General features: G+C 40.2%; 6 protein-coding genes and 1 non-coding gene across 12 annotated transcripts; 6 read left to right on the forward strand and 1 right to left on the reverse strand.

Annotated features, from left to right (window-relative positions):
• Positions 1 to 785: 785 nt before the first annotated feature.
• On the forward strand, positions 786 to 31,800 carry LOC121615820 (LIM and senescent cell antigen-like-containing domain protein 1). Of its 4 annotated transcripts, none has more exons than XM_041950272.1 (10): positions 786 to 943; positions 19,193 to 19,352; positions 21,578 to 21,644; positions 22,433 to 22,553; positions 23,700 to 23,849; positions 24,539 to 24,689; positions 25,933 to 26,025; positions 27,508 to 27,556; positions 27,823 to 27,898; positions 29,946 to 31,800. In XM_041950272.1, exons 1-10 carry the CDS (start codon positions 912 to 914, stop codon positions 30,058 to 30,060), a joined length of 1,014 nt encoding a protein of 337 aa, XP_041806206.1. In that variant the 5' UTR covers positions 786 to 911; the 3' UTR covers positions 30,061 to 31,800. The 4 variants fall into 4 exon arrangements, with proteins under 4 accessions (XP_041806206.1, XP_041806205.1, XP_041806207.1 ...); XM_041950271.1 differs by lacking the exon at positions 786 to 943 and adding an exon at positions 7,606 to 7,828; XM_041950273.1 differs by lacking the exons at positions 786 to 943; positions 29,946 to 31,800 and adding exons at positions 14,457 to 14,827; positions 28,416 to 29,924.
• A 697-nt stretch (positions 31,801 to 32,497) lies between these two features.
• On the forward strand, positions 32,498 to 57,633 carry ranbp2 (RAN binding protein 2). Of its 3 annotated transcripts, XM_041951259.1 has the most exons (30): positions 32,498 to 32,657; positions 33,861 to 33,928; positions 34,031 to 34,142; positions 34,236 to 34,388; positions 34,541 to 34,771; positions 34,931 to 35,073; positions 35,603 to 35,798; positions 36,379 to 36,519; positions 36,846 to 37,005; positions 37,537 to 37,718; positions 38,157 to 38,356; positions 39,182 to 39,305; positions 40,083 to 40,244; positions 40,858 to 40,995; positions 41,650 to 41,781; positions 42,832 to 43,062; positions 43,220 to 43,303; positions 43,779 to 43,920; positions 44,059 to 44,153; positions 44,264 to 48,752; positions 49,199 to 49,276; positions 50,620 to 50,796; positions 51,246 to 51,332; positions 51,596 to 51,771; positions 52,104 to 52,371; positions 53,156 to 53,245; positions 53,344 to 53,498; positions 53,637 to 53,910; positions 54,169 to 54,524; positions 56,481 to 57,633. In XM_041951259.1, the coding sequence occupies exons 1-30, from the start codon at positions 32,586 to 32,588 to the stop codon at positions 56,784 to 56,786; spliced, it is 9,222 nt and encodes a 3,073-aa protein (XP_041807193.1). In that variant the 5' UTR covers positions 32,498 to 32,585; the 3' UTR covers positions 56,787 to 57,633. The 3 variants fall into 3 exon arrangements, with proteins under 3 accessions (XP_041807193.1, XP_041807190.1, XP_041807191.1); XM_041951256.1 differs by lacking the exon at positions 49,199 to 49,276; XM_041951257.1 differs by lacking the exons at positions 50,620 to 50,796; positions 51,246 to 51,332; positions 51,596 to 51,771; ... (4 more) ...; positions 54,169 to 54,524; positions 56,481 to 57,633 and having other exon boundaries at positions 49,199 to 49,680.
• A 424-nt stretch (positions 57,634 to 58,057) lies between these two features.
• trnas-cga lies at positions 58,058 to 58,139 on the forward strand. Its single transcript has one exon. It is a non-coding gene; the product is annotated as a tRNA-Ser (tRNA).
• Positions 58,140 to 60,721: 2,582 nt separating this feature from the next.
• LOC121615836 (translationally-controlled tumor protein homolog) lies at positions 60,722 to 64,541 on the forward strand. The gene is made up of 6 exons (XM_041950295.1): positions 60,722 to 60,843; positions 61,031 to 61,104; positions 61,898 to 62,082; positions 62,297 to 62,402; positions 63,020 to 63,136; positions 64,273 to 64,541. Exons 1-6 carry the CDS (start codon positions 60,816 to 60,818, stop codon positions 64,273 to 64,275), a joined length of 513 nt encoding a protein of 170 aa, XP_041806229.1. The 5' UTR covers positions 60,722 to 60,815; the 3' UTR covers positions 64,276 to 64,541.
• A 2,634-nt stretch (positions 64,542 to 67,175) lies between these two features.
• On the forward strand, positions 67,176 to 72,191 carry tpt1 (tumor protein, translationally-controlled 1). The gene is made up of 6 exons (XM_041950293.1): positions 67,176 to 67,324; positions 67,976 to 68,049; positions 69,092 to 69,276; positions 69,499 to 69,604; positions 70,788 to 70,904; positions 71,725 to 72,191. The coding sequence occupies exons 1-6, from the start codon at positions 67,297 to 67,299 to the stop codon at positions 71,725 to 71,727; spliced, it is 513 nt and encodes a 170-aa protein (XP_041806227.1). The 5' UTR covers positions 67,176 to 67,296; the 3' UTR covers positions 71,728 to 72,191.
• Positions 72,192 to 75,905: 3,714 nt separating this feature from the next.
• LOC121615903 (general transcription factor IIF subunit 2-like) lies at positions 75,906 to 117,137 on the reverse strand. Its single transcript, XM_041950405.1, has 8 exons — positions 117,010 to 117,137; positions 116,495 to 116,568; positions 116,375 to 116,393; positions 115,158 to 115,302; positions 81,631 to 81,712; positions 79,729 to 79,828; positions 78,253 to 78,396; positions 75,906 to 76,370 (listed from the first exon to the last, which is right to left on the reverse strand). The coding sequence occupies exons 1-8, from the start codon at positions 117,073 to 117,075 to the stop codon at positions 76,242 to 76,244; spliced, it is 759 nt and encodes a 252-aa protein (XP_041806339.1). The 5' UTR covers positions 117,076 to 117,137; the 3' UTR covers positions 75,906 to 76,241.
• kctd4 (potassium channel tetramerization domain containing 4) lies at positions 95,994 to 97,007 on the forward strand. Its single transcript, XM_041950404.1, has one exon. It carries the CDS (start codon positions 96,231 to 96,233, stop codon positions 97,005 to 97,007), a length of 777 nt encoding a protein of 258 aa, XP_041806338.1. The 5' UTR covers positions 95,994 to 96,230.
• Positions 117,138 to 124,416: the final 7,279 nt, after the last annotated feature.

Consider the following 124,416-nt stretch of genomic DNA (forward strand, 5'->3'; position numbering starts at 1 on the left):
CCTGTGTGCATGTGGCCTAAGTCTGACAGTGAGCCAGTGTGCACAAAAATTGAAACTGAAGCAGCTAAATGGAATTCAGCTATTATTGGTTCTGTTGTTTAGACATGCCAAAATGTCCTTTGTGGAAACACCCATTAGTAGAATCACCTCTGTGTTACATCATAACTCAAAACTGGGTAGCAAAATTGACTTTTGATTGGTATATTAGATTAAGGTGTTTGTGTGCAAATCTGCTTTCAAGACAGTCACTGTTTGCTGAGCAGATATGAAGCCAAAACGAGTATTATGATATGCCCTTGTCCAAACAAAAAACTGATAGTAGGTTCAAGATTCAAGGTTCAGCTCTATTGTCATTATACAATACAGGATTGTACAATGTAATGCAGTTGCAGCTCCTTCCACGCTACACACACAGCAAATGTCTAAACAAATATTGAAATCTTCTGTATGGACATAGCAAATAAAAGTAGCGCTAAAGGAAGGAATTAGCAGGAAAATTAAAATTATATTTACAAGGTGGACATACACTTACATATATAGTACAAATGTGCCTGTGCATGTATACATGCTGAACATGTATACAGAATGTGCAAGATAGTACATCTGTACTTGAAAACATATTGTTTACTGTCACGATAGAAGATCTCCACCTTCACAGTGCATTACTCTAAATATCTGAACTCATTGTAACGCGCGTTTAAGAACCGGATTTTACTTTGAAAGTCATAAGCGGAAGTGAAATATTTCGTTGAATCTATTTGACGGTTGGTGAACTGAGGCGAGGCCCGTTTTCGCCATTCTTCCCACTGAGTGAAGACCAATACTGGCCGACGTTACATCCCAGACTGTACAACATCTGGACATCCGCAGCTGAAGTCCGAAAGCTCAAGCTTGGTCCGGGAGGGAGCGGCATGATGCTCGGCATTACGGAAATGACAAACGGGTGAGTGAGAAGTTTTGAAGTGGTTCCCTAAACGAGACATTTTGCTTGATAAGTTGGGAAGTTGACAGTTTCTCGATGGACGGGGGGAGAAAAAAAACGCAGCCCCGGTATGTTCCATTCTGTCATGGATGATTCAGTCATGACAAAACCCATTGAAAAAGCTGCTAGTTTAATGTTACTATGTGCATGAGAGAAAATGGCTTTTATCACGGAAAGTTAAAGCACATTAGCGACACACAAACTAGCTACAGCTAATATACTTTAATGTTGTATAGCTACAATCTGAACTTGGTCACTTAAGCTGCTCTCCAGCGCCCTCCATCGTGTTATTAATGGATTTCCAGAGGTCAAATATTTCCTAAAACGTTGAACTGTTCAGTTCAGTTAAAATGGCAGATTTGCAGAATGGGGTTTGGTCTGAAAAGCCTCTGTCCGTAGAGTTTAGATTAAAGTTATCTGTTTCCAAGTTTGTAAGTGCTATTACTGTGGCTCATAAAGCACCCATGTGACTTACAGCATGGTAAATAATGTAAATTGAATTATAGTTGTTGCTGACGATGCCACAAACTTGATATGGACCATTACTGGATCTTAAAGCGTCAGATAGCTAATTTACTTAGCAACTGACAGTTAGCTTAGTTAGCTAGCCTAGCTCTAGAAGTTGTCTCATAGCTGCTCAACTTCCCTTTTATATATAAAGAGGATGAATACAGTTTTCTTGAGTTGAATTTGGATTGAATTATTTTAGTAGTGGTGTTTCTGACAAATGCAATAATAGCCAGAAGAATTATGCGACTAGCTTTTCATGATGCGCCTAACTGTGGCACACACACACTCACATATTTTGACAGAATTGTATAGCTACATCAGGTTGTCATGTGATTATATTATTAAAGCATTTTTATTGCTTTCTCTAGTGCATTTTTGTGTAGCTCAATAATCAGACTGTCTTTTCACTCATTCATTCATTCATTTGTATTGCTGAATGATTTGGAGATGTGATGATATGATTAATCATAATACTAAAAATTGTCCATGGAAGAGCAGAGAAGTCTCATATTCTACTCTGATAAAAGTAAATGAAATTAAACAGAATTAAATGATGTAGCAGATGGATAGTAAATCCAGCCTGGAGTTGGTATTGGTATTGTTGAGAAATCTATGTGTATTCCGTCATTATCTCTCACTTATATTGGCTGATAAGAATAGTCTGCATTAGATTTCAAAAACTTCTACATCATTATTTTCACAATTTATCATTTAGTCTGAATAATGTCAAAAAAATGTGAAACAGGCTTTTCACAGTTCCCCAGAGCACAAAGTGACATCTTCAGGTGGCTCCTTTTGAGCATATAAAAACAAGATCAGATTGTTGCTCACACTCATAGTTTTGATAATAAAAAGCCATAATAGCTTCAAGAGCAACTTGATATATTTATATCAGCCGACCACTCGCACATTAGACAGAAGTGATAGCACACAGAATAGCAATGAGAAAGAAATTTTAAAGAATGAAAGACGATGTTCCTCCATTTTCTGCAGATCAACCTCCTCCCTGCACAGGAATGTCCACACAAACTCACTGGACAGTAGTTACTGCTTTCCAAACCACTTCCTGACCATCCATTCCCCGGGGACTGCCATTCAGAGCAGTATTTTTTCCACTAGTGTGAATGCTACTGTGTGCACTGCGCAGTTAATTACGGCCTGGGATGAATCTGGCTTTTATAAAGCACTCTGGACACTGAAAGCTCAGAGGGAGAGTCTTTTAAAGGCCTAAGGATTGCTGCATTCCCAACGCATTACATTTTTATCTGACTTCACACTGTGTTGATACAACTGGAGCTTAGAAGAATGTCCCCGTCTCCAGTGTGGACTTGTCCTTGTTTGGAAGAGCAGTGAACAGTGTGATGTAGGATTTGGACTGTCTGCATTAGATTTCAGAAACTTTTACTTCTTACACATGTTTGAAAACTGTGAGATATTAAATTAGAAGTTACAGTAATTTGACTTCCTACTCATTATTATGAGATACCAAATCATAATTAGGGATTAGGTTCAATAATGATCTTATGTACTCATAATTGTAAAGCTGCTCTGAGAGGAAGGGAGCAGTGTAAAGTAGCTCCTTTATGCTAGCTAACAGCAGCAACCAACTTTGTAACAAACTCTGGAGAAGCAAGAGAAAAAAATCTAGTTTACAGGAAGAGTTTTGGAGTGACTGTCTGTGGGATGCATTGAGTTTTTCTTCATAGGACGCAGCAAAACGAAACGAAGTATGGAACAACAGGCTGTGCAACGGTCATGCTTACAGCAGTTCCTCCATGGCAAAATGTGTGTATGTGTGTGTGTAATGAGACTTTGAAATAGTAATGTTATACTATTTAGTTCCACCTTGAGACATCTATTAACCCCCCACATGTCTGACCAGAAAAATAACCCCACTGTGTTGTGGGAGGATTTTACACATACATGTTGTTATGTCTGAAATTTATGAAACTCACAGGAAATGTGCAATTTTTGAACTTGTGAAACTCTGAAATTATGCAGGATGTCAGTTTATTAATAGAAAGTGTGCACTTGATTGTTTTTAGACTGCAGATATTTTGCACACTTTGATCTATATGTTTGTACTAGTTTTGCACACTAATGAATGCTGTAACCGCCTTCTTGGTGATAAATTTCTGTATGTTTATGTTTGCTTTATTCTTATTTACATAGAGGTTTCTTACATCAGCCAATCAGGTCTCACATTATTTCTATTATTTTGTTATCAAGTTAACAACACAGTTGCGAAACAGATTTTTTTTAACCACCCATGACTTGTGATGGATCACCCACACAACTAATATAATGTGTCGGTGGCAGTCAGTGTGGTCGGTGGGCTCGGCCTTTCACCTCCGGTATGGCAGCTGCAAAGAAACACTTCACATGGCATGTCCATGAGAACTACTTGACTATCTATTCACTCTGGTCATTGAAGGCTTACTGCACCTCCTCACACCTCCTCAGTCCCTCCTCCTCTTCTTCGCACCACCTTTGATCTCAGACAGTCTGGCATCTGAAGTCCTACACCACACACAGGGAAAGAAGTGTGAGTGTGCTCGCTTTACATCCACCCTTCTCTCACAAACACATACTGGCACATTGGCACAAATGGATGCAAACATTTGCGCTCTCATACACACACAGCACAGCAAACAGGAAGTGATGTGGCCATGCACGCTAAGATAAGGGCAATAGGAGCATTCGCAGTGACAGCAAAGGGACTTTGGCAACCGTTGAAATACCTTCACCACAGTTTGACACAAAACAATGGTAAGATTAATTCAAATTACTATTGGAAATATTTGCAGCTAGGCTCCATCAGTTTCATGGTAGATGTGCAAGCCATGGTATTATGTTGTTTATAGAGCTATGCATGGTCTTAACCCCATAGTGCACCTTTGAATTTTTTATTAGGAAGTCAGCTTGATAACGGTGATGTGTTATGACGTAAATGTTTTTATTGTTGCTCAGTATTTGGGCTGCTGTGTATGTACTTATTTGTATACTTCCACTTATATGTGTGATTTAATCTTTTTATTGTTATTTTATTGATTTATGGCACATTTATGGAAATAGGATCGCTACAGCACAGTGGCAGTAATAAGATTCCTCTGTAGACAAAAAGAAAGATAAAATGGTAACTCAACTTAACACAATGAGAGCATATTCAGAAATTCTTTGTGTCAGATATGAAAACACCAAATATGTTGCTGATTTCAAGAATACAAAATAGTCAGTCAACTGTACATATATGGAATACATTTGACTGTAACTGTAATCGTTACAATGTCTTAGGTTTTCAGAGATTCCAGGGCGATCGAGTAGCTGTAGTACCCGTGTTGTCCACACAGTGGCAGTGCACTCATGTGGCAGAGAGTTTTAGGAGTTTTCAAGGGATTGTGTGTGTGTGTGTGTGTGTGTGTGTGTGTGTGTGTGTGTGTGTGTGTTGGCCTGACTACACTTCAACTCATGTAGGCAACCTGTTACCATGGGGACAAACTTGCTTTTTGGGGGTTAAGACTTGGTTGTAGGGTTAGGGGTAGCGGTAGGGTTATGGGTTAGGCATTCAGCTGTGATGTCAGTGGAGTGGGATAGTGATCTGTGTGTGCACGTGTGTGTGTGTATGTTTGTGTGTGTGTGTCTGTGTGTCTGTGTAAGTCAGTGTGAGTGCTAATAACAACAGCTCCCTCAGTACATTTGTCCCAGTACAAAACTTTGGCTGCATGCATCTTCAATGCAGAAAATTTACACTGTGTAATCCAGAGCAGGTGACCATTCCCATTTAGATTTAAGTTGTATAACAATCACCAGTTTACTCAGTTTCAAGGGAAATGCACAACCCAAATGGACTGAATTGTAATTGAGCTGAACTCTGATATAAAGTCTAAAACTATGATTCATCATGAACGTTCTGGCATACTCAGACATGTCAGCCCGTGCTACTGTGACCCTGCTTCAGCGGTCACATTTTACGCTTCTGCTTAACGTGTATGTGTTCATCAAACCCATGTGGAATGCTGAACAGGTCAAGGCAAGCTGCTGAAGGTGAATCTGCACAGTGTGAGCTGTTCATAAGGCATGTAAATGTCTGCACATAAGGAGGGACATGATTTCTGTCAGGGGTTAGTCCACCCACAGCCATTAAAACCGTCAAACTTTCACACCTTTGTAATATCTGCAACAGCATGTGCAGGGGTTGACTGGTATAGACAGGATAAACACAGTTAACCTGAACAGGTAATTAAAGAATTAGATTGCTTATCAGCGTGTGTATTCTGTTCCACAGCCCTGCAGTCTGAGCTCTGTGTACATCTGTTTCTTTTTAGCTGCTTGTTGACTTTGCTTGTTTGGTTTCATGTCGGGTGACCAATCGTGTCCCTGTTCCGTTGACGTCAGAGCTTCTTGCTTTTGATTAAACATGTATGAGAGGCAACTCTCAGCTCCATCTGAAAATGTGCATCTCCAGTGTTTCTTGTTGTGTCTGTTGGGGAAGATCTCTGGTTCCCACATAACACTGTGATGAATAATTCATAGATTGACATTTTCCCCTTTGTCAGTAGTTTGTTGTTTTGGCTGGGAAACAATCTCACAGTTTACAGTGGAGGAGTCAAACTGAAGAGCGGTGTATGCTTGAAACTTGAAAATATTACTCCATAATAGGTGGCATTGTTCAATATAGTGCAGCTTTACTCAGTCTTTGTGTTTCCGCCCTTCTGAACAAGCTGCTGTTCAGACTGAAATGTCCACTACATTTTTCTAAACCCCTCTGCAGATCAAAATGCTGCTGTGATGCCTGGCCTGGATGAGACTGACAGATGAGACATTGGTACATCAGGGTATTGCGTGTTTGAGGCAGAACTTCCGCCAAGTAATTAGATTGCATGTTAAACTTTTTTTTTTTTGTCATTCCCCTTTTCATAATTGAAATCACATGTTATGCTCACTGTAGCCTGACTTCAGATACTGATTTTATCTGCAAATATTAGCACATATTGTGTAAGGGGAAATGTTGACACAAAAGGAAACATAAATGTTTTTTAGATGATATTTTGTTTTTAATCCATGTTTAATATACTTTTGTTGTATTTGTTTTTATTAATAGTTAGACTAATTTAATTTAACACATTTTTATTTCAGTGAATATTACTGGTAAATATGTACTATTATTATATTTACTATAAATCTTCGTAAAGTGTAAAGTGAAGAACACTTATGATTTTTGAAATATAAATGCAGTCGCAAGAACTAAAAAACTCCTGGCTATAAACAACTACACCACAGTCACATGACTAAGGTTCCTACTACACCATACTATACACACTTTACTATAAATTGATAAATCTACAAGCTAGAAAGTTCGAGTCAGAATAGTTTGCAAGTAGCTGAGTTTCTGTTTTTGGCGTGGGGACGTTTAATGGCCTCTGCAGTCTCATTTAGCCATTTGTTAGCAACCACCTTTTTTTAAGACACATAAAAGCTTAAAAATTCACAAAAACATTAAAATCTCTTAAACTTGTGTTAATCACAGACCTTCTTTCAGGCATCCAACCAAATACATATTCAAAAAACCTGTTGACTTTGAGACGAGGCAACGGGAAGTGCAACAACGCAAACTAATTTCCAGGTTTTAGGACTCACTCTTGCAGCACTCCATTAAAGTATAGATTTTTTAGTTTTAGCTTCAAACAGCCTGTATCCTCAGATGACCTCATGAGCATGATCAGGACATCTCTAGACCACATAGCTAGTCATCAGTGCTTGCCATTGTATGTATGTGTGTGGAAAATAGCCTCTTGTGTTGTTTGTACTCTCTCTTGTCTCTCCCGGGCTTTCTTTTTAAAGAGTGGAATGAGCATGAGAGAAGTAGGAGGCAAAGGAGACAGTGGGGGTAAAGGCCAGAAAGGGCAGTAACTCCCCCACCTTCTGCGACTCTCTCCCTTTTTCTGACACATTGTCCCTCTACCTGCTGCAGGAGGGGGAGGAGGGGCAAGAAGTATTTGATAGGTGTGCAGGCTGTAAAACCACTCCTCTGTATGTGTCCTTCCTCAAGGGGGTGAGCCCTGGAGGTGTGTTTGAGAGAGAGAACAAGAGCAGAACAAGACTTAATCTTTTTATTTGGCTCTGGCATTAGCACACACGCTTTCTGTAGAGTCTCACTATTTCTGTGGGCTGGGTGTTCTCGGCAGACGAGGGCTAGGAAGGAAGGAAGGAAAGGAGGGAGAGAGGCGAAGGGAAGATGAACTCTTTGAGGCTGAAAGAGTTGTCAAACTCAGACTTGTACAGACGAAGACAGGAGAGACCAGACAGCTATGGAAGTCTGGCTGGGGACAGCTTCAGGTGAGTTAACCTTTGTGAAACTTTTTTCTGTCAAATGTGAAATTATTGATGAGACTATACATTTGGGAAATGTAGATTCAGATCTGCGATGACTTTTGCCGGTGCTGGTGTTTTATTCAATTATATTTTGTCGCCGATATTCTGCAGTGTAAACTTTTAGCTAAAAGTTAAACAGTTTTGCGTTTGGTGCTTGATAGCAGCTGACATAAATGGTTATAAATTGTTCCAAACGAAAACTTAATGGCCTAATAAGGAATTACTTCAAATATTAACAATGACTGTACCTGTAAAACTTGCCTTTTTCATACCTGTCAGAATGTCCAGCATCCTCGTAGGCTGTTTCAGAAACTTTTTTCTTTCTTGTTTCCTGTCACATTTCTCAACAAATTGTTTGTAAAGCATTTGTCCAGCTAATATGATTCATTCCTCATTTCCAAAGTCCTTATTCCTCCTGATAAGTTTTTAACAATGATATATTTTTCTGTTGAAGTTGTTTTAAACTATATAAAGTGAGCTTAGTCTTGTGCCTTTGATTGCTGACTTTTTAATGTGGTGTCCTGTGGTCTTCTTATGGGGTTGGTTTTGCTAGCGTGAGCCGGTTATCTGCTTCGTTGTCATTAGCTGGTGCTGATTGACATTTTCTTGCATCATGTAATGAATCAGCGTTTGTTTGTGTTGCTATGTAACAGTATCATTGCCAAAGAACCTTTGAAGAAAAGTCCTTTTCTGTGTGTCTTGTATTGACAAGGACAGATAAGGTGAGATGTGGTGGAGTATTTGAGCAGTAAATACTGCAGCTGATGGCTGAATTCCACTGAGTTGTGTGACCGACAGTGATAGACAACATGCGCAGACTTTGGCAATATTGGTTTCACAATATGATAACATCAATTAGTTTTGGATGCTCTTTGTCTTTCACAAACACATTTCTGTCTCTCCCTTTATGTCTCTCTGGCGTGTGTGTGTGTGTGTGTGTGTGTGAGATCCTGAAGTGATTAGAGGAATGTAGTAATGTGAGGAATGTGGACAGAAAGAGGGAGCTCTCCCTTTAGAGGTGTCCCCAGTCAAACCACAAACACTTCATTTCACACTTTGTAGCCTCCCTCCTTCTCATGCAATGCAGAAATAATTTGGTGGGTTCTTTTCTATTATTTTTACACTGTGCGGTTTATCATAAGCACAGTCGTTGCACCATATGTCACTCAAATGAACATAAAACTTTTGGAGAATACATCTGACTGGGCAGGGTCACTGTGTTGAGCCGGCAAAGCACAAGACTCAGAAATGCATCATCACTTACCTGCAGTAAATATACGTGCTAATACTCATTCTTTCATGCCAATTCTGATTGCTGTATTTACACGAGCCTGGAGATTGCATCCATCAAACCAAACATTTGTGTTGCCTTTCAACAGTAAGTCTCATCAGTAAATGACAAGGCTGCTTTAAACCATAGATGGAAAAAACAAAGAGTAGGAAAAAAGCATGTGAGAGAGGGGAAAAAACAGTACCACAGATTGTAGAAAAGCTCTAGGAGATCAACAACAAGTAGTCCAAAATGAGCGAGAATCCAGGAAACCCTGCGAGCGGTGGTGAGAAAGAGAATATACATTTATTAGTTCCATTCTGTTGTGAGGAACTTTTTCAGAGTACAGCATGATGACAGTCAGAAGTCTTGTTCTTTGCAAGAAATGTTTTGCCATATGCACTGCCGCAGGGTAGCGTCACAAATCCTAACCACCTGAAAAGTCAGCAGAAAATACAGTAATCACTACTGTATGTGGACACGAGCACTAATTTGGTGCTTACCATGAAAACTGATGTGGTCTGAAATAAAAGCAGAACTGGGTCTACAAAGCATCTGCTGTCTTCCACAATTCCAAGCACCATTATCATTAAGAGGCACCGCTGACCCAAAGTGAAACACATAATGTTTCAAAGAAGTTTTGTGTATGCAAAAGGAAACAAAATCATGTGCAACGTGTGTTTCATTTATAATAATTAAGAAAATGAATAATGTAATCAGCAACATTGCAGGGGAACATTCTGTGTTTTAAATGAGCCTGTAAATGAACCTGCTAGCCTTTTATTACCAGTTACACTTATGACATAAAAGTGTTGAAAAAACAAGTTCCTGGTTTCTTCACAGCATTGAGAAAGGATGTGCGCGTTATGTTTTACTGTTATACTCCTTTGGGTTGTATGTGTTACAGGCTGAGTGCAGGTCAAAGTGGGTGTCTGGAACAAAAAGTCCAAAACAAAGGAAATGTTCGTCATCAATTATGTTTGCACAGTCATTAAATCAGTATGTGTCACTGAGTGTTGTGTGTGTGTGTGTGTATGCTTGGCTTAGTGTGCACACTCACCTTGCCAGCAGCCCTCATTTCTGTGTTGCCATGGTTGCTGTTGACACAGTGCATGGGGGGTCAGCAGGGTGTATTTGATTTCAGATGTTGTCTGTAGACACAGATCCATTCAGCCAACCTTAAGACACAATTTAAACAGACATGTCATTTAATGAAAGTGTATTCTAACTGCAGCATTGTGTGTTTTAATGAAAGATTGTGATGGAACAAATATCAAAATTATATTTTATGCATATAGCAATCATTTTGGCCACGATAAACAAAATAAAACTCCCCAAAACAGTCTTTGTTTGTCTTTCAATTGTTCCAATAGTCAGTAACCCTGCTTTGGTCGAAATAAACCTATAATTCACAGCGTTAAATGTGAAAATGGGCCATAGCTGCATAGTTAACTTAGCTAAATATCTTACAGCAGCTAGCAGCTGCAGCCAGAGACGCTGTAGAGTATAGATATATATAAAGAGTATAGTGAGCAGCAGATAGTGGTTACTCTGGTGATATGCTGCCCCCTATTTGTTTGGAGGAGCCTTTGAGAGGTGGCCAAGTCTTACATGTTGTACCTTTTAAGATTGAAACTAAGAAGTCAAAGACAAGCCAATCAGACAAATCCAGATGAAACACCGACCAAGCACCAACTGAAAACAGATTCCTCCAGGATCGTCTTGTGAATGGAGATTCATCCCCAGCACAGGTCCAGTGTTACAGTGCTGAGCAGATGAAGTAGTGATATTGTCTACATCGGCATTGGAAACAAACTTGTCTGATAATCTTCGGATGTACAGGAGGTGTGGCATCACTTTTTGGGACACTTTATAAAATATCCACAGAAATATTGTTTTATGGAATTAGCTATTGTTAACATATCTTCAAAGTTCAGTGTTCTTTTTTGCCTTTTCTTATGAGTTGTTTGGCGGATGGAAAATGTAATAGACAAATGTTTATCAGTGTGTTATTGTGTTAAATATTTCTGACTGTGGAAGTCATGCCCACATGGACTGTGGAGAAGCACTGCAGTAGATTATGTGCACAAACCCTCCCTCTGTTGGAAACTTTATGGCTCTACCTCTTTAATAGCAACAGAGGTCAGTTCAGTGGAACAGTATATTTCTTACTTCGTTTTTCAAGGCTTTGGCCCTGGGTGACCTGACCTGTAATGTCTCCAGTGACCTCCAGTGACCCTGTGAGGAAGTCTCAAAATCCTGTCCTGCAGAGGGAACACAGCAGAGACAGTTTGTCTACTGCTGACAGTTGCAGTAGCCATTTTTAAGCTCAGGTTGACATTCATATCGACACTCACATTCTGTCTCTCTCTCTCGCTTTCTCTCTCTCTCTCTCTCGCTTTCTCTCTCTCTCAGGCATCGAAAAAATGATTAAATGTACTGCAGGGAGTTTTTAAATGGTTATGAAACAGTCTCAATTTAACACTGATGCCTCTATATGACCTACATAACCAAACAAGACCATTCACTGAGAAGATTGGCTATTCCTATCCAGTTAATGCCTGTCATCAGCTTTGATTCATGGCAAAATTAGATCATATGTTTACATTTCCAAAGCAAAGTTTTGCAGTGAGTTGAGCTAGCTGGTTAAAGTAAGCAGGAGGAGGTTCTTCTTCATGAAATTAAAATTTTAACATTAACATTTAACATTTTAACATGATTTATGGTTATGGCTGATACTGGGGCAGGATCAGCAAAGAAAAAGAAAAGAATTGAACAAAAACCAAAGAAGTTCAAAGGGACTGACAGAAGTCAGTCTTGGTCGGTCATTCAACAGATAAAGAAAATTGCAGGATTTGATCTGTTGGTTGTAGGCTTACGTGTAAATTACTTAAACTAAGTTACTTTGTTTCATTATTATCATCTTACAGTTATTAATGTTACATCGCCACAAGTACATACATTACCTCATCACTATGCATCTTGCAAACAGCTGTTTAAAAAAGAATAATTGTATTGAAGATCGTAAGTTGGATCTTTCTTTCACTTGCTTCGAAAGCAAGTGATCACACTAACAGATTTTTACAACATGAAGTGGTGGAAACACTACAGGGGCCGCCAAAATCAACACAAAACCAACGTTCCTTGTACTTGCTTTAGTAATGCTCAGTGTTGAAGTTGAATTTAGCCTAAACCAGGTATGAACAACATGCACATAAGAGTACGTTAATCTGCACACCAGAGAGCAGAATAGTTCTTGAGCTCTCTTTTTAGGGTGGAACGGTCTACAACATGTCTGTAATCAGGAGGAAAGATTGTGTGTTTCCTGTTAAGCACCCACCCTCTGTCCATTGTACCCCAGTCACTCAACACTGGTTCCCAGTGGACGAGATTCCCAGCATGGTGCCTGGTGAAATGTTTGACACATTATGTCATTCATTTCAGAACCCAGACGGTCCCCTGATGGAGGCTGAATAGTTTAAGTGGGGTTTAAAAGTGAGGGTGTTGTGAGTGATAAAAACCTTTCACAGTGTCACACTGCACTTAATACACTACACAACAATACACCACTGCTTGTCTTGAAACATAAAAAAAGGGCTAATGTAATGCATTTAGGAAATATGATGCATTTTAGAAACACGCCCAAAATTTTAAAAAGCTGGATTTACATGGGAAAAATGTGACTGAATGACTTTGGATGGAAATGCAGTTTATCATCAGTGGCTAGAATTGGCCACTAATATGTATATGGTACATACAAAGTCTCTCTCTCTCTCTCTCTCTCTCTCTCTCTCTCTCTCTCTCTCTCTCTCTCTCTCTCTCTCTCTCTCTCTCTCTCTCTCTCTCTCTCTCTCACTGACACTGACACACACACACACACACACACACACACACACACACACACACAAAACAGCAGCTGCCAGCACCTAGTTTGGAGTTGAGGCTCCACTAGGTGTCTATTTGTAGAATGATGGAGTAATGTAGAAGACTGTTATACTGAAGGACTCAGACATGTTTCCGCTGGACACACACACACACACACACACACACACACACACAGGTCTAGAACATTTGACTCTTTATAGAATTGTATTCATTGCACATCCCTTATTTTTGTAGGATTAACGCAGCATCTGCTGTCTAATGGAGCGTCAAACATGTTTGTCTCATTGGAGAGTATTTCCGGATCTGGCTTTATGTTGTTTTGATGGTTTGGGAAGTGGTCATTAATTTGAGATGCCAGTTGAGTTTAACGACATAAAGAGCTATCATTTAACCAGAGGGGACACAGATTCGTGGCTTTAAAGGAATGCCTAGGCTGAGCCCAATATGGGATTTCTAAGGACAATTAACATATTTTATAATTGCAGATGTCTTCAAGAAGATGTTTTAAACTGATATTCAAGCTGTTCTGTTGGCTCACTTGGAGAAGACACGTGCCATGTTTCCATTAGGTCTTGAGTTTTAATCCTGTCAAGTGCCTTTTACTGCCAAAAATAAGCAGTCCGTAAACAATCACATGACATGGTTTACCAGGGTGTTAGAGTGTTTTTGGAAATAGTTAACGTGTGCAGAGATCGACCAAAAAGTCTGTATTAAATCAGTTCAGATTCAGATCCCAACCAGTGTAGTATTGATCTACATCCCTCATCATATCAGGAAGCTGACACTTATGAGCCAATATCTGGCTCCAGCCACTGCATGTGTGTCTAAACATACAGCTGCTTGATTTCTTGCTCCACTGCGTTTAAACAATGACTGGCATAAACAGCAATGTGTTATCTGTTCTGCTCCTGTCACTTGGTATCTTGCTACTTTGACATTCCTACTTTACGCAATGCTGAGCTGGAGCCATGTTGTTATAGCTCTCAGAAAGCTGAGAGCTCCAGTTGTCTAACATACACACACATGTAGATTGATAGCATGGGTAGATATTAGCCATTGACTTCATGTCAAAGAGTTGCAAAACATTTTTATAAATCCAGCTAAGATTTGTTTGTGTGTGTCTGTGCTTCTGTGTGTGTGTGTGTGTGTGTGTGTGTGTGTGTGTGTGTGTGTGTGTGTGTGTGTGCGTGTGTGTGATGGCACAATGACCTCTGGACAGACGTCATGGTGGGCTCTTTAATTTCAGTAACCTGCCCAAGAATAGACAGCGAGTGTGACAGGAGGGGAGACTACGTGTGTGTGTGTGTGTGTGTGTGTGTGTGTGTGTGTGTGTGTGGGGAAAAAAGAGAAAGAGATGATGTGGGAGTGAGAGAGAGGGAGTGTGTGTGAGCGAGAGAGGGGGAGTGTACTCCCAGCGCAGACTGATCAGTGTTTCGGTCTCCTGCTTGCGATGAGGATTACAGCTCCCACCGCTCACTGGATTGTCATTCCCATTCCTGGAAACTTACACTGAACGAGCACAGGAGATTTCTGTGGGAGCGTTCCGATTTATGACAGAAGGCGTTAGTTGGACTTCTGAAGTTAATCCGGTTGTTGATGAGTGTGGAGATGAATGGTCGTACCCTGCCGCCGTCAATACCTGAGGATGGAGAAGCCTTGGACCATGTTCATCACGGAGAGATGAACGGTTACCACATGAGGCTTCGGGGCGATGACGGGGTCGAGGCTGAGGTCCCGGTGTCGAAGTCCCAGAGACGAAAGAGCGATGTCAAAGTCTATAAGGAGTTTTGTGATTTCTATGCTCGCTTGTGAGTACACAGTTAAAAAAGCAAGAGTTGGAGCACTATAGTTGGTTGTTGCCGAGATGATGACACTCAAAAAATCAGATTATTGGTATTTAGTCATTAAACCTTCATATAAACGAGATGCGAAATCCTGCCAGTGTGAAGTGAGTGAGCGTGAAGATTTTACCCTGGAGTTAAAAGTTAAAACCTGCAGTGAAACCTGCCTCATCCTCTTTAAAGGGGCTGCTGACCCACCACAAAGTGTTGAGTGAGTATGGATTTGACACGGTGGGTTAAGTTTAGTGTCAGAGTCTGTTTCGTTGTGAGGGGCACACCTCCACTTTCAGTCGTCATCACCGGGGCAGGAGTTGTGGTTTGATTCTCTGTCTTGGTTGTGATGATTTGCCACATCACTGAATTACCGTCGCACTTCAAGAATGATATGTTTTGATAACTAACCTGCCAATTCAACTGATGACAGTGCAGTAAAAAATGCAACGTAGTGGATGTGTGTGTTCAGGGATTTAGTCTTGTCCTACACCGACATGGTATTAGTCTGTATGCTCTGAGCTTACTGTAGTGTTACAGAATGTGAAGAATTCTGATATTCTAGTAGCTGGGCTTTACCAGCCAGTTTGATTTACTTAAGCTGCCTTAGGTGCCATGTTTGTGCAGGGGTAGCTTCGAGTGCTACAGGAGGAGCACACAAGAGGGGCTATTTCAGTGCCATGGGGGGAGTTGTTATGCAAAGTAGAATATGTCAACTGGCATTCCAAGTATGTGTGCATGAGGGACAGGAAGGCTAAATATACATACTACATTTCTGACTGACTTGGCTTCGTCGCAGGCGGCGGGAAAACATGGACAAAGGGTCATCCACAGGTTTGTGAAGGGGTATTTCATAGCATGTCATTGTTGGACATAAAAGAAAATGAATTTAGGTGAAGATATAAGTGCTCGGGTGGGACAAGCAAGCAGCAGCCACCTTTAGGTGAATGGCAGTCATGGAAAAATTAAACCCCCTGTGTGTGGTATTTAAAAATGTCTGACTTTAGTGACTCCTAGTGGTGTTACATAAAAAAGCTAGTTCACCACAGCCATATTTCAGTAAAATTTGGCAGCTAATATATTCAGATAAATAACAGGGTCCACGTCCATCAATACGATTTGAATGTACATCAATGTACACAAACTCCCAATTTGAAGAAAATGCAAACGTTCAATGGGGTTCGAGTCTGTAATTATTTTTATTGTCATAAAAGAGAGTCAGTGTCTGCAGATGTGCACAGACCACTGAGAACAGATGAGGAAGAAGTAGAGCAGATGCAAAAGAAAGGAAACTGAAGACAAGTGGAGACCAGGGGAGGGAGGGTGGAGGCAGCAGAAGGTATTCATAACAGAAGTGATAGTCTGCATCCTTTCCCTTTGCTGACAACCAGACTCCATTTATAGTCAAAGGCCAGCGTGGTGGGGTTAACAGGGTGGAGGAAGAGTCACACATGGATTTTTTTTTTTTTTTTTTTTTTTAAATCTGCTCCCAGCTTACTTTTGTCTGCCTAGTCACAATGACTGTTTTTGCCTCCAACGTTTGACAAAACTGAGGTTGAATCTAAAAGATATATTTAGTTTAATTTATTATGTTTAAAGGGGAGCCTCAATGATGCAGGGGGACGATGATGCAGCTTTTCCACTGCCGCGAGATCGCTCAGACTAACTGTTTTCTTCTTCTGTCTAAATCCTCTCAAAGAGTGACTGTTACAGCAATAAGGACTGGGAGAATTTGACCATTGCATTGAGTTTAACAAAGAAAATCTATTTTGTTTTAGTCCCACATCTACTGCTGATAGGCCTGTCTCTCACTCATGCAGCGTGCTAGAGGCAGATAGGAGGGTGGAAATGCCTTAGGGATGTATCACTTCCTCCCACAAATCCTTTGGACAGGGCAGGGCTGTCAGCGTGTGTGATATCAGGCCAGACAGGGTATATAGAACAATATGTATTTGATAAGCTTGTGAGGAGTGGACCCAGATGGAAGCGTGTGTTTTCCCACATCTTGTTTGAGTGTAGTCAGTGCATTAAAAAGGGTGTGCCAGTTACTCTTACCCGTGTATTCTTAAGGCCATTTGGTAGACCTGAGATTTGTATTGTTAAAATGATGAACAGTTAAGAGTAAAGCCCAAAAAAATGGGAAGGTATGGGCAGTGTGTCGAGGAGAGTTTCTGGAATTCTTATTAATTCTCAAGTTAATATAAACAGATGGCATCAGTCCATATAAATTGTACATAGTCTTGTGTGTATGTGTCTCTTTGTTGCCTGGATGCACTTTGGTATTCTGACCTTTCAAATGAAGCAGAGAAGCCAGGATGGTCCCACCATTCTCTCCTCCTTTTTCCCTTTCTCTGTCTGCAACATGCTTCCATTTACTTCCAGTTTTTTTCATATATTAAGCTGTGTTTTTATTGTTTGCATCAGCATCAGTACTTCTGCTGTGGATTAATTATGTTGCAGCTTGGTAGGAACAGTTAGATAATTTTCAAGTCTTTTTTTGGAGTCCATATTTTGATCATCATGGATTTAGTCCCAGTTTCAGCCTAAGCTTCTAAGCTAAGTTTCTATGTTCCAGGTCAGACTGGCATGTTATTTAGTTTAAAAGTCAGAAGCAAACTCCAGTGACCAGTGAGTGGGGTGTTTATCAGTTGTATGAAGGGTTCCTAAATGTCCACAATCATTAGTTGTACATGTGAATCAGATTTTTTCTAGTAGTTCTGACATGATTGAATTGACAGTTTTTTAACATCCACGTGTTGTGACTAACAAATGTAGGGCCCTGTGATTCCCATGATGCAGAAAACAGCCAAATGAAGAAATACAGTGTGTTTTGGTGTCACTCACACACACAAACACAGAGGTATATCAAAGACGCCCTGAAAGAGAGTGAGAAAGAGAGATCAACACTTCATCAGGCTCTCAGACGTGCAACCACATCAGCAGATGAAGTTCGATGAAGACTTCATGGCTGTATGTGTGGAGTCAGATATTCTGTTGGAAATAAATGAAAAGACTGCATCCAGTTCTGGTCAAGCATTGTGAACAAGAAGGGGTGGTGTTGCCAGAACATGAGAGTAGCCTCGGTCATACCCACTTACTGTGGTTCAAGATCCATATGGAGGCTGTCCTGCAGAAGATCCATTTGATAAAGAATAGTGCAATTCATATCGCACAATCCCTTTCTTATTGAATTGTTGAAATTATATTCATCCACCACATGGTTCGACACTCTTTCTTATGACAAAATTTGCTCAAAACTAAAAATACAGAATTTATAAAAATCAAAACAGAAAACATGGAATTTCATATGAAATAAAACTGAACCGGCCGTACAAGTATGACGGTGAGCAGAAAAAGACAGAAACTTTATGAAGTGGGTGGTAGGTTTTTGGGTATGACCACACTTTAGCCTGGGGACCTGATCTGTTAATATATTACAGTCGTGTTTTGCAGAGAGGCAGTGAAACAGTTCTGATTGTTTAAGGAAAGGATCGGCTTTACATGTCATACTAACCCTTCTTCTCTGTTTGTTCTTCTGATACACTGCTGAAACAATGCAGATGAATAAACGGTAACTTCAGCTTGCCTCTCAAAAGACAACTTGCAGTTTCCACACCTCATTGATTCCCACACCCTGATAAGCGGAGCCAAAATAAACCTAGAAACAAGATATTGTGTCTGTCTGTGTGTGTTAGAATGAACTGATAACCTTCTCACATCACATTTTCCCCTCTCTTCTCTCCTTTCTCCTTGTACTGAGTACATCTTCCAGCTGTTTTCATGACAGGAGGAACATGTGATAGATGTTCATATTTTGATGTTAGGTGTGCCCTGATTTGGTCCTGCTAGTTTCCATTATCTTCCGAAAGAAATATGACTTACAGAAACAAATTACCAATGTATGAAGAAATTAAAAAACAGAAAGAAAGTTGAAGATATAAAACACTGTAAATTACAGACCTTCAGTTTGTCAGAATACCCTCTTATTAATGAATATTTAAATCATAAAACACAGTGATGCAGCTTAATCACACTGATATGATAATGTTTCTCTACTTGAGACAGATTGAACCAAGGTTTGAAGTTAAAAAAAGCTGAACACTTAATCATTAAAAAAAACTTGATACCAGTACCCTAATAAATGAACAGTCAAATAGAATTCTACTGGCAGTAAATGTCATCATATGCTTTGATGTATTGGTTGCAGTATGATTTACATTGTTCTGCAAATACTGCATCCCCTGCTTCTACTTATATGAATTCTTTATGAGTATTATATGAGTATTTTAACTATGTGAGTGTATTATGATCCTGATTATGATATTTTTTTTGTCCTCTTAGCAACATGGCCAATGCTCTGGCCAATGCCATGTGCGAGCGCTGCAAGAGTGGCTTTGCCCCGGCCGAGAAGATAGTGAACAGCAACGGGGAACTTTACCACGAGCAGTGCTTTGTGTGCGCCCAGTGTTTCCAACAGTTCCCAGAAGGACTCTTCTATGAGGTAACACTTTGTCCTCTCTATTGTCTTTTCAGCAAGACTTTCATCATCCAATAGATGAATGATGCAGGAACTGACTTTTACAGCCAATATGATTCAGTGAAAAATTACCCTGATTGACACCTAAAAGACAATGTAGCATGCAGCTGCTCTCAGCACTAATATACTGTATGTTTGCAACAGGCCCTCCAGTTAAAGCAACTACAGGGAACTGATTTTGTGTTGAGTATGGCGGCCCCTGTGGACAAAAGCGGTAGTGTTTCCACCGCCCCTAAAAGATCTTGATATGGTAGCTTGTGCATTTGTTTTAAAAACGAGTGAAAGAAAGACACAATTTTTTTTTAATACTTTTTTTCATTTTTAAACACAGCTGTTTGCAGAATGTTTAGCAATGTGGTGATATATCGGTTTGTGGCTGTGTGAGATTAGTAACTGTGATATGATGATGATGAAACAAAGTAAACTTTGTTTTAGGACTGTTTACACCTAGCTTACATGTAAGCCTACAGCTAACAGATTCAATTGCTCAGGAATAGTAATTGTACTGAGAAAGCTAAAGCTAACATTTCTCATATTACATACCTGTCTAGGAGGTTTAGAATCCTTTCAAATCCCACAATTCTCTTCATCTGTTGAATGACCGACCAAGGTTGACTCCTGTTTTTGCCCATGGTCCGATTGTTTCATAACCAGTTAAAAGCTCCTTGCAGTATGTTTAATTTAAAAGCCCCATTAACATTAAAATATGTGTTTGGATCTACTGAACACAGAAGTTGGTCCGAAAAGATAAATGTAACCATGGTTGTACTTTTTAGCTTGAAATACATTTCAAATGGCCATGATGGGTCAATGAACTGGCTCTCTCTTTACAGGCACTTAGATCACTGTTTCCTGCAAGCCTGTTTGTTATTGCACATTCCTTTGAGGAAGAATCTAAACACATGGCCCTGCTGAGGTAAATAAAGAGGGGTGCGCGTCACCTTAATGCAGCATTGAATTATTAGAAGCCCACTTCCAGTAAGCTGTTGTCTCACCAGCCTGCACACGAGGCCAGATGTCTCTCCAGAAGGCCCCAGAGAGCCTCACGCTCCTCTGTTTAGCCAGTTTAGCAAAGAGAGGATGTCTCAAATGTTGCGATCAATATAAACTTCAAGGGCATTACATTAACCTTAGATTCCCTGTAAATAATTCTAAATGTTGCCATAAATAAGTAAGTCAACTGAGTATGTGTGTCTAGTTAATGTATTTGAGCATCGCTGTTTTATTATTTAGATATTAATGCTTTAAAAGGTACTGCACCATTAAATCAACTACAATAGAATTCTAAAAAGGTAGGTGAGGGGAAGGAATCCATCAAAGAAGTTATGTAACATAAAATGCACACCAAAAGCTATTCAAAATATTTTTTGCTGTATAGACATTATAAATTGATGGTTTTGATCCCCTCAGTACATGTATTGTATTAAGCAATGTGTTTGTACAGAAAATGTGAAGCCATGGCGCACTGATGGCCGTTAGTACCACAGTGTTTATACAGTACAGTATATAGCCAGGCTTGTACAGACTAGTATCACATGGGGACTTGTGACTTGGAACATGTGATTTAGATATTTAACCCCATATCTGCAGACATACAGCTCAACTATTCTTTGCTAAATAATGCCAAGCAGGTTCATTCATCTTTCAAGTTTTTACTATTTCGATTGATTTGAGCCTGTCATTCCCAAATGGCATCACTGGATTTCAAGAAGCAGCTCTCTACGTAGCACTCAAACAATTTAAAATTTTACACTGTCTGGCAAATTATTCTTTCCCCTTTGCTTCTCAGTTAGCATTGCTCAGCAATATTGTACAGCTGCTGTCATGAAACTGTATCATCTCTTCTTTCCAGCCTGTTACTTGACAGTTTCCTGCAGTAATTTCATCAAATATAACAGCTTCAGCTTAAAGTGCCTCCACTTGCATTCACAAAATAATAGAACTCCAACAGCATTTTTCATTGTGTGACAGAGGGCAGTTCTGCATTGCCAAAAGATACATTGAGTTACATTTCTAGTTGAGTAACAAAGACACATTGGCACTGCCATTTTTGATAACATGGTCTAGTGTTAGTTAAGGTATTAGAAAGTATTTGTCCATATTAAGGGTGGGGTAGATGTTTTTTAAAGTTCTAATGCAGCTGTGTACTTTGATTAATTGTGTACAAATTGTTTGAATTCTGTTGACAGTTTGAAGGCAGGAAATACTGTGAACATGACTTCCAGATGCTGTTTGCTCCCTGCTGCCACCAGTGTGGTAAGTTCACAAACACAGAAAAGATATATTGGAGTAAGTGATGTTTTATGTTGGATTTCATTAACTGACACACTGACCTAATTAGTGATGTTGCCTGTGGTAAGAGATGCATCAGGTGTTTACTGGGGCGATTGCTGGGAAAGGCTACTTTTGTGGCAACAGTACGCCCTCTCTTGGTCTCCAGAAACCCCCCAAAACACGGGTGGCTCATCTACATAAATCTCAATGATGAGCTCAGTTGTTTTCCTCAGCTTTTGGGGGGTCCTCCTTCAGTCGCTTGATTTTTCCATTTCCTGTTTTCTTTTTTGGATTCTTGTACCACATGTGTAAAACATTTCTGAACATCTTTGACAGTTCTAGAGCTCATTGGATTTATGCTGTTTACCTTTTCCGATATTTTCTCTTATACTTAGTGGTCATACTTCCATTGAGTTGATTAAGACTACTCAATAACACACTTTTTCCAGCACTGTATACCTCTGGCGGACATAGGTTTTCAGCAGGTTAAAAATGTGTCTTCTACTGCTAAGTGTCGCTGTTGCAGCTGCCATTTTTTCTCATCTATGAAATGTCTTTCACCCATAATGCATTGCGCAACAAGAATCATAGGGAAGCTTTGTGCTACAGGTAAATTTAAGTGTTAACACTTAAAGTCTGACTTTAAGTCAAGACATTGGTCTATGTTTATGCACCTGCCCCTGTCCCTACCCTTTAATGTTTGGGCCCTTCAAACAATAAATATCCATAAACAAGTTGTCCATAATCCTCTGTTCTGTTCTGTTCTCAAGGTGAGTTCATCATCGGCCGAGTGATCAAGGCTATGAACAACAGTTGGCATCCAGACTGTTTCTGCTGTGATATCTGCCAGGCTGTGCTTGCTGATGTTGGATTTGTTAAGAATGCTGGAAGGTCAGTTCCACTTCAACCAATCAGCATCGGTCCACAATAATCATACAATTTATGACTACTAGGAGGCAGGATCATGTTTTTTATGATGCTGTTTTACCTAGTACTGATGTTTCTACAACTTCTGTTCACCCATCAAGAATTCTCAAGACCTTATTCTGCTTGGTTTCCTTTTAATTGTCCTGCCTCAAAAATAAGGGTGAAAAGTGCACTTTATGTTGTGTCAGGATCAGACACTGAGCAAACGGGTCGGGTTTATTTTGTCAAGAAAACTAAATCAAGTTTTAAGTTCTTTAATGGATAAGGATTAAAACAATACCCACATGTCTGTATGGTACTTTCAAATTGGTTTTGATTTCTGTAATTGTTCATTCTGGCCTTGAAGAGAATCTTTCCTAATGCAATTTCAATGTCACTAATAATAAGATAAGATTTGGGCTGTACTGAATGTAATTTCTTTTTTACATTCAAAACTTCTACTAAGGCTTTCGAATAAAGCTTTGAATGTCTGTCATCATAGTTTATGATGTTATCACCCTAAAAAATCAAAAAAATCCTCCAACAAAATCAATAACGAATAAAGAGATTCACCAAAATGAATGAAGCTTCGAAGCTTCGAACTATTTGGTACAACCCTTGATAAGACCAACCTTTATCGATCCTGAGCAGGGTAATTCGGTCGTTATAGCAGCACAAGGACAGCACAGACGGATAAAGAAGTTAAAGAATAAATCTAAGCATAGAATAAAAATTGAAACTATACAAGGGTATATGGTAAAAATTCACTGTCCCCGTTCTGTGTGAAAAGGATTTCTAAACAAAACAAAAATTGGCCTCATATTGGTTTCTTCAGAGCTGGTATGGACAGGAGGACCGTTACAATGACCAATAACTCTTTCAGTTTTCATATTGGCCCGTAAAATGTCAATTCTTCCTTTAACTTTTGATGCTGGAATCTGGCTCTATAGGCTCTTACTGTAAAGCATAGACCAGGTGCACACTATCTCTGCAGCACTTGTATTACACAGGACAAATAGTGCTTCATGATATGGCTATGCAAGCAGAAGGATCCTTGAGGAGCGTGCGATCGGATCAGTATCCTCCTTTCTTCTTCTTCTTTCTCTCATTTGTTCCTCACGCTCTCCTCAGGCACCTGTGTCGTCCATGCCACAACAGAGAGAAAGCTCGTGGCCTCGGCAAGTACATCTGTCAGAAGTGTCACGCCATTATTGAGGAGCAGCCTCTGCTGTTCAAGAATGACCCCTACCACCCTGATCACTTCAACTGCAACAACTGCGGGTAAACATGCACACACGCACACAAAAACCTGGTCAGCTGTGTCAATCTCGCAAAGCATTCAGAGCATGACAGCAGTGGGAGGACTAGATGCTGCAGGAGATGGTGGGTGCAAGCTGCGTCAGGTCCTGAAAATGCCTCAGACTCACACATAGATGTCTTTCAATTCCATGCCAGACTCATACTTCATTTGTTATGCAATCATGATGCTGCCAAGTTTATGCACACTTTGATGTTACGATCCAGTGGCTTGAACATATTGAGATGACTCATGATTACCATAACATAAATATTTGTCGCACTGATAAAATGTTCTAATCGTGAAAACTTCACAAAGATCCAACAAAATCGGTTGCAAGTGCATAGCATCTAAAACTTAGACCAAATACTCATGGAGCACTTTCAATCTGCCACCGAGTACTGGACCAAAGCCTGCTCTCTGGTGGACAAACTATGTAATTGTGCCATATATGTGATGCCCATGCTGTGGTCTGAGTCTGTCAAAGTGTCTAATGACATGTTATATTAAAAACTCTTTAATTGCATTATAATTACAACCTCAAGCCCCACTGGACTTGTTTTTTCACCAGATTTGGTGTTTTGTTCATATTTTCTTTGGGTGTTACTATGCATTTGCTCTATTTTGTTTTACATCAGTCAAAGCAGAGTTTTATTCACCTCTGTCTCTGCAGGAAGGAGCTGACTGCTGATGCCAGAGAGCTGAAGGGGGAGCTCTACTGCCTGCCCTGTCATGACAAGATGGGCGTCCCCATCTGCGGGGCCTGCAGGAGACCCATCGAGGGCCGCGTGGTTAATGCCATGGGCAAGCAGTGGCATGTGGAGGTGCGATATCAAACTTTACAACTTCAGTTACCCGAATCTTAGGACACACTACTTTATTGTCTACACTGGACTCAATCTAGGGTCTTTTTTTTGTTCTCTCTGTTTTTTTTCTCATTCATTTCATTCCAATGAGTTTAATATGTGCCATATCTGTGACTCACACTTTAACCAGCTTTATCTCCACAGTTATGCTCAGCGTGCCCCATGTCTGGGCTGTGGACATCATTCCTGCACTATCTATCTGCCTCTTTGTTATTTTCTCTCTGGCGTCATTCCACCAATTACTTCATCTTTTCTTCCGTCTGTTCATGATTTATGCCCATTTTCCTGTCTTCCCTCCTCCACATGTAGCATCATGTCTGCACTGTGTGTGAGCGGCCATTTCAGGGCCACCCATTTTATGAGCGAGGTGGTCATGCCTATTGTGAGAGGCATTTTGACATGGTGAGGGGATTAAGGATTGGCCTGACGTTGATTGCTGCCCCGTGTCTCACTTCTCCCGGCCTCGCTAGAGTCTCCCAGCAACCATACAAGGGTTACACTAATATATAAGTTCTGTGTCCAGTGCATGATATCTTGACATCTTATGCAATAGGCCATTAACTTTTACAAAACCTCAAATTAGTTGGCTTTGCAGTTTTTACATCAGTCTCAGATAAAAAAAGGAAAAAAACATAAAATCTGAGTTTATATCTTAGCAAACAATTTGGGATTAAATTAGCTGACAAGGGTCTCTGAAGAGTTTTATTGCCTGCTGATACCTAAAGCTCCATCAGAGGCTGCAAGAACTAAGGTATGGGGAACATCTGTTCTTTATTTGGGATATAAAAATTGTCAAATCTAAAACCATTGAATATTGGCTACTGGCAGTGAAACATCAACATCAACACTGATTTGGCTTTGAAGAATTAATAGTGGTGTAACGCAGACACATGACGGGTCCTCAATCAGTTACTTGTGAACATTATCAAAAATCATGTACATTGCCCTTTAATTCCTGTCATACCTTTAAGTCCTCGCGTGTCTGGAGGATTAGTGCACCCTCTACAGCTCACTATTCTGTCCACCTTCTCTACTCTCTGTATTCTGTCTGGGCCCAGTAACAGGACATCTGGACTGAACTGATCTGGTTATGGTCTGACCTGATAATGTCTGAGCCAGATTGTGCTGCTGCCTGAATGTGATAATGTACTGACCGACGGCTGTGCTAACCATGTGTGCCTGGCCGTGGGTTTGTTTGCAGCATTTTGTGTGTGCTAAGTGTGAGAAACCCTTCCTGGGACACCGTCACTACGAACGCAAGGGCCTGGCCTACTGTGAAACACACTATAACCAGGTAACACTCAGCGGTACTGGGACTGTTTTTATGTTAAACACACAAATAGAAACATCCTGCTATGTTCTGCCTGTCATGCAATTTCTCCTCCTCTAGCTCCATTTAAAATTTTGCAAGTCATCAAAACAAACTCAACTCTCAGTATTGTAGCCTAGATTAGCAACCAACAAACCAGGGATGACTATGTGATAAGTGATGGCGGTGGGATGTTCATGTAGGAAATTGTAAAGTTGTAGCGATGCCTTTGCAATCTGACTTCCAATAAGATATGTCCTTTTATTCACTCTATAATATTGTACATAAATAAATGTTTATAATCATGCATGACAACTTCTAACAAGGTTTACAAAGTACTATCAGTAGTGGATATAATGTATTATAAGTTTGGCATTCATGATGCTTTATACCTCCATGCCAAAGTAACAACAGAATCTGAGTTCTGAGTCCTGGGTACACAGTGCATTATAGCTACCATACCAATTGAAGAATATCTTATAAACATCAATAATACACTATATATGTATGACTTTGTGAGCTTTAAGTAAAGTGACAGCACTGTATAAGGCTATTAGTAATTGTATGATACTTTAACACAATTATGAAGACAATGAGCAGTATTTTTTGGCTGCAAGTAAAGTTTAAGACAAAAAAATCATAATGGTTAATTAAAGCAGACAATGGCACCATCACACCAAACACAAGGGCCAGTGGCCCAAGACTTGGGTAGCACTGGGCAATCTCCCAGGACAGGTGAAGTGAAGCACCGCGTTGCTGCGTGCAATGTGAGCTCAGCCAACCTACACTGAGTAAATGAATAGAACAAAAAAATAACCCAAAATCTCTTTAGAAACCCTTTTGTCCAGAAAAGGTGAAGAAAGGTTGCAAAAAGACACTTAGCGTTTCAACAACAGACGTTGGCTGTTGTCACGTTGGCGTGGAGTTATGAAGCAATCATAAAATACATTATGTCCACCACTTATAATACCTCATAAAACTTGTCATAAGTTGTCACGCATGATTAGAAACATTTAGAGTTTTATGAAGCCTAATTAATAATATCTTTAAAATGTGTTTGTAATGTATACAACTGCATACACTACAGTAGCATCAGCAGTATGACACTCTGGAAAATGTGTGAACAAGTTACAGGTTGCACTACTTCTTTTAAAAGTTACTTTAGATAATTAAGTAATAGAAGAAGAAAGGTTTGGCAGTAAAATAAGTTATTTCTTTGACTTGAGATTCTAAACTATGCTGCATCAGAAAGTCAGTGTAATGACTCCACCTAGTGTTGTACTTGTGCTTCCAGGAAAAGTTCCTGTGTAGCCGGTGCTTGTTTGCATGTTTTTTTTTTTGAACACAGCATGTTGTATGAGCCATGATAAATGCTGCCAATGCTGCATTGTGTTGCATAATTTCATGACTCATAAGACGTGTCGCTGTGTTGCTCACTGTCTGTTTCTCTCCCCTCATCACACTCAGCTGTTTGGAGACGTTTGCTACCACTGCAATCGTGTTATCGAAGGAGATGGTGAGAAAACTTGTTTTGACTGAAAATACGTGATGGTTTGTGGGTGGAGTGGTCACAAGTCGCTCACTGTGCAACCCTGTTAACATCCGTGTTCATCAGACCTCTTTTAACCTTTTACTTTTATATGACAGGCACTTTATTTTGATCTATACATTGTGGGCACAGTCTCCCTTGAAAATATAATTCTGAGGTCTTTTTAACTGTAGTCGTATGATGATGATTTGGAACAGTGTCTCATGTGACAGTGTTTCTTCTATTTTTGTCAGTGGTGTCTGCCCTCAACAAGGCTTGGTGTGTTAACTGTTTTGCCTGCTCTACCTGCAACACCAAGCTCACTCTCAAGTAAGTAAAAGTCTAAGAGACATGCTATAACTTTTATACAATCACTGTGGATGGATCAATCCACACATTTTAGCCTTGGTTATGTGCTCATTTGGTTTTAATTATTGTCAGAAATTCAAATGTGAATTAGCCAAGCTCTCTCCTTGCTTGTAATGTTTCTCTTTCACAACTACCCTGGATCTGGGACTATTTCCTGCTGTTAACTGTCTGTTCTCAGTCCCGTTCATTCCTGATTTTGTTCATCTTTCTCTTGTAATCATGCGTCTGTGTGGGCTTATTTCTCCACCTCTCCTCCTTTCCATCATCCCTCTTCTTTGTCATCTCTTGCTCGACTTTTCCTTCCCCTGCCCTCTCTCTAACCTTCTCTCTCTTCTGCCTCCTACCTGCTCTTTTTTTCTGCTCATCCTTCTGTTTCTTCCTTCTATTCTTGCCCCTTTAATGTCTTTCTCCTCCTCCTCTCCAACTTCCCTCTTCTTTTACACCCCTCGCCATCTCTCCCTCCTCCCTACTCTGTCAGGGATAAGTTTGTGGAGGTGGATCTGAAGCCGGTGTGTAAGCATTGCTATGAACGCCTGCCGGACGACATGAAACGCCGGCTGGCCAAGCGTGAACGCGACACAAAAGAGAAGAAGAAGAAAACATTGATACCCATGTGTCTGTGATCCTCTCTTTCTCCTTTGTCCTCACTTCCACTGTTCTTCCTTTGGTCAGTTTCCATCTTCTTTCCTTTCTGTTTCTGTTCTTTTGCTGTTTCATTGTGATTATATTTCGAACAACCATTTCTACTTTCATAGCGCTGTTATACTTTGTCCATCTGGCTTTCAAGCCAAGTGATGAAAGATATTTTAACATATTTAATTGACTTAGCACTGGTTTCAGTTCATGATCACCTCTCAGCCCCAAACACTAGTCAGGATTACGACTGGTACTCTTGTAACCCCTGCTTTGCAAACAGGAAAATCAGATCAGTCACATGGTGAAGGGAATGCGTTGTTTCCTGGGTCTCCAAGCCTGTCTGAGTGTAAAGCCTTAATCACTTCCGGCAGCTTTCTGGCTGCGGCAGTAGCAGTGCTGAGGTCCCACCGGGTTTGACACGTGCTCCAGGCCTGCCAACAAATATCTGCTTTGGGAAGAAATGTCATTTTTGCGGGTGGGTGGGTGAAATAGAGCACATTTTACCTCTGCCAAGGCTTCTCAGTTCTCAAAATGTGTTATTTCAAGCATAAAAAAATTCAAATGTTATTCTGCATGTGGATTTAAACCAGTACACACAAAGATAGACAGTCTTGAGATACATGACCGTTGTCATTCAAGCAAGAGCAGTAGTTCATGAAAAACTATCACGAATGTTCAGAAATCCCCTACCTGCAGTACCTGCATCCAGGACTCCCTAACCCTAACCCATAAACACGAATCAACTTTTCACCAGTTGTCTGTAATATATGCTCCCTGATTTGACTCTGGCTGGTGACATTTGTTGCACGTCATCCATCTCTCCACCTGTTTCTTCCCACATGTCCTGTCTGTCTCCGCTGTATTTTTCAATCATGGCTTAGAGGACAAAAAGAAAAAGAGGTTTTGGAGTTATTCAGCTAAAGTAATTTTTTTTTTAAAGGATATTTTCTTAGAAACTGCAAAATGAAAAAGAATGAAAAAAATTATTTTGAATGATTTTTTTTTCCACAATGTGAATAAAGAAGGCAAGGACAGAGTTCAATACAAGTTCGAGATGGTGTTTGCCGTTACAACAGAAGTACAATTAGTTGATAATAATAAATAATTGAAAATGCCCATCCACAATATTCACTTTGGAACACTGTTTTTGTTTTTTTTTGTTTTTTTGATAACGTGCATGTCAACATTTCAGTTTATGTGCTGTCGCTGGTTTTTAAGTGTGTGAAATGTATGATAATCAGTGTTCTAAGATGTGGCTCCAAACCAGCAAGTTACTAAGCCATTTCTCATGCTAGCAGACGTAGCATTGACACAGATATACAGACACTGGGTGTGATGACATCTAACTTTCAAACAACTCTTTCTTCCACAGGAACAAGTTTGTGGAGTTTGACATGAAGCCGGTGTGTAAGAAGTGCTACGAGAAATTCCCCCTGGAGCTGAAGAAGAGGCTGAAGAAGCTGTCTGAAACTGTTGCACGGAAGTAAACACACAGATGAGCAACTGGAGGCAGGGAGAAATACATGAGATGCCGGGGTGGCCATGCAAGTTGCATTTCCAAAATTGACAGTCCAGTCCAAGATAGCATTTGTGTGTTTTATATAATTGGTATGTTAAATTTAGGTCAATTATTTCAGTGGAACAATCCACTTTTTGTCTTTTCGTCTGCAGAGGATCATTTCATGGAGCCTGAAACTGACAGATGGGGTAACAGAGAGATTGTTGGTCAGTCAGTTAGTAAGTTTAACATCAACCTGTTCAGTACCTTTTGGCTCAAATACTGCACTGTACATTTTTCACATGCTTGCCTTATTTCATGATGCATATTAAACCTAAACACAGATGATGCTGGTGCTGTGTTTCAAAATGACATATGAGCTTTAAGAGAATAATAAAATATGTGTCGACAGGGAGTTCAACAGTTTGCCAACTTGTCTCATGATGTCAAGCCATTTGTCCTCTGTTTGACTCATGTTACTGATACTCTTGTACTGTATGATAATGGAGTAAACCAAGAGAAAGTTCAGAAAGATACAGTTTTATTGAATGTGTATATATTATATTTCCTGTTTACCGCCAACATATCTATATATTATTAATGTGTATTTCCTTTAATATTATGAAAATTTGTGTTTAGCTCGGAGAAGGTTGACTTTCTTTTTGCATCTACAGTTTATTGACATCAAACTGTCGCAAACTTAACAGCAAACTTAATGCTGATGGACTCAGCCATCACTTGCCTTGTTATGTGCTATGCATTTTATGCGTGAAACAATCTTGTTATGTAAACTGGTATTTACACTGAGTTACCATTTTATGTTCACTTGTACAATCTTATAATTCAATACAAAAGAAATAAATCCCAAATTTTATTGGTCAGTTATTGTTTTATCTAGTCTCATTTACAGTCAATACATGAGGGCAACAGAATAATCAAAACACTGTTCACTGTAATGCAGTCCCGTTCAACACCATAATTACATCTTAAAAATGACTGTAGTGATGAAGTAACCCCTCGTCACACTGTCAACAACTGAACACAATAAGCTTAACAGTACAGGATTTATTGCACAGCAACTGCTAACCGTGTGTGCGTTCCAACATGATGGCTTGTGGCATGTGCAGAGACCGAATATGGGAGTAATGTTAGATGTTAGAACATGTGTCACTGCTGTTTGTAATCCAGAGAAAGTGATCCTCTTAGAGAGGTGTACCGGCTTCCTCAGGGCTCAGACCCTATTAAGAAAGAAAGCCAACTGTTGTGAATGGGAAAGAATAATTTCCGTTCTGAAAGTGTTTCACTTGAGCAGTATTTAATCATAGAATGCTTATCTTTCAAATAGTTTAATCGAAAAAGACATTCCACTATTTTCTGGAAATACAACCCCATGTTACTAGTGCAAATTTCACCACCTATGCCACAACGTTTCTCATATGTCATGTAGAAGTAAAACTATCCACTTGACTGTTGTTGTGAAACAGAGTTTCAGCTCCACTAAAAATAGTCCAGTGGATAGTTGTATGTGATATCTTACTACCTGGGACACTGAAATGACTCCACACAGACACTGCTCTTATACTGTATTTTATCTGTGCAGTGCTTGTCAAGAGACAATGTTTGTTCATGTGAACACACCGAAGTGCATGTTCTAGACTTGAATGGAGAGTTATTTTTCATCCTAAGATAATTCTGTCACTCATATGAATAAACTTGTATGTCAATGCTACATGTACATGCATTTAGTAATTTTTTTGTTTAAATATTTCTCAGCTCTCTCAAGAGCATAACATTCCATTGATATAAAATGAGTTCCCTCCAGCTCCACCTGAACTGGTAGCATACTTGGTTTCTTTGATTACTGTGATTAAATACAAATAATCACACCTGTAGGGAGTATTTTTTGTCTTGTGTGTGGTTTCTAAATGTTTTAAGCAGATTTGTTCTTCATTGAAGGCAACATATTTGGACTATAAAATATCATTCCTTGGAACAATTAAATGGGTTGAGTAGGTGTTAAAGCATAGACCACACTGATGAGGAAATTACCTGACGAAGACAATATAAACCTTTAACATTGTAACGATTACTGGATTTCCATCTTTCTCTTTTATTGTCACTAAATACCCATGCATTAATTCATTCAATTTAACCAAATGGGCTTAGTTTGATCAGTGTTGTATGGAATAATTATATCAGTAGCATTGCAGACTGTTATACCGTTACACCGTTACAAAGAGTCAGGGGTCCAGAGGGTTCTCCCCAGCCAGTCCACCAATCCTTCAAAATAATCTGCGTCAGTGTGCGTCAAACTGAATACTCTATTTTCATTGGTTAAGAAGCCAGATTCAAGAGCGAACGCGGATCACGTGACGTTCTTCCATTTGTCGGTTATGAGACTGCGCAATGGGGAGTTAACGTTACGGAGTGACAGTCGAACCGATATTTTTTGTGAACTCTTGGTATTTTACGCACTATTGTCAGGCGTTGTAAAAGTATTTGTTTTTGGACGCCATGCGGCGGAGTAAGGCTGAAGTGGACCGTTACGTTTCCTCAGTACAGAGTTCCTCTCCCTCACTTAAAGAGGTAAGTTGAACCGGCGGTGGCTAGCGTTGATATTAGCGTGCTGCTGCCATCATGTCAGACAAACGTGTCAGCCAAGCCGGTGCCAGGAGACAACCTGAATACCGGGATCGGGTTAGCACTAGTTCTAGTTTTTATTAACTTAAACTGACGTTCAATCAGTCTGCTTGTTTTTTGTGGTTAACCATCCCTGACTGATAGCGTCAATGCTAGCTACCGGTTAGCTAGCGTTGGCGCATGATGACGCTTCGTGTCCTCCCCTGCTTAGAAAATGCGCGGCATGGAGTTGTTATAGCAGCGCTAGCTAATTAGCCGTGCTAGTTAGCTATCATTCAGCTTCGCTGATTACTTCTCGCTATGGTTACTACTAGTTTTATGCACTCTTTAGCCGGAATACGTGTCTTTAAATCATATATAACTTAGTAGCTGAACGTCAAACCTTGCTCAGAAATCCTCTGCTGATTATCTTAACGTTAATTGCCGACTAAATAATCTGTAAACAGAAGTTAGTGGAGTGGTAACATTGCACCACTGACTTAACGTTAAAGTTGCAATAAACGCTTTCTGAAACGTCCACGTTACGAAGAAGCTAGAAGAGCAACAATAACTTCATAGATATGTAGTTTTGTTTATTTGACGTTATGAGAATGAGGCCACTACACTACAAAAATGTAAAGAGTCATAAAATGAAGTCCCAAACACAGTATTTCAGTATCAGTATTTCCATTGTGGTCCCTGATGTAAAGATAGCAAAGATGCAGAAGTTCAGGTGACAACGCGAGATTCTACCAATACAATAAATACCTATATTGTTTACCAATAAAATTACTCGAAGACAAACATTTACCACCTGTTAATGATTACATTCTGTTTAAAATTGAGATGCTTTTTTATTAGATGTGAGGGCAACTTACCGGTACTTAAATTTGTAGCGCCACGATGGAACAAGTAACCAGGTAGCAATACTAGCTGGAGTCAGGTGTGCACGGAAGGCCAGCAGCAAAGAGTGGAGACAGTCTTACAACCATGTTGGCTCACGTGTTGTTCACTTTTACCATATCAGGATTGAGTGGGCATTTGTGTCCCAATAAGACATCATGTTTAATTCTCTTGTGCCAGCTTTGAAGTAACATAACAAAAAATATAAAATTTGTTCATAACATTGTTGGCTCACTCATTTTCATCTTCAATGTTTCCTTTCCACAGAAGCCAGTCAAAGGGTTTTTATTTGCTAAATTATACTTTGAAGCAAAGGAATATGAACTTGCAAAAAGGTAAGCACTCAAACTTCCCCATTGATGGCCAAGTGTGTTTTTGCTTCTTAAGAGGTCTCCATTATATTAACAGCAATCTTGCATTTTTCATGCTCTTCCTAGGCATGTGTCAGAGTATCTCAAAGTCCAGGAGAGAGATCCCAAAGCACACAAATTCCTTGGACAGCTCTACGAGAGAGAGGGAGAAATCAACAAGGCAGTAGGATGTTACAAGGTAGGAAGAATATGTTTCCGCGAATAAAGTGCAAAACAAAGGCTTTTGTAAACACTGACACTTCTATGTCTGCACTTCTTTGTGTGAATGTAGCGGTCAGTGGACTTGAACCCAGCCCAGAGGGACCTGGTGCTGAAGGTGGCTGAGTTACTGGTCAGTAAGGAGGAATGTGACAGCAGAGCAGAGTTTTGGGTGGAGAAAGCTGCCAAGCTGCTGCCAGGAAACCCTGCAGTTTTCAACCTGAAGGTGAGGCTTCGTGACTTTGGAATCTCCAGTAAGATCTCCATTATGCACTCCATCAGTGAACTGTTAAGTAGGGGAGGAAGGTACATATTGATTAAAAGAGGAAAAGGATGCCACACTGACTCTTTTTGGTTTATCTGTGCTGCTTTATGCAGGAGCGTTTGTTGAGTCGTCAGGGTCAGCAGGGTTGGAACCGGTTGTTTGACCTCCTCCAGGCCGAGCTGGCAGCGAGGCCAGCTGACGCTCATGTGAACGTGAAGTTGGTTCAGCTGTTCTGTCAGGACGGACGCCTGGATGAAGCTGTGAAGCATTGCCTGGCTGCTGAGAAAAGGGGCGTGCTGAGCCACAGTCTGGATTGGTACACAGTGGTGTTGCACACATTGCAGGTCAGCATGGACGAGCAGTTGTGCATGGTATATTTGACAGGGTTGGACGAGTATGCATTTTTGAAAGCTTCTGTGGTGTTCTGTTGTATTTCATAGTTTTATATCTAACTGATTTAATTTCAAGATAATGCTAAAGAAAATTAATGAACTTTGTTGCAGGAGTATCTAGCTCAGCCCAGCATCTCCAGTAATGAGAAGATGTGTCGGCGTCTCCAGAGGGAACTGCTATTGGCCCACTGCAGCCTGCTGAGAATCACACTGTCGGAAAGCAATATGCAGCCCAGCCTCGATGCCCTCAGAGGGTAGGTCATATCAACATCCTACGGTTTTTGTATACATATCCTACAAACAAGCTGTATCCATGGAATCAAGTTTAATCCTAAAGTCCTTTTTTCCATGTTCATGTCTGGATTTGGTAGTAATTTCCCCCAGGCCTTAGCTTCTTTATGAATTTTTGTTATCTTACATCCTAGCATTCTGGTCACAGTTCTGTTATAAGTAAGTAATTGCGCTCACAGAAGACGTACAACAGTCATGTATTTCATTTCTGAAACAGAGGGAAGGTTTTGAATGTGGTGCCTCGGTGAGCCTTTGGTCATCTTGATCACAGAACATACCTTAAAAGAACTGTTCTATTGACTATAGCATAAAGCAGCGAGGCTTTCAAAGTGGTGTAGTTGATTCTACAAGGATCAACATGGTGTTTTAGATTTTTCAGGTTTGTTTTTCCAACCTTCCAGGTGACCATTTGTTTCCATTTATTCCACTTAACCATCTTCACTGTGGGGAACTGTGCTGTGTATTAAACTGTGTATGTGTGTCTCTTTGTAGGTTTGATGAAGCTATGCAGACACTGAGTGGGGTTGCTGGCCGCCATGCAGACGATCTTTGTGACGTGTTTGTGGAGATGAGAGGCCACCTCTACTTGCATGCTGCCACACTGCTGTTGAAACTGGCTCAGGATCGCCAACAGACCTGGAGGGCCGTCATTGACCTGGCTGCACTGTGCTACTTGCTTGCATACCAGGTACTAACACACCAACCAGCCAATTGCATGGCAGGAACGAGGCTAGCTTATGACCAGAGCCATTAGCAAATCCCCAAACACCAGAATCTCTGTTGAATGCTAGTCTGACTCACCAGTTGTAGACCATGGGTACATGGCAAGCCCTCCCGCTATCTGCATGTTACAGTTTTAAAAATCTAGCTAGCAACCTACACACTGACCAATGCAGAAAATGGCGAGTCACCCTAACCTGAACCAGGTCGCTAATAGTACAAACATAACAAGCTAGAAGGTGTTTTACTTTTCCTTGAGTGAGGCTATCTATTATTTACCAAAATTAGTGCTTGACTTCCCTTCACCTTTTGCATTGCTATGAATTTACACTTAGGAACTGGCCACCTAGCAATGCTGTGGCCTGGAGATGCTAATAAAAGCTGAATTCTTTACTTTAAAAGTCTTGACAACTGCCTTACAGGACAAGTAATGCAGTATTTATCCTTTAAAAAAATTTTGGTTTTATGGTATTCGGGTGCCATGGCAGCGAACATTAGAATATAGACAGCTTTTGAATACATTTTGTTTTGTTTTTTTTTTCCATCAGGTCCCCAGACCAAAGGCTAAAGTGACCAAAAGAGACCAGTCGGCTCCACAGCTTCTGGAGCTGTTGGCCAATGACCGACAGAGCCAGGCCGGCCACATGTTGCTAAATCTGAGCACTGATTCTTCTACCCTGATCAGAGAGGTGTGTTCATGTGTTCTGACTCTGTTTAGTTAGAGGCTGTAGCCTTTTTAACCTGGAATGAAATATGTTTTATGTCGCTGGAGGGCAATGTAATAAATTGATTGCTTTTGTTTTATTTTGTAAACTATCACTTGTGGAGATTTTATACTGTAGATGCAAACATCTTATCACTGTGTCACAACCCTGACAAATGCACTATTCCTTTGTTTTCACAGTCTTACACTTTTATTAGTCATGCAGTATCAGACATAGACAGCACTGGCAAACTGATGTTTAATTTATGTATTTAAAAACCGACATAATCGTTTTATGTCTTCTGTGTGTAGGTGGTGGAGGCATTTGGCAACCGTAGTGGTCAGGACTCTCTCTTTGAACTCCTGTTTGGACCACAGGGATCCACTGGATCATCCTTCATTGCCAATGATAACATTCGTTCCGTTAACACCACAGCTCCAGAGCTCTCTCAACTGGCCAAGTGGGATGCTGGTACAAAACTAATGATCTGCCCGAGTACTGAAGTAGCCTTAAGGTTGCTTCAGTTTAGATTTTTTGTTTGTTTTTTTGTTTTCAATTCAAGTCCAATTTTATTTGAGTAGTTACATTTGCAGTTAGATTTGGATTTGTTTGTTTTGATAAGGTCCCTTTGTATAAATTATTGTTTCACTGGCAATCAAATGTAACCTTTGATTAATTCTATGATATAGATCATTTACAAGTTAAAATTGAGTCCTTGAAGAACACTTTCTTTACATTAAATTAGGCTCGAAGTCACAGTGGTCTTTTCAAATTGACACTTGGGAACCAATTCATTGGCCTGTAGTTAAAGCCCATCAAGTCTGTGTTAAAGGTGTTGTGGTTTACAGACGCTAATGTCTAAAAATGCAGGGCAGTGCTGTTTATTCTGGAGAGAATAATATTTGTAAAGAATGTAGAAAATGCTATTTTTCTGTGTACAAACAACTGTTTTGACATTTTAAGTGCGACTACATTATAATAACTTTGTTGCCTCCTCCATAGGCTCTATCCTGCTGCATCGTGGTGACTTGCAACATCTAAGCTGGCTGGGGCTACAGTGGACCCTTCTGGGCCAAAGACCAGCCATGCGGGACTGGTTACAGCAGCTCTTTCCAAGGCTTACTCTGGAAACTTCCAAGCTGGACACCAACGCACCAGAGTCCATCTGCTTGCTGGATCTGGAGGTAGGTAGAATCATGTGGGCTCAGTTGATGGGTCCACATAACACAAAATGAAGCTCTGCAGGAGAGTCTTACAGATGATTTTTCACTTAATCTCCAATGGTCAACACATCCCAAGAGTGTTTTTTAAAATTTATGAAAGAAGATTTAAAGATGCATTTGAAGGTGCGAAATAACAGGAAAATATATTTATGGCAGCAGTGTATAATGTAGATAACATTTAATGTGCAGTAAACAATTGGTAAAACACATATTAGTTAGAACCTGTGTGGTAATGCTAATAAATAAATGGTTAAACATGCCCCTGAAACTGTTCGATAGGCCAGCCGTGCATGTAAATATATAGTACTTTTGCTACTCAGTTCTTGTATAGTTCTTGAAATTTTGCATGACTTCAAAAATGTCAAAATGTTTGACTCTTGTCTGGTTTACTCCATCCAGGTGTTTTTATATGGTGTGGTGTTCTGTAGCCACTGTCAACTTCAGGAAACGGCAAAGATCAGCAGCGGCGTGAACCAGCAGCAACAACAGCAGCTCTATGAACCTCGTTGCCTCCCTCTTCCTCTCCTTCGGCTCTTGACCACTGATAGACAGAGGGAGTGGTGGGAGGCCATCTACAGCCTCATTCACAAACAAGCAGCGTGAGTAAATCTACCCTTAAAACAAAACATACCGTATACAAAAGCTGTTAAAATGATTATATCAGCCTGTTCATTTTGTCGACCTCTGACATAATGGATATGATTACCTTTGTTGATTGTTGTTCTTGTTTGGCTGTTAGCAGGATATCTCAAAATACAACACTTCAAATTTTTTCAAGGTAGATCAAATGGTGGATGAGGCTCGGGTGGTGATTTCTGCTATTCCTTTCTCATTAACAGATAATCACCTATTGAGACAACAGACATTATGCACATATAGAACAATATTGTATTCTGGCTGTCGGTGTCAATGAAGAGTATGAGTGGTTCACAGTGTGAACATTAGCAGTCATACAAAGTATTAAATGGTGTGGGCGCCAGTAAGTTAATTTGTGGAACACACACACAGACATACACTATTTCTACAAGCTCAGCAAGTGACCAGCTAGACAAAACAAAGGAAGCATTATGGGACTCAAGCCTCCTGTAAATATGCCGCTAATTTATCATTTTGAAATCTCAGAGAAAGCGAGCATTAACTCTCCTACAGTTTCCTAATGTGTTGATAACAGGATTAAACATTGAACCTATTTGTAACAATATCAAGACAGTGCAGGTGTGGGCACAACCATGAAATTTATTTATTTATTTATTTATTTATTTTCACAAGAGGCGTTGGTTGCCTGCCCATCTGCGGCAGTGACACGAAAAAGCCCAAACAGAGCCTTGTAGTGACAGCTTGGTGTAAATATTTAATGTCTTTTACTCTTTTACTAGTATTCAGTGTATTTGTTGAACGTCTCCTTCCTGTATTTCTTCTTGTAGTCCTGGTATGTCAGCCAAACTGCGGATGATTGTGCAGCATGGACTGAGCACTCTGAGGGCTGGAGAGAAAAATGGCCTTCAACCAGCGCTGGCCATCCACTGGGCTCAGTGTCTCAGCCAGACGGTACACAACCACCCACACATACAGACATGCACTGTTACCACAAGTTCAGTAAGTGGTCAGCTAGACAAAAGAAAGGAAGTGTTTTCGGTCTTGGGGTCTAGACCTCCGGTGGGGTTGCTTGCCAAGCAAATTCTGCTGCACGAGATTTCTTATTCTGATGTAGTTTTTGTACTCTATTTTTACAATATTCCAAACTCTGATTCACTCAAAACACTGCACACTAAGTAATTACTTACTAACTAAAATTGTACTTGACAACTCAAGCATGAAGTTACAGTACACAAGTTTTTGCTTTGAAACTTTGTGCAGTGTCAGTGACGCTGCACAATGCTTTCTTTATCCTAGATTATTGGGCAATGTGCATCAGGATTCAAGCATCATAGTACTGTCATAGCATAATGGCAAAAGACAACAAGGTGTAGGAATGAGCAGATGTATGTGAATATGAATATATCAATATGACCAACTTCCTTCATTTAAAACATTAGAAAGGGAACCAAATTAGTTGTGGGTGGCAGCCGTGCATACACAGACATGCAGCACGACCAGAAAAACAACACCTACATACCTCTACACCTTGCCAGATCCTGCACAGACACACGTGCCTTCCCACCTGCTCCTTTCTGTCACTTACTTTAGGATCAAGGTTTCAAAACAACTGGAGGAAACTTCTTCTGTCAAAGTGCATGAAGTGTTTGTCTTAACATTGTTAATGTTGTCTGTCCTGCATTAAGCTGAATTTGATGTTTAGCTGTCTTTGTATGTTTAATAACTCAGGGTGATGGAGTGAACTCTTACTACGACCAGAAGGAGTACATTGGCCGCAGTGTCCACTACTGGAAAGCTGTACTTCCACTGTTGGAAAGGATCAAAAACAGACGCAGTATACCAGAGCCGCTTGACCCGCTCTTCATACACTTTCCCTCCAAAGATATTCAGGTTAATACTAGTGTCATGGTTTGCTTTTATTATATGAAATTTTGGATGTCAGTGATGATGGGTGGATGTCCTGAGGTGGTGTAGTCTAAAGTCTAAAGAAGGCGCTGTCTGCAAATAAGCATCTTTAAACTTAGCTCTTATAGGCTAGTTTTACATTGGCCTTATATGTTTTGATGAATATGAATCAATCAATCAATCAAACTTTATTTCTGTAGCGCCTTCCAACATCCAAAAGGAGCACAAGGCGCTTAACAAAGAAGAATAAAAACAACAAATAAATTAAATAAATTAAAACAATGCTTGAATAATGTGCTTTATGTTACACTGTTTACACCTTGTGGCTTATATTAGTGTAGAGTAAAGTTTTAAGTACTATGGTGTTTGGTTTACTGGTTTTTGACATCTTACAGATCATAATTGGTCCTGTTGGTCAAATGGTAGACTATGGTAGATGTCACGGTTTAGGTTTTGAGTCCCAATGGGCAAACACAGCAAATATATGCACAGATGACACTAGTAAGTGTTTATTGTGAAGAATTTGCCAGATGACAGATCCCAGCTGTATCATGTTGACTGACATATTGTATTTCTGAATGTCTGTATTCCTTTTCAGATGTCTTCTGTTAGGGGTTATGAAGAGGAAGCCAAGATAGCATATGCAGCTCTACTTGACATTGAAGGCAAGACAGAGGAGGCCATCGCTACCTTGGAAACCATCAATAACATGTCATCCATCTGGCATTTGGCACAGGTAAGCCATTCACTTCTACGGAACATAACTGGAATAGAGTTTTTCTTAGACCATCTGAGTTAGAAATAGTTGTGTATTTTTATCACAGGTTTTGATAGATGTGCACTAAACATGATTTTTGTTTACAGATTCAAGAACCAGTTTACTCCCTACTCCCATTCATGACAGCTAATTGTAAAACAGTTTCTTATAAAGCAGGAATAGTATCAATAATTATTAATGTATATCTTGTTCAGAGTATGTAATGAGCATTGTGGAAGTTTAAGCCTAATAAACATGCATTTGCCAAAGGACTTGGAAGCCTTATAAGTTAAGTAATGGAACACTACCAAAAGAAGGTGCAAATTCGAAGGTATTCATTGTCTGCACCTAAAAAAGTCACCTCTGTTCTGTGTGACATTATGGTGCTGCTTGTTTTTTTCACTGCATCATACAGTGTTTGCTGCCATGGTACAGACATCCTCTGAGATGCTGTCTGGGACATCTCTGTAAAAAAAAAAATAGAGAGAATTTTGATCAAACAACATTCACCCCGATCAGCCAGCAAATATTGGATATGTGATTGATAAACCCCTAATGTGCATGCTATTGATTCTGACATGTGTAAATAGTTTTGCTATTTGTTTTCTATGATGTTCTGTGTTTCCCTGGCAGATCTACCAACGGTTATCTGAGGAGGCCAGCAATGGGGTTGAGGAGACCCAAGACAGATGCATCACTTTTCTGAGAAAGTTCAGGACTTACTTGTCAAAGATCTATAATGCTAATGCAGATGACATTGAGAAGGTAAGATCCATTTCTTGCAGCTCCAGGGACACTGAACCTTCAGATGTATTAAAAGCAAAACTTGTGACACATTGTGTCTGTGGAGATTCTCATCCAGGTCATTGTACTTCTAAGGTTTTTCTTAAAGGCAACTGGACTTGTTTGAGGTTCTAGAAGACAGTTTGCCTCTCATCTAAAAGCTTCTTTGGTTCTAACTGACTGGTGTCTCAGGTATCAGGGTCGCGGACCCGTCTGGCTAATATCTGAGTCATTAAGGTCACATGGGCCAGGATGTTAATGGGTCAATAGACTATACAATAGGTGGGTCCTGGCGTGAAGGGGGTGGGGTTTTTCTGCCCTGCCATCATGTGAGTCATCAGGCTCACCTGGATCTTGGTGTGAATGGCTGTTGAGCTGTCTGAGTACAGCATTGTAAGTGGTGTCTTCAGCCACCCCATCAGTTCAGTGATGGTCTTTCCAGTTTGACATGTCATGACATTGTCTGCACCAGGAACACCCTGAGGCAGAAACTGGTCCACTCGAAGGACAAAACACCCAGGCACAAACAGAGCAATATGGTGTATGCAGTGCAATGCAGCAAGGTGTGCACAGACTTATACATTGTGGAAATAAAACAACCACTCCACAAACGCATGTTACAACACAGGAGAGCCTGCACCTCTAGTCAAGACTCAGCACTCAGCACTCCATCTACATCTGAAGGACAAGGAACACTGTTTTGAGGACAATAATGTACATATACTGGCCAGGGAAGTCAAGGAGTGAAAGAAGCCATTCAAGCCAAACTAGAAAGACCATCACTAACCCGAAGGGGTGGCCTTAAGACAGCACAACCCTGCAAGAGGATAAATACCTGAGACTTCCCACCACTCAGTTAGAACTGAAGAAGCCTTTTGAATGACAGGCGAAACATCTTCTAGATCCTCAAACAAGTCCAGCTGCCTTTTGGAAAAACATTAGAATAAAAAGGTGAGACATTGTTTTTAGAATAAGTTGGCGAATGTGTGCAACTCTGCAGCTCAGTAACCATTTATTACATTTGTGTCCCAGCTGCCTGTTTCCATGGAGGAAGTTGTGGACCTTCTGAATGATGTGAACCAGCAGCTGGGGGAGACTGGGGAGGCCATGGATGAAGAAGAGGAGAAGGAGGAGCAGGGTCGAAGAGGACCAGCCCACTCCAGCCCTGCTCATCCCACAGACACATCTGCCACCATAGCCCACATCAAGTTTTCCACTCCCTCTCCTAACAAAAGCATCGTCTCTCCTTCAAAAAGACACATGGTAGGTTCAGGTTATTGGTTTTGATACAGAAGACCATATGAGATTTCTTCATGTCATCTATATTAAGGGTTTACTTGTATTTATCACAGAGTTGCGTTATAAACCAATCACAACGCAAATCAATGACTTTTCGCAATTTCTTTCCCCTGTCGGTCAGATTTCTCCCAAGACACCACCTCACTGGGTGGAGGACCAGAAAAGTCTCCTTCAGATGCTTTGTCAGCAAGTTGAAGCCCTCAAGGTCAGGATGAGACATTTAACCCCCCCCCCGCCCCCTTACATAAGTTTCACTTTGAAGGAATAAATTAGTGGGTGAGAACAGTGTTAAAGTTTAAAAGAAGAACTCAATGCAGTCGAGTGGTAATTGAAACAGATCGGTGCATAATGCTGAGTTCATCAACTTTGAGTTTTCAGCATTGCAATGGGAGCAGATCAGATTTACTCAAATATAATTAAGTTTATAAAGAAAACAGCAGAAATTCCAACTAAGGGTCTGTTTCTAATAATAGCCCGTTCAAGATAAATAACACTTTATTAATCCCCGTCTGGGGAAATTCAAGTGAAGGCCTGGTTCTTCCTGCAGCTGAGGTAAACAAACATACAGATAATTTGACAGTTTATAATGTTCATTATTAAGTAAATTATGTTGATAATCTGCATATTTAATATGGATGTCGAATTGCGTTACCTGGCATTAAGCTCCTTGTGCTTTCCAGAACGAGGTCCATGATCTGAGACACAACTCTTCAGGGAACGCAGGTTCCCCTCATCACAAAATGTATGGGGAGAGCTATGGGGCTGAGGGCCTACAAGAGCCTTTTACCCCAGTCCAGTCCTACCATGGGGCTCCTCTAACAGGTCAGTCCACTACATAGAACCAAAGCATTTCTCAATTTATGGTTCCATATTTTGGTGGGGAAAATAGGTCTACAAGTATTGGACAGAAATAGTGTATAAGAGTAACAAAATATGTATATATTTCTGTCTGTTTTGAAGTTGCCACCACGGGCCCCTCTGTGTACTACAACCAGTCTCCATCTTATAATTCTCAGTATCTACTGCGCACAGCAGCAAATGTGACCCCCACCAAGGTAATTATCACTGTTTGAAACTAGTTCATAGAAATAAACTTGTTCAGAGTATATTGAATGACATGATTCTGTCTCTCTTTCTCCCACTTTCTCTTTCTCTCTTTACAAAGGGCCCAGTGTATGGTATGAATCGTATGCCACCTCAGCAGCATATGTATGCCTACCAGCAGCCCACCCATACACCACCATTGCAGACAGCCCCAGCTTGCATTTACCCTCCTCAAGAGCAGGTCTTTGGTGGCCCTCTTCGTTTTGAATCACCAGCCACAAGCCTTCTTTCCCCTTACAGTGAGGAATATTATGGCCAGAGTGTAACCCAACAAACGACTAACCCTCCCCTGCCTGAGCCTGGTTACTTTACCAAGCCATCTGTAGTCCCCGTTCAGCCACCAAAAGGCATCGAGGGTAAGCCTATGGACTTTGGGAAGCTCTCCTTCAGCCAGCAGGCACCAGCTGAAGTACCCAAAGTGCCTAGTTTTGGAGCAGCAGCAGTTGCCCAGTCAACTCCATCAGCTGCTTTTAAATTCAACTCCAACTTTAAATCCAACGATGGAGACTTCACTTTTTCTGCTTCCCAGGCCAAGCACAGTGAAAGTCTACTTGGTCTTCTTACTTCAGACATTCCCACTAAAACAGATGCTGTTCCAGAGAAGCCTGCGACCCAGGAGCAACCCCCCAGTCAAACAGGCATCTTCACCTTTGGCAATAAAAATGTTAGTGGCTTCTCCTTTGTTGATTCCACACACAGCAAAAGCACTGGAGGTCTGTTTGGAAAGGTAGAGCAGCCATTTAAATTTGGGGATGTTACCAAGCCAGTGTTTGGGGTTGCTAAGTCTGCTGCAGAAGAGGAAAGAGCTGCAGAGAGCGACAATGACAGCACTCATGTTGACGAGGATGAGGATGGTCCTCACTTTGAACCCATTGTACCCCTTCCTGATAAAGTAGATGTGAAAACAGGTGAAGAAGAGGAGGAGGAAATGTTTTGCAACAGGGCAAAGCTGTATCGATTTGACACAGAGACAAAAGAGTGGAAGGAGCGGGGAATTGGCAATGTTAAAATCCTAAAACACAGTACTAAAGGGAAGGTCCGCCTCTTAATGAGAAGGGAACAGGTCCTTAAGATTTGTGCAAACCACTACATCACTGCTGATATGCTACTAAAACCAAATGCTGGCTCCGACAAATCCTGGGTCTGGAATGCCATTGATTATGCGGATGAAGAGCCTAAACCCGAACAACTGGCCATCCGTTTCAAAACCGTAGATGAGGCATCACTTTTCAAAGCTAAGTTTGAGGAAGCCCAGAAAACTGTGCTCAAATCCCCAGAGGAGCAGGATCAACAGGAAAGGAAGGAGGAAACCCTAAAAGTTTCTGGATCACTGGCAGCCCAGTTTGCACTGAAAGAAGGGGAATGGGACTGCACTGTGTGCTGTGTAAGAAATAAACCCACAGATATGCGATGTGTTGCTTGTCAAAGTGGCAATCCTAATTCTTCATCCAAACCAGACATTCAGGGTGCTGGTGAAACCAAAGCCAGTCCCTTTACTTTCAAATTTGGGACTGATTCATCAAAACCCAGTACTTCTGGCTCTACATTTACTGGATTTGGTGCTTTTGGAGCTTCAATACCCTCCTCTTTTACATTTGGCACCAGCACCTCAAAACCTGCTGACACAGTCACCAGTGCGTTTGGCTCTGGCTTTGGGGATAAGTTTGGCAAGAAGCCAGGGCAGTGGGACTGTGACACATGTTCTGCAAGAAATGAGGCTTCTGCAGACAGCTGTGTTTCTTGTAAAGCCCTGAAAGCCTCACCTAAAACACCTGCTACAGCACAAACGGCACCAGCTGTAGATGCAACTGCAGCACAGGCCTCTATGTCTGCTGTTAACTCTGGGTTTGCTGCCCAGTTTAGCAAAAAGCCCGGGCAGTGGGACTGTGATTTATGCCAAGTAAGAAATGAAGCCTCTGTTGACAAATGTGTTGCCTGTAAAACCCCCAACCCTGCAGCTAAATCAACAGCGGGGGCTCCAGTAGCATCGAATCTGCCTCCAGTGTCAGGATTTGGGGCTGATTTTGTAAAAAACGGAGGTATGTGGGACTGCAACGCCTGCCTGGTCAGAAATGATGCATCAGCTGTTGAATGTGTTTCCTGTCATGCCCCACATGAGACTCCCTCTTTAGAAGCCATGTTTGCCAAGAAGGATGGAGAATGGGATTGTGACACTTGTCTAGTGAGAAACGAGGGCTCTACCAATAAGTGTTTGGCCTGTCAGACACCAAATCCAAATGCTAAAAGCACAACCAGCACTGCTGCCTCAGCCTCCATGTTCAGCTTTACCTTTGACACAAAGAGTTCATCAAACCAGCCTGCTGGAACTGGATTTACAATGCCCTTTGAAACTGGCAGCACTTTTCAGTTTGGTCAAAGCAAAGATACAAGCTCAGCTTCTTCTTTTAAGTTTGCAGCTCCTCAGTCTGGCTCTAATACCACAAGTTCTTCAGCCTTCTCTTTCTCAATGCCCATTCCAGCCGGTGGCTTCAAGTTTGGCATTCAGGACCCTGCAAAAGAAACCCCCTCAACTGATAGTCAAACACCTCCATCAGGGTCAGCCTCCAGTTTTCTGAAAAGCATAGCTGACAAACACAAGGAGCAAGAAAATGTGTCTGCACCCTCAGTGGACCAAACAGAGGAAGAACAAAATCCAGTAATTGCCGGTAAAGCCAATACATTCAGCTTTGCAGATTTGGCAAAGTCCTCTGGAGGAGATTTCCAGTTTGGCCAGCAAGATCCCAACTTCAAAGGTTTCTCTGGAGCCGGTCAGCAGGTGTTCTCGTCATTACAGGCAACCCCCACCAAGACGGATGCCACAAATGAGCTGGAGGATGACGGTATGTATAAAACAGAGGAGAATGATGATATCCAGTTTGAACCAGTGGTCCAGATGCCTGATAAAGTGGATCTGGTGACAGGGGAGGAGGATGAACAGGTTCTTTATTCTCAGCGTGTCAAACTGTTCAGATTTGACTCCAACACCAGTCAATGGAAAGAGCGTGGTGTAGGAATCCTTAAATTCCTGAAGAACAACACTAATGGCAGGCTAAGGGTGCTAATGAGAAGAGAGCAAGTTCTGAAGGTGTGTGCCAACCACTGGATCACCACCACCATGAATCTAAAGCCCCTGGCAGGCTCAGACAAAGCATGGATTTGGATGGCCAATGACTTCTCTGATGGAGATGCTAAACTTGAACAGTTGGCTGCTAAGTTCAAAAGCCCAGAGCTAGCTGAGGAGTTTAAGGAGAAGTTTGAAGAGTGTCAAAGACTTCTCTTGGATATCCCCCTACAAACCCCCCACAAGCTTGTTGACTCAGGCAGAACAGCACACCTCATTCAGAAAGCAGAGGAAATGAAGTCTGGTTTGAAAGACCTGAAATCCTTTTTGACAGATGAGAAAACAAAGATCAAAGATGAGGACAGCCAGGGAGACATTACAACATCCAGCAATGTTTCAAGCCTTGTAATCAAGCCCCACGGCGAAACCACCGGCCCCACCTTGGAGTGGGATAACTACGACTTAAGAGAAGAGGCTTTAGATGATACAGCTGACTCATCAGTCTATGCCTCTCCCATCGCCAGCAGCCCTCTGAGAAAGAACCTTTTCCGCTTTGGAGAATCGACTGGTGGATTCAGCTTCAGCTTCCAACCTGGCATCAGCCCCTCCAAGTCTCCTGCTAAGCTTAATCAGAGCAGAGCCTCAGTGGGTACTGATGATGAGCAGGATGTAACCCAGGATGATGAAAGGGATGGCCAGTACTTTGAACCTGTTGTCCCCTTGCCTGACCTGGTTGAGATTTCTACAGGAGAGGAGAATGAACAGGTGGTCTTCAGTCACAGGGCCAAGCTGTATCGCTATGATAAGGAACTGGGTCAGTGGAAGGAAAGGGGTATTGGAGACCTCAAAATCTTGCAGAATTATGAGACCAAACGAGTGAGGTTGATAATGAGGAGAGACCAGGTACTTAAGATCTGTGCCAACCACTGGATCACATCAGCCATGAAGCTGGAACCTATGAAAGGCGCAGAGAAGGCCTGGGTCTGGAGCGCCTTGGACTTCGCTGAAGTCGGAGAGAGTAATATCGAGCAGCTGGCTGTGAGATTCAAGCTGCAGGACACTGCAAACACATTCAAACAGGTCTTTGAAGAGGCCAAGGGTGCACAAGAAAAAAAGGAACTCATGACTCCAGTGACATCCAGGGTCACCACACCTCAAGACAGTGTGCCCACAGGAGCTGCACAGACCATTACAACTGTATGTGGGAAAGCAGCCATCGCTGTTCTGGAAGAGACCACAAAGGAACGTACAGAGCTTTCCACCGACAGTAAGCCATGTGCAGCTGGGTCTCCGAGTCCAGTCAACCCCTCAAAGACAGTGGTGTCACCCCCAAAGTTTGTCTTTGGCACTGATAGCCTTCAGAGGTTTTTTGGCTCTCCCAAATCTCACTCTGAGTCTGAAGAAGCTGCATCCAGTTTGAAAGCCAAAGATTCTGGACGTCCTGCCAAGGCTTCACATGCGGTACCTGCATTCAAAATCCCTGAGAAAGGTAAAGAGCTATCTTAAAATAAGTGCAATATTTGTCTGATTTTCTGTTTTTGAATGAGTATCACAACTGTTTTGTTCATTTGAGTTTTACTCCATTGTCTTGTTTCATCTGCATCTCATTGCTCCATCATCTACATAGTTGACCTTGCCAAGACTCTTCTCAAAAATTTCTAGGGCAAAATTTGTCTTAAAATCACTGATTTCCTATCACCTTCCCATGTAGCCACTTGATATAATTTTTTTAAATATTTCATTATATTACGACATTCTGTACTTTTAGTAACACTGAATACAATATACACATGCATACCCTCAGAGCTTGCTTGAACACAATTCAGTACACAGTCAGTATTTCATTTTCCTTTCAAGACTTTTAGCCTTGTTTTCTGATTATGATACCAGCCTCACAATTAGTTTCTCTTCGCCCAACAACCCATCATCCTTTAGGGCTGGATTTTAGGCTTTTCAAAGATAACCCAATGGCTTTTTGGACCAGCACATCAACCACCCAATTTGAGCCCCCAGGTACTCTAATCACTGCTGTGTGTGTTAACACTTCTCAGCTGTCATCTGGCTGGCCCCTACTACTAGAAAGAAATAACCTGGATGCACGGAGTGGAAAAACCATTGACGCTAATGTGTTGCATGTCCAGTGTGTGGAGATGCAGTTTTTATTGTACCAATGATACTTCAGAGGCTCCTTTGTCTCATGATTTAAGTGTCTCACACAGGAGGTAAAAGTTGTGCAAAACTGCACAAAATATGATCCATTTTCTATATCTGATTCATGGGGGAAATGGTGCGTAATGCAGTTAAATAATTGAGTAAAAATGCCATAAAATATCTTTAATGTCATTGTAATGATAAAGTAGATTTAGCTAGTCTGAGTTTCTCGAGTAGGTGTCCTTCAGTAAACCAGGAGCCCTTTGGATATAGCTGAGTGGTAATTCAATCTTATCATTTATTGTCTTTTCATATAATTATGTCACTATGAAATTCTCATTTTGATATAATCATCCACAGTTCTGATGTTTAAATGTATGTAGCGTGTATTTTTTACTAGAAACTGTCGTAAATAGTTGTTTCATTTTTGTTCTTGTAAAAATGAAGTTAATTTTGTCCAAACAGTATTTCTCCTGCCTACCAAAGAGCAAATGTCCTTGACATCTCGAATCTGGACTGAAGGAGAATCAGAAGCTCTCATGCTGTGTTCACGCTTTATAGGGGTTTCAAGGTTTTGCTATATATATTCATAAAAAAATTGCACATTCACTAGTGTCTGGATGCTTAAAGCCAGTTACAGTAGCATTTCACTCATCATGAGACAGAATCAAACTAGAGTTTTGTATAGCAACAGGAGACAGATCAGATCAGTAAAAGTTAATGTCTTTTGAAAGGTGAGCTGAGCAAATTCCACAGAGCGCGTTCCCTCAGAGAGGAATGCACTGTGCAAACGTCACACATGCCATTTTTAGTGCAGGATGTGTAGCAACAGCATGAAATGCAATTCCCTGTCCAGTCTGGCATCTGCCTGTGATGTGCACCTCAGCAATGGCTAATTAGAGTGAAGCTCAGGTATTTGTTATTTAATGCTGCAGTATCATGTGTGCCACAGTAAGTGGTGGAGTCTGTCAAATGAAATGAAAAACGCAAGAGAGATATATACAAAAATATTCTCTTAATACAACACATCTCACATTTGTAAATTGAATGCATGATATTCATTATTGCTGTGCATGACTTGTTTGTGTGTGTGGAACTAACACTTGTGTTTCTAAAGGAAGAATAAAGGAGCTTAATTTCTGCTTTTCTTTAAAGCAGTTCCTTCCCAGCCTGACTATATTATTCTTCCATCGTGTCTGTTATAGGGCCACCTCAGGCAGAAGAAGGCAACGCATATTTGGATGAGGACTCGGACGTGGAGGTTGTGTACGTCAGGGAACCCACACCTGAACAGGCAGTGTTAGCCAGGAAACTCCTTCTGCCTCTCACCTTCTTCTGCTACCAGAACGAACCAGGCTACACCAGCGACGATCAAACTGATGGTGAGACCAAAAGATAAGAAACAAGAGCATGAAAGTGTCTTTTCTTCTAGAATAACTTATTTTTATTTTTGCTTCACTGCCAGCTGCATGATTGTTTTATGTGCAATAACACATAACGATCCTGAAATTTTAATATATGATTAAGTAGACACTGTCATAAAGCAAGGTCAAGATTATATTCTCTTGTACCCATTTGCATATGGAGTTTTTGTTACTTTTGTCTCTCACCATGACAATAAAATGTGTTTATTATCTGTAAAGCTTTCCATAACGGGGCTAGAAATCTGAATACTTCCATCACAGAAGGAGACAAAACAAACAAACAGCTGTCTTTGTCCAAGGTCTGTGGGAGTGAAGTGGGAACTGTGGAATCAACATCTTTCTTGAAAGAAAGAAAAAAAAAACAAATTATAAGGGAACTGTGTGTTGAATATGTTTTGAATTTTCAGATGAGGACTATGAGTCAGCAGTAAAAGCCTTGAATGGAAAGCTCTACCCTGATCCTCCTGAGAAACATGGTGCAGCATGTGGTGATGGTATGTTTGTCATATCTCTCTCTCTCTCTCTGTCTCACACTCACACTCACACTCACACTCACACACACACACACACATTTTAAACAATTACATTTGTACCAAGTACCATGTTGGCTCAGATAATTTCGCATACATTTTTAGGCCTATGATAGATAATATCTTGTTCATGTGCAATATATCGAACACAATTCCGTGAAAACTATTTGGATTGACCTCACCTGCCTGTTATCCTCTAACACTAAACTTGTGTGTACTGCATTCAGAGCCAGACTGCCAAGTGGTGTGGGAGAAGAAGCCGACGCCAGAGGAGGAGGAAAAGGCCAAAAGTCTCCAGCTTCCACCCACCTTCTTCTGCGGCCTGAGCACCACAGACAGCGACCCGGACCACGACAAGACAGAAGACTTTGAGACAGAAGTCCGCAAGGCACAGCAAGACCTGGTAACAGACACAACACCTAGAAAGGACACTGAATTTGTACAGATAATAAATGTTTCATGAGACAATATTTCCAGACAATACATTACACAGTATTCATGCGGGTCATCTTAGCTGCATCCAATTATGGACAACTAAGCAAGTAAGCATCATTAAATTTCCCAAAATGAGAACATTATTCCTGCTGTTGGGACACTTCAGAGTGCGTTATCATATCATGTCATTCATTTTGTTTCTTTTGGCAAAATCAGTGAATATATTTGTTTTAACTTTAATTTCAAGCTAAAACAAGAGAACTTCTGTATTATTGTAGTTTAATTCCTAAATCATTTCAGGGCGCCCAGTTAAACCAAGATGAAAAGGCCTCCAGCAGCCCTGCTGTAGCCTCAGAGGAGCCGATGTCGAGCCTGTCATCCAGCAGCATAGAAGCTGTAGGCAGCACATCGGCACCGAAGCAGCAGACCTCAGACCAGCCAACAGAGACTGAGAGTGAAGCTCCTAGCAGCAGCTCTCCCATTGACCTGTCAACTAAGAAGAGCCCAGAGCCAGAGTCTAACACTGGGCCTGCAGCTGCAGCTTCCACTGCTACAACAGCTGGCCAAGGTATACAACACTTCCTGTTCACTGCTACAGATTAATACCTTTGAGCTTTGACAGTCCACCTGTTCAGTGTAGGTCAGCAGTGGGATGGAGTTATGTTCCTGCCAGCTTTATAAACAAACCTCTGCAACCATCTTCATGAGAGTAATTCCTCATATCTTTGCCCCTGTTTGGTTACAAACATGGAATCGCTGATCTGCGACCTGGAATGACATGAAATTAATCTGACAAATTTGCAGCACAGAGAAGTTGGGGAAGAAGATGGACACACACAGTTTCTCATGTTGTCAGAACCGCACAGTGTATGTAACCGTTGAACCGCTCAGGCCTGCACATTACAGTGATGCCAATTATTCAGCCGTTCCCACAGTTTATGAATTTTTGAGAGGTAAAGGTGTTGCAAAATATAACCTCCGTTTTTGAAGTGACAAATATTCAGCTTGTGTCATTTGACAAAGGTTTTTCACTTTATCAGTTTATGTATATTACTTTAAATGTCTCCTGTGTATGATTGAATTCTGTTCAGCTCAAATTACGTATGACATACCCCCTTGAACACACATTTGTTGAGCTGAGTTGTTCCATGCAGTGGAAGCACGGCTGAGTTTAATCTTTAGCATCAGCTTAGGTTTACTGCAGAGCTGTTACCATAGATGATTTTTTCTACAATGTTCATGTTGTTGTGTCCAACCCACCGTGTGCCCAAGTCCCACATAAAAATGAGAATTAAAAAAAAAAACTCTGTTCATTTGAGTATTTAATAATAACTTTGTTCCTCTCTCCACAGACTCCTCCAGCTTTGGCTTCAACACATTGGGAGGCTTCTCTTTTGCTGACTTGGCCAAAAACACAGAAGGATTTGCATTTGGATCTAAAGGTTGGCTTCAGCAGTGACATTTTCGTGGCATGTCTTTCTGACAACTTGAAGTTAAATCATATTTCACCTCATATGTGTTGTTTCTCTCTTTTATGAAGACTCCAGCTTCGTTTGGGCAAATGCTGGAGCGACAGTATTTGGGTCAGCAGTGACCTCAGCTTCAAAAAACAATGGCAATGAGGAGGGCAGTGATGAAGAGGAAGCGCCTAATAATGTGGACATTCACTTTGAGCCAATAGTGTCACTACCAGAGGTACCTTAATATGCTGAGCTCAAATATTTTTGGGTTTGAGTTTGTCATTGATTTTCTTTTTAGATATTAAAGTGAGGTGAAGTTTGTTGATTGAGGGTACAGGAACACACCTGATTCTTGTTTAATTGTGTGTCTCAGGTGGAGACAAAGTCCGGAGAGGAGGATGAGGAAATCCTGTTCAAGGAGCGTGCCAAGCTGTACAGATGGGACCGGGACCTCGGCCAGTGGAAGGAGCGTGGCATCGGTGACATCAAGATTCTCTTCCACCCAATCAAACATTTCTACCGAATCCTGATGAGAAGGGAGCAGGTGCTGAGGGTTTGTGCCAACCACACAATCTCACAGACGATGGAACTCAAACCCATGAATGCCTCAGCCAACGCACTGATCTGGACCGCCACTGACTACTCAGGTACCCACATGGTGTTGACGTGAAGTCAGTTACTGCATGCGACTGTTCTTAGTTTCAGTCTGATGCTAATTAGCATTGTTTTACCTTAATGTCACAAAAAGCCTGTTTTGATGGCTTATGGATTCAACAGAAGGTTTTTAAAGGCACACAATAGCAGCCAGTAATTCTGAAGTACATGACTTTGTGCTAGCACTTGAATTGATAGTTTTTTGCTGTCCTCTTGCTGATGGTCTCTTGCTCTTTCCTCTGTTTTTCCAGACGGAGACGGCGTAGTGGAGCAGCTGGCGGCCAAGTTCAAAACCCCCGAGATAGCCGAATCCTTTAAGAAGACTTTCTGCGAGTGTCAGAGTCGCATTGGCCCAAATGATGGCAATGCCTCGTGTACTTCCTCACCACAGATGTCCAGAGTTCAAGAGCACTCCAGAGACACTAACCCACGGGTGTTCCTCGAAGTGGCAGCCGACGGCCAAACACTGGGCACTATCACCATAGAGCTTTTCTCGCATATTGTCCCGAAGACCGCGGAAAACTTCAGGGCTCTCTGCACCGGCGAGAAAGGCTTCGGTCTTCGGGACTCCATCTTCCACAGGGTCATCCCATCCTTCATGTGTCAGGTGAGGAGATCATCAAGATTAGCTGACTACAGTTTCATACACATAGTTAAAATGTGAAACTCTTGCAAAGCTTTATTCTAGATAATGACTGTGACTCGCTAGTTTGGGCCAATGCTTCGAATATTAGATGTCATACACTGGAATCTAACGCGATCATCATCATCATCATCATCATCTTTGGTGTGAAAACTTTGGATTTCCACACAATAAAAGGGATCAAAAGTGTGTGTCCTAATCGGTTCAGTTGGATTGCGTCTCCTATGTGGTGCTTGACAGCACTGATGGTTAAAGCACCCATCACACTGGACTAGGGATGTCAGTGAATATTCAAAATTTGAATTTATATTAGAATTGTTAAAAAAAATCCAAACATTCGATTGTGAAAATGAATATGCAAATGAGCGAAAAAAGCAGCACTGCTGTGGCGGCTGCACTGAAGCACTGCATGACAGACAGGAGTCACACAACTAGTTTCTATTGTCCAGTAATTACTGTTTTATATTTAGTTTTTTCACCGAGAAAATCTGTCAAAATCTGTCATATTTAAGTCTATGTAGTTGTTTAAATGTAGATGCGAAATATTTAATATTTCATCTCCAAATGCTTTTTTTTCCCCCACTTCTCTGATATCTGCCATCTCTCTCACTTCTCTCCCGATTCGGTGAATTACGAGTTTATTTCAAGAGTTAGTGATGATTGTTTGAACAGTGAAAAGACAAGAATGTTTGGTTGAGTTTTATGGGATAGCATATCAGAGGCAAAGACGAACACTTTTAGTGGACATACACTGAAGGTGCGCAAACACCCAGAGGGATTAAACTGCAGTTATTTCCTGGCTGCCAGCTGCAGCACTCTCTATCAATACTGAAAAATCTTCAAAAGTTGTTGTCTCCATCAATCACTTAGACGCAAAAACATAGGAAAATAGTAGGGGTGCACGATAGTTATCGGGCCGATAGTTATCGGGCCGATAACAGGAAATTATGACATCATTCCGATGTCTGATATCATGACGAACAGCCCCGATAACATATGTGTTTTTGTCAGCACGGCAGTGCCTCGCTCCCACTATGAGACCCGGATGGCCTGCAGTGAATGCTGTGTTCATGTGACGTTGGCATAATCAGAAAAACTCTTTGTCACTGGGAAAAATCAAGAATACCTCCTCATGCCTAAAGCATTCAATAATGTGACATAAAATAGTGATTAAAACATTTTATTTATTTAAAATGAGCCTACTCCTCTGTCATATCTCTCATTGCGCAGCGGCTCTGAAAGTAAACATGTACGTTGCGTAGCAACCGCCTCTCACTGTGCGCCGCTGTTTTTGGTTTTGTTTGTGGTATTGATGTCATGATGTTAGGTATATCTGTTATCGGTATCGGCCTTTAGGAGCTGAAAGTTATCGGTTATCGGTATCGGATTTAAAAAACAGTTATCGTGCATCCCTAGAAAATAGTGTCCATAATCAGACAATATGTGGCTGGAATTCCTCCTATTTGTTCGGGCCACTGAAGCCTTCCAGGACGCGTGGACCGCATGCAACGCCACTTTCATTGATGAAAAGTGACTTTCATGAGCTGAAATAAGCGCATAATTCTTTATTTTGTAATGTGTTCATGTGAAGATCAAGATCAAGTTTTAGTTCATCCAAATGAATTCGGATGCAATTCAGGCAGCCTAGAATTGACATCGGCATCTCCACTGCCTCTCTTGAGAGCTAAAAGCACAGCAGGGCAGTTGCTTCATTCATTCTTCATTGTGAGTTCATAGAGAGAACAATAGTTTGTTTAATGTTGTAAATACAAGTAATTTTTTAACTAATAAAGTACAATATTATATTTAGAATTTTACCCAATGGACAAATCATTATTGTATCTCACATAGGGAAGAATGTAGTTTCTCATTTTCAGCTCTCCAAATAACATTGCTAACAGGTTCCCATTGATCTTCTAGGGTGGTGACATCACCAAGAGTGATGGCACGGGAGGCAAGTCCATCTACGGCAGCAAGTTTGAGGATGAGAACTTTGATGTTCGGCACACGGGCCCGGGAATCCTGTCAATGGCCAATCGCGGGCGCGACACCAACAACTCGCAGTTCTTCATCACCCTGAAGAAAGCCGAACACCTGGACTTCAAACACGTAGCTTTCGGCTGGGTTCAGGATGGCATGGATGTGGTGCAACAGATGGGAGAGCTGGGCACAAAGGGAGGCACGCCCGCAAAGAAGCTTGTCATCACAGACTGTGGACAGCTCTAGCTTTTTAAATGTTAAGATCAAGATCTGCAGCTTGGTTTAGGTCATAAAGTGTGAAGACGTTGGATAATGATGTGTCCCCTGTGCAGTGCACACCCTCTGCCTAAAACTGAATCCACAGTCATTAGGCATCTGAGAATTAAACACTGATCACAGGACTACTGATCAAAACCCTTCATCACAGAAACGTGCCCCAGTAGCCTGGAATTAGAAATTGATTTTGCTATCCCATAACAGAGTCACAAATGCGAAACATGGTGTAGTGTGTGGGAGGAGGCAAACATAGTATACTTTTACTCGGTTGCACTTGCGTCTTTACCATCTGTCAATAAATTCTCATCGTTTGGGGGGTTTTGTGTGTGTATAATTGTACATGGACTACTTTTTTTGTAATGTCTATTTGTGTTATTTTGTCTTGCATGTGCTCAATTTGAATGTGCTGGTCCTCTTCATAAGCTCCACTCGGGTATTTTTTTTCCCCTTTTTTTGAAGAAGTCTTAACTATAATTGAGATGTGAGGTTGTTATTTGAATGCACCTACGGGTTTATAACCGTGACCCTGCCTTCTCTCCAAATGCTGCCTCTGTGTACTTTTTACTGTAGGGCTCCCCCAATGATTTTTCTTTGTGTAAGTGGATTCCACAATGTGTACATAATTGGACTAAATACTTGCCCACATAACTTTGAGTCATCTCACTGTGTTGCCCGGTGGACAGAGGGTGGCTAGATGATGATACATCTGGTTTGGATTTTACAAAGGCAGTTCACTATAGTTTGAGATTATCACCAAGTTGAAATGGTGCTCGTTGTACCAAAATAATATACTGAAGGAAAAATAAAGTTGCTTTCCAAATAATGGATGGTTGTTTGAAGGTTTTTCGTTTTACAGTTTTTCTCAATCACTTTGGTGCTTTTCTCACATCACTCTTAAAATTTGCACCACAGTTAGCGCATTTCTCAAAACAATTAGTGCAAACTGCAAAACCTAGTGGCAAACCTGCAAAAGCACATCACTTGCAAAAAATGGCTTGTCCATCCCTCAAAAGCAAGTACTTATGTCAATGAAACTGGCAGTGTCGTCAAAATGAGAAGTTTTGACACCATCGTGTATGAACAAGATAGTCAAATGGCTTTGTCATGTTTTCATTATGACAGGTCAGAACTCTGTGACACCTGCCTACCTGAAAATGCTCAAGAGAGTGCCATATGCTCCTTGTACAACCATTGAAAACAACAGTAAAGTTACACATTGCTGTAGTTACAGGGCTGATACAGTCACGGTGGCCGAGAGGTTAAGGCGTTGGACTCGAAATCCAATGGGGTTTCCCCGCACAGGTTCAAATCCTGTTCGTGACGAGTTTTTGGGGGCAGCCGTGGCCTAGAGGCTGGAGAAGCGGCTTGTGGTCGGAAGATTCCCCCACCGGACCGGCAGAATAATGTGAGTGTGGTGGGGTATTCCCTCCCCCTCCATTAGTGGGCTGATGTTCCCTTGAGCAAGGCACTTAACCCCCCCAATATGCTCCCCGGGCGCTTGATTGCACCCCACTGCTCCTGTGTGTGTTTCACTGCATGGTGCATGTTTGCATGTGTGTGTGTTTCCCCAGTGATGGGTTAAATCAGGCATGTCCAAACTATTCCATAAAGGGCCGTGTGGCTGCAGGTTTTCGTTCCAACCAAGGAGGAGCACACCAGGCCAGCCAATCAACATCAAGGGATCACTGAGTTATCAGCTGAAGACTGAGCTCAGCTAATTAAGCTGGTGTGCTCCTCCTTGGTTGGAACGAAAACCTGCAGCCACACGGCCCTTTATGGAATAGTTTGGACATGCCTGGGTTAAATGAATGAAAATGAAAATAGTTTCCCAGTCTTGGGATCAATAAAGTAAATAAACAAAAATAAACTCAGTGAGTACAAGACACCGAATATGTACGTTTCACATTTTTACTGTATATTTGCTTTGCAATTCTACAGCATTGTGCAAAAGAAAAATACACTGCAGTCACTTATTTAGAACAAACATAAACACCCTTTTGGTAAAGCTGTGCACAAATGTGAACAATATAACAGTACATATTGTAACTGAACATAGGTAAATCATTCTGGCACATCCAGACATTCCTGTCTGTCTGGCCACATTATTGTTCAATTTAGGAGACATCTCTAGGAAAATATGACAAAGAAAGGTGTAAAATTTGCTTGACAGAATTTGATAACTAGTTGAACAATTTTTTATGTAATGACTCAAGCAATAAAATGAGGACTATTAGTTTTATTGGGAATGACTATTCAGCATCCATGAGTATAGTTCATTTTTATTGACATGCCATAAGCAAATGATAATGTTTAAAACAGCAGAGAATTGTATGAAAGCAACTGATACATGTCCAAAAACATTTGCAATTGCTTCAGAGGAAGGAGAAATTGCTTCTATGATGTGCACAAATGACTAAATGTTGTGGAGGTTGAACTAATGGTTATAAGAATTTTCATTCTGATCTGAGAAAAGCACCAAAGCGACTGAGAAACACTCTAATGTTTCATGTTTGTTCTTAGTATCGTACAGACTGTGTTCTCACTAAGTGCATGTGGTCACTGTGATTTTACAGGCTAACTGTCTGTCTGTAGCCTCTCATCACAGACTGTGGTCTTTGTCCGGGCTTGTGCTGTGAGCAGTTCAACCCCGGAGTGATTGTTCTTCTTAAACGATTTAATTTGAAGGATATTTAAGAGCTTGAGTTTAAGTTCTACACTGGTAGATTTTATATGCTCATTCCAGTTTTTAGCCTCAATACACTTAATCCTGATTACAATAAAGCCATAAAATAAATACATGAAGAATTCCTTACTCTACACCAAAAATATTTCGTTTTTTGGTTTTGATGTTGGGGAATTCATTTTGCAGACAATATAACTGAACAGTTAAACAATTGTGATTTTTAAACATTTAAATAATTTAAAGACGAGACTTATTGTGAGTGTGTGGTAAAATGTCTGGGGAAGTGGAGACATGGACTCATGCATTCCTAAAACCCTGGCTACAGTCCTGGTTATGTGACTTAGAAAATGCAAAGTGCATTTCCTCACATTGGAGGCCACAAACTCTTTTCCTTTCTAATGATTTTGAGGAAATATTGCGCTCATAACAAAGTAGTATAAATGTGAGTCAGTTGTTGCGTCCTTGAGGTGGAGCTTGTCGATACCATAGATGGGGGATGAAAAGTTAGATATGATAAAAAACAAAACTCATGGTAAGTCAAAATGTATACACATGAGGTAGTAAGGTTCAAGGTTCATCTGCCATTTGACAATCCAAGGTTGCACAAATTAAGCCCCTTCATGCAACTTGGATACAAATATTTGAATTAGAATGAAACAAAACAGTATGTACCTTCCATATACACACAGAAAGTGTTTTATAGTATGAGTGAAAAGAAGGACTGTAGAAAAGGTAGTGGTATGCTAAGGTGTAAAACCAGAAAGTTCCAGGTCATTCATTTAAGGTGGAATGTCACGAATTACGAGAAAAGGAGTCTCATAGCCTGAGGAAAGAAGTTGCTGTCCAGCCTGGTTTTACGACAGCAGACGCCTCTGTGTCGCCTGCAGACAGCAGGGTGACCTATGGAGCCAGAACAGTGACTTTAACTTTTCATCAAAAATACAATGCACTATTTTATTTATTGGCCATTAAAAACGATCCCTGAACTTCGAATTGAAACACTGACATTGTAAGTTAAAACTAACCAGTGACACACACACAAAAAAATTCAGTGAGTGACATAAAGAAAAAAAAGATTGTCATTGAAAAAAACTAATGAGTTTCCTTCTTCAGTTCAGGTTGTTTTTTTAAATGCCAAATTTGACTTGCCAAAATTTACGGCCACTGTTCTGCCTCCGTAAACCTGTTTGACGTCAGCAGGAGAGAGATATAAACGCCCTCCCCTGAGGCTCGACCGTTCCTTTTGCTTTCCTGTGCTTTGAGAGCAACAACCCTGTGCTCTGCCTTTGGAACAGACCAAACACCAAAGCAGCAAAATGATCATCTACAAGTGCATCATCACCAGTAAGTCACCAAGTTTTGTGAACGCTGTCCTGTTGGTTAGTTACTGTTACAGTTGGGGTAGTTATTTTTGCGGTGTTACAGCTTTGGTCATGGTTCGACTAGTTAGCTTAAGATGAGGAAATGTGACTACAGTGTGCCGGAGATTCTTTTTGTGCAACTGGTGTGATATCAATGTTTCCTCTCACAGATGATGAGATGTTCACAGACGCATACAAAATGAGAGAAATTAAAAACAACCTGTTCTATGAAGTTGAAGGAAAGGTGAGTCATGTTTGTGGTATGCAGGTGGGATTTGTGTCTGTATAGTCAGACTCAGGAGCTTTTCTTTCCCCATGGCAGGCCTAATGGACGGGCTTTAGTTCATCGCAGACACGTCACCAGTCCACCCTGTTAGACTAGTTTTGTCCCAGATGTCTCTCAATGAGACACAGTGAACGTCAACAAGGCGTTCTGAGCAACATGCTCATGTGAAGCTCTGGTGCTAGCAATGGTGAATGCAGATATCATTGACAGGCTTCTCATTTTTAACTTGTTCATCACAGATGGCAGATTATTTCACCAGTAACTTGACTGAAATCCAAAATGAAATAAAATGAAAACTCTGTGCGAGTTCTTGTTCATGTGCGCTGCCTTCAATCAGGCTAAGAGCTGTTCACGTGCAATGAAATGCTCCGAAACCCAGTCCTACTTGATAGAGCATTCTGTGTTTTCCAGTTGAACAAAACTGAAAAGTTCCCAGATCATGATCCACGTGGGAATGGTGGCAGGCTCCAAATGTTCGTTCACATGCGGATTACAGTTTTAGTTAGCATTAGCCTTGCATTAGCATTTGACTTTAGTTTACTACAGCATTGTTTTGCTCAGCAGATGAAGTTCATCGTCACACTGTTCAGCCACATATGTGGCAAAGTGGCTACATGAACTTAGCAGCACACAGCTATCCTCACCTGTCAATCAGCCCCCATACCACCTGTGCTATTCTCACTGTGGTCCACCAGAAACTGATGCTCTCCCTCATGTCTGTCCTCTTTGCCTCCCTGCTGAATGTGTCAAGTATGTCACCAGGACAGAGGATTTTGATATGGCTGCAACTGGAGCCAACCCCTCTGCTGAGGAAGGGGCCGAGGCCACTGAAGGGTCCTCTGCCTCCGGTGTAGACATCGTCCTCAACCACAGATTGGTGAAGACAGATTTTAGTAAGAAGGACTTCAAGCTATTCATAAAAGACTACGTGAAGGCGTGAGTATTGGTGCTGTGGGTTCAATGCAGGTTCAGATTTTAAATAAAGGGGCAAATCGATCATATGTATTGGATCTTGTTATCGACAGGTGCCCCAAGTTTGGGTAGCAGGAGAGAAAGTTGGATTGCTGCTTCCCCAACTACGACTGTGAGATGTTGGCTGTAACACAGGAATACCAATATTTAACAATATCACTCTCATTTGCATGTCCAGCATTAAGGGCCACCTGATGAACACCAATCCAGAGAGAGTGAAAACGTTCGAGGCTAGCGCCATAGAAGGAGTTAAGATGATCCTGGCAAATTTCGATGAGTACACGGTAGCTATACACTGCATCCTCATCACATTGCCAGAGTGTCGAATACTGTAATAAAATTCTGCTTGAACAGTCTAATATAGCTGCAGACGGGTTTACAGTGCAGTTAGTTGAAAGCCTTGTGTGTCTCATACACGTGATAAAAGGTACCTTGTGTTGAATGAGACTGTGACAAAGCGCCAGTATTTGATGACCTGAGAATGAGAGCAGGCTGCAGTCACACACTAATTCTTGTCCTAAAATATAAGTTCTTTGTTATTAAAAAGGTATCTTAAAAACACAAACTCATTTAACCTCCCTATTTATCTTGAGAAACATTTCAGTTCTTTGATACAGCCCTATGGCCTTAGTGTTATCATTAGATACTTTGTGAATATGGCCTCTGATCAACACAGTGCAAAACAACAGGATTGAAGAGTGCAGAAGACACCTGTGTTCAATATTATTCAAAGTGTTTTTGCCCATATACATATCAAGGGTCATTACAGACAGATTATTATGAAAACTGTGAGGGAAACAAACCAACTTAACTGCACCTAATAGTTAATGGTGAGCTATCTTGAGACTGAAAACCTCGCACAGTTTTGGTTGTTTTCTGACGCGTCTTAATCTCCCTGCAGTTTTACACAGGAGAGAGCATGAACCCAGAGGGCATGGTGGGACTGCTGGACTACCGTGAAGACGGCGTCACGCCATACATGCTTTTCTTCAAAGATGGTCTGCTGGTTGAGAAATATGTAAGTACTCAGCCAACTCTCCAAAAACACACGAGTGTCATGAAGCGAGTGGAGCGGTGTTCTGTGACTCAGCTGTTGACTTTTTTGTCATGTCACTGTAGGGAAAGTGCAGGTGTAACATAGCGAGACCAAAAAGGCTGATTCAATAATATTCTTGATCTGAGCAGTTTGACCCTCCACGATATAACGTTCACAACACTTAATACATCTTTTAATTTCATATTGTATATCATGGTGGGATCATGAGGTGCCCTGAAGTGACTGTCAGCTTTATTTGAATGGCTGTGTAAAAACTATAACAGCGCTTACTTTTTTATAAAGGGAACTTCAGTGAGTTGGCATTCAACTTCCACAAGGTTGGGGGGAGCTTGCAAGAGACAGATCTTTAAAGATCCTGACTCTCAATCTCAAAGTATGGGTCAAGCTCCACAAACACTGGATCCTACAGTTTCCATAATGCAACTCCATCGTCATTCCCTAGGCCCTCCTTGCTAGTAAAGAACCTCTTGAAATGAGGATTTGAGCCAGAGCGTGCCATTTCTGCAACGTCCCCTTTAAAACATACAACGTCTAGTCACTACAAGCGCTTTGCATCTCAATGTCCCCCATAAAATCAGGGGCAGAATCATAGCGGTTAGCAGGCTTCTCATTTTTACGTTTTCGGAGCTGCATCATCAGAATCGGTTTGCATGATGTCTGGTTCAGCTTTGTAAGAAGTGAGCACTTTTATCATTACTGTGAAAACGAAAAGTACACAGTAGTCCCCACTAAATATAATTCCAATTTTGAATAATGAGTAGATTTCATAATGACTGGATAAAGGAGAAAGTAATTCCAGATATCAAAATGAAACAAAGTTATGTCTAGAATATGCATAATATCAATTCTCAGGTCCTTTTGATATTTTGTAGCAGTCATCACACAGTGAGTACTCACGATAGCAGAGTGTAAAATAGGTGGGGTGCTCCTCTAACTGCTCAAACTGCACTCACCTGTGGATGCATGTGTATAAAATCTGATGTAAGGCTCACTTCAATAAACCAGAACTTAGCTGAGGGCACAGGAAGTGGAGAACTCTTATTTTGAAATTATGCTTAGTAGATAAAATAAATTAATGCGTATTCTCTTTCTTGCAGTAACTACCTGGAACTACATCTGCTTCCCAAATGGCCCCAGTCTTTAGCAGACTGAAGGAGCACTATTTTGCATCATGCCTGAACAGAAACACCTTGTACAATTTCTTATATATATATATATTCACATTATGGCCAGAGCACAGTAGTCGCTGTTTTAACTTTTATACAGTTTTTCACTTTTCTTTTTGGCTTTTGCAGTGTTTGATTTTTGTTCCAGGTTCTGCCCAAGTTTTTGTGGTTTATAAATAAAATAGAGGACAGTGAGTGAAGCTCTGACTAAAAGATGTTTTTTGTTTTGTCTGTGTACGGTTTTAGCAATGATCCAGTAATTAAATGAGATTCCATCTACAATTAAAATTTTAAAATAAAATCTAGCACCACCACTATTGCTGTATGTTTGTGGGATGTTAATTAGGCTTTTACTTCTTATTGAATTGTCCATGGCTACATATAAATACCTTTTGGCTTGATGTTAGAATTAGTGGAGTTTGAAATCATACAGACTACCAGAGCCTTTGTCCACTCAGTTTTTCCATGCATTTCTCTTTACTGAGTTCACTTTTTCAAAAGTTCTCTTTTGATTGATGTTTTGATTCAACAACATTGAGGCGCTTCTGCTATGGCTATATGACCTTATGATATATTCACGTACAGTAAGTGTTACCGTGCATAAATATTACAGACAAATCATAAATGTATCTCATCTCTGGAAGAATGTAGGTTTTCGGGAGCAGAGCTCCATGAAACTTTACAGGTTCCCCATTGACCTTATAGAGTGGTGGCATCACCGGTGGTAATAGCACAGTCAGGAGGAAAGCCCATCTATTAGTCCATCTGTTAGCATGTTTGATGATGAGAAATAGTTACTGGATGACTCCAGTTCTATGAGTACATGCATAGCCCTCCAACAGGCTTCACAATTGGTTAACCCAAACAGGAGGTAGCATCCACATACTATAAAACACCAGTGCACCCACTGTCCACCTCCTTTTTGAACTCAGCACCAGGAATAGAACAGGAATAAGGTTGGTAGGGATGTGCTGTACTCCCAGCTGGGCCCAAATCGAACCCTTGCTTATAGCAACTCGGGCTCAACTGTTGAGTGGATGAAAAGAAGTTAAGTTGCCAGGCCACTGAGCACTGCCAGCCTGGAGGGCCCCACAGCCTAACAGGGCTGCCAATGAATTTGATGAACTGAATGCTGTGCGTGATGGACAGGAGTCACAAAAAGTTTCTGTTGTCCTGTAATTACCTTTACCTTTGTGTTTGAGTGAAGTGTGTTTTGTGATGATATAATTACTGTTTCTGCAAATGGAGTCTGGTGGCTTTGCCAAATGCTTTATTGCAGCTGTTTCTGGTTAAACAAAATGGATGTAACTCTTAAACAAAAGGGTCTCTGTTGGGATCCTTACATAATGTTGTCAGACACTAGATAATCCAAGCCTGTCGGTGGCAAAAACAAGCACTTTTAGTGGATGTACATTGACATTGCGCAAAAGCCCAAAGGGATGACACTGCAGCCTGTTTCATGTGGTCAAGCTAGCCATCACTCGCAACTCCATGGTCACACCAACTGCCCCTAGATTTGGCATACACATGTATGCTCTCCATTACGGCAGATCTGATAGAGCTGCTATGCACTCATCTGATAGGCCTGCATTCATAGTGCATGAAACCAGGCAGGGCACAAAACTGAATTCACAGGCTTGTGATGATGATGAGAAGGAGGACCTGAGATGTGATATCAGATCACCAGAGAAGTGGGGGCTTCAGTCTCATGACATGATGGTGCAAGAGTCAGCCACTGTCTTACATTGGAACACTTACTCTGTCACTGAGAGGGTTACAGCGCAGTTTCCACACACTTGGAAAAACATGCGCTTTGGCCGGACAATAGCCAAAAATGGAGGCGGCAGTTCTGAAAACCTCCCCAGAGGCACACCATATTATTTTCTGTGATGAAACAATATTCAGATGTGCTTGCATCTCATTTAGGACAATCATCCAGTCACATTAGGTGCATCTGCAGATGTTACAGCATGCAAAAAGTGATGTGGCAGTCTGAAAACACAGGCAGATTTGTACTGAGAACATGTCTTCTGGTGTATCGCTCATCACAGGCTGTCGTCTTGGTATGGGTGATTTGCAGTTTGATGCTAGCATTGCTCTCTTGCCTTATTTGCAGCAGCAGTGTTGCTTTTGCTGTAGTATTTTTTATAATGCTCACACAACCTGTTTCTCTTTACTGAAGCGGGCAGCATTTCATCAGTCCATTTTGTGTGGATGAATAGTCAAACGATGCACCACACAGCCCTTTTCATGGAAACATAAGCAGAACCTGAGGAAGAAAACCTGGAATAAAGTTCAAAACCTGTGTCGTGATACCCATTATCTCTGACTGGGGTTTTAGGTTTTGTTCAGCCAGCTCATGCAAAGAAAGCCTGACTATGTCAAACTTGCTTTGTTGTATAACCCCAGTATTTCTTTCTATTCCTGGTCCTATGACTTGCTGAATGGGGTGGGAGAGGTGCACTTCTTTAGTTTAAGAGGCCACAAAGTTTGCACAAAGTCTTTTTCCTTTCTATTGAGTCTGTTAATTTAAGGAAATTGTGCATAAAGTAGTTTGAATGGAAGCTGTTGCATCCTTGAGTTGAAGTTTGTCAATATATAGATTAGCAAATTATCATTCTGTTGTATTTAACCTTTTTGGAATTGGGGATGTACAATTAGTATTTTTATCTGTCCTGGAAGAAATAGATAGATAGATAGATAGATAGATAGATAGATAGATAGATAGATAGATAGATAGATAGATAGATAGATAGATAGATAGGTGTAGTACCACTATCGGCCACCATGCCAAAGTGGCAGCAAAGAAGTCTCAGAACCAGAGCCGACCCTCGGTGACGTCAGCAGGACGTAAATGCACAGCCTCGCGGCAGCATCGCTCTTTTTCTTCCACCGTTCTGTTCGGTCGGCAGGCCTGTACTCTGTCTGTGAGAGATTTAACACCGAAGCAGAAAAATGATCATCTACAAGTGCGTCATCAGCGGTAAGTAATACGTTTTTCAGTACTTGTTCGTCTACATTAGGCGGTGGCACAGACGCGGCGGTTATCTTGGCTGTGTACCGTTATTGGATAGTTTGTCATGCTAGCTAGCTAACTCGTGTTACCATCGACCGGAAGCTAGCGCCGGCCAGATGCTAAAAGAAACGTGTTAGCAAGCCTGTTGGCTAGCCGGTGATGCTGAGGCCGGTTAGCTTGTATCTTTAGCCATGGTACATCAACCGTTAAGTTGGCTAAATGTGGGAACGTGTGACTCCCGTGTGCCCAATAACGGGAAGCTCTTTGTGGGGTTACAGGATACAAGACGTTGGTACGGAATATAAATGTCACGTTAGTCAGGATAAAGTAATGTGGTGTACGTGGCCTTTCGGCATCGTCTAATTTAGCGGCTAGCCGCAGTTTTATTTATGGGGAGATGTCTGACTGGCACAAGCGCAGCTTTGTATATCTCAGTTAATCACAGAAGCAAGTTCCGGATCGAGATGGTAACGCGATTTCACTCGTCCGGAGGTGACTGAGTTTGCTGCCCAGTGTGTATGTAAACTACATTGTAACGTTAGTTTATGGCGCAAACACAGGGCAGGCCTGAGATTTTCTTCTGTTCGACCAGTGTGATAACAATGTTTTCGCACGCAGGTGATGAGATGTTCTCGGACACATTCAAAGTGAAAGTATCTGACAACGAAATCTTCTTTGAAGTTGAAGGAAAGGTGAGTTAACACAGAAAACGGACCATAAGACCATCACAATAACTTTTGTTTTCTCTTGTAATTATTCACATCTGCCTTTTAAAAAAACAGGGGTCCAAGGAAGGTGTTGAGAAAGCAGAATTGCGAGGGACATATTTTACATGTTAGACTTCTGCTTGATGACAAATCGATTTTGTTCAGTCATGCACTGCCTGTGTATCTCATGACTGAATTTGTTTTTGAATGGCAAGGTCTTGATGGGTCCAAAAAGTTGTGGCTGAACCCAGAGAGACACAGATGTACCATCCACAATGAACCAGTCATTTACTCGTTTACAATCAGCTTTGCAGCTTTGTTGCATCTGACATGTAAAGATAACTGAATGTTTGCCCATTTGAACTATATTTGACCCATTCAACCAATTTGAAGACCTCTATGACAGAGCTTTCCATTGTCATACATTTGTTTTTTGTTCTTCCTTAGCCTGAGATTCAGGCTTTAATACCTGTGCTCTTTTTGTGGCTGACTCTGCCTGTGGAGGTGTGAATGGTGTTGGATTTACATGCCATTGCAGTCAGAATGATGTTGTGGGTGTGTGTTGAACACAAAGGAATCATGGTAATGGAAGTGAGTTAAACGCACTACAAGAAACTTTTTACTGGGCAGGTACCTGTCTCTTAACCACTGTCAGACTGTACAACTCCAATGTATAGTTGGTATGTGCAATAACCTCTGTTCTTCTCTGATTACAAACATCAAAATCCACTACGACTGGGCAAAAGACACTTAAAACTTTTACAGTTGTAATTTGCCCCCCCCCCCCGTGTTCTGAAGAGCTTCTGTTAGAGTGAATTTCTCTATTGTGAGATCAATAAAGTCTTATCTAATCTAATGTATCAACCCCACACTATTAAGTCACATATGTTGCAAAGTGGCTACATACATAGCTATCCCCACCTGTCAATCAGCCACTTACCATCTGTGCTCTTCTCACTGTGATCCATGGTAAATTGATGTTCCCTCTCATGTTTGTCCTCTCTGCTTCCCTGCTGAATATGTCCAGACTGTCACCAGGAGAGACGACATCGATGAGTCCTTGCTTGGAGCCAACCCCTCTGCTGAGGGAGTGCCCGAGGGCACGGACGAGTCCTCCGTCTCCGGTGTAGACATTGTCCTCAACCACAAACTGGTGGAGACATCCTTCGACAAGAAGTCGTACTTGCCCTACATGAAAGACTACATGAAGGCGTGAGTATTGGTGCTGAGGGTTCAATGCAGGTTCAGATTCATAAATACAGGGGCAAATTGATCAGTATTTGTTGTTGACAGGTGCCACAAGTTTGGGTAGCAGGAGAGAAAGTTGAATTGCTGCTTCGCCAACTATGACTGTGATATGTTGGCTGTAACACAGGAATGATATTTTTATCATATTTTTATATTTAACAATATCACTCTTGTTTGCATGTCCAGCATTAAGGCCCACCTGGCCAAGACCAATCCAGAGAGAGTGGAAAAGTTCATGGCTGATGCCCCAGCAGCAGTTAAGACGATCATCGCAGACATCAAGAACTTGCAGGTAGCTATAGAGAGTCATCTCACACACAGTCTCTTGTCTCAAAGTGCAAGCTGTTTAGTATTAAAGTAGTTAAAAAAAGTCATCCAAGCTGCATATTTATCTTGAAAAACTTTAAAATTCTGTGACACAGCTCATTCATGAGACACAACGTCCACCTCTTGACATAGTGCAGTAAAAGCGGCACTCAGAACTTTGTGAAAAGGTTTTTAGAGAAACATCTTGGATACTTACAATGATCCAAACAGAAGTAAAAAGCACACAATACACTTGTGGTCAAGATGTTGTTGCTCATTTACGTATCAAGTGACATCATGAGTCTGTACAAAGTCTTAAAAGTTTGGGAAATGCTTAATTGTAACCTATGTTTTTAAGATTAGGGATATGCTAGATTATACTCATAAATGCTTGATTTTCAAAGTAATTAGCTGTCTTATTCAAAAAAAATCTTAACACTTGAAATTAAGCGATCATGTCGTGCATTTATAGTAACAATGTAGATCTGCTGATAAAGGCTTTGAGAGTCTGGAATTTTTTTTTTTAATTTAGGTACTTTTTTACAGTGCTTGAAAAGTACTATTTTATTCTGGAAACATATGTACAAACCCTGTTCATCACAGACTGATTATTCTGAAAAGTGAGAGCTGTGCACAAACCTGTATTGTAAACCAGGCAGTGATGGCACTTGTCTCAACAGCACCTAAAAGTTTATGGTTGGTTATCTTGAGACTGAAAACTGAACTTGTACAGTTTTGATTTTTATCTTCTGATTTGAGACCAGGCTGCAGTCACACAGTTTTTTGTCTTAAAGTCTAAGTTCTTTGTTATTAAAAAACACAAACTTGTTTAACCTCCCTATTTTATCTTGAGAAACATTTCAGTTCTTTGACACAGATCAGCCCTATGGCCTTAGTGTTATCATTAGATACTTTGTGAATATGGCCTCTGATCAACACAGTGCAAAACAACAGGATTGAAGAGTGCACAAGACACCTGTGTTCAATATTATTCAAAGTGTTTTTGCCCATATACATATCAAGGGTCATTACAGACAGATTATTGTGAAAACTGTGAGGGAAACAAACCAACTTAACTGCACCTAATAGTTAATGGTGAGCTATCTTGAGACTGAAAACCTTGCACAGTTTTGGTTGTTTTCTGACGCGGCGTCTTAATCTCCCTGCAGTTTTTCACAGGAGAGAGCATGAACCCAGAAGGCATGGTGGGGCTGCTGAACTACCGTGAAGACGGCGTCACGCCATACATGCTTTTCTTCAAAGATGGTCTGCTGGTTGAGAAATGTGTAAGTACTCAGCCAACTCTTCACAAACACACGAGTGTCATGAAGCGAGTGCAGGGGTGTTCTGTGACTCAGCCGTTGACTTTTTTTGTCATGTCACTGTAGGGAAAGTGCAGGTGTAACACAATGTTTTAAAGTCAACATCAAAACAGCATAACCTGAGAGTCTGGGTCAAGCTCCAAAAACACTGGATCCCACACTTCCCATAATCCAACTAAGTCATTCCTTAGGCTACGTGGCCAGAGTTCTGTTTAAAAAATTTTAATAAGGATTTGAGCCAGAGCATGTCATGTCTGCAATGTCCTCTTTTTGACAATTATACTAAATAATTGATGTAAAAGCTATTGCCAAATAAATCAATAATGAAAATAATCATTCACAGCCTTAATTAGGAGGTTATTGTGGGAAAACTTAGTTAATGGTCTACTAGTTGTAGAATATAAGTCCTTCATAATAAATAACAAAGAGTCAGTGTGCTACTATTATACATGAGAAATAATGGCCAAAGACATGTTCATTATCAGTTGATATACAACAGGGAGGCCAGGACAGTCCAACAGTCCATCCTGGGCAGTTCTGTCACCAATTATTTAAGTTTTCACACAATGAGTACTCCTAGCTGCTCAAAAAAAGCAAACAAATGACTTATATATTTCTTAGTTCACCTGTGGGTGCATGTGTATAAAATGAAGTGTTATTGCATCGCTCAATTAAATAAACCTGCCCTTGGTTAATTTTAGAGTGCACAGGAAGTGGAGAACTCTTATTTTGAAATGATCCTTAGTAGATAAAATAAATTAATGCATATTCCTCTTTCTTGCAGTAACTACCTGGAACAACATCTGCTTTATAATTGGCTGCTGCTTCCCAAATGGCCCCAAGAGCAGACTGAAGGAGCACTATTTTGCATCATGCCTGACCAGAAACATTCTTGTACAATTTCTTAAATATATATATATTCACATTATGGCCAAACCACCACCCCAAGGCTGACAGAATCAAACATGATTGGCCACTGAATACAGTTTTTAACTTTTTCTTTTTGGCTTTTGCAGTGTTTGATTTTTGTCCCAGGACTGGCCCAGTTTTTGGGATTTAAAAATAAAACGCAGGACAGTGAGTGAAGCTCTGACTCTGAATGAAGGATGTTTTTTCTTCTGTCTGCGTACAGTTTTAGCAGTGATCCATATGCATTGACCTCCTCAGACCTCTTTGTGTTTATGGTTACATAAGATTTCATCTATAACAAAGACTTCTGGTTTGATTTGAAAATAAACTCTAGTACCACCACTTTCAGTATTGCTGTATGTTTGTGAGATGTTAACAAATCTTTTACTTTTTATTGAATAGTCCATGGCTACAGTCAAACAGATGCCTTTTAGCTCGACATTAGAATTAGGAGTCTGATGCACATTACTACAGAGCAGAGCAATGTGACTTGAATGAATAGGAAACAGTCAGTTCCCTTAAAGTGCTGTTGCCCCCTCTGACAAGTCAAACAAAAGCTGATCCATCATCTGATACGTTCCACAGTCTTTGTCCTGAGCAGTGGTGAATTGTAACAAGTACTTGAGTATTTCCATTTTAGTGATGGTCCATTCAAAACATCAAATTCTTAACAGGTCTTTGGTATGAATGAAGGGAACAGAGTTGTACTTGGTCAGAGCCTTTCTATCATTGTAGCCAAATTTCATAACACAGAAGCCCAGATGCCTGTGAATATTCTCATTCATCCAGGTCATTGTAAGCTTTAGGGCATTCAATCGTTCGCAACTGGACCTCGTCAGTTTGTCTTAGAAGACGTTTCGCCTCTCATCCGAGCAGACTTCATCAGTTCATGCGCAACCAGACTAGATAGGACAGCTCTAGTCCAATGCAATGGTGTTAGGTTCAAGTATTTATCCCCTGAGTGAGGCCAACCCCCAAAACCAAGAATGGTATCACTCTATTGTGAGGCAAACGATCCCCCCATTAAGGCGGGGTAGGATGCAACCCTTGGATGTCAACGACAGTCGTTTGCCTCGTTAGTGTCCCATTGTTGTCATTGGGAGGCTCCTGGAGCCATGTGTGAATGGCTTTGTTGTTTATCCTCAGAGGCTAAATCTTTGAATCTATTTGGGAGAGATGATAGGACAGCATTGTATGTGGGAGATAGGTGGTGTCTCAGACCTCCCCCTCTGTTCAGAGATGGTTTTTCAACCTGGACATAGATGGCTTCTCGTACTCCTCTTTCAAACCATCTGTCTTCTCTGTCCAGAATATGCACATTTTTATCCTCAAAGGAGTGTGCTTTCTCCTTGAGATGCAGATCAATGAACAATGACTTAGTAAATCAAACAGTGAAAACATCTTTTCCATTGAGAAAAGCCTTCAGTGCCTTTCTTTGCTCTTTCGATTGAGAAATACTCTCCAGTTCTGATATGCAGTGGCATGCAAAAGTTTGGTTACCCCTGGTCAAAGTTTGAGTTCCTGTGAATAGCTAAGTGAGAAAAAGATTACCTGATTTTCAAACAGCATAAAGTTAAAGATTACACATTTCTGTAACATTTTCAGAGAGATGGCTTTATTGTCTTTATCATTTCAAAATGGAGGAAAAAGGCCAGAAGCAAAGTTTGGGCCCCTGCATGATCAGTACTTAGTAACACCCCCTTTGGCAAGTATCAGCTTATAAAGGCTTTTTGTAGCCAGCTAAATGTCTTTCAGTTCTTGTTTGTGGAATTTTCACATTCTTCCTTTCACAACATTCAACAACACAGGCCCAAAGCATGAACGATCCACCCCGTGCTTGACAGTTGGAGAGGAGTTCTTGTTATGAAATTCTGCACCTTTTCTCCAGACATAACTTCATTGAGGCCCAAAAGTAGCATTTTAACTTCATCAGTCCACAGGACTTGTTTCCAAAATATATCAGGCTGGTTTAAATGTTCTTTTGGCAAACTTGTGATGCTGAATTTTGTGATGAGGATGCAAAAAAAAAAAAAAAAAAAGGGCTTCCTTTGATGACTCCTCCATAAAGGTGCAGGTGTCAGTGCAGCACCACCGAGAGTCTGCTTAATCTTCGTGAAGGTCTTTTGTCCTTTGAGCAGTTCTCAAAGTTTTTTCAGTCTTCCAGAACCCAGCTTCACCTCCACCATTACTGTTAACTCTTAATTGTTTTAATTTTCAGCTACAAGGTAGCTGCTTAAGGGAGCTCATGGCTACTGATTGTTGGGACAAGGTTCGAGGAGTCGATTATTTATAAAGCCATGAAATTTGCATCTCTTGGCCTATTCTAACAATGATGGTGATCAATCCATAGCACAATTAAGATAATTAAGGTCAGACACCTTGGTAAAAGTTATTAAGCTCAAATCTCTTGTGTCGAAACCTTTGCATGGTGCTCATTTCCTTTTTTCCCCCTATAAAAGTGTACAAAACAAACATAATGCACTAATCTGGCTCATGATTTTGAAAGGAATGCTTCATGTTTAACTTGATGCCATTTGGAGTTCAGTCCATCTTCTACTCAGCTAACTATTCACTTACAGAAGGGGTGCATGCCACTGTAACGGATGCTGAAACAGCATCTACGCTGTTTGGCAATACAAGTAATTTGATTCTGCTTAACCTACTCCACTCATGCAAAATGAAATCAAATTGGTGGGTATATCGAGTGATGATCGAAATCTTACCCTGTCACTAGCCTAGTGATTATTTTGCAGTTACCCCCCCTACAAAAAAAAACAATGCCATCTTGATCTGAACTTACTTATTGAGCCAGATAAACACAAAACTGGAAACAGGCCTGTTTTCCGTTCTACCGCACAATGAGTACTTTTGATATTTAAGTAATATTATCTAAGAATTGTCATTAAAATTTACATGACTACTTTGACTGCAGGACCTTTACCTGTAGTATGGAATTGACACATAAGAGTCTGAATGCTTCTTCCACTGCTGTTCCTGACACCTTTTTACTGAATGGATTGTGCTACTTACAGTCTGTTATAAACCTCAGCAGGCTTTATTTCCCCAAACTAATCTCATCCATGCAACACAAACAAACACACCTGTAGCTCTTCCATACCTGTGTAGGGAATTCATACAGCAGTGCTAGTCAACCTTGTCTGCTGCATTTGGCCAGCGGTTCTGATCATTTCACACCTTCAGTCCTCACTTTCCCTTCTCCTCAGCTGGAACAAGTCTGAGATAATCAGAGAGATAATCAGAATTAAGTGAAATGTTGTGGGTTGTATGGCCCAATCGGCAGTTAATGTATTTTTAATTTTAGATTTTTATATTGCAGGATAATTGGCAGTTACCTTTTGCTATGTTAGATTTAGATTGAAGTTGTAAAAACAAATTTTACAGCCTGAGTTTTTTAGTGAAAAAACAAACTCAACATGCTTTAAACTTTAAAACATGGAGCAGCAGCTGGTCTCTTCCCTGTGATTTATTGGAAACATAGTTTCAGGCTGTCCTGTTGCCATAGTAACACTATTAGAAAGACACACCATGGCTGGAAATGAGTTTCCAGCCATTTTACTCTTTAATCTTTGTTTTTTCTGTGATTCATTGCTGCTGTTGAACTTCATTGTCAGTGTAGCAGCAGAGCCTTGGATGCTTTGTGCCAAAACGAATGGGTTGATAGAAAAATTTGGTCTAAATCAGACAGGTTTAGAATATGCAGAGGAACACATGGAAATCACTGGCTGCCTGTGGTCCAGTATGTTTCGGAAAACAAACAGTAATTTAAGTAAGGCATGTCTGACTTATAGTGAGTGGGCTAAAACATCCAACATGGAAATGCATCATGAATGTTCAGTTTTGAAGTGCTAAGTCCTAGCGCGCGCGCACACACGCGCACACACACACACACCTTGTATATCTCTGACATCCTTCCACCAACCAGGCAATAGCTGTGTGGTGTTGGTGTGATGGAGTTAAACTGTTTTTAGCCTCAGATGGGTTTTTTTTAGGATCTTTTAGAGAATATTTTATCCACCTTCTGTTTCCACACAAGCACTGGTTAGACATTCCTCAACTTCCAGAAACTTAAAACTCATTTGAACTCAATCAGAAATATGTCTTGTTTATTTATGTCAAAGTGCTGTGCTCGCTAAGGTGTAGCAAACCTTTCCACTTATGATAATGGCAACAAAAATAACCAACTCAAAAAACATCACATACTACCTGCATATGTGCCAAACAGCATTTTCTCTTTGACATATATATTCAGGAAGTCGATGAAAACCCTGAATTCCCTGAATATTAAGCGGCTGAACACTCAGGCTGAATCGCCGCTCTTTCTCATGTGATGAGACCCACATCAGTGAACAGGCTCGGCGGAACTCGCTGGAACTACTCGGTCTGCATCTCCTCCTCAGCGGACTGGTAGTGTCGGTACTCTGGCTTCAGTTCCCAGGTGCTTTTGTGAGCTCCCTTGTTGTTGTATGTCCCAATTTCCTTCATGATTTCTTTCAGGTAGGTCTGTAGAAACAGGTTGAGATAATGACACTGTGACATATGATTGTATAAGACAGAGCAGACATTATTATGCCTGTGTAAAAAGGTAGACTATCATGTCGGGTACACCCTGTCTTTACTGTGTACAAGCAGAGATTGTTAAGGAACAGTTTGACATTTTTGGAAATATGATTATTCGCTTTCTAGCAGGCACTTGATTGATTGACTTGATAGACACAACATTGATGCTACTTATGCCTGAATGTTAAATATAAGGCTACAGCTAGCTGTTTCCAGTCTTTATGCTAAGCTAAGATAACTGTCTCCTGGCAGTAGCCTTATATTTAAACCTTATATGAGAGGTATTTCCCAAAATATTAAACTGTTGTTTTAAAGGACCAGTTTGTGATTTTGGGGAATTTGCTCACAGCAATTAGTTAAGGAGATCGACTCTCTCTTTATAGACCACTGGCTAGCTCAATCTATAACGATATGTCATCATTTATTTAGATTTTGTGTTACTCTAAACTTGTAAAGTAACCAGTGCTGTTAGTTACTACATAGTACAATGTGAATCTCTGAAATGTAGTGGTGTAGAATTATAAAGAAGCATCAAATGGAAACACTGAAAGTACAAGTACATCAAAATTGTACAGTACTGGAGTAAATGTACACAGGTACTTTCAACTAGTGGAACAGAGCTAAGTTATCTGTTTCCCCCTGTTTTCAGCATTTATGTTTTAATTCTGAAGTGGCATGATTAATAATTTTACTTTAGGTACTTTCAGTATCTAACAGTATTTCTACACTGTAGTATTGCTACTTTTACATACATAAAAGATCTGAATATTTCTGCAACCACTGCTCTGTTCACAGGTAATAAAATCCAAAGGTAATAAAATCCACCTACCAGCACCTCCAAAGCTTACTAACACATTACATCTTGTTGGTTTAATCTGTACAAAAACCAAGGTGTAAAAATGACACTGTGGTTTTCCAGAGGCAGATTTTTTCTTGGCTAACACTAGTGTTTCCTGCCTGGTTCCAGTCTTTGTGCTAACATAAGTAAAACATAAAGTGAGCTGATTGGAAGACAGTCCCTGAATGGAAATATGAGACTGAATGTGATGCATGAGCCAAGTTTATACTACTTTTATACTAAATGGTGCGTATACTCACACACCGAGCTTTGCCTCTCATTTTAACCTCTTTTATATGTGCAGTGACTGTACTGTTCAGTTTCACAAACGGGCATAAATCCTACACAAATCTAATTTTTAATACTGAGCAGCAGCTGTGGAAGACAATTCAGAAGTGCTGTGTGTGAGGGACCATACCCTCCATCCACCACTGGGTGTCTCTGTTGAGCTTGTTCAGACATGCCCACTGTAATGAATAACAGTGATGTGTTTCAAGACTTTTCATAATGGGCATTTCGGTTACTTTAGTTCAGTTAATTTGAGTGTTAGCCAAGTGCTTTAGGAGAGAAATGATGGTGTGGAGTGTATTGCGGCGTTTGACTCCTACTCAGCCGATGGTTATGCAATCAGATGCAATCAGAGGGAGAGAAGGACCTCAAGGTCTCATCAGCACCTACACATTGCTGTTCACTGCGAGCTGGAACGAATCCACTGCACTGTATCGATTCATCCCGTGTGTGTGCGTGTGCGTGCGTGTGTGCGTGTGTGCATGCGTGTGTGTGTATGCATGCACACATATTGGCCCAAATTTCAGCCACAAAAGATAGTGTGAACAGGCATGGACGTCATGTCGTGGGCGATTTGTTCAAATTTAACAAAGCAAGGTGGATGGTGGGCAGGTGTATTGTTTTTTGGTCTTTCTAGCTATACTGTTATGTGTGTTTCTTTTATGCGTGTTTGTTTGTGCGCGCCTGTGTGTTGCTCACCACAGGTTGTTTAGTAATGTCCACCAAGTCCTTAATGTTGTAATACTGGTGCTTCTCAAAGGCAGAGAAGAGCATGTCCAACACCACCTGCCGCTCAGCCCTCACCATCTTCCCCTCCAACTTCTTCTTCTTATCATACACCACCTGAGAATCAGAAGGAATATTGCTACTACTACTATAATAATAATAATAACAACAATAATAATCATAATAATTACAAAAATGACATAACAAAATACCCCACCATTCTGGTTTGATTCTAATTTCACAATTTGATCCATCCAATCTATAGATCTAACCTAATCTATGCAAATGTGAAAATATCTGTAAAGTCTAAACACACATGTAAACACACAGCATGTCTGTGTTTAAATGTCGAGTTAAAATCCCTCTGCTCATTTTTTAGACTGATAAGTATTTAGTTAACATTTACTTGTGCCTTTTAAAGCTGCATGTTGTACTTATGGTTAAATGCATTGACCATATATATGCATTAAAAGGGTCACTGCACTTTCATTAAGCTGTCGGACTTACAAAAGTCAAATTCAAGGCAGAAGAGGCAGAGATATCCTTTGAGTCAGACCAATTGGTCAAATCCGTCCCCACAACTCTGGATCCCATAATGCAACTCAGTAGTGTCTTTAGTTAGACACCTCTTACCTGGTAAGTTCTTCAAACCCCACACCTTCAGTTTGTAACACAAGCTTTCTGCTAAAAAATGAGTAGCGTCTAAGCCCAAGCAGCAATAACCATGACGACATCACTATGACATCATCAGGGTTATTTTCTAGAGCTCCTCCAGAGCCACAAGAGACATTATTAGGTTTGCAACTAACAATTATTTACAATTTCAATTAATCTGACAATTATTTTCCTGATTAATCATGATAAATGTCCATCACAACTTCCTACAACTTAAGAGAACGTCTTCAAATGTCTCAACCAATGTCCAAAAAATAGTCCAAAACTCAAAGTTTACCATTATAGATAATTAAAAACCAGCAAATATTCATATTTGACAGGTTTTAAGCATGGGATTTCTGGCGTTTTTGCTTCAGAATGATTAAAATGATTAATTATAAAACAGCACGCAATTCTTCATTACCAGTAAACTGAACTTCATGTGTGAAATTGGTGGACTGCCTCTTTAAAAATACATTTCAAAGCTGTTGACTGAAGTGGTGATCATGTAACATCAAAAAACACTATATGGTGGTAATTTACAGTTCCCTCAACTTTTTATATGCTGTAGCTGACTCACTGTTGTTCAACACAGTGTTACAGTTTGTGAAGCCTACAGATTACTTCTTATTGGCACAATGTGCAGGCCAGCCCTGCTGTTACCTCAGTGCAACAGCTGGGTGGGGGTGCTTTTCACCCCCTCCTTTAAATCATTTTCTAACAATATCAAATGGGCCATGACGTGTTTTTAAATCAAACACACACATATACAGCCTTGCTGTTATTAGTTCTCACATTGAAATCGTGGTTGGCCACAGGCTTGAAGACGGTAGTGATGGCTCTCTCCAGCTGCTGCGACAAACGTGGAGACTTGGTGGAGTCTTTAATCTGCAGCCTGACACACGCACACACACGCGCGCGCACGCATGCACGCACGCACGCACACACACACACACACACACACACAGATATTTGATTTGTGTTTTCTGTGATCTAACTTGATCTGTGCTGACAGACATGCCTGTTGGCACCGAGACAACACTGTTAGCACCTTGAGGTAAAACAAGCAAAAGTAATGGCAGCTGCTCTGTCCAAAGATATTTTGCTTCGTTGAATTTCACTCATTTATCTGGACACATTCTATTCAACCTGATGCCACACAGAACAAACATTAGTAGCCTTGAAGAAAGGTTAAACACAAAGCACTGAAGCTGCCTTATTTCCTGCCATAATTAACATGATATATTCATGATATATTAACCATAAACAGTTATGCTAATGAAGTCATTAGCAAAGCTTGCCGATGCATTATAAACTATTTCTATCTTTTCTACTTTTACTTTTCTCTCATTTCTTTACTGAGTTAAATTTCCTCCTCCATATGTTAATACCCACAAAATTAAAACTGACTGTATCACTAATAAATACAAAATAATCTTAGTAATAATGACAATCAATGAAGAGAAACACATATAATTCTCTAAATAACAAACATGATTTGAATTACGTATAAAGCACTGAGATGCTTTTTGTATCTGCTCTTCCTTTTTTAATATGCGTTTATATTGTGCTAAATAAATATGACCACTATGAACACAGTATGAACTTGTGGTGAAGTTCCTACAAAAACTGTTGAATTGTACACACACACACACACACACGCGCGCACGTGCACGTGCACACGCACACACACACACCATAATGTCCTGCATATCCTGTAGCCTGCCATGATGGAGGGACATTTGTCAGCTGCCATCCACATGGGAGATTACTGGAGTGAAAACTGAAGCCTTTCCTTGTCAAGTCAGAAATGAAATACAATTGGACAAATCTAAGTTCAGCATGTTCTCTACAGTACTTCACAGTGCCACCCTGCACTGTCCAAGGACAATCTCAGCCAAGACGGTCAGCACAGAAATCTGAAAAAGATGCTGTTTTTTAATGGCAGATGAAGATGCTATCAAAAAAGTGCTTATGTCATGTCCATCATTAAAGTGCTTTCTTGTTATGTGTGTTACTGATGGCTGACACAGAAGCGGCCTCACACACTAAAGCAAACTGTGCACTGTGTTTGCCTTCGGTTGCATTGTAGCAGTGCATCTGCCACAGTGATGCGGTTGCTATAGCAATATCATCCACTAACTAGCTGGAATAACGGATTCCAGTGAAGAGGAGACAGAAACCATTTGAAAAGGCAGAGTGGACGTGAGTGTTTAGTGTACACAAATAAATAGTTGCAGCGTGTCAACATGTCGCGACTTCTCTGCCCCTGTTTGAATTAATACACGGCACTTTGTGTTGTCCAGGGGTGAAAAAAGCAAACAATACAGTTTTAGAAAAGAAATGCCCTGTTCCATTTGTGTGTTTGTCATTCCTGTCATTTTAAGAATTATTCATCTATAGTTTTTTGAGAGGTCTACGTTGAAGGGAAAACTGTAGTTATGATGTTATGAATCTTATGTTGTTATCCAATGGCAGTAACAATTGCTGTGCTTTTTCTTTTTTTTTTCTATTAGCCATATTGATACTGGAAAGTGTTTTTTTCCTCTGACATCATCATTTATTTATATCAAATAAATTGGAGTGTTGGTAAGCTTGTTTTTTTCTATATTCCATTATTCTAATCAAATGCAATTAAAATACAACACCATTATAAATTCGCCATTTCTGAGATCAACATTTTCAAAGGTCACTCACTTCTTCAGCTTCATGTAGTTGTCACTGACGACTGGTCTGCATTCGGCTCTGTGCACCACCATCCCCTCCAGACTGATTTCATCTACAACAAAGACAGTGACTCAGCTGCTCAATCATGATTCAGACACATGCATGCACACACACTGAGACTGGGGGAAAAAAAAAAAACAGTAAAACTTTTCCACATTCTGTTGCTGTAAGACTTATTTCGAGTGGTTATCTTGAAGCGTTCAGTCCTGGTTGATTTGGTGACATCTGTTACTGGTGGCGGCAAATTTGGTTTTATGCTACAAATCATATAATTATGGGGGCAGCAACTATTGCATTAATAATGAAGTCAAGTAAGGTTTGGCCTTTTTCCATCATTCTCTGAGCAACCATGATCCAGCTGCTCCTTCCTGTTCCATTACTCCCTGCAATATTTAAAACTCATCCGCTGCCAAAAATGGCCGTTTTTTTGTTTTGTAGACGCATATTTGATGAATGATAGCGGTCAGTGCAAAGCTCGCTGACAAACACACTATATTTCCTGTGACTACTTTATAATAAAAACCAAGTCATGTTTCATCAGTTAAATGTTTTTAAAATTAAGCTGCAGCAGTAGGAAATGTTTGGTTTGCATTAGCAGTAAATAAATACAGCATCTTCTTCTGGGAATGTCGAGACCAAAACCCAGTTCAGAGTTACTATGATTTTTCTGCAGAATGAGTACTTTGACGTCTTATACTACGGACATTTAGCTGATAATATTCTGTATATACTTTTAGCTGAATAGTTTTAAATTGTGTTCTTGGTATTTTTACTTAAGTAGAGGATCTAATACTTTTTCTACAACTTCAAGTCAACCTTCCATAAACCATTCACAACTCTGCCACTCCTGTCAATGTGACATTTTCAGCTATTTCTGATTTTCAATTTATTGCATTTATTTTTCAAGCTGTTCTTTCATAAGGTGCTTCAGCCAATTATCCGACTGTCCAACCCACAACCTTTTTCCGAAACCATTTGATGCCTCTTCTGCTCCTCTCCAATCGGTACTGAGATCCGCTTTACTTTTTTTCTTTGCAAATTTTGAATCGACTGTCCAGGAAATGGTGCAGTCCAGTTGGTGAGTGTTGGCGTTACATTGGCTACAGCTTTGTCTATTGTGCATTGTTGTATGATTTGGCATTGTTTGTATCTGGACTCATAAAAAGGCCTGAGAAGCCGCTACATTTCACACCCGTCAGTTAACAAAACCAGCAGAGAGAGACACTCAAAGGGCGAACAGAGAGAGGAAGTCTACAGAGAGCTGTAGAGGTCAACAAACAGCCTGTGAGTAATTGATAATGAACAGACTGACAGGCCCAGATGACATGTGGACGAGGGACAGAGGCTGTCAAACTTATTTTAACGTTCTATTGTAATTCCCACAAACAGTTAGGGTCAGGGTTTGAGTTAGGCATGAAATTATGTAAAATCAGAGTTAGTAAATCCACTAGGGATACATGGCAATTCCCTTGCTAACGTCTTTCCTCTTTTGTCCTGGTCTCTCCCCCTCTAGCATGGGGGATAAATGCACAGAAAAGATACGAGGAAACGATGTCTCTCAAGCGTCATCTGAAGCGACGTCAGTTTCTGCTGACGCAGACACAGCAGGATCGCCTGTCAGTCAGCATCAGCTGCTCTGTGGTGTCTTTTGTTCCAAGATGTCCTTCCTCCACAGATAATGTGATGTACAGTGCAGATAATAACAAGGATGCATATTCCCCTGGCTCGTGCTTTCATTGTTGTACTGATGTCCTCTTACGTAACAACAAAGAAAGTAAAAGACATTTGCCTCTGCGTGTTGACTCTGCTGCATCTGCAGCAAACCTCTTTTCACAAGGTGTACAAATCAAACTACAAATGAGTTTAAAGGTAATTCACTGGATGCACAGGAGCCATTTCTACTGGCAGTAAAGCATTTTTGCATTCATTAATCATATTTTCAAGTTGTGCTTGTAAAGTCACTATTTAATGATTGAAATGTCAGAAATGTGGAGTAATTTATAATACCAGAAATGAATTCTGTTCTAAATTATTTTATATACTGTAAACCCACTCACTGTTTTAACCACACCCACAACCTTGTTCTGCCACTGAAATCAAACCTTTAATAGTCTTTCCACAGGATCCTTTTTTATCAGACCATTATTTAACTCTCCTGTTACTGGACTACAGTAACGGGCTATAGGCAAAAAATACTACACTACATGTCAATCTGATAGTTGTAGCTAAATTTGAGGAAGTGCTTCCATTGGCACTTAATTCAATGCTAGGCCTCAATATCAAGATCCTTCACCTCACATACAAAGTCTTTAATGGCCAGGCACCATCATATCTTAAAGAGCTTACAGAATCAACTAAAACTTGTGGTTCCTAGAGTCTGAAGAGATAGAGCCTGAGGTTTCTGCTTGTTCAAAGGGAGTTTTGCCTTGACACTATGACCAACTGCTTGCTCACAGGAATTATTTTGTCCCTGTGAATAATATCATAAAGTGTACAATATAGACCTGCACTATGTGAAAAGTGCCCTGAGATAACTTCTCTTATGATTTGATGCTACGTAAAAAAAAAAAATTGACTTGATGATATCCCATTGACTAGGGACCAAGGAGCAGAAAATGATACAAAGCAAACAGTGCATACTGTATGTACTGTGTGGCGCATCGTCTTTGTCCAGATTGGGCTGTTCTTCAGTGCCTCACCAACTTGCTGTCTAAAACTTTATTAAATAATTTATGAGAAACTCATGATGCATTGTAGTGTACTTACAAATGTTTCATTTGTGTGTGAAATATTAAGGCACGGCCTAGTTATGAGATGTTAACTGTATCAATTATCGAAGTGTTACTGGTTTTGGTAAAAAGTTTTTGTTTTGAGTGGATATTTGACTCATGGTGCTGCTGTAGTTAGTCATGAGTCATCAGCATGAAGCCCAATCTGTCCTGATGAAAATCCAGTTGAAAAATGCCTGCACTGACCCATCTTCCAACTTAAAGGATAAGACTGATCCTTCCTTATTCATATTCAAATCCCATGAGGAACCCAAAACCCACACTTTTCAACTTCCCACTGTGCAACCACCTTGTGATGACTTAAGTAAAAACAGGTTACCAATATGTATGTATGTATGTATTTGCATTTTTAAAAAAGACTCAGAACTTTTTAATGGGCAGTGTGATTTTAAGCCAACATTACTCAAACTGAAGTAAATATTGCATTTGTTTGGGACTATTTTAAACTGTGGATTAATCCACATTTGGTGCACTAATGAGTATTACCAACATTGCCCCAACAAACAAACAAACAAAAAAGCAATAAGACCACCCCAAAAAATGACAGTGCCCATGTTGTTCGTAATAAAGGATTATAGAGTATCACAAGTGCAACCGTGTGGTTCATGGAGGTTGGTGGAGGAATAAAATATACAGTATCAGGTTTTGGCTACAGATGCAACAGTCAGGCAGTAGGATCAATTCATTGTTGTTTTCTTAAAGGGTTTGGTTGGCAACAAAACTAAAAAAAATCATCAGCCTCATCTTTCATAAAACGGCCTTGATGTATTCAGTGTAAACCTGAAGCTGAACAAATGCAGGTGCAACTGCCACGGTCACTATAGTAACCATCACAAGCCACCTGACATCATGTGTCAGTCGCAACATTCCATCGAGAGTCCGTCTTTAATCTGAAGCAAGAAACGCTTTGCAGTATGTGTCACAGATCTCACTAATGTCCATCTTTGCCTTTCCCACAAATGGATGCAATTATGTGCAATTATTGGCTGGTGAGTGCCAGAGCGCTCGCCAGCAACACATCTAAAACCACACCCACACACAAGCAACATGTGTGCACACATGCACATGGCTACTGACTATCCATCACCAACCTCCATGTTGTGCAGTAATCACAGTCAAATATGCTCAAGGCCATAAAAAAATGAGGACCGTTGCCCATCTGCCACTCAAGTCTTCCCGTTTCTTCTCCAGGATCCAGACAAACACTGTGTGTAGGAGAGAAACCTCTTCCTAATCACGGAAAGACACACATACTGCAGAGAGAGAGAGAGACGACACCACGTGTAGGTCAAGGCTTCTGTGTGTGGGAGGAACACTTGAGATAAATATTAGACTCCTGCACATTTGGCTTCACTATAAAACTCTTACATGCTGGATCAATGTTTTGGTCCACACCTTCTAATTCTCCTACACAGTTATCATTCAGAGCTGCCCAATACTTTATTACTCTGCATGAGATGAAGAAAAGCTGAGGCTGAAATTCAACATCACATCACAAAAACTGTTTCAATGCAGCCACAAAGTGGATTTCAATGCAGCAGCTGCTCCTGCTTTCATTTATGAATATATTCACGACTGATCCAGACATGTCTTTCGACTCTCGTAGAGATACGCCCCACCAAGTTAAAACCCTCATTTGACTTAACGAAACAGTTTAACATTTTGGGAAATGCGGTTATTCGCTTTGTTGCGGAGAGTTGAGAAGATTGTCCTTTAAATTTGAAGCTACAGCCAGGAGACGGGTAGCTTTGCTTGGCACAAAGACTGGAAACAGCAGGAAACAGCTAGCCTGGGTCCATCCGAAGGTAACAAAATCTGCCTAGCAGCTGCTTTGAAGTTCAGTGATTAACACCTTATATCTCGTTTGTTTAATCTGTGCAAAGACAGTAGTGTAAAAACAATAAGCTGTGGTTTCACGGAGGTATCTGCGCCAAACTATTTCTTGGCTGGGCATAGGAACTTCCTAGCGTCCTGTTGTCACTGTGAGGTTGCCAGGCAACCAGTTGTGACATTCTGCAGCAAAGCAAATAAGCGTGTTTCCCAAAATAACAAGTACCATTATATGCATCATGACGTTCCAAATTGATAAGAAACCTGACAACTTCTTCTATTATATGTATTTTGGCATGATAGCTTACATAATTTAATATTTTGCAGAAAAGTCTAACACTCTAACAGCTGACTGAGTCTAAATGCAGGTTCTGGTCTAGGGTGATAGCATCCGTTAAGACCTAACAAAGTAACACGGCCTATAATGTTTTATAGCGCTGCTGATGACAGAATACCATCAGAAAGAGAAGATAAATGAATTACCAGTACCATTTACATTGCTTTATTCGTGTCTTGGTACAGCTCTGTGATGACATACTGTTAACAGCTGTAGGACCATCTCTCATACAATGTGTGTATAATGTGTAATGATCGACACCCTTATACTAGCCAAATACATTCTAAAATTACAGGACATTTTGAACTGAACAATCAGTTAAAGAAGTCATATTTTACAAGTCATCAAGTCATTTACAAAGACATCTTACTCCTCCTTGGCTTAGGACAGGCTGTTTTGAGTACTTTTCCAAGTCTATTTAAATTAAAGCAAAAATGAATTTCTGATGTTTGTGTTCGACATCTGCTCATCTTTTGTTTTAGATGAATTACATTAATAAATGACTCTTATTGTTACAGTGATGTAACAAGTTGTCAACTCATGTAACATTATTTCCTCTTTACCCATCTCTTGTCTCCACTGCTCTGCTCTGTGTGTGGAGGCGTTTTTTTCTCATCCATGTTCCAGGAAGACTCGTTGTTACTCTGGCTCTGATTAGCTCTGACCCTGACATTTAACCATAACCATCATACTCCTTATGCCCAAACCTAACCATCCAAACCAATGAAGGCAAAAAACACTAGCCAATCAGAGATAGAATAGGGCGCAAGTACCGTGTACACATATCCCGACCCCAAGCAGCTGTATGGAGGGGCTAAACGCCGCCCTCTCTGAGACACAGAGAGCAGAGGAGAGAACAAGCCTGTAAATGACAACAAAATATAGCAAAGATACTGATCTGAAACTAAAGATATAAATTAGGTAAATAACATAAATATTTTGTCTCTTTTGGGGGGGCTGTCTTACTTATTTAAGACATAAGTAAATACATTTGAAGGCATCACATTTTACTAATTCTTTTAGAGCAGAGAAGCGGAAAAATGGCAGATTGAAGACCGTAAAGGAAGACCGACAGATACGAGGGCGAGGAGGTCACTCGTCCACCCCCTCCACGCTCATCTCTTACTCTCCATCTGCTCCAAGGCCCTTTCCTCAAAGCTCTGACCTTCCTAATGTTAAACACAACAAACAGCTTGCCGCCCACCAGGCCTCCATCCGCCGTCATCGTCTCTGAATACGATGCCTCTTCAGCTATGTTTTACCATTTGTGCACATCAGCCACAAACACAGCAAGTCTACATAAACTAGAGTTAGAGCAATAAATACATCAGTCATAGACCTTCATCAGTATGCAACATGAGCGCTACTCCTCTGTAGTCTAATGCTGCAGCCTAACAGTTCTCACATTTTTTATTTTTAAGGTTTACTAGCCTTAAGGTCCATTCATTGTCTACAATAATAATTTCTTTCTTACAAACACAAGATCTTGACCCACTGCATAAACTGCTTCTGTTACTGTGCCTCAGGCTATCCATGAGACCCTGGTTCTCTCCACTTTGAAATGACTCTCCAGTAAGTAAGACCTTTTTTGATGGTTTCATTGCTTCTCTGAAACAGCATCCTCTTGGCTCTGATCTTGACTCAGATCTGATTGAAGCTTGGTGACCTTCTGGTTATCATGCCAAATGTGACTTTCTTGGTTTGAGGTGGTTTTAGGTCTTAGGAATAATTCGGAAATACTTTAGAAAGACATGGTGCCAGGCAAATAAACAAAGCATACGCACAAAAACCAAAGTTACTTCTCTCACATAAACAGGTATTTATTAAAAAAAAGAAAAAAAAAAGATTGTACAGTGAGAACATGCACATCTGACGCATACTTCAAAGTCTAGTCATGGTGTTCTAGAAACAGGCATAGGTAATCTGGTGGAGAGTTAAACATCAAATAATACAACACTGTTTAGGTTGTTAGCCAGTTTCATTTCCTGACTTTTTGCAGTCTACCCAGCATCCATACAGTGCCTATAAAAGGTGCGCATACTGTATAGCAGAATAAAACTGCCATTTTTTGACTGAGGATGATGATAATAATAATATCTGGAAAAGCCAGGAAAATTTTTCTCTGTGATTTCAATTAATTAGGATTCCCTCTTTGGTTGAAGTAAATGTGCACAAATTTCAATTTCAACTTGAGCTAACTTTGACCTGTAAATTTGCACCACTTTGACAGAGCTGACCTTTCAGGGGAAGGAGAGCCTGAAAGTCCAAAATGAAAGAAACTATCATATCTTATGAGCTGTGTTGCACCATTCACTTTTCTGTAACCTCCTCTGTCAGAGTAAAAACTGTTCCATAAAAGAGCAGCAGTTTGCAGACAGTTATGAGACAGGAGTCGATAGTAGTAATGCTGTGTGAACATATTGTACCGTTTCAATAACTTTATTGAACACAATGGTGTACAATGGTGAAAAAAATACCAGGGAAGAGTTCGCAGAGCAGTAGAGAGAAAATAGAAAGCATCTCCAGGAGTTATCAAGACTGACTACTGCTAGCCGAGTTAGCTCATTTTTAATCATTAGTCATTTTTTCAAATTAGCATGATATTATTAAAGATATTATGAGAAAATCTGGATTAGAATTAATTTGTGTTTTGGTAAGGCATACCCAGCCAAAATCCCTGACAAACAGAATAAATAAGAATAAGAATATCTCCTTAAAATATTTTTGGCTACTAGCAAGATTGTATCACAGGGAAATAAACTGTATGGAGAAACTGGCCTTTTTTAAGACTACAATATGAACAATATGTAAAACATTGGAAAAACTGAGAATAAATATGTGCCTCTAAGACATAATTGAAAAATCCTCTTCTTGTACAAGTATTGTGTTACCCATGTCGACCCACTCATTTAACTTGGAAAATATCAACAGAAATATACTTGCTAAGAGGCATTTACAACTTAATAACACAGCTTGGTTTTGTTTGACAGATTTTATCATTCCATTTATTCACACTGGAGGTATCATTTTATTTCCCAGTGTTTATGATCTCGTCATTTTACCCTTTACTGTGAAACCCTTCAAAAGTCTGTTTCAATATGAGCAATGTAAACTACATCATTACCTTTCTGATGTCTCTGCTAATGATGGCTTACAGGTGCATGTGATGAGTTTATTATACGGGTGCTAATAAAAAACAAAATGACAGCTGCTCTGGCCAATGCAACTGGTAAAACTGCGCTCAATGACAGGTCTAACGACTGGTGGAGCAGATAGAAGCGTTGATATGCAAATCCAGAGTGCTGACATCAATCAGTGGTTATCTGTTAAAGTGGAAATCAATCTTGTGCATGTGAACCCAGCAAAAACTACTGAAATTTATAAAACCCAATGTATGAATGCAGGCCTTAAGGTAACACATCAAAAAAGAGTGTATGTATTTTTCTGTCTTTGTGTTTACAAAGACTTGTAGTCATGAACCTACACAGAGTTTTATGCATCTGGCCCATGGTTGTTTGCATAACTGAATATGTAAGTCCGTCCAGAGATGTCTATGTAATAAATCAATTAGATTTCATACATGTGACTGTGTTTTTATTGTATCAAATGTGAATTGCAACACAAAAGCTAAAATATACTCTTTTTTTCTTTCTTCTTTACACACACGCCTATGCACACACGTATGCACAGTGTGGTTTCCATCATTTTTGGGGACATTACATAGACTAACAGTGATTTCCTGGAGACCCTAACCATAATCACTACTTGCCTTACCCTTACCCTAATCTTAACCCAAGTCTTCAACCTAAAATTCAATGATTTACATTCTTGGGACCTGCATTTTGTCCCCATAAAGAAGGCGAGTCCCCACAATGTGACCGTCTAAACAGATTTATGTCCCCACAACGTAAGGAATACATGGTACACACACACACACACACACACACACACATACACACACACACACACACAGTAGTGACAGAGCCTTGTCTATGACAATGATTGGATCTCCAAATATAATTTTCTATTACAGCTCATCTCTACCAAGCCCAGAGGCTGCTTCATTAAGGAAATTTAATGATTCCATTCATTAACTTTTTTCCATTGTCTGTAACTGTACTCAGCCCACTTGCTTTTATTTTAACATGAATTAGCACCGGCAGTACAAAACAAACAAGAGATCAAAGTGCTGAGAAAATGCAGAGAAAACTGGTGGACAATTTAGCTGTGGCCAGTCGTTGCCTAAAGGTTAGAGAAGCAAGCTTGTCATTGGTTCAATCCTCCTCATGGGCAGTATAAATCTGGTTGGGGAAAATAAAAAGCAGCGCTCGCTCCTCCCTCATTACCACCACTGAGGTGCATCATGGGATTTAAAAAAGGTAAACAGAAAAAAGATATACTTTACATTATAGTGCAGTGTTTTAAGTTATAATTATGGTGTGATGTTTCTAGATTTATTTTTTATTATTGTTGGACTTGGAGGGATTTTATTGATGATGATATAGGTAGTTATTGTGTTGGTTTGTTGGTGGTCTGATGTCACCTTGAGTTGAGACACTTTTGCTATCTTCACATCGAGGACGACAATGAAAATATAGCTTGAAATGTGTTGATATTTTTGTTGTGATATGATGTACTTCTTTTCATTATGTCAAATTAAACTAAAACAAAATTAAGAGACTACAGCTAAGATAGCAACTCAGTCTACTATGCTACTTTGGCACAACAGTACTAAGCTAAAATCAAGCTAACAATCGTGATGACAGCTCATGAGGACAATGCAAATGTGCCGATGTTAAACAGGGTATAATGTTAACCACATTCATCAACTTAGTTTGGTGTGTTTGCATGCTAAGATTTGCTAATTAGCGTAAACAAAGTGCAGCTGAAGCTGATGAATATCATAAGTTATTTAAGTGTTTGGTTATAAATATGAGTATTGAACAAGTTAAAAATTTAACTTGATCATGATGCTAAAGGAAAGGTCAAAGGATCAATCAATTCATTCCATAGTTACTAATGTATTGATTAATTGTATATCACTATAGATTTCACTACTGTATTTACCAATCTATCTAAACTTTGTACTGAACTACTCCTATTTTGTACTAACATTCAAGATTAACATCAAAATTCAGCATTTTAAAAAGAACATAAATTTATTCCCCAGTGAAACCCAGCGCGATATGTCTGATCATGCAAAAATAATCCGAATAATCAGTTTCATCTATCAGATCAACTTTACCCCCAGCACACACACAGACGATCTATACAGTAGATAGACTTAATGAATGATAATAAATAATGAATAACGCAAGACATTGACAGCTCTGAGCTCATACAAGACCTTATTTTAAGTGGTTGCCATGCCAGCTTCACAGCAGTCAGTGACTCCATGTTACACCACAAGCTCTTAGAGCGGCTCTATGAATAATTCACCGCCTTCAAGAGGGGGGGAGAGTCCTTGCTAGCCGCATTTTGGGAAATTTAATTGAGATGTCCTAAACCTTCAGTTTGATAGAGAGACACAGCAGCTGTGACAAACAGACTGTCACTGACTTTGAAGATAATGATCGTCCTTGATGAGCCAGTTTTAATGAACAGGAGGCAGAAAGCAGGTCAAACCTCCCACAATCCTCTCTGCTGCATCTTGGCCTCGTTTGCAATTCCAATTGAGCGTTGTTGATGATGATACCACTAATCACTTATGATTAGAAAATCGGCATGGAGACAGAGAGAGCTGTCACTCTCCCAGATAAACACACACACACGTACACAGGAAGAAAAAAAGGCATTTTAGTAACCCACAATTGATGTGGTATTGGTGTTGATATTTCTGCAGTCACTGCGCTTGAATTGAGTGTTTCGCTTAAAATGACTCTTCAGTAATTCCCTATGCAATGCACTTCCATCAGCACTAGCTCTGAGGTGCAACCAGTTGATAACCTGTTACACAAATGTAACACTTGTTGCTTGCCGTTCCTTCTCAGGAAAACAAGTCTAGCCTAACTTAATTGTTATTTAGTTTGTTGAGGAAAACAGCTGGAATGATTGCCATGATTATATTGTGTCTTGTGTTCTTGTTTACAGACATAACAAGCACATACATAAACTTTAAATTAAATGAAAGTAGAAACAAAAATCCTTCACTTTTCCTTCCTGCCTCACACTTCACACCGCCTAATGCTGTACAGTGATCCCTCGCTATAACGCAGTTTACTTTTCACGGTTTCGCTACTTCACGGATTTGCATCGTGCATTGTGTTCTGCATTCTGATAAAAAGTCACTCCGCTTCTTCTCTACCTGTGCGTCAATAACGTTGCAGTTTAATATGTACATGTATGTAAAACAGCTTGCCAAATTGACATTGCGTACGTGCAAATTTTCTTGTAATTTCGAGTTTTGCCTATCACTATGTTCTTCTCCCGAACAAACACACCTGCACCGCAGGCTTCAAAAGAAGAAAACACTGCAGAGCGGAGTCAGGATGCAGCGGCTCAGTCTGAAGAGCAGTGAAATACACCTGAGTCACTATTTGTCCGACTGTACTTTGTATTTTTTCATAATCATTTTTAATTTTCTCCCGTTTAATCCAATTACTCGGAGTCGCGGTGGGCAGTGCTAATCTCCGCAATTTAAAGCCTTCTGTTCACATCGATGATTAAAATTATTATTTGACTGTACAGTACAGAAGTTATTTGTTGAAAAAAACGTTTCTAAAGTACTTTTATTTGTGAAACAAATGCTTGAGCCTGTAAAAAGGTTTGTTCTTTCTTTTCAATGTATAATAGTATTTAATTGTACAATAATTGTAAAAAAAAATATAAAGGTTTCTACTTCACGGATTTTGCCTATCACGGGTTCTTTTTGGAATGTAACCCCCACCAAAAAGCAAGGGTATACTGTATTTACAAATTAGAATAGGGTCGTTTTTAAGCCTGCTGTACTATTTACAGCTGTTATTTTCTTGTAAGCTTTAACCTCCAAACACACATTTGACTTCAAATTCTCTTTGGAGCATTCTGAACTTTATTTCTTTTAAATTCAGAAATATGAGCCCAAAAAAAAAAACAATTTTCCCTTCTTTTTCATTTGTTGTGCTAAATGTGCTAAACAGATGTACGCAACAACACCTTCAATTCTACATCTTCTTTGTGCATAAACGGAAAGCTGAGAAGAGGACCAAAGTGTGATCTAATAGACTCAAAAAGGCAGGATCAAGAGCGTGGATCAACCATTACCACACTACAGTATGGGTGAACTTACTGGACAAGGGCACATCACTACTACTTAAAAGTGTGATAGCCCAATTTCCCCAGTGGCATCATTCAATTTCCATCTAATCTAATCCTATTACACTTATTACGATTGGTCAAGTCATCAATTAGTAAATTTACAGAACATAAATGTGCAACTATTTATATAACCGATCGCCAGTCATTTTTTAATTCCACCTCAATTTTGAATATTTGCGAGTTAAGGTCATCTTTCATGGTAGTTAAGTGAATAACTTTGGGTTTTGGACTGATAGTTAGACACCACCTAAGACATTGAGAAACTTGGATGGACATTTTTCACAATTTGAGCTTTTAAAGACCAAACAATTTTATAAATAAATAAAAGCGAGCTGCAAATTCACTGATACTGAAAATAATCGGTAGTTGCACCCCGAAATTTAATCTAATCCATCGTCCCAGTGCCCTGCTACTCTTGTCTGTGATGTTCAGTATATCCAAGTCATCATCTGTCCATTCTCCGGCAATAGTGCAAAATATTTTGCCACTGAGTAGTCTAAGACATATAAACATTCCTGCAAAGCAAGCCCACTGTGTCTGCTGCCCTGCGGTGACAAAATACCTGGATTGTGGCAGTGTTTGTCACTGCCAGACTTCTGTGCTGATAAATTATGCAAATTGACTGGCATTGCATTCCTGGTGTAAAAAAACATCTTAAGTAGGTTACAAACCATCTGGACTGAAATATTTCTACAACAGAATTTCTGTCGGGGTCAGAATCGAACATAAACATAAATTTAGTGTGCATGCTGTCCGCCTAGGTGTTTGCGTATGTGTGTTAGTATGTGTTTGAGAAAAAATAAGAAGTTAATGCTCATTACAGAGATTTCACTATAGGAGCATTTGTTTTGTGCCATTTTCTACTCCTACCCCCATAGTTCTTAATTTCCCATAGGGTGAAAAATATGAATTACTCACACTTCCAATGGACACACATAGTTAATACACATCTCTGACATAAAACTGACTGACTATGCCATATATTGTTTAACACTATAGACCATTAGTTACAACCTTCCTTGAATTTTCATTCAGTGCAGTGTTCAGAATGCTAAAGTCTTGGAGCACCAAATCCAATTGTCTACAGAGTACGCACAGATTTTTATGTTTTCATCACACTCTGTAAACAAACATCATCCTGACACACTTGACCTTTGCAGGCCCTCTGTGTATTTCCTCATGTTTGACAATGACATTACACATCTCAAGTTGCACTAGAACAGACACTGCCTTGTGAAGCACATACACAGTGGTGGTATGAGGCATCTGTAACAAAATTACCAATCTAGTGCAGCTCCCAAGGGGGGCTACAGGCCAAAACATTAGCAGACTCAAAACCTGTCCTTCATGACCAGACCACCATCGACTGTAATTGATCCATTTCCTCCACCAGACCCAGAGCCAGTGCACACACAAGACACACACAATCAAAGCAACGTTTGCAAAGACAGAGGACTGCTTGTTACCTCGCAAGGAAGAAAACAGGATATTTGCATAAATGCATTCCCTGTTGCTTTAATTTACATAAGTAAGACTAGCAGCCTTCTTCTTCCTGTCATAACCAGAGATGAGACAGAAAAAGCAAGCCAGTAAACCCCCGAATTAAACTGGACTCCCTTTCAAACAGATTCCAGTTCACATCTAGTGCTGTGTGGTAAACAGATGGATTTGGCTGCAAAAGGAGTTTCATATTCAGACTCACACAAGCTGACAGTTTCACACCACAAAAATTATAGAAGCAAACCCCCCCCCCACCCACCCCCCTCCATCTGGTGACAGTTGGGTGTGTGCGTGTGTGTGTGCGCTAATTGCTGGAGCTCAGCTAGTGCTAATTGCCAGATCACTGCTCTGCACCTTTTTTATCAAAGATATTTAGGGAAAGAGAGCAAAAAAGAAAGAGAGAGCTCCTGGAGTCCGTACTCTTCTGTTGTCTGCTCTGACATTCTCTCTCTCTCCTCCCTTCATGTGACGCTGTCTACCCACCCACTCCTAAAGGGAGGGAGAGAGAGAGAGAGTGAGAGAGACAGAGGGAGAGAGAGAGGAGAGGAGGGACACCAAGCAGCACAGAGAGCCAGTCTGTTTTCAGCTCCCAGTTCACTGTAGCTCCTCTGCCAGACAGCACTCACCCATCCACCGTCACACAATCTCGAACACAATCACTGCCACTATACGACAGCTGACAACACCTTTTCATTTCCTCAGCAACACCACAGACTCACACTGCCAGATCCAAGAGAAGAGAAAGACAGACTCGATTTGTACTGCAGACACACCAGCTTTGAGGAGGCTGGGTTGAGGCTGGAGAGGGTAACTGGAGAATGGAATGGAACCTCAGAAGGATGGAAAGTGAACTGAGGCACATCAACCCGGACCTGCTGCAGCCCAGCAAGAGCTTCAAGAAGCCCTCATCAGGCACTATCACCATCAACGTAGGGGGGTTCCTGTACACCGCCCACCGGACCACCCTTGCCAAGCACCAGGGTTCCTTTCTGGAAGAGCTGGCCAACGGTAAGAAGCCGGTTCAGCACACTGATTCCATGGGCAACCCGTTCATTGATAGAGATGGCCCCGTTTTTCGCCATGTGCTCAACTACCTCCGAACCGGAGAGCTCCAACTGCCTGATGACTTCCGTGAGGCAGGGCTCCTGCGACGTGAGGCCGATTTTTACCGTCTGAGTGAACTGGTGGAAGCTGTGGCCGAGTGGGAAAGCCAGAGGGCAGCCCAGCGGGAGGCTGCATTTTTGGAGGTGACAGATAGCCACGAGAGGTCGCAGGGCCTCAAGGTGTACTGCAGTGACCCCATCTTTATCGACAAGGTCAAAGCGCGGCTGGTGCAGATCTCCAAGAGCCGCTTGGACGGCTTTCCAGAAGAATTCGTGGTGTCGTCCAATGTGATCCAGTTCCGACACTTCATCAAGTCAGAGCCAGGCTCGCGGCTCGTACTGAAGGAGGACAGCACCTTCTTGTGCACACTTGACTGTCTGAAACTAGAGACAGTGATGCTAGCACTGAGATCCGGCTTCAAGATGGTCACCAGCCTCGATAGCAGCAAAGGCTCCGTGGTGGCGGCTGAGGCCCTGCACTTTGTCAAGTAGGATGGAGGGAAACGGAGGAGAGGGGGAGGCAGAAAGGGAAAAGAGTAGTGCCTGATTCCATATCCACCACACTAACATAAGGCATTGGCTTGAAGACCTTGTAACATGTGTTGAGCTGTAATTTGTCATTGGGTGGGAGAAGGAGAACAGGTGGGTTGGACTGTCTCACAGTGTTTACATCTCTACTGCACAATGCTGTCTTACAAATATAGGATTTGATGAGTCCGGGGTATTTGGTAACCTTTATCCGCAGAATGGCATTTTGGCATCAACCTTTACACTGCTTTGCAAGTTAGTATTTATAGAATTCAGAATGATCCAGACCAAATGAGTGTTAATGATGTCTAAATTGTATTTGATTAGATAGCACACAAAAAGTACCACTCTGTAATATGGGAAGACAAGCCAACTGTGTCCTTCCATAGAGAAGAAGAGGGTCAAACCGAGATTCTTAACATCGACAGCTTTATCAGTGAATTTGTCTCTGCACAAGAACTGCTTCTGCTGCTTTGTCAACGGCTGCAAAAGCCTTCAAAACCAGCCGTGATGTGCACTGTTTTGCCATTCAGCTACAGTCTGTGCGTGTGAGTGTGCGTGTGCGTATGTGTGTGTGCTGCTATACACTGTGTGTGTGCTGTGTTTAGCTGGTTTAATAGCTTGTGTTTAGTTTATCAGCCTTTCTGGAGCCTGAAGGGTGAACCACAGCACATTAATTGTTGTTTTGGATGAACTAACAAACTTCACTTCGAAATCCGACTGAAGCAACATAAACTAATCCTCAGATCATGTCAGTGAGTTGAGTTAAAGTACAAAGAACCGTGATTATTGTAAGGGCTTTGGATCTAGCATGATGCATGTGCACTAAATAAACTGTGTTTGTTAGTGCTGTGAGCGTCTGTGAAGTCAGTGCCACAACAATGCCTATTACTTTTCAATGTGAATATTTTACAAATAAAAGTGACACTGAAATTACTGGAGAGTATTTTGAAGTGTGTCTGAAAACGTTGTTGTACAGTGAAATGCCTGACTCATTGCTTGGTGTTAGAAGCCTGTCAAATACTACTTGTAGTAATGTTAAGTGTTAAGAAGTTACTTTGCATCAATTATATACGACATTAACATAACTATTCAATCCTGACCCATATGAACTTACAGTCTGTACAGTGTGTGACTGTTAACCACTGAGCCAGACTGGAGCATTATTACTGTTAATTCTCAAGAATTTTCTGACAGAAAAAAAGTGGTAGAGACACACTGAACCGTCTCTCACTTTCAGCTTTACCAAATCAGAACATTTTCCTTGCACACGATTACTGCTGTTACAATTCTCTGCATGTGTTAAACACTCATTTTCATGTCTGGAACAATCTAGAGTGCAAAAATGCAAGGATCACAGGGACAAAATTATCATTATGTGCAGCATATTCAACGCTGTTACACATATCAGGTGTCAGAATGGTACAGGATGTAATGTTCCTGGGTTTCTGCTCCCTGAATGAAGACGTCGCATCAAACCCACTTCAGATGATGAATTTTGAAAGTGGCTTTAACTGATGAATGCCACTAAAGCATTTCCAATTACAAGAACCTGCAGAAATCAGCGGTTCTATCGGGCTGCTCAAATTTAGCCTTTTTTAAAAAAAAATTTAAGGAGATTTAGTTTCTAATTTGCTGGGCTCATAGCAATGAAGTGATATTTCTGGTAGCTTTTACTCAGACTATGAATTTTAATTGAGGATAGAAATTTAGAATGTTTATTGCTGTTTCGTGTAGAGGGCATCATCAAAATATTCAGGGATATGTTACTTTACTTTATCTGCATACCCCCAACACTTAAAATTGGGATAAACTAGCAAAAAATCTACCATAAAGTTAAACAATTTAGAGCATGGGTCAGAAGAGAATGCAATCCTGTCTGTTTGGCTATATTTTGGATTCACGCTAGAAGAAACTGTTCAACCATATAACATATATGCTGAAGTGGGACCAAACTTGACACACAGGGTTCAAAAATGAACTTTTCGGTCTATCTGCCAATGGCTGGTAAACTGCAAAAAATGTACCTACCAAAACATTTTTCAAACCAGCAACAAAACTGCATAGCATACATCATTAAAAACTCTGTAATCATCAATTTTTGACTAACCTTTTTAAATGGGTGGCATGGATAATAATAAAGAAAATTTCAGACACTTGTGAGGAGACTCAACTATCATTTTAAAAGGTTAACTAATATTACATCATCTCACATACACACTCTGCAGCCAACAAGCATGTGCTCAACCCCATATATTCAGAATGCTAAAAGATTTTCAATATTGCGATCATTGATCATTCACATTGGTGATGCTGTCATTAAAAATCAGTCTTCATCTGTGAAGTGCCACATCCAGGTGGCAATACTTGCAGACTCTCTTTGCGGTTAGCATGAAATCCTCTCCTGTGGTACTGGTAATCGAGCCTTGTAGCCAGCTAGATAATCTAAGTGTAAGCGTAGCGAGAGTGGACAGTGAAGGTCAATCAAACAATTGCGATACAATTAATGACAATCATACATTGTTTGCCATCACCAGTGTGAAGTGTTGACACATAGCAAAACATGGCCAATCACCTTATGTGTTGTAGTGATGAGTGCTTGTAGTGAAGTAGGCCTATTTCAGCAACTTGCCAATTTTGCCATTTTTACTCACATTTGGTGAATGGCGGGTGTCATTTTTGGAGCCTGGCGACTTAATTGGAAATTTCTTTCCATTTTGCCTGGTCCAATGACTTTTTACCGTTACTGATCCTGTCCTGAGGGAATCATGTCGACAGATTACTACAACTTGGAGACACATAAACATAATAGTAAACTCTTCTAAATATTAAAGACCGCCTTGATTTCAGCTAAAAAAGTTCTTGTCAACTTGTCAAAATGTTCATTTGAGAAAACAGCTTTAGTGTCTCTGCTATATATTCAGAGCGGGCAGCGCAATATAGCGATCCAGCTGCCGCACAAGGTCACATGACTTAGTCAGCAGGACTGCTTGTTCTCACGTGACCAGAGAGCGAGAGTCCGTGGTGATAACACGCCTCTATTTCATCTCTGTTGTTCTCGTTTGGAACTTTAAAGCTTAGATTTTGAAAAAAAAAAAACTACTTTTACTGTTTTGAGTCTTGTTTTTAACTCAAGCGTTGTCTCATGAGAGGCACTCGTTTTTGTTTGTATGAAAGCTCCAAATAAAAGAAGAAAATAATCAAATGTGATGAAGTATGGTACAGCATGGTTATTTCAGACCTTTTCTTACCTCAATTTACATAACATTTACTATACCATGATATATACCATTGCCATTATATAAAATTACTTAGAACATGATAGATTTTGGCCATATCACCCACCCATTATGCATTATAAGTAAGTTTAAAATGTATGAGATTGTAATCCAAAAAGATGTGCGTTAATGTGATGCATTGCATGAGATGTGAGTCTGAATTTCTATTAAGGAAACAATCTTACGGAAACTACTGAGGCATGAAGAACACTTTGGAGACTTGGTTTTTCAATCCTGTGCCTGAGGACAATTTGTAGGCGTTCTCATGTCTTACTGGTAACCAACAAACAAAGTCCCCCAGGAGCAGGATGGTGTTCAGTGACACTAGACTTTTACTTTGGGTAAGAATTTGGTGACAACACTAATTACTGATTTGTTTCCAAAAAAAAAAAAAAAAAAAAAAAAAACTGTCACAATGTCATCATACAGTAATGTCAAGTTCATAATGTAATTAAAAACATGCTCATCTCTGCCCTCACCTTTGCACCACCTGCTGTACCACCATGCAGCAACTCCACCTGCAGAAGCCTATGGGGAGCCCCATCACACCCTCCCAGCTCCAGTACAAATATCTGGTGTTTTAAAAGTAGGCCAGTCTGTGAGATAAATCCTGCCCCTTTCCCTCAAGGAGGACCTCTTTTTATCTCTCTGCATTGCACTCTGATGTGTGTCACCATCAAGTAGTGTGCTTAAGGTACAGATTTGAGGCACTTTTTAAAAAAAAACATTCACTTTATTGATCCCAAACTGGGAAATTCTTCTCTGCATTGCACCCATCACTGTTTTTGAAACACACACATGCACATGCAACATGTAGTGAAACACACAGGAGCAATGGGATACTCCACCACACCCAAATTTACTTGTACTTGACTTGAGTCTTTTCTTTTCTTTCCACTCTCTACAGTACTATACTATTGTTCATTTTAATCCACTATGGTCTTTTGACAGCTTCAGTTACTAATTGCTAATTAAGATTCTGGCATACCAAATTTATGAATTTTACTATTTTACTATAATTTTACTGCAAACTATTTACTACTAAAGTGATAACATTTACGTTATTTGCCTCTAAATATGAATTACTGCAACAATAGGATTATTGTCCTCTAATGAAAAGTACAAACTCTCTCCCTTAATTGAATTAGTATGAAATTCAGAAGTAAATAAATAATGACATAATTAAAGGGTACTTTAGTGATTTATTAATGCATTCACATTTAAAAAAGAAGGAACACAAGTCAAAGAAGCAGAGACCAAACATTTTTAGCTCCAAAAATAATGGATCCTACATTTCCCACAATGCAACTCAATTGCATCCATGGACTTACCCTGTCTGGTAAATGCCAACACCTTTCAAAAACTATGCCTCTGTTTGAAACGCAAATTTTCTGGTCTTAAGTTTGTGTTTTTGAAAGCACCTCCAGACCCAGAGAAGACATTATACAACTGTTTTCACAGGCTGAGCAGAGCTAATCATGGCAGGTAAATTGAACTCGAGTAGAACTGCAGAAAGACATTCATAACTGGATAATACATTTAACCTACAACAAGTGATAAGTCAATAGGTTGATTACACTGGGTCACAAAAAAGGCACACCACTGTGTAATGGCTGCATTAAAGGACAAAATGCTGCTTTGACAGTGAGCACCGTTGTCAGTGCCAAAGCAAATGTGCAGCAGGGATGCGTCAAGATCCATTTAAGGAAATGTTTAAATTCAGTCATTTCAAACAATGAAAATTATTCATCTCCTCCAGTTTATCCTTGCTAAAGTGGAAAAGCCTTGAAAAACAAGTTAAATTGCCTCTTACTGGAGAGTCGCCTTGACCACCTTTTAGTTACTGAGCATGCCAACTATCAGTCACCTTTGAATGAACAGCATCTCTCACTGTACCTCTAACCGCGTTGCCCCCACCATGCCGACTGAAACCATCTGCTCCAGCAGGCAATGCCATCAATTGGTGGGACCAGCCGCCACCACCCCCATCATGACTCATACATCCACATCAACCTCTGACATCAGGCAGAACTCATCTTCAGCCCACTCCTCACAAACAGACAATGAACATGCAAGGCACACGTAATACCATGTGTGACAAGGATATGTGTCGAGAAGAGAAAAACTCAGTGCACCGGTGCTGTTCACCAAGCCCTGATTGCTTTACTGTGAACATCAAACCTGAGGTCTTCTTTAATTGAGGATCAGCTCCATGCATTTTTTATGACAATCACTGTTTTTACTCATTAGTTGCTGGGTCAAAGTGGTCCACACCTCATCAAAAGGCAGCTTTGGATGATGAGGGAGGCATGAGGTGCAGGCAGAGAAAGAGGAGAGTGGTGGTAACAGCAGTGAGAAAAATCCAAATCATACTACTATGATCAACAGTCTCATCTCAGACTTTTCACCTGTTGCCAGGCAAACTCAGCTACTACACCATTCGCTCACAAGCTGCTCTCCTTCTCTAACACACACCCTTTCTTATCGTGATGCCTTAGTCCTGTGGTGCTGCTCGGCCAGAACATACCTCTCATTTTTATCTTGAAACTCCAGAAAGAGAGCAAATGGCAGAGGAGGGGAGGAGAGAAGAGACGTAGGGTGAAGAAGAGGAGGAGGGGAAGGTCAGGCCCCTTCCACTTCCACTCTCAGCTCAGACAAAAGAGGCAGCAGCAACCATTATTCAGTCACAAAAACGAGATGAGAAACAGATGCAGAAAGGCGGGGGAGGTGGGGTGACACTGAGTATGAAACAGTGAGTATAGAGAATTGTTTCTCATGCAATAATATAGATATTTTTAGACTGAAGCTGCCAATGGCTGATACTTTAAATCTGAGCTTCGCTAAGAACTGTGAACTTTTCCTTCAGGGTATAGAAGCCTCTGAAGCAGCATTTACACTTAATACTGTCTTGGGAATCATTTGGTCTCACATTGAACCTTAAAAATGTATTTTCTTCAACAACAAAAAACATTCTGCCAGTGAAGTGAGATAAATCCACTTATTCCCTGTGCAGTTTCCTCATTTCAGGAATTTTCAGCAAGAAAAATGATAAATTCTGATGGTAAATTCTACAGCCTAAATGTTACCATTACTGAGACCAAATAAACCATATTAAAAGTAAAATAGATCAATATAGGCAATATAACTGGGATCAAGAATAAAGTAACATGACAGTAATGTTGCGACCGATGCTATTTTAAGCATCTATTACTCTAATTAATTCGGCAATTATTTCTTTCCAATTGATCATTTGGTCCACACAATATTTCACAATCATAATTTATTTTGTCAATAATCAAATACCCAAAAACTGATCAGTGATCAAAACAGTTTCCAGTTAATAAATAAACTGATCACTTCAAAAGGTGGTGGTAAGGAATGCAGATCAGAAAGAAACAGATGTGAGGAGGATCTCCAGCAGAGCTGAGGCAAAGAGATGAGGTGGAGGAGGAAATCACAGCCAACCTAACCTCCACCCTCCTACATATGTGTGAAAGCGGTAATGAGCACCTTTTGACACAACATGATGACAGACGTGTGTACATGTGTATGGGGTGTGCGTTTTGTGCATCTGAGAGAATCCATTAATTAAAATCAATGGATTATTGACCAGGCAAAGCAGGCAACAGCTCCCGGGGCTCCAGACTTGAGTGTTGCTTGGGCTTCACATTTCCGTCTGAACCTGAGTCTGAGAGAATCGGGCCTAACCTGAACCCGACAGGCATTCTGTTGTTTTTCTGTTCAAACCCGAACTAAGCCCAATGCAGTTAATGTAAGCTGAGGCACTGAGTTTGTGTTACCATGTCACACAATTGTTGTTCCCATGGTTACACCTTGCCTGTTTACTCTGATTACACATGTGTGGGTGCCTTGTAAATTCCCGTCAAAAGGCATTGTTTTACATAGACCAGGGCTTCTCAAAGTCCCGACCAAAAGGCAAGTCAATCCAAAACGCAGAATATTCATGAATTTAGAAAATATGCACTACTGAAGGTAACTCTGAAGTTGCAGAATCAATACACTTGTCTATTTCATGCAAGAGTTGGGTTTATTTTCGCTGGTTGACTGTTGCATTGAGTCTCAAACTGAGTATCTGTTGTTTTGTTTTTTTAAGGCGTCCTGTGATCTGGAAGCAGAGCTTTTTGTTGAGATACAGACTCATTCATTGGTAGTGGAACTGTGGGTTTTGTATTGACTGCCTCCTTGGCAGAGGTCTGAGAGCATTTTCTAGTCAAGTATCTAGTTATCATTATGAATTTTCCATGAATTTCAGGAGTCTGTTCATAATGACACTTGGCTTTTTTAGCTCTTGTAAAATTCACGCTCACACTTACTCTACAAACGGGCCAAGAGGCGCAAACATGAAGTCATACAGACTGACAGGTAACTCACTGATTGGACAGTTTGGTGATGTCATCCTGCATCATCGGCACAAGATGGACCCACGTGGGGAACTCAGATTCTGGTGACTGACAGCAGCTCATGCAGCACTTTGATGCCTCTTATGTACAGTATTTATGTTCTCTGGTGTCACAAAGAGCTACTTACTGATCATTAACACGATTTCTAACACAAACAGGTTCATTGGTAACAGGTGATAGTATCATGGCTGGGTATGAAAGGGGCATCCTCGAAAGGCTCAGGCAAGTAAGGATGGAGCAATGTTCACCACTTTGTGAAATACATGATTGTAAAAAGGATGTTACTACATTCAATTGCAGATGATTGCTCTCCGTTTCATTTACATCTTACACAGTGTCCTGGAATCAGGGTTGTATTAGACTGCAAATCAGCCACGTTATGAATTATGACCAACAGGTAGAACCAAAGTACACACAGTAGAATACAAACATAGAAGACTGCAGTTTTACCTACTTTTGACTGCCTGATTGATCAGGGTAAATCCCTGCAGTCACTGACGTGCATCCCTGTTACCATGGTTACCAACCAAATGATTGACATAAATATACACATTGCTTTTACAGACTGATTATAAGATAATTTCCTTAACAGTCCACAACGAGCAGATGGATTTATTAGGAGTTCAGCTTTCCAATTAATGCTAAAAATCCCCCATCTACTATTTTCAATTTTCAATCAAAATTATGACAAACTGGCTGACACAAAGAAAACCTGGGGCCATGGAGTATTTTTCCAGCATACATGTAGGAGTACTGGTTGGTTTCAATGCCTCAGGGCAAAAAATGAAGCTGCCTTGTGTAGTTGTGCCATGTGCACTTTATGTAATGAGCCACAGGGCACATACACATTGCAAATACATGTGAAAGGGAGTGGGAGCTCAATATATACTTTATATAAAACATTTACCCCACAGCCCTCTAACAGGTTGATATTGCCATGCACATGTCAAGTACTGAGTGGATATGTAAGAATATGTGGCTACATTTCATGCACTTTATAAGACAGACAAGAAGAAGTAAGTACAAATATGTATCAGCACATTCTTTATCATGCAACTCTTTCTTACAGGGACATCATCACTGTTATGACACAAACTCCCCTCTATAAATGCTCGGTCTCCTGTCAAACCTGAGTTATAACTGGAAGCTGCTGTAAGTCTCACACCCAAATTCTGCATACAACATATAGCATTAATCACACAGCCTGCCAGTATTTTTCCTTCAAGACATCTGTGCTCCATTCGGGAGTGCAGGGGCTTGTCATCAGTGTGCAGAGCTGAATCTGAGCACAACAAACTCAGCTCAGGCCTGATTTGGACAATGCAAAGCAGAAACCCTTCACTGAAAGCCAGACTAATGGTGGGTGAGCCGCCTTTTTTAAGGCCGAGTGAGGTAAGTTTTTGTTACTGTTGAGTAAAACCCTCCCACACAACACAAAATTATTTTCTTGCTCAGACATCTCACACAAAAGTAACACAAACATATGGACTGTGTGACCTGTGTGTGGAGGAACCGTCATCATATTAGATGTGGACAACACTGACTGGCTATTATTACACTTTTAATAAAGAAACAATATCCAGGCAGCTCATGCTCTGGTTTAACAATAATGTGATCCTTTTTATTCATGTGTCAGTGCGCATGAATCCCTACAAAGGCAACAGCCGGCTCTAATCTACCTCTAAAAACCCACTGGTGCAGGTCAGCTGAGCGTCTGGATGGTAAATACAGAAATGGGCTGTTAGAGTAAATTGGACTCATTTGAAATGCCGCAGTGATGGCAGGAAAATAAAACACAAAACAAGCTCCCGAACTCTATCTGACATAAAAAGACAGATTGCTGAAATGTGAGCTATAATACCAGTGATGCCTTATTAAATTACAAGTGATGAGATTCAGATGAAATTAGAAGAAAAACATAAAATCATTTGCATAGCTTCTGAGTAAATCTTTCCTTGTTTTAACTCTAAAGGACCCAGAGGAATTTAAATAGACTTGACAATGACAAAAATAGTGTAAACTGGGAGAAAATACTGCTGTAGTTGCGGTTAGGAGACATGACATTACCATTAACATAATGGGTTCTTGGAGAAGGGTCATGATGGAGACAAACACCTCAACACATCTATCCACAACATCACAGAAAACAAGACTTTACTTGCCCCACATTTTCTTACAATCTGCTTTACTATGACCTTTTTAGTCTTTAATCAAACTACTGACAGAGACTCACCTTGTGTCTACTGGCAACAGAGCATCACAACCTAACCCCTCTACCATTATTCTGGGTGTCACATGCCTCTTATGTGTGGAAGCACAGCAGGGGTTTGACAAACATTCATTTTCAAGAGGCCAAACAGAAATGAGAACGCAGATGATGTTTCTCTAGCAGAACAATCGCTGGCTCGCGCTCTTATTTTCACCTTGGGCAACAACAAACATGCATCTCCGAGAAGAATAGCAGGCCTTGAGTCACAGTGATTCAGCCCTGTGCTTCACTGTGAATATGGGGGAAAATAAATGTGAGATTTGCATGTTTGAGGAACCTGTGGGGTGCCGACAACATTTTTTAATCCACATCTTTAGACATTTGTGACATGGTAAAAGCAAATTTTAAATGCACTGAGAGAGGGTTTTATACCCTGAGCGCAGCAACAAACCACCTGCCTGCCCTCTTTAAATGGACAATCATGCTCTCTGGGTACTGGAACAGCCATATTCCCTTTTTCTTTTTCTAAGCCACAGGTGGCACTTTTCTCCATGTGGTGCAGTCATGAGTGACATGCTTCCCTTCGTCACTTCTCACTGAGGTGCCTTTGAGCGAGACGCTTTATGTTAAAATGCACTAGTTCTTAAGCTTTACCATAACTGAATGCTTTTTTCTCCTCTTGGTATTTTACAAATGAAAATACTCTTATATCCAGCAAACAAGGTGTAAACACAAAAATGAGATTTCACCACACAATAAACTACAATATATACACTCAGTTTACAAGGCACTCCTTAGTAATACGACAACCATGCAATAAATCCTAAATAAATAGAAACACTTGTCAGTGTAACTCAGTTATAGCACCACAAACTACAGTGTACAGAATGACCAAAACACATTTGAATCAACACCTTCTTTCAATTCAAAACTTCATGAAGGTAGGATTTATTCCAGAAGTGTTTCATTAGACTGCATTAATGTAGCACATGAGGTGTGTCTAATAGACGGAGAATGAAGGTGTACTGTCACCATTTCTTCTAAACAGACATTATACGTTCAAGGTTTTCAGTCATACACAGTTCATTTATGTTTGACAATACAGGCAATAATCTGTACAAAGGATAAATACATCAGAGCCTCTAAAACTAACATGTTGATAAGATACAAAGTATTCTTACACTCTCAATGTGTTGCTGCCAGTGTGAATGTGAGGAACTGTATAAATATGAGAAGAGGAGTTGTTGGAAAAGAGCACGAAGCTTATTTTCCACGGATAAATACACCCTGCAAAACAAATGTCAGGGTGGCGAGAAATTCTAATTTATACTGTGAGAATGGTATTTTATCCATTTCTGGTAGCGCTGTGAGAGAGCAGAGAGCAGAGAGCAGTGCAACAGGAGAGAGCTGACAGCTTCAACCAGCTCTGACAGCGAGTATGCCCAAGAGGTTTGAGTTCTCCGACAGCAGGAACTCGGATGCCTCCCATTGGATTAACGTAGGCAGAACACAGTCTTATCTCTCTTAACAAACCGCCAAGACTGCTCCTTGACATCTGCTATGGAAACAACCCAACCGTACAGCTATTAGTGCTCAACTTCCAGAACTGAAAGCTGGAGATGAATTCCAACAATTCATACCGTGGGCCTGCTGATCCCTTGTGAATGAAGTCAGATATAGTCCTGAAAGCATGTGCTGTTAGTGTCGTCTGACTACAAAGTCATGCTTTTCAAGAGGTATCCAGTCGAGAGATAGCCCTCTTTAAGCCCTCAGCGATTCATGAGCCACATTTTTGGAATGAACCTACAGTACAAAGCTAAGCCAGCCACCCTCCTTCAATAAAACACCTACGACAGTCTGCCCAGGATCCAACAGCATGTACAGTTCCAATGTTACTACACAACAGGGATTTCAAACGATAACACATCAGGACAAACAGCAGTTTATTCCTTTCAAACAAACTGCAGAAACACTTGGTTGGGGTATCAGTTGAGTTTATATCCGTGGGCCTGAAAAGTTAGTGACTTTATCAAGCTGTGTGTATAGAATTGTAAAAAAAGAAGTTGCTAGTTTTTGAAGTATTTCCCCTGTTTCATAGTCTTCTGTTACTAGGCAGGTTTCTATTCAAATGTAGTGCAAATTTGAACCAAAGTTCCCCAACATTTACCAACGAAAATGCTCATTATCGTGCGGCTACATCCACTACTGTTATGCAAACATTAGGAGTTGGCTCATCAAGCTTAACAGTCATGGTGGTGCTAACTCCAAAAGAAGAGGAAGTGGAAACGACGTAGAAAACGTCATGGCAATAAGGTATTTACATACGTTTGTTTTATGCATTCACTTTAAGAAAGTGTCATCAGTTCACATGTATCCTATGTCTATTTTTCGTTTATTCAGTGGAGCCTGAGTGACCAACAAGTCAGCTCTTCGTGTAAGTTTTGGTTAATCACTGAGTCTGTCTTCATCGCATCGCATTTCAAGCAGAGGTTTTGAATGTTAGGCTCTACACCTAATTATAATACAATAACGTATTGCCAATTCAGTCATGAATACTTAATGTAAAGAGAAACATTTTTGAGTTTTAACGTCACTCATCATTAGCAAGGCATGTTTTTTAATCAGGGATTAGATATTTCTGACCAACATGCACCTTAAGAAACTTATTGAAGTCTTGGTGTAGTAAGGCTTGTACATATGACATTTTAATTAAATGCCCAATTGGTCTCAGAATTCTACTCGTGGCGACTTTATCATTTAAAAAATGTATTTAATTCAACCTTTATTTAACCATGAGTAAGTCTCATTGAGATTAAAAATATTTTTTTCAAGAGTGTCTTGGCCAAGACAGGCAGCAGATTAAAGTAAAAGAACTTAATTCAGTGATCTTGGATAAACTGGATCATATTTTATACAGAAAATATTTCAGGACTTTGCCTTGGATGTCCTCCAGCTGCTGCGCTTCAGCTCTCTGTGTGTAATTCACGGAGGTTGCGTAAACTGTCGATCAAAGTAAGAGAAAGGTGTGATGGCGTTTAAAGTGACCAATCATAACGGAGCCACTGCCTCCCTTGGTTTTCACGCCCAAATTGTGAAAAGTCGGGTCTTTGTCACTCTTTGAATCCGGAAAGATGATGTTGAACATTGTTATAAGGAAATATCCACTGAACAAGCAGAAAATCAAATGTCTACATCCATAGTGTGCTTGAAAGACCAAAATGCTAAAATAAATAATTCATACCCTAGTTCAAGAAGAAGTTGACATATTCAAATGTATGTATTTTTAATAAAAGTGCCAAAGTAGGTAGTTCAAGTTACAACAAGAATCTATAGTTTACAAATTGACAATATGAATGCAGAGACTGTGGTTTTGATTTATTTCAAGAGACTCAAGGACTGCAAAGTTTTCGTGAAAAGCTTCACAGAGTCAGCTGAAGGAAAAGTCATACTGCAACAGAGCAGTGCATTACATCTGGCTTTCTGTTCTCCTCTGCACGCTTCTGTGGCAACTAAGCCTGTTGCTTAGCAACCTCTTAATCAATACCTGGTCCTTGCCGGAACAAAGCAGAACAACGAGAGGGGAAATAATGGAGGAACATTTAGCTAGCAGCCTTACTGTACAAAAGCCATGTCAGACACCATTCGTGTACTTATCAATCACTGACGGTCACCATTAGCAACCTCTCGCTATTGTTGGCTCACTGAATACTTGTATAAGGCAGGTGGAGGAAGGAATTATAGTCTGAAATGTTTGGATTATTAGGATTACACACTGTGTGGCTGTGTGGACTACACATTTCCCAACAAATGGACATAGACAGTTGCTCCAGCCCATTTTGGGGTGCCCAGTAGGAAAACATGTATATGCTTTGTTTGGTCTAAAAGCAATAAAACTAACTGTAGGTTAGTGCCATACAGTTTTTTTATATGAATGTGTAATACTTTAACACAGTACTAGTACCCTTACTAATTTGGTGAACTGAAAATCAATAAAACAAACCAGTAAACATTCAACCTAAGAAACCATTTTTCTTGTTTTCAGTTTTTCAGTTAACATGCTAATATTAGCATGTTTGTATTGATCTCAAAGTAATGCAGAGTCTGATGGGAATTTGGTCAGTAGTTTTAGAAGTATCCTGTCATGAGCTGAAAATTACACATCCCTCAATTTTGCTCCAAAAATTACCAAAGTTTTCCTCTCGACTCAACTCAATTGAAATTTGGCAATTTGGGGTGTACCTTAAAAATCATGAACTCTATCTTCATTCTACAAAAAAAAGCAGACCAGCACAGAATTTGTTAGTTTTCACATTAGGTGGTAGTAGTATTGTAGTAGAACAGAGGCAGTAATAATGTTAGTAGTGGTGAGTGATAACAGACATGTAATATTAGTAGTACTGATATAGCACGTTAGTGGTATTGTATTAACACTGTAATATATATAAGACTCCATGTATGTGAAAATTCTGTATGACGAGCCAATAGTGTTTATCTATTATCAAAAGAACCAGAGACTATTGTTTATCTATAAACATCTAATTTACATAGATTTTATACATTGAATATTACATATGTGATATATGGACCATAGTGATACAGAGATATACCATATATGGAATAACACTGCTCTGTATTATATTCAGTGATAAAACAGTTACATAAAGATGTATTTCAATAGGTTTCTCACATGTAGATCTATTTTTTTCCAAAGACCTGCTCTGTCCGAGGTGTCAAGAATCAGTAAAAATTTGAGTAGGTGTGAGGCAAAAAGTGTGAGAGTGCAAGTGCAGATCAAACCACTGCAAGTGTGTATGTGCAGGCACAGTGATGTTGGAAAGCTGCTGCTGCTGCTGCGTGTGCGTGTGTGTGTGTGTGTGTGTGTGTGTGTGTGTGTGTTTAAAGAGCTATGGGAAAGTGAGTGGGAGACCGGTGTCATACAATACACCTTCGTGTGGGCGAGTGGGGGTGGAGCTGAGCGTCGGTCAGGTAAATAGAGACTACACACCACCACATCTCAGAGGACATTATCCTATTTCTTGTTTCCAGTGCACTTTCACAGTCAACCCAGTCATCTGGAGCACTGTCAGCTGTGAGAAAAAAAAACCAAGAGGTTTTTACGCCTCCTGAATGTCATGTTTCCACATTCTCAAACACAAGAATATTATACAGGTGGTCCTCTCTGACACTAGCTCTACCTGAGTCAGAATTAATTTTTTTACCCTTTCTAAACAACATTTTAGCCAGACGGTGCAGCGCAGTGCATTTTGAAGCGTAGCTGTTTTTGCTGGTAATAAAAGACTGAGGGTAACGGAAAGAAAAACCTTTAAAAGGAGAAGCAGATAAATCCATTATCACATGTAGGAGGTATTAATGCACATGCAAGTGTGGGTGAATCTAAAGAGCATGAGGGCGGTGATAGAACAAACCTTGTGGCTGCAGAATGCACCCTCATGAAGAGAAAGCTCCATTTCAATTTTAATTACAGTTTTGAGGCACCGTTTAGTGAAAACGACGTGAGATGTAGCTAATGAGAAACCATTTGTTGTCATGGCACTAACATGCAGAAATTTCTCTTCATTTGGGCTGTGGTAATTCCTTCAGTTGCCAATTTATTAGGCAACTTAAATTGACTACTTTAGTATAAGTGTCAATTTCGATGCAATTACAAACTAGAGAACCTTGTTTCCTACATCGTTACAAAAGATGTAATCAATATATTTAAAAGAGAATGCATTATTATAATTTATTCAAATGCTGAAATTGGAAATGATTAGTTTCTGTGGACTAAAAAAAGACAAAAAAAACAGGTTTACTTTTCAACTTTTTTTTAATGTTTATGTATTCCTTCCTTCCTCGCACTGTTATGATGTTTCTCTGGCTACATGCTCTGTTGCTGACAGAAATAATCTAATCTATTCATGTGGTCCCAGGTTTGCCTGTACCATGTCTGTTCAGCTTAATGAGAAAATAATTCTAATGTTTTCCTGTTTCTCATGGCTGTATCATAATTCAAATCAACAAGTTGCCTTTGCTCGAAAGCTTGACATTGATTTTTATTTGTCTTTCCTCTTTCCTATGTAGAAATAGAATAAAATTCGCACACCATATATTGAGGATTCACTATTGAATTGAAACCTATTCACACAGTTGCTGACTTTGATTTTCAACACCTGGTCACTAACAAACTGGATAAGGCCATGACTTCATCATAGAGAGCAAAAATTGAAAACACCATGATTACTGTATAGAGTGGACTCTGAACCACCAAAGCCGGTCAAAGATGCACTTAAACAACAACATGCCTCTGATCAACATTAACTACAGACATGGAAATTAATTTAAACAGGACAGCATTGGTATCTAAATCTATAGCCATTCATAGGCATTATGGTTTGGCTCCAGCACCCCCTCCTGTCAACCACAGCAGCCAGATCAACAAAGCAGTTAAGGATGAAAATAGCTCATTATCCTATGCAGCGAATATCTATCACTGACATTCACATTCACCATTGACAAGTACAAAAAGAGAAGCCATGAATGTGTCACCACTATCAATTCTAGCACAGAAATCATAGCATATCTCATGTGAACTGTCCCCACATTGGATGTGTCTATTTAACCAGGGTTGTTTTGATATACTGCCAATTATGTTGACCATGCATTTTTACATTTCTGTAAATTATTCTGGGATCTCTGCAATACAATGCAATGCATGTCATGTTTTCCTTGTTTCATATAAAGTCCCGTCACTCTTGCTCCATTGGTTTCACACTTTCCACTTCGGATAGAGTTTTGGTAACTTGCTATTCAGTCAAAATTTGTGCATCAGACCACTTTGGCCGTGATTGGGGTATGCTCATAAGATGCTTTGTTTTTATACCAACAACACCCAATTACATGCACCTTTAGCAGTGCTTGAAAAATACTATGAGAGGCAGTCATTTCATTGTTAGTGAGCACCAGCACCCTGGGAGGCTCAGAATTGCTTTTGACATTTTACTGGTTTGAACAGCGTGCACCCTGCTACTTATTTACTGTTTCTCTAAATTAAAGTTTTCATTGAAGTATGGGGACCTTTTTTTCTTGTTTTATTTTATCCTCTTATCCTCGGATTTTCTGTAATTACACTTTCTGTTGTTTCAAAAGAAAAATTAAACCTACATAATTGTCGTTCACTTTTATTGGTATTACTCATTTTAGTGACAGTCAAATTATCGCACGAAAAGGAACACCCTAATCTATTGTAATTCACAGGTCATACACTCAGACACCCAACCATACTGTTCCAGCTATTTTTAAGATCTGGGTCTGATGCAAATCCCTGCAAATCCCTCTGGCTCATGTATATGTATGACACATCATGTCTGGTAGCAAACATCCTCCATAAATCAGAACCCACTCTGAGTATTCTCATTAATTTTACAGTGCAATCAATGTAGAATCCATCAACACCAGCCGCCTTTCAAAGCAGGAAAATCTAAGGAACTACAAGAACTAGGGACAGTTAAATGTGTAATGTCATGTGCCACTATATCCTGAATAAATTCCCTGTGAGTGTTGGGTTTTTCTATAGGCTGTCAACAGAGGAGTTCCTGGATTTGTTCCTTCATCAAGCTTAATTAATACATTTTATCTGCAGGTAACAGAACATTGAGAACATTTTTTTGTCGGTTTTAGCAACAATAAAAGACTCCTCTATTTTGTAAGGCACAGTTAATAATTCATTTTTGACATAGTGCAATGAGAATTTCCCCAACTCTAAACACGGTCTTGAGTCTAAAATATATTCTAACTTTTTATCACTTGTCCCTTTTTTTCTGGGAAACCGCAACATCCTCATTCTGAATCAGTACATGCACACTTGTATATACTCTTTATACCCTTCTGTATACTCTTGCTTAGTCTTTAAAATCCAATTTCAGATGTTTGTGTAAAGCCTTACTTTTGCTGAACTTCTTTCACACTTCTTCAGATGTACTGATCAGCAGGTGCCTGCAGTATGAGTCTTAGATCATATCTGTCCAGGATATAGACTTTTGTTTAGCTCACAAACTGCACTGCCCTGTGCACCATCACATGCATCACATACATTCCTCAGATCAATGTCAGTTGAACCCTTGAGCCACTATTCAACACGTTTCACATGAAATTACCCTGTACAAAAGAACCAGAGACGAGGACTGGAACAGCTGAGTTGGAGACTGACCTGTGTCACTCTGGCTGAAGACAGCCATGGTCTGTCCTCCCACTGTGTGCATTGTGAATGGATGATCCCTTGGGACCTGCAGTGATGCATCTTTCTCCCCCACAGCATTCAAGGCGCTCAGCTCCTCATTCAGGTTGAAACATACCTGAGAAACACAGCTGAGTCAAGGCCCTGCTGACTAGTTGTATTCACAACCAACTCTTTGATTCATCAAATAGGGTCAAATATGATATGATGAACCCGTATTGATCCCTGTGAGGAAGTTGAGTCAATGCGGCAGCAAATAGTGATGGGATAGAACCAGTGGTGGAGGAAGCTTTCAGATGCTTAAGTAAAAGTACTAACACCACACTGTAAAAATATAGTACAAGTCCTGCATTGAAAATGCTACTTCAGTAAAAATACATGTATAGTATAATCAGGAAAACAAAGTACGCTATGCAGAGAAATGGCTGTGACTGCTAAACTATCATATATAATATCATAAGATTATTATTGCCCATGCATTAATAAATCCAAATGAACTGGTAAAAAATTGTACAATTCTGTTTTCAAAGTCGTAGTTGAGGTGGAGCTTTTTAACTATTTTGATTAGGATCCAACAAAGGACTATTTTTATTAGTGAGTAATGGGCTGATTATTTTCTCCATTCGTCCATTACCTGTTTGGATCGTGCAGAAAAAGAAAAGCAGACAATAGTGAGAAAGGTCACAAGAAGAAGAAGAAAAAATGAAGTACCCAGAGCCCACTGCGACGACTTCACAATGCTTATTTTGTCCAACCAGAAAAGCAGGTAATAAAAATAAGGTAATTAAATGGAAAAGCTTTACATTTGAGAAACTGGCATCAGAAAATGTTTTCACATGAAAAATGACCATGAAAAATAATAAATCAGCTAATTGTTTCAGCTTTTGTATATATTGTCGGGTAGATTAACTCACTACAAGACTTATTTCAGAAGCTCTTCATATGTTTTGTGTGCAGAATATTGATCTGTAAAGTAACTAGTGACTAAGGTTGTCAAACAAATGTTGTGGAGTAGAAGTAGAAAGTGGCACAAAAAGAAAAAACTCAAGTCAAGTGCAAGTATCCCAAATTTGTACTTAAGTATAGTACTTGAGTGAATGTATGGAGTTACAGCACACGGGTTACAACAAAGAATATTACAAGTTTACTGCACAAGCTGTGCGTGAGGTCTAATAATGAAGCTGTCTCACCTCTGTTTTGCCCTGCTTCCTGTCACGTGGATAAAAAGGGGTAAAGATGAATCATGGAGACAGGTACAAGTGTAGATTTATGTATTAACGTGTTTTTAAATCTTCATTTTCACAACATACTTTCCAAAGCTGATCTTTCCAACTTCTCCCTTTTCTGAGGCCTTGTCCCACTGCTGAGATAAATACTTGGGAACCTGGAGACAGATCACATCGTTATTAAAGATGGCCGGTAAAGATTCACACACACATTCAACACCAACTTAACATGTTACTCCACAAAAGCGTTGGAATTAATTTTGATCAACATATTCATTTCGACATGGATGAAATCGTTAACCGAGTTTTTTAATTAACGTTAGTGAAACTGCTAACGTTAGCTAGCTAAATTAGCAAACCTCTTCAAAATGCGTCAAATGGTAAATTGCTTTAACCATTTGTTAAAAGCGGGACTTCTACTCAACTAAAATGACAGTTATCCTCGACGTATAATTACCGGAAGACACCTGTAAAAGCCGCTGGGTCGCGATTTACCAGGTGTTAGCCGACAAACAAGGCAACATATGAAACAGTTGTGTGATCGCCTCAGAAATCTCATCCATTAATGTGCTAATGTAGTAATCTGCAGGTGGACAAACCTTTACAAGCCAAACGCCTTTACTTTGTTTGACTCCACTTAGATTGACCTCCGTTTTATCTGTCATAGTTTAAATGTTGGTTAAATGAGTTTCGGAAGACTGTATACGGTTAACCGAGGTTACCCGAGTCCAATCAAGTAGAATAACTACAAAATAAAACTTCCTGTTACACATTTCAAAATAAAACTCTAAATAACGACACAGTAGCTAATAAATATGCTTCTAGGCTACAGGAAGTCTACAGACTCTATGTTAAGATCTTTAATGACAAAAACCTTTTCTAATCTAAAATCGTTAATTTATACTTTATTTTATTTCCTGTCCCTTTTAACCAGATACAGCCATTTCCTCTTCTTCCACTATTAGCTTCTATTTATTTTATGTATATGGATGGAAAGTTGCCAAAATCATTTTATGTACATGTGCATACCAAGTGTTTATTTAATGAAATTACAAAGGTTCAGGGACCACCAAGGTGTTAGGTGAATTCTTGCAATATCTAGTCTAGTAGCCCATGTGGACTTATTTGCAGCTCAAAACAGCTTGTTAAACTGTATGGGAGCCAGTTTGTGGCAAACAATAGTATCAGTGATAACAGACTATAATGTGATCAATTTTAATGTTTCACCTGATGCCAAAAGGGCCTTAAGGTGCGTCCTGCTTTATTACCTGATCTTGAAGACAGTCCCTCTGTCAAAATCTTTAAGACCTTGATTATTTCAGCTGACATGTGCATATATTTTATTCATTTGTGTTGAATAAAATTATCACACATCAAACTCAGGCCATGCATTATTCCAGCTGAGAAATGCTGTACACCATGCAGAGAGAGGAGGAGGAACGGGAGGTCAAAAAGGGACGCCAGTAGCTCATTTTTGTTAATCAAACCACAATGGGAAAATAGATTTTTCAGTGTTGTTACTCCACCTACAACTGCTGCTGGTCTCTAACAAAATATCCTTGTAATTTGGATTTAAATGAGGTGAAAACTGAGGTCATATTGCTGCAGCAGCCCAACACAACTTCAAACCCTGAAAATCCAGACGTCTGATCACCACCCACATCTCCAATTTATTCAGCAAACCCAAACAAAATTATACTTCAGCCTGATTTTCAGGCTACTAAAGTCCAGGGTCAAGCATGGCAAAGAAATGCATGACACGTCCATACTGTGGGTGGCCTTCTGGATGGACTGTATCCTGCAAGCTTGTTTCATCATTAACATTTAAGCCACCAAACCACTAACTTAAAAAGAGATCTTACTTTGTAAAAATTGCTGTGCTTTCATTTTAATATTTCCTGCATCTATTCAGATGTTCTTTGAAGGTTTAAATATGATACTAAAAATATCCTCCTGAATTGTTCATACACAATCAATAAACGGGTCAGGATTACAATCATGACAATGTCTAACACCTTTAAAGATTTAATTTATAAGAGCAGAGTAAATAGAAAGCAGGCATCATTAAACAAAGAGCTTGAACATTTGTTAAAATGATTAACAAGGCAGTGGATTTGAGACAACAAATCAAGTTTTATGACTTAGTGAATGCTAACATAAACAGTTACTGGCAATAATAAAGTGTTGACATGGTACACAAAAATACTAAAATTGAACATTTAGATGTATTAATACACTTTGTGTTCACTTTGTGTTCTTATGGTTGTTTTCTATAAATGAATATTGCTGTGATTTATTGGAATGATCTCATTTATTAGCATTTAAATACCTTTTGTCATTTATCATTATTTAAAAAGCGTGTGAATATGTATTTCTTTGAATGAAAAACCATTCAAACTGTTGTCTCCCTATGTCATTTTTAGCAGAGACTGGTAGCATCACCATGTGGATCGATGGAAAACCTGCACTCTTTTACAATGACACAGTCAACCGTCTCTTCACAAAGATCATCTCTACCTAATATCTGACACTATGATGTGTGAACATCAGATATTTTCTCCTACATTTTTATGTATTTGATGTCTCATAGCGTCCATCTCCACAGTCTCCTTCTCCAACAAGAGTTATGGGCTTCATTTTCTAGAACAACTTGGCAGGTTATAACTTGATGACATGTGATGACAAAAGGATAAGATTGGTCGTTGAAATAAAAACAGCGACCACCAAATGCATGTTATTGTTGTTAGAACTAAACTTTTAGCTTACAAAAATATAAAAGGCAGACAAACCTGCTTCTTTCTATAATTTTTCCTCTTTATTTAAGATGCCATTAACATGTGGTGTTTCCTTGTTAAAAATTAGCATCCCAGTTAATATTTTAAAAGCCCTCTGTGACTTGAAGTTACTGCTGTTATGGCTCATATGAAGAGGTAAGTCAGCTGCACTGAATATTTCATCGAATAAATTATGAATGTAGAGCTTGAGACCAGAGTAAATCAGGATTAGCCTTCAAAGTCATTAACAGTAGTGGAATGTAACCAAGTACTCTGTATTCAAGTACAGATTTGAGGTGCTTGTACTTTACTTGAGTATTTTCTTTTCATTTACATTATACTTCTACCACAACATTCCAAAGGGAAATACTGTATTTTTTACTCTGTTGCAATTATTTGATAGCTTTATTTGCTAGTTACTTCACAAATTCAGAAAAATGTGAGGATTTGCTGCATTTCCTTGTAATTATTTTGATAATTTGAAGTTGTTTTTTTGAATAATTTTAAGCTTTAGACTATTGTACAAAACAAAGTGCCACTATTTTCTGACATTTGACAAAACAACCCATCAAATCAAGTACTCGAGAAAATATTCAGTTGAATTCAAAAGGAAAATACTAGCTCCAACTAAACCAACTGCAACATCAAAATGCTGCTTAAACTTCAATGCAATAATAATCTAATGGTATAATATATAAAAGTAACAGTCACAGGCGACATTTTTTCTCCATCAGCACTTTTACTTTAGTACATTATCCCAATTATATCTATATACTTTTACCAAAATAACATTTTCAATGCAGTACTTTTACTTGTGACTAAATGTTACAGTGTGGGATTACTACTTGTGCTCAAGTAAAGGATCTGGATACTTCACTGTTCATTAACACGAATCTTTGGAGTGTGACTTCCATCTCATTAGTGTGCTTGAAAACAGCATTAGAAACCACAAAGGAGGAAAATAAATATTTATGAGAGAACTGAATATACAAAAACACATACATTGTGTACTCATTACTTAGTATTAAATTAAAATTAATATCTGCAGCTATCTGGCCACAACGGCACAATAACACAACTGGTAAACCTCTTTGTAAGGTGGAGAAATCAGGATGGAGTGGAGCAGCCTGTTGAACAAATCTGTGTGGTTTTACCGTGAAGATGCTTTTCTGGTCATCTCATCTCAAGAAGACACAGACCCTGAACACATCATGTTTCTATAGACTTTGAATGGGGCTGTTTTTCTTCCTTACTGTAAACCTACTGAAGCATCTGATTTGTTTACTTCAATCCCTCTAGATCCTGTGGCCTTGTCTCTAAACTGAGATCATCTGTGGTGAAACTGGATGAACATTGTCATTTCTAAAGTTTGTGTCAGAGTGAAGATCTGTTTGTAAAGGAAACAGAAGAGAGAGAAACACAGATTATCCAAAGCACAGCATCTTCATGCAGTGGTAGGTAACATTTTAACACCGCCCTTTACCACTGCAGCTGCATTTGTATATATTGCCACCTTGTGGACAACTACTAGAACTGGACAAGGTAGTCCTGCATGAATGAATGAATGAATGAATGAATGAAAAAGCATTCAGTAAAATCACATTTCTGTGCACTTCACAGTTTTCTATATAAATATGCTTCTTAAATGAGGTGGAATATATATGAATGACATTCTAATGACATGCATACAATTCTGTTCATTTCAACTTAGCCTTTTCCATCCTCTTTTACCTTCATTTGAAATATGGTGACAAACACAAGGATGGCAACGTCAACTGGTCATTTGTTACATTTCATCCAGTTCTTTGGACCAACACTGGCCAGATTGCCATTTATGATCGCCAGGAGAAGAATCCTAACTCTCTGTGGGGCGCAATGGCCTTTGCTCCACCATCAGGGTAAAATGTCAGTTTTTACACAAGAAATGGCTAATGCAAATTGCCATTCATTTTGCTGAGCATACTCCCCAGAAACTGATCTCTCTCTACATAGATCACTCAGACACTGACCTTTCCTCTAGCGCACATATGTCAAAGTCAAGGCCCGCGAGCCGGATGCGGCCTGCAAATGATTTAAATGCGGCCCCCCGGATGATATTTGATTAGTATTAGAACCCGCTGGTGTTTTGCACGCACCATTACTACATTCCCCACAATGCAACGGTAGCCCGCGAACTCACTGCAGCGCCACAAACGGGCCTTGGCTTCATTATTCACCAGCAGCCGGAACAGATGTTAACTTTCAGTTACCCACTCCCCAAAAAGGTAAGTATTGTTTTGTCTGTGTCCTATAGATTTTTGTATTTTAATTTATTTTATTTATTTAGATTTATTTTTCAGTTGAACTCAACTTGCCTGTTGAAAATGTTTTCCCTTAATTACTGACAGAGCCATAAGAAAATATTGCTTTATTCATTTAATGCACAGGACTTTTTTTCTTTGAAGGAAGTTTGTTTTTGTCTGCGTGCCTGTTGAAAAATGTTTGCCCTTGAAATTACTGACAGAGCCATAAAGGAATATTGGATTGTTTATTTAATCATTATTAATAATAATAATAATAATAATAATATACATTGTGTTAGATCTTAGTTTAATAGGCTATGTGCAATCATTAAAATATGTTTTAATAAACATTGAACCAGTCCGGCCCTCGGCTTGTAGCAATTCTGTTTCTTTGGCCCTCTGTGTATTTTAACGTTGACATCCCTGCTCTAGCGCCACTCTCAGGCCAAAGTGTCAACACTGCAAAAACTCAGCTCTGAAAAACAAGGACAAAGAAGTAATAAAATGGGGGGAAATTTATGGAACCAAGCTTTTTAAAACAAGTATCTAGTCTCAAAGATTTTTTTAACGTTATCTTAAAAGTATTTCTGACAGACTTAAAACAAACTGACTTAAACAAAGCAGTTTTATACTTGTCAGTGTTGCTCAAACAGCTTTATAATTATGGAAGTTCTAGTTTTAAACATCAAGTTACTCAGAACCAGTAATAAAATCTCAGTTAGTTTTAATAACTTAAGTATAAGTGTAGACACAATGCACTAACAAGACAAATCATGCAAGACAAAAAAGAAGCATACATTGCCTTGATTTAAAATATCTTATCTGACTTAGATTTTGCTTTTTGCAGTGTATTTAATAGTCAAGATGTCTCATGATCTGATTGGAAGATCTGAGAGGAGCACATTCATGCTCCCAGGAGGATAAACCCTTTTAATCTTTAATGATTTCATGGCCTTTCCTCCAGCACCGTTTTCTTTTAATCCAGCTATCAGTAAGATGATAAAATCAGTAAAAAATAGCCTTGAGGCTAATGGCTTTTTGTGGTCACAGTTTTAAGACTCATAACAGGGCTCAGGTAGAACCGGTGTTCAGCTGGTGTAGTTTTTGACTGGTATGAAACCTGCACCCTCAGCACAGCACACAATTATCTGAGAGTAAATTCTTACCAAGACTTTCATGTAAAAATGCTGTAACTGTATTGTCCTGGGTGGATATGGTAATTGTGATGCATATTTTAATAGCAATTGGCAGCAAGGAGTTGTGGCAGTTGGCACTGGTCTCCAGTTTTGAATCAATAGAACTTCCTGTGCCCCGAATGGATCTCTCAGCAGCGTGACCCAGAACAAACTGGCCATATCTGTGCGACACAAAGATTTCACTCAGAGAAAACTCAGAGTGACCAGCCGTCAGCACATTCGCATAAAGCGAAGCACACAGAGGGCTCTCGTCGACATCAGAGCAATAAGACGCAGCCTTCAGAGTGTTCCAGCAGCTGGCAACAGTTTATCAGCATCATTGGATTGTGTTGAAAGTGTGCGTGCGTGTGTGTGTGTGTGTAGGACACTAAAGCCTAACTTTCTCTTATTACCAGGTTTAAAACTCGGTGAAACTGAAGAAATCTGCCATCAGTCTTCTGCTGGTTGAAAGATTCAGAAACCTCTTTTCATCAGGGATGAAATGAACTTGGCACTGACTGACTGAGGGTTTTGGCTTTCCTCTCAAGGTCATCCTCACTTTGAGGTAGGCTTTTTTTTTTTTTTTTGCCCACAGTCTGGGCATATTTCAGGGGCCAGACTAGGAAGATGAATCAGCTGCAAAATTAGATACCAGCACAGTGATTTATACTGACTGAGTCCACTGACAAACCCTAACCTTCAGACTGCTGTCGTACATTAACAGCATCATAATATTTTGAGAGCCTGATCAAGCAGTTGTCTCACTGAAATGATAATTTCTCCAAAGCCTGACATGATTTGGCATTAATGTAATATAAAACATGATTCCCATTGTTGCCATTTCTTTAGTAAGTGCTCACAGTGAGGGCCGTTGCCATGGCAGCTCTAGTGTGCAAAAAGAAAAGAAGATTTTCCAATAAACACAGAGATATTTTTGAAAGGGCTTTATGGCCTGTTGTTTAAGAGGTCCTGATAGAATACAGTTATTTTCATCTCTTCTTTGCACCAAGCAAGTGACATTGAGTGTGCTGTGTGGTAGTCAAGACAGCTTAAATTCTGGATGAATAGATTCATTCAAATGTTGCTCAGGGGTCTGTGCTAATGTATAAGCATCAGGTGGCGTGTTCAGATTGCAGCCGTGCTTCAAACTGCCTGTTTCACTTCGTCTGAATGGCCTGCTGCTGTCTGCAGACAGTCCGCTGTAATAAAATGAAGTATCCGTCGTGTTCCTGGAGCCGTGCTGAGGTGACGAGCGCTTTGGGATGTGGTAAATTATCCTGCTGAATTCCCCATTGAAAAACATTGCATTTATGTTTATATACAACAGGTCTTAAAGGCTCTGTGTGGCATTTGGCACCAAGAAAACACTCCAGACATTTCACCACCAGCTGCCTGCACCAGGCTGGATACATCAGGATAGGTTTTCAGTCATCCCGTTACAGTACTGGTGTCTAGAGGAGCTGGATGTTTGCTGCTTATTAGTATGCAGGTATTTAAAAAGTCACGGATTGTTTCTCTGTTATTTCCACAGGGTTAATTAACTTGCTTGTCTTCATAATGAGACTCTTCCCTTGGAAACTCTGTGACTTTTCTTTTTATGCACGTACTTGTACACTGAAGAGTCGCTCCCTCAAGTGTATCCTTGAAGAACTGTGAGCAGTTTTTGTGTGGTGGAAGGTCATCTGTCAGATTTCATGTGCTACTGTATGTTTCTACATTCTGCATGATGTATACAGGTGCTGTTTACTGTGCATCTCTATACATTTTTCATTTTT

This window comes from Chelmon rostratus, chromosome 13 (genome assembly GCF_017976325.1).
Source record: "Chelmon rostratus isolate fCheRos1 chromosome 13, fCheRos1.pri, whole genome shotgun sequence".
NCBI classification, from domain to species: Eukaryota; Metazoa; Chordata; class Actinopteri; order Chaetodontiformes; family Chaetodontidae; genus Chelmon; species Chelmon rostratus.

What these genes read in the sequence shown, in the direction of transcription:
- LOC121615820 (XM_041950273.1), top strand. Translation starts at nt 14,616, where the DNA reads ATGAGTGTGGAGATGAATGGTCGTACCCTGCCGCCGTCAATACCTGAG. An exon ending in TGTGATTTCTATGCTCGCTT is followed by an intron (nt 14,828 to 19,192) that starts GTGAGTACACAG and finishes TTGTCCTCTTAG; the next exon opens with CAACATGGCCAATGCTCTGG. An exon ending in AACACCAAGCTCACTCTCAA is followed by an intron (nt 27,899 to 28,415) that starts GTAAGTAAAAGT and finishes CTACTCTGTCAG; the next exon opens with GGATAAGTTTGTGGAGGTGG.
- ranbp2 (XM_041951259.1), top strand. Translation starts at nt 32,586, where the DNA reads ATGCGGCGGAGTAAGGCTGAAGTGGACCGTTACGTTTCCTCAGTACAG. An exon ending in CTCAGTGTCTCAGCCAGACG is followed by an intron (nt 39,306 to 40,082) that starts GTACACAACCAC and finishes TTAATAACTCAG; the next exon opens with GGTGATGGAGTGAACTCTTA. An exon ending in TTCCCTCCAAAGATATTCAG is followed by an intron (nt 40,245 to 40,857) that starts GTTAATACTAGT and finishes ATTCCTTTTCAG; the next exon opens with ATGTCTTCTGTTAGGGGTTA.
- LOC121615836 (XM_041950295.1), top strand. Translation starts at nt 60,816, where the DNA reads ATGATCATCTACAAGTGCATCATCACCA. An exon ending in TCTATGAAGTTGAAGGAAAG is followed by an intron (nt 61,105 to 61,897) that starts GTGAGTCATGTT and finishes GAATGTGTCAAG; the next exon opens with TATGTCACCAGGACAGAGGA. An exon ending in ATAAAAGACTACGTGAAGGC is followed by an intron (nt 62,083 to 62,296) that starts GTGAGTATTGGT and finishes TTGCATGTCCAG; the next exon opens with CATTAAGGGCCACCTGATGA.
- tpt1 (XM_041950293.1), top strand. Translation starts at nt 67,297, where the DNA reads ATGATCATCTACAAGTGCGTCATCAGCG. An exon ending in CTACAAGTGCGTCATCAGCG is followed by an intron (nt 67,325 to 67,975) that starts GTAAGTAATACG and finishes TTTCGCACGCAG; the next exon opens with GTGATGAGATGTTCTCGGAC. An exon ending in ATGAAAGACTACATGAAGGC is followed by an intron (nt 69,277 to 69,498) that starts GTGAGTATTGGT and finishes TTGCATGTCCAG; the next exon opens with CATTAAGGCCCACCTGGCCA.
- kctd4 (XM_041950404.1), top strand. Translation starts at nt 96,231, where the DNA reads ATGGAATGGAACCTCAGAAGGATGGAAAGTGAACTGAGGCACATCAAC.
- LOC121615903 (XM_041950405.1), bottom strand. Translation starts at nt 117,075, where the DNA reads ATGACAGATAAAACGGAGGTCAATCTAAGTGGAGTCAAACAAAGTAAA. An exon ending in AACTACATGAAGCTGAAGAA is followed by an intron (nt 79,829 to 81,630) that starts GTGAGTGACCTT and finishes TGCGTGTGTCAG; the next exon opens with GCTGCAGATTAAAGACTCCA. An exon ending in ACATTACTAAACAACCTGTG is followed by an intron (nt 76,371 to 78,252) that starts GTGAGCAACACA and finishes CTGTTTCTACAG; the next exon opens with ACCTACCTGAAAGAAATCAT.